This window comes from Lemur catta, chromosome 6, assembly GCF_020740605.2.
Source record: "Lemur catta isolate mLemCat1 chromosome 6, mLemCat1.pri, whole genome shotgun sequence".
NCBI classification, from domain to species: domain Eukaryota; kingdom Metazoa; phylum Chordata; class Mammalia; order Primates; family Lemuridae; genus Lemur; species Lemur catta.
Window position 1 is genome coordinate 18,871,567 of NC_059133.1, and position 144,179 is coordinate 19,015,745.

The window sequence follows — 144,179 nt, forward strand, 5'->3', positions numbered from 1 at the left end:
TGTTTCTTTGCTAAATTTCTAAAGAAGGTTTCCATCAGATTGCACAGATACTATTGGCAAACCCTAGATCTATAATCGCTCTGTGGTCTGCTGCAGCCCTCTGTACCACTCTAACTAGCTGTTTTGGCGGAAGCGCTGGTGGGTTTGGCCGGGATGCCCTGCCAGAACTGACTTCGGTACCGTCCTGGCTCCCAGCCTTTTTTCTTCTGTTCTGTGTCTGAGTACACAACCTCAAACACACAAACACTGTGTCATTTCATCACAAACACTTCAGATTTACTGCACCATTTACTAAATGCATTTTCCCTTCTACTGAGAAAGTTTGTTTGAAAGGTAAACTTTAAGAAATATTTTGCTGAATTCAAATGGCAAAAGGAAGCACAGCTCTTGGTGTTAAGCAGGCCCGCGTGAAATAAACAGCTCTGCTTTGCATAGGAAAATCTGTCAGATCAAGAGAAAGACGGGTTTTTAAGATTCAATCATGGTGTGTTGTACCATGTTTTTTACTAGGGGGGGGGAAAGCATTTACAGCCAACTATTTTCAACTAAAATAACTGCTTTTGCTTATTCTACAGCTTGTTTTTTTTGTAAAGTACAGTGACCAAGCATAGACAATAATGACTAAAGTGCTGACTTCAAATAAGATTGTTTTTGCAATTTTTAATTAAGCAATCTGTGCAAACATTTTTTTTTTCTCTTCAACATTAGGAGGAAAGAAAATGATCACACTTGGGGGCCTGGTGGAAAAACAGAAAATGTTTTCTGATTGCAACCAGATTTCAAAGCAGCGGAGTGCAGAGAGGCAGTGAGTGCCCTCAGTATTCCTCAGGATCGCTTGATTGCAAGTCTCGCAAATAGGAATCAATTATATTTGGAGGCACACCTTGCAAGAGGAGCCTGCAGAAGGAGAGGCCACCTGGAGAGGACAAAAAGGAAAAGGGACAAGTCAAAACCTGTCTAAGTGAAAAATCGCTGAAATAATAACACTTCTTGACTAGCTGCCTAAAAATGTGACTAATTACGTTCCTGTTAGTTACAAAGATTCATTCAGTCCCTACTTGGCAATCTTTTCTGGTTTTAGTACGTTTAGAATTTAAAACACTTGGCCTCTAGAAGGAAAAGCAAGTTCCCAGCAGACCCATGGCAGTTTTTTTTTCCTCTACTATTGTTCAATCTTGGTCGAAATTCCTAAATAGTTAGAACGTATTTATTGCTCCTTGAGAGGTTTTGTGATTCCTTGTGGATGATTTAAATGATCTGACTGAATGGCACAATAAACTCAGACCATGTTATGGATCAGCGGGAAGATCTGTTTCTAGTTTGTTAATGTGCTTTTTAATTAAGCACAAGACATTCTTATTCAAGCACATTGGAAAAGAAAAAAAACTACTCCCTGTAATTTTGGCCATTTATACCTTGTCAAAAGGGCAAAAATTGAAAATATTTTGTTATTTTAAAAAAACTAAGACTGGTCCGGTATCTTCTGAAGGTGAGAGAAACACCTGCTAATGTTCCATACCTACCTTCTGAGTTTCTGAATTATATTTAGAAAATAAAAGTACCCTTCAAGAGAGAATCCATGAAACCACAAAAATTCATGGTCCTTTAGTGAAGTGCTTCACTACTCACTAATAAATTCACGTCCAGACAAAACAGCATGCCATTTGAACATTCTTAAAACTCCTTTAATGCAAATTTGAGAAAGTCATTCTCCTTTTTTTAAAAAAACCAACTCAAGTCACATATTGGTAGAAATGATGCCACTTATGTACATGTCCATTCCTTGATGCAAAGAATGCAGAATGCTTGGGTATCACTCATTTTCATCTACATTAAATGCTTTGGCTCATGCTCTACTGCATTCAAACAACTTGCTTCATGTCAACAGGAGATTGCTGTTGAATAAGTACTAGCTGTTAATGTTAAGATACTGAAATACAAATTAAAACTACAAAGTTAGCGATTTTAAAGAGTCTATTTTCATTGGATTATGTAATGAAAATCATGCCATACTCCACAGGCTTGGTATGGCTTATGAGAGTCATAAGCTTCATATGCCAAAACCATATGAAAGCTTACCTTAGATGACAATATACATTCAAAAATCCTTACTGTGCAACGACTAAGGAAAAGAGAGAAAGAGAGAGAGAGAGAAGTTGTGAGCATTAATAAAGTGCTAACACCAAAGTTGAGTATTTGTTGGATGAAATTATGGTCACGATTATGATGAGGTGATGTCATTAATCCTTAGTCTTGTGAAAGATGTAGGAAAATAAAAGCACATGAAATGAAGGGTGGGGATCCAGTCACTTCAAAAGGATCATTAATATGTAAAACATTTATTAATAGGCACAACTACTTTGCCTGAATTGGTGGCAAAGACAATCTGGTTGAATAGTGAATATTTATGGTAAGAGCTTCCAAACCATTAGCTTAAAACAAAAACAAAAACCCTACAACATATATATATTGTGTTTTTCAACAAAAGAAAAACTTTGACAATAGACAAAGTGTTAGTGTACATATATATATGTTGAAATTCTAAAAGGCGAAATTATCAAGTATAAATATTAGACTAGTGTATTCTACAATATTGTATTACAAACTGAATATATATGACTCATCTAAAAAGCCACAGGCTTAAACTCAGTCTACAAAGCTACTATATATATAATCTACAAAACTTTAAGAAAAGAACCCTAATTTTTTCCTCCTTTGAAAGCTGATATTATCTCTGGAAATTCGGAAAGCAAATATTGTAAACTCAGGCATAGCTCTACATCGTTAGAGTTTACATCGGGTTGCCTCCCCAACCCTAAGGAACTCTTCATTTGCTCCCCAAAATGGGGGTGACTCATACATATATGATAGTATCATTTGATGCTTAATACATTTTTGTAAGGGAGTCTAGAATTTTCTCTCCTTTTAAGTTCATAAATGTATGAAATAATTTTGGTCCCCATAATAATGTCCAAAATGTCCAACAAATAGATGGGTTACAGCTATTCTACTGGTGAATTTGTGATCGGAACATCTTAAATATGAAATTTCCAAATGTTGGATCTAGTTTTGTATCCTCCATCAAAAATGCCCAGAACATCTTTTTCTATAACTGAGCAAGTTTAAAATGTTCAGTTTTCTGAATTTCGTCATGAATCTAAGGAAACTATGCTGTAAACTATCTTAAAGGAAGAACAACATACCTTTCTACATTAAAAAAATGAAAATATTAAAGAAGTATTATTGATTCCCAAGTTGTGATAGTCTTATTATATAAAATAAGATCACCTTCAAAGGTAGCTTTCTGGCTTTAGTTTTGGGGACATATGGTACAGTACTTCGTTTTCTGACAAAACTTAGCTTCTACATTACTTAACATCCTTGAATAATTTGGCCTTCCTTGTTCATGGCATAAACACTGTATGCCATGAGCTGCTAAGAAATACAATTAAAAGCAAATGAGAAAGTCAAGCTTTACATGCAAAGTGCGTTTCCATGTAAGAGGAATGGAACGGAAAATAGAAATATCCAGTGGGATATGAACTTTTAAAACCTGTTGCTGCCCCTCCAGGAAGACTGGTTGTCCAGGGGTATTTAGTCCTTGATATATCACTGCAGAATTAGAATATTTGTACCGGTATTTATTGATTCTTAGTTGACATTCTTACCTTTTTTTTCACAGCTTAACTTGATTCAAGTTACCTATTATCAGATAACAATCTGATGATAAACAATTTCAGCTTTACTTTTAGGACCAAAAGCTTTTGTCAATATATCACAGTTGATACTTTATTTTGAACTTATGTACTCGAATACATTACTCTTAATATTAAATTCAATTACTGTACAATTTACTATACAATGACTATAAAAAATGTATCATGTATATGCATAACATTATTGACTTTTAATGAGGGCCCCAGATATTGAGCAATTTATGAAAGCATCATTTTATAGCATTAACAGCATTCAGTTATTTTCAAAGCATGAATAAGTGGCACTGGTTTTTTGTTGTTTGTTTTTGGGGGGATGTTGAAACAGAAGCATCAAGAATACCTTGGAACTAATAAAGCTAGTAGTTTAGAAACCAGATGATTTGCAACTGTGACCTTATTCACCATTTAAAGCTAAGAAAGTAGCTGAAACATTAATGTTTAAATTTATAAGGACTATCTCAATAATGAGGTCTGAAATTTTCTATGAATACTTTATGCTTTATATTTGTGAGGAAAAATAAATTTTTTCCTTTTAGTTATGAATCATAAGAGAAAAACAGTGCTTTAAAAAGTTATAAAAGGAAGTTATTTTCTTCAAGGAGTTTCTCTACCATATTTACACTAGATTTAGGACTAAAAGACTCTTTCTTAGAAAACATAAATACCCGAAGCATTTACTATGATTTTCTAAAACAGATATCTACAAAATCATCTTTCTGGCTTTTAGACCATAATGTCTTCATTTTAGAGAGGTAGGAAAAATGAAGTCTTTGGTTATCATAGAATGGCAATATACTACAGTTAAAGAATGAAAGAAAACACATTAGGACCGTGTCACCTATTATCTCATAATGCTGACTCTTTGAAGGGGTTTTCATGATGTCCCAAAGCAGGTTCTGCTTGTAAAGAAAACCTTCAGCATAATAATGATAATCAATTAATATGAAAGTTGATTAAGATGGCAGCTCATGCTGAGACACTGCTACCACATAAATCCTTATGTGTTTTCTTGATTTACAGTAGTCGTCACACTTCTGAAAACTAGTATAAATGAAATGTACATCTATAAATAAAAATTCTCTAATTAGAGATTTTTTAAAAGACTAGTTTTAATATATGTATACTATATTCTATATGTGTAGTATCAAACACTTCATTAGCAAACTTACCTATATAAATATTAGAAGTTTCACAAAATACTAAACTAATTAAAAATAGTGTGAATTCCTCAATTGCAGTTTCACTAGATGAGTTTTGGCACTAGGCATGTATTTATAGCTGGACTATGTCACCAAAGTGACAGCCCCTTGACTCTATTCATTCTTACCATCCTGCACACATACTAGCATGCCACTGAAATTAATATTCCTTAACAAAAATCATAAGACATAAAAATAAGTTGATTTAAATAACCAAGTAGCCTTCAACAAACGAGTGAATACAGAATGTAAAAATGTCTTCTCTCCCCGAATTTCCTCCTTGCTTCTCTAGCCCCATCCCAACCCCTGCCCCAGCTGCAGCATTTTCACAAAACAATTTGGATTCTGCATTAAGAACAATACATAAATGATTTTCTTTCACTTTAGTTTATACATGAGATCTTGGATATCATACCTTTCACCTCCAGTTTGCATTCCATCTCCACTTCCCCAAGGTCATTGACTGCTTTGCAGCAGTAAGTGCCTCCATCATAGGGGCTGGGCTTACGAATCTCCAGGGTACAGACCCCCTGGTTGCTGAACATCCTGTATCTTGGGTCGTCTACAATAGCAACTTTGTTTTTCATCCAGGTTATTTTAGGCTGAAGTTAAGATCGAAGGGAGTTAGGTCAAAATATATCTGTACTTAGCATACTAATAGACCATTAAAGCCAGTGACAGAATTTTAAAGCATAGCTTAAAAAGGAAGCACATCTATGAGAACAGACATCTACTTGAGCACTGGTTCTCTCAAATTAAATTCTACTTAGTGCTTGGCAAAAAAGCAAATGGGCAGTTGTGAAGAAGAAAGCCAGATTTGTTCAAAGGACTGTTTGTTCTAGGGCAATCTTCCCAAATGGATTCAGTTGCATTTGAATTTGATCTACATGGCTACAAACGTTAGTCATAAGATGAACAAGTTCTGGGCATCTTAATGTACAGCATGGGTAGGGACAGGCCTTTCTCCTAAGCTCAGGATGAACCTCTCCATCTGCAGGCTCCTCGTTCCCACCTGGATACCAACATCACTTCCAATTAAACATTCATTCATTCAGCATCTTCCTCCCATTCTCAGTCCAGCTTTTTCCTTTGACTTCCCTATTTCTGTTCAAGATATATACAGGAAAAATACCACTGTTTACAATTTTTCCAAATTCTATGGCATTTTTCCTCATTGCTACCAGAGAGATATATCTCCATGGGGAACATTCATTAATTCATTGTTCTTCCAAATGCAAACATGGAAGCTTAAAACCTTTCCAAATCTCTTCAATCAGATGTGATATCTCTCTTCTTAGCACTCTGTGTGCCCTTATCAAAGCTCATTTTATATTCTGTCTTGCATTATAGTATAATTGTTATTTACTTTAACTTACTACAGAACTCTCAATGAATCAACATTACTACCTAATTTCCCAGGTGAAAAAATGTTACTTTCATCTCCTTACCTCTCAGTTCTTTTTAAAATAGGTGGTTTTCTTTTTCTTTAGAAGGTATCCGTTAGTTAGTAAAGACATATGAGCATGTTTTACTACTACATTTGAATAGCATACCTAACTGTCCGCTAACCCCAACATCTTCTACCCACCGCCCCCATCCTGGACAGACACAAATAAGCAGCAGGAAGGTCTATTTGTATTAGTACTTACAATTATAACATGGCAAATATAAAAGAGGGACTTTAAATTCAACTGACTTGGTAGAAAAACATGGTACCTTGGGATTTCCTCTCACACTGCAGTTCAGTGTGGCATTGTAACCAGCTACAGCATAGGTGTTAACCAAAGGCTGAGTAAACATAGGTGCCTCTGTGAAATCAAAGTCGTCATACACTGGATTTTTGTAGATTTTACCTTAAAAAAAAGAATTTAAAATATGTTAAAAATATGAAAATTAGCCTGAGAATATATTATTCTTGGCATGCTTTACTTAAGATTTAAACTTCCCTGAGCTTGGAAAACATGTAAAAAACATGAGTGAATGCCACACGGCCTATATTCTGAGGGGTACACGTGTATAGCCAATCACACGTGGGCCAGAAAGCCGGAGTGGTCATCTGACACTAAAACAGATAGTGAGAAGACTTTTGTGTCTTTCTGAGTATTTTGAACAGAAAAGTGTTCTAATATGAAAATCACAAGGACTGGCTTTAAGAAGGAGAGTGATTTATGATGAAATAAAATGAAAGCATAGAGTTCAGTTTCTCCTTTCATTGCAGAGTGGGTCCTACGCGTAACTACACTAACGATGTCCAAGAATAAAAGTAACACAACTTTACAAGTAAATGTCTATTTTTTTCCTATCACTGTGATTTTAGCCATTTTATAGATCCACTGCCTAGAAGTTGAAACGAATTAAAGCTATATTTGTAAACAATGCAATAGTAATGTAATGTCACTTAAAAACTTTTATCTGTAAAATAATTAAAATTTTACTTGAACATTGTTACCATCATTTTACAATGTGCATTTACCCTTTTCTTATTCCCTTTCACCACACCTCTCCTTCGTTCAGTCTTCTCTGTCTAGTCACTGCCAACCAAGGTTTCTAAATGTCAGTCCACTCCCCACTCACCGTCCTTCGCGATCATGGCGCTCTCTTTAGTCATCGTCGCATCCTCACTGAGGCCGCACATGTTTTCAGAAAAGACCCGGAAATAATATTCATTCCCTATGACCAGTTCAGTAATGGTGGCATTGGTTCGGTGATAATGCTCAATGACAGTGAACCATTCCTAAAAGAAAAAAAATCATAATAACTTGACCTAAAAATAAATACACTTTTCCAGCTGTTGATTGGAATAAATAATGAGGATGCGTCATTCATAAAAAGAAAAAAATAGCACTAATTTTTATATTGAGAGTAATAACAATGTACATTTAATTTAATAGTTTACAATTATTTACATTTGACTATATAATTTAATTCATTTACACATTAGATTCAGATGCCCTAGATGTCATCTACGACCTTTATATTTTCTTCATAACCAGTGTTTGTCATCTATGTATCTACCTGTCTACCTACTTGTCTATGTATCCATCTTTTGTAGAAAATGTATAATTATAAAATTTTAGTGCCAACTTATTATGAGGCAGAGATGAAGATAAGTCACTAGAGAAAAATTAATAGTGTCTAGTAATTTTTCTTAATACCATTAACTCAGGGTCTTTTGGGTCTTTGCTCAGATTCACCTCCTCCCTCCCTGTTTCCCCTGCCACCATCTTGCCTCCACCACTTTGGTCACACTGTATGGCCTTAATCTGCCTAATTTTTGCCCACAGCACTTGCTACCTTGAATTATATTATATATTTACTATTTTACTTGTTTACCGTCTACCTCCCCCAGGGGAATGGACACACCATGATACAAAGTCCAACTTTTCTTCTCACTTCTTGTATTCCTAGTGCCTGTTACAGTACCTGGCACTCAGTAGGTTCTGTGCACAAAACAAATGTTTATCGAATACTTAATGAATGAATGAATGAATGAGCAGTCAAGTCTACATTAAAAGTGTTTTCAATTTTTTCCCTCACCATACTAAGAAATAATAGCAGTTTCCAAGTTTTCTGCTTGCAACCAGAAGAAAATCACACAGCGCCACATATTTTAGTACCATTAATTAAGAAAATAGATATTTTGACAAAAGACACTTTATTAGAAAAAATGTTTTCATTGGAAATTTTAGGGGTCATTGTTATCTATGAAATTGGGGTATTTTAAAGACACCAAAAAAATGTAGTTATGCCTTCTTTTATTCCCAAAGGAATCGATGCCAACTTTTATTCTAACATTTATTGTATTGTGTTATTCGGTTTTATGTCTTTTTTTTTGCCTAGACTGTGAGTGCCCCAAGAGCAGGAGCTTTTTAAAATATTTTGATTTGGCAGCTACAACAGTGCTCAACACACAGTAAGAAAATGAAAACCTGAATGTTTTGGCACATATAATGAAAACAGTGCTTACGGAAGGTATGAATGACCATGAGAATTTAAGTGAGGAACAGGCCCAGAGCCACAAGGAGATGGATGGCAGGCGATCCCCTGGGAGAAGCACCAGCAGGGTGAGCGGCTGCTGGTCCCTGGATCTGCCCCTGCTGAAGTGCAACAGGAACACAGGGTGCTAGGGGTCACATGCAGCAGCAGGAAAGTCCTGGCCCACCTGAACTTGACTGGGTATCTAAGAAGACAAATGTTGAGCAATTCTGATAGGGCTGGGAGATTGAAGGCTGCCTGAAGGGCCCTCTGTAGGATCCATGATACCCTTGGATTCACTGTCAGAACTGGGCCCAAGCTCCAATGAAGAGCCCTCATTCTAAAAGGGAGCCCAAGATATTCAGATCCCTCCCCGCAAGGTCATTCATCAGTCTAGGTCTTAAGCCGTCCAGGTTTGGAGGAAAACATCACTTTACATCAGCAGTCCCCAACCTTTTTGGAACCAGGAACCGGTTTCATGGAAGACTACTTTTCCACGGACTGGGGGATGGGGGATGGTTTCGGGATGATTCAAGTGCATTACATTTATTGTGCACTTTATTTCTATGATTATTACCTTGTAATATATACTGAAATAATTACACAAACCTCTCTGCTAATGATAATCTGTATTCACAGCCACTCCCCAGCACTAGCATCACCGCCTCAGCTCCACCTCAGATCATCAGGCATTAGATTTCCACAAGGAGCACGCAACCTAGATCCCTTGCATACGCAGTTTACAGTCGAGTGCATGCTCCTGTGGGAATCTAATGCCATGCTAATCTGACAGGAGGCGGAGCTCAGGCAGTGATGCGAGTGATGGGGAGCAGCTATAAAGACAGATGAAGCTTCACTTGCTCGCTGGCTGCCCACCCTCCTGCTGTGCGGCTCAGTTCCTAACAGGCCAGTACTGGTCCAAGGCCCAGGAGTTGGGGATGGCAGCTTTAAATGCCAAATCTTATTTTGTCATGTAGCAACCACCCAGGAAAACAAAAAGATGTGCTAGAAATAGTTTATGGGAAAAAGTGGCTTGAAATGCCTTCCTGTTACTTATAGACTGCCCTTCCTAACCCTCTCTCCTTCTTCTATGAATTGAATGTAACTTCATGGGATAAGTTCTTACTGAGATCTACTAGTGTAAATGTCTAAAGGCCTCCTATCATATCATTCAGTATGTTTTACTCTTCCTATGAGGATGAAAAATGGCTTTTCATTTTTCACTGTGTTCATTCATTCATTTATCCACTTACAGGTAGGAGAGCAGTGAATGGGTTCTGTTCAAACTTTGGCATTTAAAGGCTGGTGATCCCCAGCAAGTCATTTATCCTCTCTGAGCCTCAGTTTCCTCATCTATAAAATACAGGCTATAATAATTCATACTCTAACTAGGTTGCTTCTTGAATACATTAAGTTCTTTTCCTCCTCAGGACCTTTGCACATGCTGTAACCCTTTAGAATCTTTCTTTTTTAACTGGTGTCTGTCTTCCTTTTTTTAGACATAAGTCTATCCTATCCAACTTTCATTGCACAAGGAGAAAGAGCGGCATTGGTATAAATCTGAGTCAGAATCTAGAGTGAGTAAATATTTATCGAATGAATGAATTTGTTGAATTCTATTGAGCATTGCACTAGCTGCTTTATGCCATTTTAACTTTATAATAACCAAGTATGGTAGGTGTTTGTGCCCTTATTTTATAGATTAGAAAGATGGAGATCAAAGAAGTCAAGTGGCTGTCCAGGTATATGTGGTCTTAGGTGGCATTGCTGGGATCCAAGTCCAACTCTGTGGCTCCATAGGCCGTGCCCTTTCCACTTTGCCATGTCACTTGTCCACTGCCCTGAGGACTCCTCACCAAGGAGGGCCTCATGCTGCTCCCTTTACCTCTGAAGAAATGTGATTTTGCTGCTGCTGAACCAGGAAAGGCAGACCTTACCATGCTCTTCTTGTCAGCCTTCTGGATGGTGTACCCTGTGATGGTGGCATTTCCATCATCCTTTGGTGGTATCCATGTCAGAGCAACATTCTCTCCCCAGACATCCTCAATCTTCACAAGTTCAGGTGGACCCGGACGGTCTGTCGGATGAATTCATGGCGTCACTATGAGGTCACTTTCCTTCCCAATCTATACCTTGGTACATGAGGATATTTTTAAATGTCCTTCCCTGTGTTACTGGAGGCAACGCTCTTCTAGACTCTCCCATAGGGGCTTCTGAGACCCTGTACCTTCCATTAGAATGGAGCCAGGCCAGATCCAAGGGCACAGAATAGCCTCAGCACTCCCTTCAACTTAACCAAAATCAAAAAGGTTTAGCCAATGGGAGAAGAGTGCTCAGTTTAAAGGGAATGACCTTTCACCCAAGGGGAGGCTTGCCACAGGAAGTTGCCCCTTCGGTTAGAGAACTTCAAGTTTCAGGTTTTACAAATAATAAAGATCATTGGAAACAAGTTTTCTCCTAGCCCTGCTCTTAAGTTTATTTCTTGACATTGCAAATATTATAGAACAATTCAAGCAAGAGGGCTCCACTCATAAAGGATCCTCTCTCTGTCCCCGTAACTCTGGGCAGAAGCAAGAAGTAACCTTTTTTATTCTTTGGGCAGCTAAGTATCTAACTAGCCCTCTAGGAACAACCAATTTAGTGTTTAACTTTGTTTAGGTACCTCTTCCTTACATTTAATAAAAATTCTTCATTCTCTATTCAAACTTTATTATTAGCGAATTTCAGGTGTAGTAAGAAACATGTACCTAGAATCTACAGTGCTTTTTAAATGCAAGAATCTAACATGGGCAATAGTCTTATCATTAGGGAGTTGAGAAACTAAGAATAAAAGAGAGCTGGAATGTAAAGCAATACATATGAATTTCACTAGAAAGTACATGTATTGCTTTTCTTGAACATATATGCCCAAATCTCCCATGATTAGTCCTTTTAGTCAGTGAAAGTTTATTTTGAAATGCTAACAAATCTTACAAATTTATCTATTTTTTAAAAAATGAATCTGAAAAAGAATTTCATGTAGAGCCAGCCTAACAAAAATTCCTACTCTTGGCAGAGCGCAGTGGCTCACACCTGTAATCCTAGCACTCTGGGAGGCTGAGGCAGGAGGATTGCTCGAGGTCAGGAGTTCGAGACCAGCCTGAGCAAGAGCGAGACCCCATCTGTACTAAAAACAGAAAGAAATGATTTGGACAGCTAAAAATATATAGAGAAAAAATTAGCCAGGCATGGTAGCACATGCCTGTAGTCCCAGCTACTTGAGAAGCTGAGGCAGAAGGATTGCTTAAGCCCAGGAGTTTGAGGTTGCTGTGAGGTAGGCTGATGCCATGGCACTCTAGCCCGGGCAAAAGAGCAAGACTCTGTCTCAAAAAAAAAAAAAAAAATACAAAATACAAAATACGAAAAATTCCTACTCTTGCCTTAACAACAAAGGCAATTAGTCCCCATACTGCTTTGACAGAACATTCTGGCTCTTTCCTCCAAAACCTACCAACGATCTGAATGTCAATCGATGCAGTATCCACGAATTTGTCCACTTTGACTTCCAGGTCATATTTCCCAGAGTGGCTCCTCTCTGCTTTTCTGATAAATATGATTGTATCAGTCTCAGAGTTGCGAATGTTTATTTGATTCTTATCAATTTCTGCACCATCCTTCTTCCAAATTAATTCCGGTCTTGGTTTTCCCTAACAAGAAAGACAGAAGAAGTACAGGAGGGAAGTCAGATTGTCTCAAGATGTTTTTTCAACATTACAAGGACAACAATGGCTTACGTCATTCTAGGAAAGGTTGCAAAACACCACCCTGCTAGTCCAGTAGTGAACAATTACAGCAGTAAAGCTACTGCCCGTTGATTGCATTCTGTGTGCAAGGTCTTACCCTATGTACATGACATTCATTTCTTCACATCAAGATAAGTATCAGTATCCTCAGAAGAGTTAAATGATTTGCCTGAGGCCTTGCAGCTAAGTAAGCACTGGAGCCATGTCTCCCAGCCAGGCGTCCTAGGCACCAAAGCCCACACAGCACAGCATAATGGTTAAGAGCATGGACTCTGGGGCCCTGGAATCTATATTTGGTTTCTGACCACTTAATAGCTGTGTGACTTTGGGCAAGTTACCTCAGGTAAGTCACTTAACTTCTCTGACTGTCAGTTTCTTCCTTTCTCAAGTAGGGTGGTAAGGAAATCTGCCCTTCCTGCCTCACAGGGTGTTTCTGAGGCTCAAATGAGAGAATGTTTGAGAACTCCTGAGGTTATGTACATATACAAACATGATATACACATACACACAGAGCTCTGCTCAAACCCAGGCTCCCATGAAAACCAACCTGAAGGGACAGCTAATTCAGGCCATCTTCATTGCACTCAGGCCCAAGCCTATGAAGAGGCACGAGTACTACATATACAGGGCTGTCCCAAAACTATGCAGCCATGTAATATAAAAAGTAGAGACATTTATTATATTAACAATGGCTGGATACTTTCTGGACAGCCTTTGTACAATGCGTGAAATCAGAAAGAAGGCCAAGAGGTATGTGAAGCAGAAGCCACCTTGCAATGGCTTGGCACGGTTCTTCCCACTTCTCTCCTCCCACAGCCTAACCCTGGGTCTGGGAGACAAAAGAGCATGAGAACACGGAACTCATAGGTCTGGCATCTCAGGGACTGCTTAGTCACTAGGAAGAGAGTGGTATGTGTGTGTGTGTGCATATGTGTATGTGTATGAGTATTCAAATGTGTACAGAGACATAAATTCTAATTCTAAGGTCATGCTGTCTGATATGGCAGCCATGAACTGCATGTGGCTATTTAAATTAAAATTAATTTAAATTAAAGAATATTAAAAATTTATTTATCCAGTTTCACTAGTTCCTAGTCACACATTTCAAGTGCTCAATAGCCACATTTGGTCAGTGGTGACCATACTGGACAGACAGCACATATATAGAACACTTGAACACTTCTATCATTGCAGAAAGTTCAGTCGAACAGCTCTGTCTAGATGCATAACAGGAGTCATATGAGTAGGGAGCTGGGGCGAGGGCTTGGGGAGGTACAGGGTGTGTGTGTGTGTGTGTGTGTGTGTGTGTGTGTGTGTGTGAGATCAAAACTGATCTGATTACATTATAAGTGAAGCCTAGTTAATCTTGTGAACAACAGATTCTTTTGCTGGAGCAATGGTTTTAAAATGTTCATTTATTTCAGTTAGTGAAATCATGATTTCAAATTTCAGTTATCCTTCTTATAGGAATTTTTTTGGTTTGGGGTCATCATGGGAACTAAGCATGTATCAGTTTCCTGAATGTTACCCTGAGTGCTTCACTTAAAATCATCAGTTTTACAGATTTATGGGACCAAAAGAACCTTTAAGCATTTCTTCATTTGGTATCTTCTTGATGTTTCTTCCTTGCCCCACTGTGGCTCCTGAGCTTCAGGCAAGACTATATCTCATTTGTCTCATGCAGAAAAAAAATCTACAATAGTTTCTAGATTTCTCTACTTCTATAGCCAGAGATTTTAAAACCATTCCCCCAAATCTCTTCCATTATTTACCTACTCTCCCTTTCAGGAAATCTTGAATCATGATAAACTGAAATGCTAGAGCACCTCCTTCTACTTAAACAGCCTGGCCCTGGAAAGAGAAAATAAGCGACCCCTGAATTATTACCTGGAAGGGTATAACCAGATTGACTGCTTCTCCAACTCTGCGGATATAGGTTTGCTTCAGGTGCCTCGGGATACGAATCTTTGGAGCCTCTGAGTGAGGGTAAAATAGCACAATTTTGCAGTCAGTATAGTAACCTAGAAATGGCTTGACATAAGCATAATGACATCATATCTGTGTGGTCATGTCTCTGCAATAAAATCCTAGCTGTGCCACTAACAGATTATATAGTGTAACTTTGGTTCAAAATGTTTTCTTCAAGCAGAGATGTTTTAACAGTTTGACTTAGCAAAATTTATCCCTGATCTCTTTGATTTTATTGCAACTTTGTATTTTTATTGTCTGTTATAGGCAGAAAGCAACTTTGTAGGAAAACACCAAATTTTCTCAGGGCCTTATGTATATTTTTCATAGTTTCTAACAGCGAGTATATTCACCAGCAAACATTCCACAAAAGATCTACAGGCACCATGTTAGCTAGTAGCACTGTCCATTCTTTCTCACTAGGGAAAAAAAGTTTCAGCACCTAGCACTTGCTATTTAGGTGATTCAGTTGGAGTTTCATAGTCACTTTGTTCCTGTGTGACTATGGTGAAGTACACAAGGGGAAAGCCTGGCCCGTTGTGTATTAATATTCATTGAACACTGTGGAGATACCAGAATATTTTGCTGCAAACCCATCAGGAGCAGGGAGTCAAAGGCTCACAGGCTCACATGGATAAAGCAGGTCTCATTACTCAAGTGCTTTGTATGTGACAGACACTGGGCAAAATGCATTATTTAAATCCATAATTCAAACCTCAGAACCACCTTAGGAGGTGGGTACTGTTTTTACTTTATGATAAGGAAACTGAAGCATAGGATGTTAAGCAACTTGCCAGGATTGGACAAGGTGACACAGCCAGGATTAGAACCTGGAGTCAGACTCAGTGCTCTGGTAACCAAAATGGCTGGCAGAGCCCAAGATCTGGCTTCGAGTCTCAGATCTCAGACACTTAGTAGATCTGGTCTCACTCTCCTCTTGTGTGAAATGGAGCTAATAGAAACATACCTAATTCTAATTCATAGAATTGTTGCGAACATTAAATCAAGTCATCCATGTAAAGCATTTAGAATAATGGCTGATAATAGTAAGTGCCCAGCAAGCTTTAGGGGATGATGATGATGATAACTGAATGCTACGGTTGGAAGGGAATTCTCTAACTTTATACACAAGGACCCCATAAGGTCCCACATCAAATTAAACCATAATAATAATAAAAGCTAGCATATATTGAGGGCTTATTATATGGCAAGAACTTTAAGCAAGTAACATGGATAAATTTATTCAATTTTCACAACTTCTCGATGTGATATTATTATTATCCCTGTTTTGCAGATGAAGAAATTAAGGCTTAAAAAGATCAAGTCTCTTGTCCAAGGTCGCATAGCTAATGAATGATGGAAACAGGATTAAACCTATGCAGGGTGTCTCCAGAATCTAATGAGAAAATGCAAATGCTTCACGCTTTCTTCCATCCATCCTTTATCCATCCATCCATCTATCCATCCACCCACCTGTTCATATCCATTCCCTGATTCACTCGCAAAAGGTTTCCGGAGGTCACACCATAAGTCTGTGGCAAAACACGGTCCACAAGCCAGACATCCACGTCCTCAGTTTAATGTTCTTTCCCTTGGAGTTGTGGTTCTCAAACTTTTTGGTCTCAATATTCTATGACAGTCTTAAAAATTATCATGGACCCACAAAAGCTTTTGTTTACATGGGCTTTTATATATTTATTGCCATATTCAAAATTAAAACAGAAATTTTTGAAACATTCATTTACTTATTCATTTAAAAATAATAAATAACATTTTAATGAAAATAACCATATTTTATATTAACAAAAATTTGGTGAGATGAGTTGCATTATTTTATATTTTGAATCTCTTTAATGTCTGACTTAATAGAGGACAGTGGGATTATCGTATTTGTTTCTGTCTTCAATCTGTTGGAATATGTCATACTGGTTGAAGTACATGAGGAACACCTGGCTTCACACAGGTGGAGGTATATAAACTTTTCAGACAATTACAGATATTTCTCATTCATTCTATACTTAAAATGATGAATTGTAGTTTCCTAAGGATTAACTGCAATGTGGAATCTGAAACCAATTCAATGACCTTTTCCATACTCTGTTACATTAAAATCTATCGCTCTATCCTGAATTTTGAATGTATCTTCTATCCATGCATGATTTTTTATAACATGTATTTGTCATTTGCAGAAAAACTTTTAAGTATTGGAAAGCTGTCAAGTCCATGGTGGTGAATACAAGTTTTCCAAAATTCTAATTTTTGCTTGAAAGCTCAAACTTTCTCATTGACAAGTTGACAACAAATACTGTGGATTGTTTTTCTTGAAGTAACTGGCTTACTCCGTGCATTTTCTAGAAAATGTCTGTCAAAAGTCTCACTTCACAGCTTGTCACTCAGTCATCCTTTCAAGTCAAAATGGAACTTCTCGTGAACAAAGTCACCAGTTCAACCTGCAGCTCAGTTACATAGTGCTTTCCTGGGGATCACCCTCATACTGTGGTGTGTAGGATAAGTGCTTCGTACGTACTTTGCATTTCATGGTCACATAAGTCGAGAAAAAAATGGACTCAAGGACCAAGATTTAATAAAATTAATATTTTTCATGTTTCATCAAGAACACTCTAAGGCAAAACTGGTCCTTTAATTTTGACCGTGAGTGCGTGGTGGCGAGGGAGACGGGGACGGCTAACACAGTTTGGTGGCACCGACCTGGTTCATCCTAAGGCACCAGCAGTTTTACTCACTTTCACTTTTATACCATCAGTGCAGATATCAAAACATTGAAAGGGGCAAATAATATATCCCTCTTATTAGGAAGATGGCTTTGACCTTGCAGATGCATTGGAGGCACATTGCTGCGGCAGGGATCCTATGCACCGCTGTGTTAACGCACACACTGCAGTGTGAACAGGCAGCCCTGCCAGAGCCGGCTCCTGCAACCTGGTGAAGTTAACTAACTGGTCCTCAGAGTACCAAGTTATAAACACCAGGGGAGGGTGACCTCCCACTCTGCCTGAAGAGAGCTGTTTTGTTAATTTCTAACTCCTAGAAAGCATTGATAAAATATCAAAGGAGTTACAACAAAATAAGGGATTTTGAGAAAGAAAGGGGTTAAAAAAAAAAAGCCAACAGTGTAAAATAGAACTTAAATCTTGAAAGCCTCGCCACCTACCAATGACTTCCCTCACGACAATGGGCTGGGAGTAGTACTTGGGCTCGCTGGCGCCCGCCGCGTTAATAGCCTTCACGCGCACGAAGATCTTGGCATCCGTGGGCAGGCCCGTGATGGTGAACTTCGTCTTGTCGATCAGGTCTGTGTTTGCAACTATCCAGTCCTCAGCTAAAGTCCATAAAAGAGAAAGAAAGGTAGGAGGAACAGTCTTTAGTGACAGAAATCATGCTAAGTATTATAGTCAACTCCAAATTAGTATTTTACTCATAACTAAATTTGGAGAGATTATGACTTTGGTCTGCACTCAACGCGACCCGGGTGAGCATTTTTCATATATTTCAATGAAAAATGGCCTCAAACGGCTAACATAAACAATAGGAAGAATAAACTGTCAGATTATACCAATTCTGAAAAACCTCTTATTCAGTATTAAAGTATCCTGAATAATAGTTAACAGTCCCCAAGAATTTTGCAGCAGTTTTATTCCAATTTGGTTTTATAATGATTGGTGTAATCATGATATCTAGCCATCTATCTACATTAAAGTTCAGAAACACAGGAAAGTTCTGTTTTTGTGAATGAGAAACATTGACCTGTATAGTCTATATAATCTCTCTATTTTATCTCGGCTGGTTCGTTATTGTGAGACACTAATCTGCATAATCAGCATAATCTGATCATATACATTCACATTCATGAAGAACAGAAACTTACATCCATAAAAAGGAAACACAGCTCACAAGCTGATACCTCATAAGAAGTTGGTAAAATTCTATCCCCTCAAAGATCTAGTTGTTTTTTTTTTTAATTTAATTTTTTAGTTTTTGGTAGCTTTTTCTACAACATCAAGAGAACTTAAACTCAGCATCCAGGGCTTACAAATATTTCAGCTTCTAAAAGTTAGGAACGTTATGCCCACAGGACAAAAGAAGGCTTGGATTCCACATTATTAAGTCACTGTCCACCCCCACCCTACCCCGTGCCAACTCTCAGTGTGTGTGTGTGTGTGTGTGTGTGTGTGTTGGACATACTTCATGCTTGGTCATGGAACATTCCCAGAAACGTTATCCTATAGTAAGAAAGTTTGAGAGCGTCACGGAATACTTTACCTGGTAGGTCATACGCAGCCTCCCCATTTTCATCAGACTGTTTTGCTGATGTACCTTTGAGAATCCGTCATTAAAATTAATTAAAGACACCCACTTTCACACCAGAAGAATATCGTATCAGCAGTCAGCATTCTCTGTTAGTAAAGTATGCAAAGTGTGCAAGGAAACTTGTCTTCAGAGCAGTGAGAGAAGAGACCAAATGTGTTAGAGGGGTTCCTCAGGAGAGGCACGGCGCAGACCGTGGTTCTGGTCCTGAGGCACCCGCCACAGAGAAGAGGAGGGAAGAGAAAAGAGAAGAGAAGAGGAGGAGAAGGGAGGCTGGGACACCTCCAGCTGGGAGAAGAAGAGACAGAGAAGAACAAGCAAGATCCTGAAGAAAACGGAGGTGTGGAGGTCCTGGAATCTGCAGGGGAGCAGCGCACAGTGGAATAGTCTATCCTTGTTCCTGTCCCTGCCACCGCAGTCTGGGAGGATCCTCTCAGGTCCCCAGGGGACACGGTGCTTCCACAGTGGGACTCCCTCATCGGAGTTTGGGAGTGTGGGCACTGGTGGTAAGGCCAGCCCTTTCTTCCCAGGGCTCAAGTTCTTGTTCTTTTATTTATTATTATTATTATTTTTTTTAAGATACAGGTCCCATAAAAGGGCTCAAGTTCTGAGTGGAAATGGAGGCTGCTCCAGCAGCTCAAGAGGCAGCCCTGGTTGCCATGACAATGAACTCTGTGACAGGAAAACAAATTGAGCCTTCCCGGGTCCCTACATTTCACATGGGTGGCTCACAGGGTGGTCTTGGGCACGCACCACTGGTTTGGGATGATGACTGTCTTGGTGTCAGGAGAGGAGCAGGGGAGTGGGGACAGGACTGCTGGTCCCTTGGAAGCTTTGCCTCTCTCTCGTTCCAACCCTACAGGGAGTATCAAGAGAAGTGGCAGGAAGCCAGAATATCCTGGCAGCCGGGAGGGTACGCGAATGATAAAAATTACTAGTGACTTTGAAAGAGAGATATATCTTTAAGCGAATGGTCTGTTTGGGAGCTATAATGTTGGTGTTTGCATAGTTGAGAGACAATTGATGAGAACGTGAAAATAGGAGACGGAGAAAACATGTACAAAAGAGTGAAGAACTAGTAAAAGAGAAAGTTTCAAGAGAAAACAGGACGAAACAAGATCAGAGGGGAACAAAAACGGCCCATCTCTTCACATTTCAACCACTTTAACGGAGGAAAACAAAGAGAAAGAAAACGGTGTCCCTGGGGATGGGGAAGCAATATGTGAGTTATTTAACAACGCGAGGAGGATTTTTAAGAAAGGAAAGAAAGAACTAGAGTGGAGGAAGAAAACAAAGAAGAGTAAAATGTTGCAGGCATTACAAAAAACCCAAAAAACCAAAACCAAAACAAGAGAAAGGCAGAGTCCAAAACAACACACGATCTCATAAAGGAAAGAAGTCTCTTACAGAATAAAACCTGACATGTCTCAAAGCATTAAACACTACAGAAAATTAGTCTGGAGGACAACAGCCATTAAAAGAGAATGAAGAATAGGCAGCCACATAAAGAACATAAGAAAAGACTGCAAGAAGAAAGATATACACGTTATGAGAGAACTTCCATAGAAAGCTAATTCCAAAACGTTATGTGACAAAATATACATAAGAAATGACTGTGTACATATACATATGTATACACAGATATACATATGTATCTACACAGACCACACGCAAAATTATGTAAAATACACTCCATTGTATTTTATCTAAGGTGGGTAACATCAAAATGACAGCCATCTATCATTTTGCTGTATCTTCTTACTTTTTAAACCTATCAGAAAGAAAAGAGTAAAGAATTTGCTCTGTTTCATACATACACAAAAGGTTTGTGTTCAGCAGCCACATCACATACAAGATTCGGAAATTCTGCTGGCTGGGCAATATCAAAAACAGAGGAGTGCTCATGATTTTTTTTTAAATCGGGGGGAAAAACAGAATAGGAATAACGTATATTCTGAAGTGCTCAAGAACTTACTTTTTGCATTAGTGACACCACCCCGCCTCCCTTGCTGGGTTACCCTTGGAACTTTCTTATAATGTTTCCACTGGTGGCTTATTAAACCCCGGAAGAATCAAACACAGTCTTCGGTGAATGGAGTGTGGGTCAAAGGAATTGAGTGATACCAGGATGCCCCCTCGCCTCTTCTTCCCTCCAGACCAGCGATGATCATTTCCATGGCTGCTCCACTCCAAGGGTCTGGGATTTCATTTTTAATAGTTTTCTCTTCATTAGAAGTTTCTTCTCCATGGTGGTTTTTCTCTAGGGCAGACACATTTGTGTTCCTGATTTCTCAAATGTGCTCTGTCACCTCCTTCCTTCCTTCACTTGGAGGATCCATGCTAAAGTTTGGGGTCCAAAGAGTTTTCTTGGAGGTTATGTCTTGGGCTACTGTTTGTGGAATACGAACAAACTTCCCTTGTGGATTGTTTACCTACCGTCCTCCAGAACGGAGCCTGGGTCCAGAGCAGGGGCAATTTTATTCAGCCATTTTCAAATGTCATTCCCTTCTAGTCATGGCAAATAGGAAACTAAAAAACACAACTGGCTCTTGGTGGATTTCACATTTTTTTTTTGTTTGTTTTTAGGTACACTCCGACCCATATTTTCTCATGCCATTTTTTCTTTTATTATTTCTATCAGTGATTTTTTTGTTTTTTGGGCCTTGCTCGTCTTCCCCTCCTAAATTTAAGTGATTAAATTTTTATATATCCAAACCCTGAGATAAGTGACTGCTACATGTTGAATCTATTTCTTATACCCTCTGGGATTTAATGCTGTTTCCTTTAAAACTAAGAGCTGTTTTTAATTCTTCTTCATTTTTCTTTTCCTTTAAGAAGGCAGGAGATGATCACCAGATAGCCAAATATGTAATCTCTCATTATACCCATAACAGGCAGTTCTTTTGATAGCTAAGTTCTGCTCAGTATAGGTTTTAGAATTTCCAATTGGCTTCATCCTGTCTAGACTTTTATTTTACAGCGGTACGATTCAATCCCCCCAGTTCAAGAAGTGGTAGTCCCTGAAGTTTTTTCAGAGCCCCTTCTTCCTATGTATTAGTTCCATCGTGTTGCACAATCTGGCAGCTTAGCCAGGATATTTTTGAGATGTCAATTTATTAGCATCAAGTACTAAAGAAGGGCTACATTTTTACACATCTCAGAAGGATGATATTTGGCTTGATCTTGTTTCCAGTAGGAAGGAGATGAGTTCCCAAGAAAGAGAGAAAAAAAGAAAGGGGGCATATCTCACCTATTGATGACAGTATTCATTTTATCTACTAGTTGTACTTACTTCCTTCAAAGCAATACTCTAGCACATAGCCATCTAAACCTGCTGCACCAATCTGGTCTGGGGGCCGCCACTTCATGGTGACAGTTGTGTCAGTGACAGAGTCAACAGTCAGAAGAGTAGGAGGGCTGGTTACAGCTTAAAGATAAAAAAGACAGAAGAAGAAGAAACTATTAACTACAGAGTTATGGCACAGGAACTGTGACAAAATGAACTGGGATACAAATAAAAATAGACACAGAAGCCCTACATCTTAATAAAATTCAGTTGAGACTCATAAGCATGGTTGTGTGCAAGGCAAAGATCTGATAAACATGAGAATTTTGGAAATGCTACCAGGCATTTCCTCCAATTTGGGAGGTTAGTGTGGGAGGCTGGGAGACCCAAGGAAGTTGAAGAAGTCAAAGTTCAGAATATAATGATCTAGAGTAAATTTCCTATAACTCTCTAACTTTCAAATGCAAACTCTTGCCCTAAATCTTCCCTACCATAAAATAGTGGAGACATCTCATCTTCTGTTTCTTTGCCTTCACTGAACTGACTTTTTTTGGTTCAATAGATAACATTTAAGATGTGATTATAAAGCTAAGAGACTGGTTTCCAAGTGTGGTTTATTGAACTGATCTCAAATTTCTTTTTCAATGCTATCCTTCAGAAATGAAGAACTGATCTCAATTTGTTTTAGTTATAATGTTTACACCAAGAGGCTGGGTTATACCTTGAGAAAGACAAATTGAGAGCAGTCGTGTGTTAATGTACTCAGCTACATGTTTTCAGTGGGGAGTGGCAACTGGAGCCACCCACAGCTGTCACTGGAATTCTGGTAATGAATTCAAGGTCCTATATTTTAAAGATATTCAACTTGACCAAAGTCGCTTTTTAATTTCTTAGACAAAAAATTGCCCCAACTACTTCCAACCTCCTGCTCATCCACCACTCTAAGAAGCCTCCAGGCCTGTTCCAGTTAGAGGTCAGAAGGAAAGCAGTCATAATCTGGGGCAATGACAAAGAACATCTCTCTTGACTCACCCAAAGGAACAAAAGGCTTGGAGGGCATACTGGGCTTGGAGACGCCGACGGCATTGACCGCAAAGATGCGGACCTCGTAGGCCACACCTTCAATCATCTTCTTGGGCTCAAAAGTTGTTTCTTTGCAGAGTTCAAAATTCAGCCTCATCCACCTGGAGCTTTGTTTCTTTTTCCTTTCAATAAAGTAACCTGCAAGTACACAAAATAAAAACTGAGGGTTTTCTTTGGTCTCTAAAATTAAACTTTGTCAGATATTAGAAATCCTTAAAACCTGGTATTTCCTCAGTACTCTGACTGAAATGGTCATACATTTATATATTTTTAATCCGCCTTATTCCACCAGTTTGAGAAAGATTATAGAGAATAAGGGAATACAGGTACTAACATCATAAAATATAGACAAAAACAAAATAACAGGACTAAAAAAAAGTTAAAATTGTGCTATCACAGAAGCAAATTCTTCTAAGTGTTTAAAAGAAATTTCTTCGTAGACTTAACCCTATGGAACTAGACATTCACTGACTAGAGCAGTGGAAGTTAGGCTTATAAGTATTTTAAAATTAGATATTAAGTGTAAATGTCAAGCAGAAAGAGAGAACAGGTAATCGGGTGATATTCATAAGAGCTATTCATATCTCAATTAAGCACAGAGCATACCAAAATATACATATTTCAGGTTGAATGGATATTTAAAGTCACAGTATAGGTTTTCTCCTAAACGCAGTATTTTTTTTTAAGTGTACTCTATACTAATATGCATAAAGACTGGCAGGTACACAGGCGGACTAACATGTAGTTACCTAAGATTGGAGACCCTCCATCGTAGACAGGAGGCTCCCAGTTCATGATGCACCAGTCATCTCCCACCTCTGTCACTTTTGGTGCCACTGGAGGATCTGGGATGTCTGTAGCAGACAAAAAAACAATAGGATGAAATAAAATAAAATAAGAAAGAGAGAGTGCAAAGAAAAGTATTAACAAAAATATGGTTTTTGGTGATAAACAACATAGAAACTGTGATTTCTAAGTACTTTTCCCTGTTCACTGGAATGCACTTAGCAACTAATTTGGGCAAAAAGTCATGCTCAATACGGGATAAAGGAAGGTGAGCCCAATAAAAATAAAAATAATGACAGCTCCAAATCCCTTAAACTTGTGTCACAACGTTACAGAATAAACTCTCCATTGAACCTAAGACTCTTGTTCTTTACCTGGAAAATGATAACTAAGAAATTATTGCCTAAATGCCAGATATGGTGGTGGTGGTGGTGGTGGTTGTTAACTACAAAGTGAACTCCTAGCAGAACTGGATCAGGACTAATTATTGTAAATTTCACATCAGTTGGAAGATTCAAGATGTGGACTGGTAGAAATCCAATTCAGAAATGGCAAGTCACTATGTCTTGTAAATATATGGTTCAATGCCTGATAAAGTGACCTTAGTTTTTGGTCAACTTGAAATATGTCATTTAAGGGAAAACTAAAGTGAAAAGAGGAGATCATGAGACCTTGGAACACTAATAATCTGATACACTCATTTCTATTTGGTTTCAGGCTTTGGAAAAATGTGCTTAGAAAATTGTCTAAGGATCAAGGCAGATCTTACTCCTCTATAAAGATTATAATGTGGGAAATTAGTTAGCAATTGCCTTTCAGTGATGTTTTACAGGGCACCAAAAGGGAATATGACTTTGGAGTCCAAATGGCTGATCTTAGCTATTCATTCCTCCAATGAGAAGTCCTCTAGACAAGAAAAAAGAAGAAAAGGAAAGAGAAAGAAGGAAAGGAAAGGGGAAAAAAGAGAAGGAAAGAAAAGAAAAGAAATGGCATAGGTAGAAAAAGAGAGAAGGTGATTTATAAAACATAGCTGTACTGTGTGTTTCTTTTGTTGGTAGCACAGAGAAGCTGAGACAACCAAGAGCTGGCAAAGTCTGCTCTGAGTCTAGACATGTCGGCTTGATTCCAGAAGTGTATTTACCTAGAGGACTTACCCACCACTTTAATCTTGATGCTTGCATGTGCTTCTCCAGCTTCATTTTTCAGATTTATGTGGTAAACACCAGAGTCATCTCTTTCAGCTACATCAATGACCAGAGTGCTGCTATCAGGGTAAGATTCTGCTCTTATCCGGCCACTGCCCTCCGCAATAGCCTAAGAAGGCGAAAAACAAAATGTGGCATGACCTACACAGCAACAAGGGCTTCTTTAGAGTGCCTTGTAACTTGAGATAGATGTGGTGTTAATGCCTAACACACATTGTCTCAGTTTAATCCTCCCCCATCTCTAATGGCAAAGGTATTATCACACCACTTTACACACGAGGAAACTGAGACTTAACTTGTTCAAGACCACACAGCTAAGAAATAGCAAAACTAGGATTTGACCCCAAAGCCCTAATCACCAACTCTTCCAAGGGAAAGTTGTAGGACTAAAAATACAAGTGCAGAAGTGCCATTCTGGGAGAGGAGTCTCCTTGTATATGAAATTAGAAACACTCAAATTCATCAGGAACCAAACAGTGATTTGTCCATTTCCTTAGAAGTCTTGAAAATTTGAAAATACTGAAAAGGGTTGAAAAGGCTGCAAGACTAATCTTCCACTCAAGTTATTGAATATTGATTTTTCCCTTCCAGCAAAAACATGGAAGAATAAACATCTAATCCCCAAAGTAAAGACAGAGTGAGGTTGAGCCCCCTATTGTATTTTCTTTATTTTACTTTCTTCTTCTTCTTCTTCTATTTTTTACTTCTTTCTTAAACCTGAAATTTAAAGCAGTATTACATTTTTCTGATTCCCAGTTCATATCTTCTATAAGACAATGAGCAGCCAACATAGAAAGAAGAAAAACAGAGAAGGTCAAGGTAATTTAGAAACTAGGTTATTTGCCACTAGCTACTAAGTTAACTGTACTCTTTTGTGTCTGTATTAGACTCATAAGTCTTCAATAACGTAAGATTGTGACAACAGTAAGAATACCTGAAATAATTTTCTTAATTCTTCTACTTTATAATAGAACAAAATTTCTTCATATTAGCCAAATTCTGATGTAAGATTATAAAAGATGTTCTGCTTTGTTTTTACTGTGAAAAGAAAAATACTTGTTTAGGGTAGTGTTATACTATCCACTTCAGTTTCTTATATTTTTTGTTGGTTTGCTTGTTGTGCTATAATTTACGTGGAGTAAAATATATACATTTTAGCTATACAGTTATATGAATTTTGACAAATTTATTCAATTGTGTAATTACCACCTCAATCAAGATGTAGACCATTTCTATCACCTTCAACAGTGTCCCCAAGCTCTTTGGCAATTAACCCACACCCCAAATCCTGGTCTCTGGCAACCATTGGTCTAATATTCATCCCTAGTTTTCCTTTTTTTGAAAATGCCACATAACTGGAATCAAATAGTATGTGGTCTTTTGAATCTGGCATTTTTTCCTTAGCATGATGTTTTTTGGAGTCATCCATGTTGCTGTATGTATTACTAGTACATTCTTTTTTATTGCTGAGTAGTATTCCATTGTATATTTCATGTGCAGTTGGTTCATGTATGTACCAACCATATGTTTGCACAATTGGACTTTTGGGTTGTTTCCAGGTTTTGACAATTATGAACAGAACATCCATAAATGTTCATGTACAGGCTTTTATGTAGACATATGTCTTCATTTCTCTTGGGTGGATAACTAGAAATGACATCATAGAGTTGTATAGAAAGAGTATGTTTAACATTATGAAAAACTACCAAACTATTTTCCAAAGTGGTTGTACCATTTTACATTCCCACAAGTGATATACAAGAACTTAGCTGTTCCATCCTTGTCAGAATTTGGTATTGTCAATTTTTACAGTGTTTTTTAAAAAATGACTTTTAAAAAATACTTTTTTAGGCTATGTGTGGTGGCTCACACCTGTAATCCCAGCACTTGGGGAGGCCAAGGCTAAGGATCACTTGAGGCCAGGAGTTTGAGACTAGCCTGGGCAACATAGTGAGACCCCATCTCTAAAAAAATAAAATAAAATAAAAAATTAGCCAGGCATGGTTGCACACATCTGTAGTCCCAGTTCCTTGGGAGGCTGGAGCAGGAGGGTTGCCTGAGCTCAGGAGCTCGAGGTTACAGTGAGCTATGATTGGGCCACTGCACTCCAGCCTGGGTGACCAGAGTGAGACCCTGTCTCAAAAAAAAACAAAAAACAAAAAACAAAAAACTTTTTTAGTCTACATTCTTTCACTTAGCATAATTATTTTGAGCTTCACCCATGTTCTTGCATATGTCAGTAATTCATTTCTTTTTATTGCTGAGTAGTCATCCATTGTATGAATACACTCCAATTTGTTATTCATTCACCTGTTGATGAACATTTGGGTTGTTTTCAGCTTTTGGATATTATAAATAAAGCTACTATGAATGTTCGTTCTAGTGGATTTTTCCTTTGTCAATTGCACTGGATTTTCTATGTTAATAATCATGTCATCTGCAAATAAGACAGTTTTACTTCTTCCTTTCTAATATGGATGTATTTTATTCTTTTTCTTCCCAGGCTGTCAAGTACAATGTTGAATACAAATGGTGAGAGTGGACATCTTCTTTCTCTTCTTCTTGATCTTAGAGGGAAAGCATTTATTCTTTCACTATTAAGTATGATGACAGCAGTAAGATTTTCATGGATGTCTTTTATCATGTTGAGGAGGTTTCTTTTACTTCCTAGTTTGCTAAGAGAATTGCATTAGGAATGAAAGTTGGATTTTGTCAAAGTTTTTGCTGTGTCTATTGAGAGGGCTGTATTTTTCTACTTGTTAATATCATGAGTTATATTAATTGACTTCTAAATTTTGAAGTAACTTTGCGGTTCCTGGGATAAACCCCTCTTTGTCACAATATATTATTCTTTTTATACATTGTTGGATTTGATTTGCTAAATTTTGTTTAGATTTTTTCATCTATGTTCATGAGTGATACTGGTTTATAGTTTTCTCTTCGTGTAATGTCTTTCTCTGGTTTTACTATAAGGGTAATACTGACCTTAAAGAATGAGTTGGGAAATATTCCTTGTTGCCTCTTTTTCAATTTTCTAAAAGAGTTTATGAAGAATTGGTATTATTTCTTCTTAAATGTTTCTTATAACTCTCTAGTAAAGCCATCTAGACCTGGAGTTTTCTTTGTGAAATATTTTTAACTACAAATTCCATTTCTTTAATACATACAGGGCAATTCAGTACTGATTTAGCAGCATTCCATGCATCTGATATGTTGTGTGTTCATAAATATTTTCTAATTTACCTTGTGATGTCTTCTTTGATCCATGAGTTACTTAGAAATGTGTTATTTAGGTTCCAAATACTTGGAAATTTTTTTTTTTTTTTTTTTTTTAGATAGAGTCTTGCTCTGTTGCCTGGGCTACAGTGCCGTGGCATCAGCCTAGCTCACAGCAACCTCAAACTCCTGGGCTCAAGCAATCCTTCTGCTTCAGCCTCCCGAGTAGCTGGGACTACAGGCATGCGCCTCCATGCTCAGCTAACTTTATATATATCTTTAGTTGTCCAGCTAATTTCTTTCTATTTTTAGTAGAGATGGGGTCTCACTCTTGCTCAGGCTGGTCTCAAACTCCTGACCTTGAGCGATCCTCCCACCTCGGCCTCCCAGAGTACTAGGATTACAGACGTGAGCCACAAATCTGATTCCTTTTACTCAATTCTGGTCAAAAGGAAGAGTCTCACATCTGATTTTTAAATGTAAAACTTTTTTTATAGGAAGCCACAGGGTCACTCTTGAGCTGGCACTACTCTTAATTTATTTTTTTCCTCCTCACTCACTCAGCCCCAGCCACGCTGGCTTTCCTTCTGTTCCTCCAACAGGCCAGGCTCATTTTCTCCCCTTGGCCTTTGCACTTGTATTGCCTCCACCTGGAAATCTCTTCTTTTTGATCTTCGCATAATGGGTTCCTCATTGTCCTTCACAGAGGCTGCCATGGACAGTGCAGCCACTTGCTATCATATCATTCTCTTTTATGATCTTCATAGCACTTCTTACAATCCACAGTGATTCTGTTCATTTATTTATTTAATAATCCATTGGCTACTTCTCTTCCATCCCACCCCTGGCACCCATTGAATAAAAGATGAGACCTTGTTCACTGTACATAAAAATATGTTTGGCCACATAACTGGTAGTCAGAAATATTAATATAAAAAGTAAACAAATGATTATCAGATTTGCCTGAAAATCAGTTATCTTTTCTTTCTCAAAGAATTACATTTGTGTTGCACTCCTGTATGTTTATTTGCCTTCTGCCTTCATCTGAATAGGGAGGGCAGTGTGTGTGTGTGTGTGTGCGCGCGCGCGCGTGTGTGTAGAACAAACCTTATCTGCTCGGCTCCATATGGCTTTAGGAGGTGGTTCTCCAGAGATCGGGATCTCAAGCCGAAGCTTGTTTCCTGCAATCACTGTCACTGTATTGTCAGCATCAAGACCATCCAGGATGATCTTAGGAGGATCTGGAATATTAAGCGTGGCCTTCGTTATTTATTAGACAGTCATTTCTATGTGAATACTGGGGCTAGTGCTTAGCTAGTATGTTGGTAGCAACCAATATTTTATCTAGTCAAAAAGAATAGAAGAGGGGTTGAGGCAGTTGGTGTGTGGCACCTTACAAAAACCATTTTATTGTAAGACTTAAGAGTAAACTATTTATAATTAGAAATTAATACCAATTGAGGTAATTTTTCTTTAAATATCATAGTTTTGAATACATTATAATTCCATGGTAAGCAAAAACAAATAAGAACACAACTATGCAATGACTTATTTTATCTACTCACCAACAACATGAACTTTGGCAGGCAAAGTAATAGAGTAGGCATCTGGTGCAAATACATAATCACCTTCATCTTCAGTGAGAGCATTGGCTATCACTAACTTGTGGATTCTAAGGAAACAAGAAAAATATATCTCTAAGACTCTGCAAAGATTTAGATTACATATGACCCAAACTGAAGAGACACCTGGATTTTATCTGACTATCTTGTGTAGTGCAGGAGGGACAGGGAAAGGAAAGATATGAAGCCTTAATGATCTTATTTATTGATCCAAATTAAATCTCAATTTTGGACTATATGAAATTATCTCTACAAATATAATCTGCTTATTATGTATGCAAGAGTCTGTTATTCCTTTTTTTATGTTATAACTTTAAAAAGGCTAAAATAGCATATATCAATAATACAATACTTTAAGATTCAAGAGATTACCAAGAATAACCTTGATTTTGGCTTTATATGCCAAACTGTAAGAGCAACAGTCCTTAACTTTATAGGGGTTATGAACCAGCGAATATCTGGCAGACACTATGGATCCTCTCTTTGTAGAAAGTATGTACACATGAAATTTTCTCACAATTTCAGAGGATTTATGGGGCTCCCTGAAGTCTATTCCTGATATCCTAAGAGTCCACAGATCCAAGGATAAACCCTTGCCTTAGATCTTTTGTCTAGGATATTATGAACCCTACCCAAAAAAAGATTCGTCACGTGACACTTCTTGGTTAGAGACAATTAATCCATTTGACCAGGTCCTCAACTAGAATTTAGTATCATTCCTCTAATTTCATGTTTAGGAGGAAAAAAACCATCAATGGGTTTTGAGCAGACAGAGCACCATGGTGTGGTGTGCAGATACAGGATCTCGAGTAGGACATGCTGGACAACAGAAATCCTACATTCTTGCTGGTTAGAAACAAAGACCCAAAAATAGATCGTCTCCCTATGGCTACTCTCTAAATATCCTCACCAAATATACAATTAAGACAGTGGAGAGAGTGGAGAGGGAGGCCAACCCTCACTTGTGAGTCACCGGGATTGCTTACCTTCCCTTGTGAACAATCTTTAGACGGTCACTCTCCTGAACAGGCAGACCATTTTTAGTCCATTTTCCTGGTATATGTTCAGAGATTTCACACTTCAAGCAGATTTCTTTTCCAATATTTACAGTCTGATCAGTCAGAGGGGTCAAAATCTTCAGAGGTTTCACTATGAAAATGATAGACCGTCACAAGTGCCAAACCCAAACTCTAGACTGGCCAACATGGTGGCATTTCACAATGGTACACTCAGTTCTACTATAATGCTGGTTTTGAAAATAAGAATTTGTACCAATGCAATTGATTTATTAGAGGACAATTTCACATTTGATTATGCATGATTTCATTCCTTAGAAAAACTAAGTGAATGCAGAAAACTGCACCCCATGTTACTGAGCCAGCTAGGAACACACAAAATACACAGATGGATCCCTTGAACATCCATCAGCTACCTCAGTTCACTAGTGGGATGTGAGCCACACCCATTCACATCTGTGGTTACAACTAGCCGTTTGATTTCAAATAATCCTTCTACTATTTCACAGTAGCTCACAAGCTACAACACTCCCAGAAGCACCACTTCCACAAGCAAATTTCAGGTCTTTTTGAAGGTAAGTGCCATATTGATAGTAGTATTATTAACCATTAACTGTGCTATTGTTTTTTATTAGGTTCTTTTTTTTTTTTTTTTTTTTGAGACAGAGTCTCACTCTGTTGCCCGGGCTAGAGTGAGTGCTGTGGCATCAGCCTAGCTCACAGCAACCTCAAACTCCTGGGCTTAAGCGATCCTACTGCCTCAGCCTCCCAAGTAGCTGGGACTACAGGCATGCGCCACCATGCCGAGCTAATTTTTTCTATATATTTTTAGTTGGCCAGATAATTTCTTTCTATTTTTAGTAGAGACAGGGTCTTGCTCTTGCTCAGGTTGGTCTCGAACTCCTGACCTTGAGCGATCCACCTGCCTCGGCCTCCCAGAGTGCTAGGATTACAGGCGTGAGCCACCGTGCCCAGCCTTTATTAGGTTCTTATCTTACTTTTTTAATGTGTTGCTGACAAAGTTCTTGAGTGTTGTGCCAATGACCCCATTTCCTCTATAAACCATGGGTTTTTATTGCATAACTTTGCATAATATAATAATTTTTAGAAAGTCATATGTGGCATTATAGCAGAACTGACTGTAATTGCCTTGAATGGGTACAAATATCAGATAAGGATTTGCCTATGGTTGAAAAACTTTCTGATGTTAAACTAAAATGGCCACAGTTGTAACATAAGGAGTGCACTGAGATTGCTTCCGAATAATGCAATGATTATATTATACGAACAGCAACGGGACTAAGAAAGATAGAAACAAGATTTCTGCTGTTTGTATTACCAATCATCCTGAGATATTTGCTATTTTAATTTTCATAGCCAACTGGGAGAAATTCTGCTATTGATAACTGACTACTACTTGAGGGCATTTGGGGAAGTACATTGATTCTCTGATGCCTTGGAAGCCTATTAACAAATTAGCTCTTAAACAATCTTCTCAATTGAGCTCCTTTGGTTTGAATAATTTCTTTACACCAAATGTAATTGCAGATTATTGGGTGTTTCTTTAATGAATAGATAGCAAATACTATCAGGATTTGATACCATTACTGAAGTATTTACCACCTATTTATATGGTTTTGAGATTATAACCATTTGGGTAATTTTTCTAGTGGGTGATTTTTATACTTTCTCCCAAGTATGGATGCTCTACTATTAAACAGAGTAGTTGATTCCTTTCTCAGAGACTCAGGCTGATCTGACATAGACACTCAGCTAGAAAGAAATCTATTTTACGTACTTAAAACTACTACAAGTAGAAATCAAATAGATTGTAACTTTCCTAGAACTGGATTAACAAACACAACCTCATTAGTAAGCCAACTCAGAAGACGTCTGAAGAAGTCTTACTTACAGTCAACACTAAGCTTAGCAGAAGACTGTCCTCCTGTTGTCATCACTGAATATTCTGCTGTGTCAGCTTTTGTTGCTCCTTCTATGATCAAAATGTGTTTTTTGCCCTCACGTTTAATTCGGTATCTTGATTTTGGACCAGGGATGATCTCTTCACCATTCTTAAACCTGAGTTAAAATGAATTACGAAAAAGTTTTATGAAACATCTTTCAGGAAACAGACATTGTTGATCTTGTTTATTGCTATATTGCAGTGTTCTGCAGAGTTTCTGGAAGATACCAGAGACAAAAGAACTATTTGTTGAATTAAAGAATGCATGAGTCAATCAATCTATCTATCAATAGATTCATAACATAACAAGTATTGTCTATGAAATTATGTTAAAAGAACATGATCCACTTCCTACTCAAAACCAGTCAGATGCAGCTCCTAAGAGTGGCTATTATCCACATTTGGGCTCTCGAAGCACACTAGTGAGAATAGTCTCATTTAATGCATTTTAAAGATAACTATCGTTGTGGATTAGAATGAACAATCTACTCTGTACCTGTAGTAGAGATAATCTGTAATCCTGCTACAAATCCTGCTATGCAATTTACTATACTTTTCAACATAACAATTCATCTTAAGATTTTAAGTCTTCTAGTTTTAATTTTGAGGTTACTCACAAGAAACCTATGAAAACAGTCCCCACTTGACCAAAAAAAGAAAAAAGCTTTTATTTTTAAAAGCAATTGGTGATTCTTAATCTAAAATATTTTTTTCTGAGATACCGTAACAACAAAGTCACTAGGGATTAAATGAAAAATATATAAATATGTTTTCCCATGTAAGTTGCCAGTATGGCATAATGAGAAGGAGCCTGGTAGATGCTCTGGAGTCAAACAGACCTGGGGAAACCTGAGTCATCCATTTATCAGTGAGTGCCTACTTCCCTGCATGCTTACCCATATGGATTTCTGGATCTCTTTTTTTAGTCTCATAAATGGAAAACACCTAGTATCTTAGTATACTTTTTGTTATCACCTCTACTAACACAAATGAGGTTGAGCTTCTTTTCATATGCTTAAAAGTCATTTATATTTCCTGTTCTATCAACTATAAAGGTACATTTTTTGTCTACTAAAAAATGAACAGACCTCAGGAAGGCTATTTACCATTTTACATTGGCATCATCTTCAGACACCTCACATTCTAATTCCACTCTCTCCCCACAGTAAGCAGTTGTATCTTCCAGCTGTTTGGTCACCATAATTGGAGGTTCTAATATGAAAAAAGAAGAAATAAGAGTCATTAACTATCCAAAGCGTACCCCATGAGCCCTGATTTATTCACAGATGAAAAACCACATTAAAAAAGTATCATCTATGGTTCACAAGGTAGTAGGCAGTAGGTGAGTGTGTGTGTTTTTTTTTTTTTTTAAATGTCTGTTCTTGGCAAAGTAAATAGCTGACAACCCTGGCTAAATTCTCCCAATTTTCTCAGAACTCCCCAAATCATATAAATTACTGTTCTGGAGAGTAGACAAAATACGTATCAAATATCTTTCTTTTAGTAAATAAGATACCAGGTGGTAGACATTTCTGATGAGGGAGAATGTATAACACTCAAATTCTTTAATTCTGGTTCTAGATGGATGATAGAGATTTCAGAGTTCAGATTTCTCATAAATAAGTGAGATGTGGCTTCATTCACAGCCTCCAGCTCTCTTTGTAATGGCTTAGTAAATGATGGTCTTTAATGTGCTTGGTGCCAACCACTTACTAATGAAGCTCGTTTCAATAGAAATCCATTTGTGATCAGTGAGTGCGCGAAACGAGTATTATCCAGTGAAGTCTGTTGGGTTTCAGAAGCTATAACTAGAATAAGTGTTTTGCAGAATAGTACTTGGCTTGAGTCAAAACCATGAAACCTTTTTATTCAGCAGTTTTTTCTCCCCTTGGCTTTTCTAGTCTTCAACAAACCTGAAAACCGGACAGGACACATGATACCTGCCAGTGTAGAGGACCCTGAATGCTAAGCCCACCTAACACCCAAGCCAGACCGTTGCTGGAGGTACTATTACCTCTGCTCTGGAGCTGAAGAGCTCACCTAGGTACTTTCATTGTGATCATTACCCCTGGGAGAAGGAGCCGAGGGCTCCTGGTGACTGCAGTAAGGGACTTCATTTTACCTCTGACAAAGAGCTCAGTGGAACATTTCTCATCTCCAGCTGTCACGTAATACTCCGAATCATCTGTCAGCGCACAGTTATTGATAAACATGATTCTTTCACAACCTTTGTGTTCAAAAATATATCTGTTTTAAATAGGAGGAAGATAAACAGTCTGTGAACTTGATTTTATTCTTTTCTTTATTGCCAGCAAATTTAGCTTATAATTTGGTAATGTTTGAAAGTCAAGGACATAATTTTGATCTGCCATTTAGGTAGCATATCTTATATAGTTTAACATCAAACAATAACCAATTTTAATCTTTATAATACATAGTCCATATGCATATTTATATATAATATTTAATTTCTGCTATAATTTTCTTTTATATAAGGTTTTTATTTCAAATATAAATCAGTACTCACATACTTATTGTTTAAACTTTTTAACCCACTGCCGAAAAGTAGAGTTGGCTGAAGATGTCAGAGAGATTTTTAACTCTGTACATTCTTTAAACAACCAATTCATGTACTTTATAGATGAGCAGAGACTTGATCTTATTCATTGACATATATTTCATTCATTGCCTAGCCCAGTGATACAGTAGATTTTTGGAGGTGAATACATGATTATATAATTTAAGCAATGATATGACCTCAATTACTAATACATGCACTAATTCTATAGAATGTGATGTTTTCTTAAATGAGCTTAAAAACTGGTGCTATCAATCACAGTCACATCTACTAAGAAAGAATTGAATATTTGCAAACAGAAAACTAGAAGCCGAGATCATGAAATTTCATTATCGGTGACCTAGATTATGGAGGAACACACTAGGGGATTATAATAGACTAGTTTTCTAGTTTGGTTTGAGAATCTGGTTTGAGAATTTTCAAATTGAAGACTTCAAGGACAAAATATTAAACAACATTTTCTAAGTAAAGATAACCAATTAAAATTATGCTTTTGGTAAATTCAGGCCATCTTCAAGGAGTTTTTATAACAGGTATAAACATCATCCCGAAGTCACTCTTTTGGCATGACCACATTAAGAAACTGGAAACCACCTAATTGTACTCCAGAAGTGACGGCTTTCCAGGATTAAAGTCTTTTATAAATGTTTACGTGGCTCCTGTTAACTTAAAAAAAATATATTGGAGTTGAAAATCTCTCAGGCTGAGGGGGATCTCTGTAAAGTAGTTTCATAATAGACTAGAGATACTATCAGACATCAGGGATTAGTCTGTCTTTAGCCTGTCTCCTTTATTTGGGAGAGGGCCAAGATATAATAAAACACAGGCTTAGATCTGTATTTCATCAGATCTCAACATTAAATAGTTCTATTCAGATGCAATATTATGAGTAAGTGCTCAAAACACTACCTGAATTGAATATAGAAGATATTCAACCATTATGGAATATAGATGCTATTTTGGGAAAACAAAAGTCATCTAAGTATAAAGTGTGATTCCCAGTTGGCATATCAAATATGTATTTCGAATTATTTTAAAATTTTATTTTAAAAAATTAGAAGTTTGGCAAAGCTCTGAAATAATTACATATAACCTGTAGCTACACAAAACCATAACTGGGAATCACTTGAAATAGTTTGTATATAAATATAAAACAAGGTTTAGTTTATATAGCACTATAATTTTAATGATTCCAAAATACATAAAAAGTGATTTAAATTTTTACTCTCCCTCCATATGATTTTGTATTATAAAGATTATTTACTGTATAGTTATTACTGATTATTTGCAAAGCCCACTTACTTTGTACTGGGTCGAATTTCTTGCCCATTTTTATACCATTTCACCTCCAGCTTTGGATCTGCCAGTTCCACAACAAACCTTACTCTGCCACCTTTATCAACCTGATATGCAGGATCAAGAATTTTTGCAAAAGCTGGTAGAATAAAAGAAGCAAAATACGTTAATATGTGCATACGTACACTATGATTTTAAATAGTCAATAAATGTATGATAACCTAAAAACAAATGAAAATATGACTCCCAGAGAAGAAAAACCTTCCAAATTATCCTTTTTATTTAGAATTCTGTGTTAATTTATATACAATAAAATGGTTTTAAAATTGAAAGAAAAATTTAAAAATTGAAATGTTTTTGGAATAAACATAAGAAAAGAATAACTGAAGGAGCTTTAAAAATGACCTGATTCTTCAGGGAATGTACAAATATAAAGCGTCCAAATTAAATTGAACTTTAAGAACAAGTTTATTCTCCTAGCACGATTACTACGGGGTTCATTGATATTATTTCTGTACTTCTATGTCACAGTTTTTTTAAATCATAGAATTTATAAGCTTAGTAGATTCATAAGATCAAATTAAATGCCTTTGAATAATTGAAATAGTAGACTTATCAAAATTTCTGTACTGTGGAAACTTGACCAAATAGTGGCATTTTTAGAACACCCCTGCATATATGGTTAGGAACTCAGGATTGCCAAACATTTTAAATAACATAAAACATATATATATATATTGTCATTGAAAGGTCCTAAACAGAGGTAGTTAACTTCTTTTTTTCATTTAATATTTTTTTTTCTGATTTTAAAGATAATAATTCCCATTTAGACAGCTTGGAAAATACATGTAAGTGTGAAATGCTTGTGAAATGTTGTCATGCTTGTATTTCCATCATCCCAACCTGATTATACTATTGCTTAAACAAGCTAATTTTCTCATATTTTAACAAGATAAAATAAGAACTAACTTAAAAAAAAAGTTATCTATCACATACCTTAAAACACGAATTCAGAACTAAGTGATAAGAATAAGAAAGGCCGGCCTGGGGAAAAGAGATGTCACCTGGCACCCTGGCATTCCCATGTTTGTGACTATACAGTTCCTGATACCTCCTGAAATACAACTTCAGGAATTCCGGGATAATGGAAATGGCTGAGTTATGTAAACAAAACAATAAAACCCTTCCGTCTTTGTCTGAGGCCATTTCTCAATCAATTTACAGGGAAGTTTAGAAATAAAGGGCATATTTTTAAAAGAGGTTGTGAGAGTCTTTAAATTCTATTTGAACATTAACAAAACAAGAAGGGGATAGATATATTACCCCAATGTGTCATAAACCGATAACTGACAATGACCCAGCACAGGAAACTTTGAGGAGCTAATGATCAATTAAAAATATATTTCTTTCTCTTTTTTCTTTCCACTTTTAAAAAGGAATTTAAAACCACAATAAACTGGATCCACTTCAGATATCCAGGGAGCAGCGCAGCTGTTGTACAAAACAGTTTGATAACTGTACTGGGCGTGGGGACTTCACTTCCTCCCTCTGAACTTCCCACGCCCCATCAAATGGGTGGAAGAGTATGATGTTAAGAGACGGAAAATGTACTCTACCTAAGTTAAAAATCAAGAATTTGAGAGCGAGGGAGATCTGCTACCTTAAACCTTCAGAAGCTGTCCGCTACCAGCATAGCCAAAGGTAGCCAACAGGAGCACAAGCCCTGCACTCCCATCCAGCCCCACCCCAAACCCGGTGGGAGACGGAAGGAGCAGGGAATGGGGTTCAGGGTCAAGGCTTTCCAGCGTACAGGACACTCCCCCGCGGCCACGCCCCCCCTTTAATTCCCCAGGGGCGCGCTCACCTGCGCTCTTCTTCTCCACTCTGCGCATGCGCTTGAGCCGCTTGAGCATCCCTCGCAAGTCGGTGATGCCATACTGGAAGGCGATCTTCTCGTACTCGCTGGGGTTGGCGTTCTTCAGCAGCTCCCACACGTCTATCTCGGGTTCTTCCTCCTGCTGCTTCACCTCCCTAAGCGGGGAGAACCATTGCCTAGTTTAGTGGCTGTACTGGCCCTTTAAAGACAAGGATGGTCAGGGTATGACTCTGATTTTTCATTTCAGGGTGAAAAGCTCTGTTTCAAGTCTGAGTACTTAAAAGCCCAGAAGTGAGTCTGCTTGCCTTGCTTAAAGTCTTAGAGAAACTTCCAGATAGTAAAAGATCAACTATGTGCACTTAGAATAACAGTTTCATATTCTTAGTTAAAAATGCAATTTTAGGGAAGGCAAAGGATATCAGGAAATATACTGAAAATATTTTTACTTATTTTCAATTTTAAAATTTAATTACAAGATGAGATTTTGAGACACTTAAGAATGGTTTTCACCTAGGATATGGATACTGAATTCATTTTGAAAAGTGGATTAAGAACTAAAAGATTTAAATACTGGCTTATGAAAGAAAAATGATCTCTTTCTACCTTCATTAATGTACAAACCCCAGCTAAATATGGAGACTGTACAAATACATTTATTTCAAATGTCTCGATTTTGCAAAAGCAGTTTTCCTACCATATTAGTAAATATATGCATTAACCATTTCTGCAGTGTTTTAAATACAAAAAACATTTAAAACTGCCATGAACGTTTTTTTGTTTGTTTTTCATATGCTTTTTGTGGATATTGAAGCTTTTTAAAATAAATTTTTCTTTCCAAATTGACAGGGGAAAAAGAGAATTCTCTCATATTTCATCTTAAAGTACTCTTGAATGTTTTCTAGAAGCAAGTTGGGTGTGAATTATAAAACATAAATGTTGGTCGGGTGCGGGTGGCTCACACCTGCAATCCCATCACTCTGGGAGGCCAAGGTGGATCACTTGAGCTCAGGAGTTTCAGACCAGCCTGAGCAAGAGCAAGACCCTGTCTCTGTAAAAAACAGAAAAATTAGCCAGGTGTGGTGGCTAGTGACATGTGCCTATAGTCCTGGCTATGGGGGAGGCTGAGGCAGGAGGATCACTTGAGCCCAGGAGTTGGAGGTTACAGTGAGCTAGGATGAGGCTACTGTGCTCTAGCCAGGGTGACAGAGTGACACCCTGTCTCAGAAAAACAAAAAACAACCCATGAATGTTAAACTGTAAAGCAAGCAGTTTAGGATTCCATAAACTAGGGGAAAGTAACTTCTTAGGGTGATTATCAAAATTATGACTCCAAATTTTGATCATTGACCAAGGAATGTATAGAATATATAGAGAACATGTACAACTAAAAAAATATAACATTTAAAGTACGCTTGTCTTCTCTTGTTTTAAAACCACAAAATGAAACCAAAACTCAGGAATAAATACTCTAGGAAAAAAGGCTTAGTCAGAATGAATTGATTTACTTCACTGGCTAAATAGTCCTGACTTTAAGGTGTTTTTTTTTTTTTTTTACTATTTTTATCAGGTTAATTTGGAAATGCTACAGTGACTACTTATTATGAGTAATGCTGTTTTGGATATTATTTCCTGGAAAATGGGTCAATATATCTTATACATCAATGTGAAGATGGATTCATGCTATCATATTAGGGAATGATGGGTTACATATGTTTGCATTGTCACATTAATGACACCTGTTTCAGAGTTGCTTCTTTATATCCATATATACTTTGAGAGGGAAATACTGGGTTGTAATCATGGGTAAAGTATATGGGGAGGGGAGGAGAATATAAATATTAACATAGAGTTTAGGGTGGCATTAGGTGAGGGTGACTTCTAAATATCTAATTTCCATTTTACATTGTCATGTAGATCTTTTTGCCCAATGGGATAGGGGGACACTGAAGCAAACCTAGAAAACAGAAGGAAGTGAGAGGTCATTGGTTCACCAGTATTCCTGATGGGAAGGACTGGACAACACCATTAGGAAAATGTGCCTCTAAAAACTCAAGACACAAGTGTTATCTTCACCTTGCTGAAATGATAACTATACCCTTTATTAACATGGGGAAGTTGAAAAATTTAAGAAACTTGTCCTGAGAATTGGAGTATTGGTAATAATTTGTTTGCTACATCCACCAAATCTACTGCCTGAAAACATTCTATGCTTCCAATGCATCCTTTGAATATTTTAGTAGTAAATCTAAGAGAAGGGCAGTTAAGATGAATATGTATATACATATGTATATATTCTCTGTGCAATGTTTTCTCAATCTACTTAATAATGCTCTATTTTTGTTATATTCCAGCTTAAATATAGTCCCCAAACTGGAAATTATGCCATACTTGATTATGTTAAATTTGTATTTTAACCAAGAAGAATTACAGATACACACATTTCAAGTATCCTCTTGACACTGGTGGAAGGATTTAAAGCTATCAAGCTACATATAATTAAAGTAGCTAACAAGAGGCACAAGTCAACACCGAGTCATACTTCGATCTATGGAGGTGAATATTTATATGAAGGAAGCCAGTAATAAAGATCATCATTTTTAGTGTGATTTCTTGAGCCAGTTTTCTTGGTAGATTCATAAAACTGATCATCCTCACTATTTTTTCATTAAAACACCAAGTTATATTGTACTCTACCACATTCCTATCTTACAAAATTTCATAGAAGAACACCAATGACCTCTTCCCTAGTCCTTCCTTTTCTCTCCACCACTTAATTATATCCCAAATTGCAAAAAGCAGCATTTATCTTGTACTGGAATGTGAGGTCAGGCTCTCACCTGTATCGTATTTCTTTAAATCACCTGGAACATAGCTTTACTTACCATGGTGGCTGCACATAACCCTGTCTGCACAGTTAAGTTACAGTGAGGAGAAAAACCCAAATTTCTAAAGGCATCGCTGATTCCTTTCCAAGCCGGGGGAATAGACCTGTATAATGTCCACAGTACTTCCATCTACATCAAAATTTCTATAACTTGATGGTCCTAGTGAATATAGCAGTTATAGAAATTTTATGTGGAATAAAACCTTCAAGTATTTATACAGATCAAATCCCGTAATAGGATGCTGCCCATAAGATTTACTCTGATTTAGCTAATGTCTATTTGACATCAGCTGGCTTTGTTCAGGGCAGGGAGATCTTTTGTTGTACAGAGATGTTGGTCGTAATGATATTTACTCTGACAGGGATTGCCACACACTCTCAGAGGAGTAGAAATGGTAACTGTGTGTCATTACCACAATAAAAACACGTGCAATTCACAAATTAGTAGGAAAACACAACGATTTTTAAAGTTATACTAGTGGATTAGTACAAATGAACACAGTCATAACGTTAACAACAATCTAATTCTGAATCAAAATCATAATTAGGGGATATAAAGAAAATGAGAACTGGAGACATAGTGGCTGCCCATTTTTTAAATGATTTTTTCTTTCGATCATATATTAGATTTCTTTTATTGTAGAACTATTGGTAGAACCAGTCTGTTCTTTTTTCTTTCCTTTTCCTTTTTAATCGGAGTGTAGTACTTAATCTACTGTATCACATTTTTATTGATTGTGTATGCGTATTTTATCTCTTTATGAATATAAGCTCTGAGGCAAAAATGTCCCCTTTCCTTAGTGGAAGTGAATAGTTATACACCAGCCACTGTGAGCCAGGCCTTTTACACTTTTTATTCTCACAATAAGTCTATTAAGTAATTTTTATTCTTCACATTTACAGATGTGGAAACCAAGTCCCAGAGAGGTCATATATGTTGACCAAAGTCACATATTATTAAATGGTACAGTTGAGACTCAAATCTATGTTTTTCTCATTCCCTTTTCCCTCCCACAAATATCCAGTCATCCCTTTTTATGTGCCAGGCACTGAATTTCTTTTCCTCATATCACCTAGCATTATATTTTGCATAAAGAAAGCATTTGGTATTTTCCTGGTTGAGTAAATAATTGCAGGGAGAATAAAAAGCCCTCTTGTCTTCCTAAAATGTCAATTTGTGTTATAAACACAAATTCAGATTTCAAAGTCAGATTCAGGCTGGTACTTGTTACAGGAAATGAGCTGATTCAGAAAAAGGAAACTTGTATTTGAGTCTCTGCCCTGCCTCTAACTCCTGTGTGACATGCGGTAAATCCCTTGACATCTCTGGACCTTGGTTTCTTACCTGTAAAATGAGGAAGAGTAAAGCTCACTTAAGGGCACTTCATATACTATTGCTTTGAATGCATTTGGGGAATTAATATTATTGATACTAAAGATTATTTGAAGTACCCAAAGGAAAAAAGATGTATTTGATACTGCCACAGTCTGTTGAGTGACTAATACCCATCAGTAATTAATAAATCACAGTTGTTAATATTTCTGTTCTCAACCTAAATGTTGAGGGCTGGGGTGAATTTTTCATTCACAGGGTTTTGAATAAAGCCATCCAACTAAACTGAGAATATACACAAGTCTAGTTTATTGTACTTATAACTTGTCGTGAAGCATATTTGTACTTGAGTTCCTTTAATAACCATAGGAAGCACTAAACGTAATTTAAAAATCTGAAAATCTAACTATAAACTGATATTATATGCTGCTAATTTAGAATTGTAATTTTACTTTTTATTCACAAATTTGCTAGATAAAACACAATCCCAGCAAAAATCATTTTTGTTGCTTCTGCACTACAGTAAATATCTAGATATGTATAAAATACATAAAATATTATCTGATTATATAATGTGCATATATATGGACAGAAATCCTATAAAATTATTATGTGCTAAATATCCGTAATGAAATTTTATACATTTTATTGCAAGAGAGAACAATGTCAAGGGAGTGTGATTGAGTGATAATACTAAACATTTATTTCCATTTTATCACTTCTAAAATGCACATTTTTGGGGCATTTTAAACATCTCTGAAATAAGAGTGCATCTTATAATCAATAGTGTATCATAAACCACTTACAATTTTACATAAATGGTTTTTCCATTGCTTAGTGTTTTATAAAATACTGGTGTATCTTAAAAATCAATGGTGTCTTAGACTTGAAGAAATATAGCAAATCATAAATAGTATATTAAAGTAGGTCTGCCTCTTAAAAAAAAATATATATATATATATCTGCAGATTTCTACCAAAATTGTGAAATTGGTTTTTTGGTCAAATAGCAAATAAGGCAGGAGAATGGAGACTTTATTTATCTAATCATGAGAAGGAATCGTGTGTACTGTCTTAGAAGTTTCTCAGTATTTAAGTTTTATGTCTCAGTTTTCAAATCTTCCCATCCCCAACTAAGAAAATATGTGAAGAGTCATGAAACATTAAAAAGAAAGTTTAAAAGCATCAGCTAAAGTCACTGACAGATTAGTATGCAGTTTCTCCTCTTTAGTTGATTCTGTTATATTCCATAAGCAAAACACATTATAAGAAATGAAAAATGCTTTGAAAAGCATCCACTTTAAACTTGACTTCTCTGAGTGGGTGTCTAAAAGATTTCCAGGCCACAGTGCCTCAGTCCATCGCTTGGTTCTCACCTACGTTTCAGGAGACCACTAAAGTCAAGTTCCCCTGCATCCTCTTGACCTTCTCCACTGTCATTAACAAAAGAAAAGCAAATCTGCGTTTAATGCCAAGACATACCCAACAGCTTCCCCCAGACACTCTACATATAACGTATATGCAATTTTGTACCAGCACACCGGGACTAAATCAACACAAACTATTTATTTTCACACAAGTGACATTTTAAGTTTTTGGAGTATGTACTTGTGGAAAAGTAAACATGAGGAGCTTGTGTTACTCTATGATTTCAAGAAGACACATTTTTGAAGATTGCATATATAAAACTGCTTGGATTTGTGTTAAAACTGGATAACACAAATGCACTTAAGCCAAACAACACAAAGTACTTTGTTTTTGCAAGTTGGGGGCTCTAGAAACATACCTGTGTAAAAAGCAAAGGACTTTTGCTGATCTCTGTTATTCATGTAAGACAGAGATTGGCTTGCAGGACGAAGTGTACCAATGTCAGGTATATAAGTACAAAGCCTTATATTCAAAGGTAACCTCTTTGTGTCCATGGATAGATAAATCAGATAATGTAATACCAACATAGCATAAAAATGGAGCTAACATAGAGCTTTTTAAAAGATGCATTCCTTTCTGTTTTAAAGGGACATAATTATCTTAATTTTCTTTTTAATATTTACACCTTTTAAAACATGTTTTTCAAAACTTGTCTTTGAATAGTTAATGAACCCTTTACTAGTAGTTTTTAAAAGTGCTTTTCTGTGGAGAAATGCATCTTAATTTAGGCATGCAGCCACCATTGTGATTGTATATAAACTCTAAATAGAAGCTATAGAGCTGACATTTAAATGGCACTACATATTTACTTACATGTTTAATTTTTTAATGAAGATTTTGTTTCCTGCTCTTTACAAATGTTAGTTATGGTGTCTAAGAAAAGAGTCTGCGGGTTGAAAAACAGTGTGCATAACATGTAAGTCATAAGAATTAAACTCAAATAATGTGTTTTCAAAATGTCTTTAATAGCAGGTGTTTGGAGACCTTTTGAAGTAAATACATTTCTATTCTTTTAAAGCACAAAACTTAGTAGATTTTGTCTTCCTCTCCTAAAATATACTTGTACCATAGTACAAGAGTAGTTTTAGACCTGTGCATTTGTTGAAAAGTGATAGGACTTGAAAGTTATGGATTTTTTAAAAGTAAAAAATACCAAAAAATACAAGAATACCAGTAATATTAAACATCTTTTCAAAGTAATTAAAATTTTATTTATTTGTAATTTAAGAGGGAAATATGCTCTTTATTAGCAGACTAAATCATTGTTTTCTAATAGTTTGGGATGACTTTCCTTATTCAACAAAACTGTATGTGGATTCAGACTTAGGAAGAACAAAACTTTTACTGTCATTAAGAATTTATATTATGGAATAATTAAGCACAGAAAGTAACATAATGGCAGGAAGGGTTAGTTATGTTTCTCAGAAACAAAAAAATTTTATTTTTCTTCTTTGAACCCTTGATTTTTCAGCCTTGGCAGTTTCGAAAATAAATAGGTATCTAAATTTTGCCTTTCTATGGTATTCTTAATGCCAGCAGACTCAGTAGGCTTTCATTTAGGATAATTCAATATTATATGGTATTAACTTCAGTAAGTAGCTACTTAATTGTGGTTTTCTTGGACACATGGTGTAGTAGCTCCGTAAGTGATTTCTAGATGAAAAGCAATAGAAATAAAAGTTTTCTGACATTGCTCAACTGATGCTATGTGAAATGTATCTGTTTGTATATCTCTTCTGGCCATTTGGTGGAAAATAATGCAATTAAGGAAGAAGCCACATATGTATAGTGTGTCTTTCTAAGGCAACTGTAAAATCTGTAAAAATGGGAGCTTCACTATAACAAGAATATTCTAGAAAATGACCAATATATACTTGATTGGGCATTGAATCCATGGCTTTTCCAGAACACTGACTTTTAAATATATGGTTTGTTTGACTACAGTGAAAAAGGTTATTCTCATTTTGAATATGGGATGTGGAGAAAGGGAAGTATATTTTGAAAAATCCTCTGCTTCCATGTTATATAAAAGCTGTCTATAATAGATTTTCTTTTTGAAGTTACCTTCTCTTGAAAGCAGATCTGATGTCAATGTTTGGAGTAGTCCCAGTAGATTCTTTGAAAGGAAAGAAAACAGTAAAATAAATAACCACGAAGAAGGCAGTTTGTGTTCAGTTCCCTTATAGGTGATGGGGATTCTTCAGGTGGAAAGAACGTCAGGTAAAGGGGGCCTGGCTCTCTTGGAAGGCTGAGCTGCCAAGCATCATCCTCCCTCATGAAGAACCAGTGAGGGGACCTTAGGGTTTATCTTGTCCAGTTGTCATTCGACCTGCCTGTGCAATAGAATCATCTGAGGAACTTTAAAAAATACCAGCTTCTTGATCCTCCCTGCTGTAGATTTTGAACCACCAGATCAGGGACACCCGGAAGTCAATATTCTTAAAAAGCCCCCCAGGTGATTCTCAGAGATGCCTGGCCAAGGAGTGCTTGCTCAGAGCCAGAGTCCTGCTTAATCCAGAAATCTCAGCGGCACCCCACCCATCGTCCAGCCTCTGCCTGACATCTCTCCGAATGGGAATCGCACAGCCTTCCTGGACTGTCTGCATAGCTTTAACGAAACAGCTCATCCTAATGTTAAGACAAAAGTCACCTCCTCTTAATTTCCACCTTTTGATTCTAACCTGCCTAGGTGCTTCTCGGGCTCATGGAAAAGGAGCTTCTTGTTCTGTGTGACAGCCCTTCCTTCCCCTCTTTGCAACGAGCCACCTATGCCTAACTTCCTTCTCCCACACACTCAAGCTGGATAGGGTGTGGTTTCTGGATTCTTTGTCCTTCTGGTTGCTCTGCTCCTGAAGGGATCCAGGTTGAAGTGTGGTGCCCGTGGCCAAAGATACCATTCCACATGTGGAACAAGTAGTGTTGCACAGAGAAGTATCATTTCCTAAATTTGGATCCTATACCATTTGGAATGGATCAATTTAAAATTACACTAGCTTTGTCTGTCTTTTGCAGCAATATCACAATTTTGGATTCATCTTAAGTTTATGATCTCTGCTGCCAAGTCAACTTTCCTTTTGTATACTTATAAAAGGGGTTTTTCCCCAAGTTAAATATACACCTTTACATTTATCCTTGTTAAGTTCTTTCTGGGCAGTATATAGAACATACGGATAGAGAACTTCCATATCTGACATTAGTCCTTATAAGAGAAATTCTTCCACCTGGGTATCATGACATCCTCATACCTTATGCCTAAACCTAAGTGGGAGTGTGGACCAATGAAATAGATACATTCTGTAGCAGCAAAAAGTGACAGCATGTCTTATCTGGGAGATTGAAGAAATATAGTTAAGATGGATAGAGATACTTAGTCATAAAATTCCCCCAACTCCAATTCTCCCATAACAACTTAATTCCGCAGACTTGCCTAGACTACCACAATCAGAAACACACAGTTTTAAAGGAATTGCCCCCTCCCATCTCATACTATTAAATGGCCACCTTCTCTGTCCCTTCACACCCATAAAAACAAAATCACATTTATCCAGGCAAGACGGCACTCTTACCACGCACTTCAAGATCAAATGAAGAGCTGTCAAACTTATCCTTGTAGGTGACCTCACATCTGTAGTTGCCTGCAAAGTTCTCTTTGGCCTTGATAATCTGCATCTCAAATGTGTACACCTGCAATGAAACGCATCCAGACACACTGCAGTCCTATGTCGCTGACAGCAAGGGGCCATCCCATTTTACTGCTTTGCCAAATTCCTCAGCATTCGCTTAAAGATGTTTCTGTCTCTAGGAATTCCAGCACAACGTACTCAATATAGGAGGGTAAATGGATCCTGCAGCCCCTGGGCACGGCAGGCAATCACAGTAGAGTGTAGACACTAGGAATGGTAACTCCAGAGAATTTTCTGGCACTGAAATCTGTCAAAGCTGAACCTGAAAATGACCAATTACCCACACAGATGGAACCAGCTATGTGAGCCCCTGTGCCAGGAGTTCAGGGCCGTACCCGAGAATGCCTTTCGAAGCTTTCCTTCAGCTGCAAGTGCTTCCCCGCTTTGCTGGCCAGATCCATCCATTTCCCTTTGAACCATTTGATAGTGGGTTTTCTCAGAAGATCTTCAGCCTTGACTTTGGCTATAAAGGTGATATTTTCACCTAGAAAAAGCATAAGTGATTCAGCCTGTGTTTTAAAAATCGTCATTTATTTTGCTTTCAACTAATAGGAGTTGACACAGGACTGCACTACATAGACTATGATGTGATTGACACCCCCAGAATTGTGCAATGAGTTGGTCCTGATTTCTTATGAGTGCCCTAGAGGTTTTTAGGACATTTCAACTTCTTTTGCTTTTCAAATTTACAGAGTAGAAAAAGCAAGAGGGGAAATCAGTGGAAATAATTTATATATGTATGAAATTAAAATGGGAAGAAAAGAAATATATATGTTTTTTTCATTTTTTTATTAGTCACAGTGATGAGAAGCCTGGAATTCTAGGAATATGACTAAATGAAACTAACTGGTTTTAGTAAGTCTGCCTGTGTGTATTGACTCTGAGGACATCAAACTCTAACCCAGCTGTCAGCCCAGCATTTCAGTGTCTTACAGGAACATAAGGGGAGCCAACATTTCTTTCTTTTCTTTTCTTTCTTTCTTTTTTTTTTTTTTTTTTGAGACAGGGTCTAGCCAGGTCTCACCCTGGCTAGAATGCAGTGGCATCATCATACCTCACTGCAACCTCAGACTCCTAGGCTCAAGTGTCAGCCTCCCAAGTAGCTGGGACTACAGGTGCTTGCCACAACACCCAGCTAAATTTTTTATTTTTAGTAGAGATGGGGTCTTGCTCTTGCTCAGGCTGGTCTTGAACTCCTGAGCTCAAGCATTCCTCCTGCTTCGGCCTCCCAGAATGCTAGGATTACAGGTGTGAGCCCTGCCGGAAGCCAACATTTCTGTTCATATGAAGTGTGTTTCTACATTTTAGACTGGAAAAAAGTAATTCTGGAATATGGTTAGCTATGTGCTCATTTGCATAATATTGGCAAGTGTCAAAGACTAGTTCTGCTCATAATACATTCCTTATAAATATTTATTTAGTGAAAATCATCGAACTCCCAGGTCCTTCTGCAGCTCACTGCACTATTTACTTCCGTCATGGCACTTGGCTTTTGTGACTGTTCGTTTGTCTAATTTCTTGTTGTCTGCTCCTCTGAGACTATAAATTCTGAGTGCTCACATGTTATATTCAGTGTTCAGCACAGTGCCTAAGACAGGAGGTGTACAGTCAATATTTTTTGAATGACCGTTTCAAGACTTGAACCATCTGTCTGCCTAGCTGCCTTTCGCACATGTGCAGATTTGGGATCATTTTATGGAATGAGTTGTATCATAATGACGGCAGATACTGGCTCAGAGCTTTAGGATATGTCAGGCACTGTTCAATGTACTTTGCAGGTAGGTTCTAGTATTATCCCCATTTTACAGATGGGGAAACTGAGGCATGAAGAGGTAAAACTGCCTGCCCAAGGACAATAGCAAGAAGCAGAACCGAGTCTGAACCCATACTATGTGGCTCCGGGTTACTGAAATAATAGCTGTCACTCACCTTTTCGGGTTATAAAAAGCAGGAGTTAGTATATACACAGAATGGAATATTATGCAGCCATAAAAAGGAATAGAGTAGTGATACAGTGTGAGGGACCAATGTGCTAAGTAAAAGAAGCCAAACACAAAAGGTCCTGTATTGTCTGATTCCATTTATATGAAATATCCAGAATAGGTAAATCCACAGAGACAAAGCAGATTAGTGGTTGTCAGAGCCTGGGAGGAGAGAGCAACAGGGAGTAACTTCTTAGTGGGGTACAAGGTCTTTTGGAACCAAATAGAAGTGGTGGTTGCACAATATTTTGAATGCATTAATAGCCACTGAATTGTCCACTTTAAAATGGTTAATTTGGGGGGGGGGCAAAAAAATAAAAATAAATAAAATAAATAAAATGGTTAATTTTCTGCTATGTGAGTTTTACCTCAACAATAAAAAAAAAAAAAAAGGCAGGATTGAATGCTAGGTACTCACCAACTTTCACCGTTCCTGACTGAGGTTTTTCAATTAGTAGGGTGGACAGCTGAGAATTGGCATTCTGCTTATCTTGTTCCTCCCCACCAGGTGATTCGCCAAGAGACCATTCTGATGAGCAGAAAGAAGGAACAGGATCATTCCAGGGCCAGGTTCTTCTTAGGCAGACTTACCTGGGTTTGTCACTCTCATCAACGCGGAAGCTTTTCTTTGTCTAATAAACCTAGATAGATATAGCATCATTCTTTCCACCCCCAGCAGCCATCAGTAGAGCGGGACAGATTCCCACTTTTACAGGGGTGTTTCTTCCATGACGAGGCAAAGGAACATTTGCTAATTCCTAGAAATAGTGGATCTTTTCAGGTAAGTTGTTACTCTCTCTTTGTTGGCATCCATGGTTCCTTTGTTTCCCCATCCTGCCTAACAGATAAACAATGGTAGTAAGTATGTTAAAGCAGTACTCTCCGTGTTTTTCCAGGTGACTGACTATAAGGTCACATCTATACAACACAATTGGGAAAGTCTAAAGGAATGAGTCAGTGTGAGGGTAAACTATCTGACAAGGGTCCAATAGCCAAGCCTGGCCTGGTATTTCTAGATTCCTTACTGTTGTATGATTACACAGTTCTATCAGAGTTGTATAGATGTGGCCATAGTTTGACAAGAAAGTAACAGATCAAGACTTGTAGGTACAAATTTCAAGAATTCTAGGAGTGTTCTGCAAGGGGAAGAAAAAAAAAGAAAAAACGGAAAAATGGAAAGAACAAGAAACTGTTTGAGGCTTTCCCATGAAGAGAGACAAGCTAGAAATGAAGTTTGTTTTGCATTTTGTAGTTTGCACACGGATGCTTGGTTAGTGTTAATCTGCAGTCAATTCCAATGAGGAAAATAGGGGAGAGAACTGTAGGTACTCCCTCTGTCTCTGAGTTGAATGCAGAGAAGTTCAGTTTCAATCACTTAATAACTGGGGAAAAAAAAGTGCATGGGTTGCCAAATCTCTACTTGTTAATGTTTCTTGAAAAGAGGGAAAATGCACATTTAATTATTTTAGTTTTCATATATCAATCATGCTAGGTATTTCCATCCATAAGAGATTATCATTTTCACAATGAAGTTAAGCAACATAGTCACATGATTATACATTTAATACCCAAGTTATTGTTAAAATTTCATGTTGTGTATGTCTATTACAGTAATAGTGGATAGTGACCATTCACATTTAGAACACAAGGACAAGTATTTTTATTGCTCTCTCTACTTCTGTACCTGCAGTGCTTACAGGAGTGGCTAGCCCACAATAGGATCAAATTAGGCCCTCAATACAAATTTGTTGCATGAGTGACTGAATGAATGAATAACCTCGAAGAATAGTAGCTACAGCTGACAGAATGCATTTGAAAGTGTTTTATCGACTGAATGTAAAGTTCCATGAAAACGTGAATTATTATCTAACTTCAGCACATCACAGGAATGGAGACTGATCTCTGTGTATTTGCTACGTGTTAGAAATGACAGTTATGATAAAACAAACCAACCTGTAGTATATGTGGCTAGATTCTTGAATGTGTGTGTATCATGCAAAATTAATTGTTTCTCAATACATTAGTTTTCTTGTAAGAGGAAACGTAATGAAAGATTGCTAGAAAAGCTACAAACTGAATAAAACAAGGATTAGCATCAATACAGCTTCGAGAAATGAGGTCATTAGAGATTGTATTAGGATGGGGTCAGGATGCCTTGCCTGGGCATGTGCTCACCTGAATCTTTTCTTTCCAAGGCCCGACTACCCAAACCTGAAAGGAAAGCGTGATTTGGATGATGCAGGGGGGTGGGGGGGATAATGAAAATGGAGTGCTGACTTCAATCTTCTTGAATTTTGCCAAACCCTGTCTCTTCTGGTGACGGGGAGAAAAAAAACTGCAAGTTGGCTTGGGTGCAAAATCAGCAGAGCTCCAGCTATGGAAGTACTTATAAAAGTATGTCTTATTTAAAAACAGTAATAAAGTTTAAAAATTCAAATATCTAAATTTAGATATTTGAAAACAGGGGAAAAGGGCATATAGCTGGAGATAGAAGACAGACATTTTTGCCCCTAAAATTTATACCTAAGATTTACTAATCTTATTTATTTCACAAAGAAAGGCTCCTTTTTAAGAGTTTCTCATGTAAAACAAAAAAATGTCATTAAAGCCAACGTTTTCCCTCTTGGTGCTGGCACAGTCAAAACCTAGGGCATCAGCTTTGCGCACTGAATCAGCAAGGGCCGACCCTGCCTTTTCTTTTCCTCTACTGTCAATGAAAATTAATTAAACAATGGGGGTAGGGGTAGAAATCATCCTAACCTGGAGGCAGGGCGCTAGGCGGAGACACTTCCTCTTCATCTGAAACAAGACATAGGAGTTAAAAGTCAAGGAGAAAAGGACTTCATCCCAAGTAGCCTGAGAAAAGAGAAATCTGAAAAAGAAGAGGAGAAACTACACAAAACATTTTCGACTGCCGAGTAAGCCTTAGAAGACTTGGTACCTGAAAGGTTAAACTTGAGTATTTCAGGCAAAAAAAGAAAAAAATAATAAATAAAGGGGCGAGAAAGCAGGGTAATCCAAATACAAGTGTAGATTAAACAGTGGAACTCTATGCAAGTCTTTTATGTGACTGTGGGTTAGGGGAAAGGAATGAATACTAAAAAAAAAAATCAAACCTTGATGAAATCAACAACAGAGGTGATTTTCAAGTTCTTATTTTGTAATTAAAGTCAATGACATTCATATATCACATTGTTTGGACACAGACATAAAAACATATATGTACTGTTTAAGAACTCATTTCTACCCAGAAAACCTCATGATTAATTCTCTTCTATATTCAAGAAACAAAAGTCAAGATTAATTAATATCATCAATTTGTCTTATCAAGTTTACCAATAATTATTTTAGGAACGTTAAGAACATTTTTCCCAAGATTATATTGGTGTTGGCTAATGCTGTATCATTGCTTACTATTTATGTATGCATATTTGTGAAGTTCAAAATATGTCTTTCAGTGGTTATGTGCAGAATATTCCCCCTTTTAAAAAATATTTGTACTGCAAAGTTCACATTTTAGATGCTTAAAGAGGCATTTGGTGTTATCTAAACTTCTGCCCCTTCCTTCCCAAAGCCTAAAGACCAGTAGTGTTTGTATAAATAATAATAATCTTTGTACTTAAAATACTAGAATTGTGGATTTCAAAATATAAACATATTTGTGCAAAATAGGAAACAAAAACTACATGTAAATGAATGTTAATTAAATGTGCTTTAAAAAAATCCTGACAAAAAGGTAAAATAATACATTTTGTATCATCTATTAATATCAGAATATTTACTACAAATGTTATCTACTAGTCTGAAATTTCTTTCCTCAATCTGTCAACCTGGAGTATATTTTATTGCTTTTTAATAAAATAACTAATGTTATATCGAGAGACCTTTAATATCATTGCTTTACAACCCAAGAGGTGATTCACTGGGTACTGTGGGATCTGAGATTCTCCAGAGGAAGCTTTCTGTGGTCAAACAAGCTTGGAAAATGCTAGGCTAAAGCTCAATGTTTGTATTTTATTGTGTTATGTGTGTGTGTTTACTGAAGGACATCTCAAAGCCCTCAGTGTGCTGATTTGCATTGGGAATGGGGGTGGAGACCAGAAATGATCCAGTACTTAGCACTTTCCAAACTTAGCTCAGTTTGAATTCTTTTCTCCTGGAATATCCATTACCATTTCACAAAATTGTGTATTTTTGGAAGTATAGATATTTCTGAGTTTTCAGGAGAATTCTATATTTCAGAAGACTTTTAGGTAATTAAAATTTTACATAATCAAAAATAAAGTACTTTGAAGTTTTTCTATAATATTATTTGCCATAAATTTAATTCAGCATTTGGTAATTTATTCAAAAGCTTTTATTTACCGAAATACGTAAAGAATCTTGATTTAAAGTCCTATAACAATGAATGAAAATGAAATTTTAAAATTTAACCAAATCTTAGAAAAGAACTTCCTTTATTATATGTAAACTAGAAACTAGAACCGTTTTGAGTCAAATGAACACTTTGTACCGGTTTTGTGGTTTTTGTTTGTACATACTGTATAATGAAACCTTAATTGTTTAGAATGCAATGTGATTGAGAAGAGTATTCACATACTTTTTTAAAACTAAAGTGAAGGAAGATAATCTGTTTTTTAATTGATACGTAATATTTATATATATTTATGGGGTATATGTGCTATTTTGTTACATGCATAGAATGTATAATGGTGATAATCTGGTTTTTAAGCAGAAATTTGATTGGTGAGTAGTTTCAAAGTCCAGGAAATGTTAAGACTATTTGGAGGACATGTACAATTATTTTAGACTATTAAGGAACACATATTAAAGCAGTTCTTCAGAGAATCATGAAATATTCTTCCTCCAGTGGCCCAATATTACTTCCAAACAGCAATTACTTCTCAACTGGAAATATTTGATTCATTGAACATAGATTTTCAAATTTACAAAAGTGCTAGAAAATGTAATCAGCTGGAGCAAAGTTTACTGTTTCTCTTCTTTTAAAAGCAGCTTAAAAAAATAAAATAATAAATAAAAGTAGCTTTAGTCCTGGCATTCTTTTAGACTGGGAAATGTAGTTAAGATGTTCAGTTTCTGACCTTAAGTTCTTGAAAAGTTGTCTGGTTAAATTTGGTTGAATTGGATGAGACTGAAAAGTTTAATTGTTCTTATTTAGCATGGAAACCAGGTTCTATTGCTAGGAGGAAATCGAATATCCAGATCTTTCCAGTTGTGTCCAGTTCAACAACACATATATGAAAGACATAGCATCTTACAGAAAACATTTTCAAACAAAACAGAACAAAATACTTAAGTTATTTATATATTTTTCTATTTAAAAGTGTCTATGATGAGGATGAAAACATAAATATCTCATTTTGGGTCATTAATATACGACTGACATATGTGAGGACCACAGAATCAGAGCAGCAGAGTTATCCTGCTTAGCTACGTAGAAGGACAATTTACCAAAGCAGAATTTTATTCAACTTTAAGTCATGGGAAAATAGCATTTATAAAACCGTAAAAATGATTTCTTAAACAACTGAAGTTCCCAGAGACAAACTCCTGGAAAGTAGAGAAAGAACTCAGTCTCACATTACAAGCCTGAGATTTTAGCGGGGTACACATAAGTACTCTGGAATGCAAGCGAGAGCTTTGCTGCCAAAGGGAAAGAACTCCAGAGATAGGAGAATGTGTACATTCTTACAATTCTCCGAACTCCCTTGGTTGTAAAATAACTTCCACCTATGGTTGATTTTAGATTGCCTTTCTAAATTTAATTTTTTAAGTAATATAAATGTGAGGCAATTGTTGAGATTTTACGATAAAGACCAAAAGCATATAAAATTAAAATATATGTGGCTCATAAACAAACATCAGTTAAATACTGGTACAATACTTATTTGATTTAGACAAATTCATGAGCTCCTCAAGCAGAGTAATCAGTTGTAGTAAATATTTTGGTGTATGTGACCAAAATAACCACAACAAAATATGGAAGACAACAACATTAGTTAACATTAATTCATTGTGTTTTGAGGCATTTGATTACCACATTTTCATGATGAGAAGATACATGACTTTACACTTTTTTTTTTGAGACAGAGTCTCACTCTGTTGCCTTAGCTAGAGTGCAGTGGCGTCACTGTAGCTCACTGCGACCTCCAACTCCTGGGCTCAAGTGATACTCCTGCCTCAGCCTCCTGATTAGCTGGGACTACAGGCATGCGCCACTACACTGGGCTATTTTTTTCTATATTTAGTAGAGACTGGGTCTCTCTCTTGCTCAGGCTGGTCTTGAACTCCGGAGCTCAAGCGATCCTCCTGCCTCCGCCTCCCAGAGTGCTAGGATTACAGGCATGAGCCACCGCACCCAGCTGCCTTCACACTTTGAGGGTTATGAAATCAGGCTTCATCTTACAATAGATATATTTAATCAGTATATTTAATGAGTTTTTTCTTCCCAAAATCTATTAAATCAGTATTGCATCTTATAATGGCTGTATCTTAGAATTGAAAAATACAATGACATTAATTTTTAACATAGTTTGTTACACAGAAGCAATGTAATTAGAATACATAGATAAAGCATGAAGACATTTTAGTAGATGGTTGATTGTCTGCCACCTAAAGGTAAATTGCACAAAAATATTTTAGCTTGCTAGTAAAAAGCACCAGGAAAATGTTATTGCAGATATAAAGGAACCTAAATGAAAAAAGAATTTTAAATCGTACTTTTAATTTTAAAAACAATCACATCATTTAGGAGAAAATAGGTTGGAACTTCTGCTGGTCCACTTCCTCATCTGCCAACCACATTCATTTCAAAAAAGAGACTTCATCTCGGGTTATGTGAGGTATTTAATACACACAGGGTTCATTCATGATAGTTTATGTGGTAATGTTAAGGCCTGGGAAAAGAAAATAAGTTTTTATTTCCCTTACAGTGATCAACCAAAAGCAGTTATTTTTCTGGAAGAAAAATAAAAAGAGGTAGTAACTGTCCTAAATGAGCTTACCAAGAAATATACAGACTCTAAGCTAATAAGATATGAAAATAAAATATCAGAACTTAGGTGTTGAAATAAGTACTGATGTTCAAAGTGATCTCTGATTCTAATGCTGCTGCCACATTTGGGACCAGCCACAGGCCCAGTTTTGGAACTTCCCGAGGGAAGTTGTTAAGGCACAGGAGAAACCTGCTCTCGTTACCCTATGTTCACACATAGGATGCTGGACGTTAGCTGACAGAAATAAAGATATGATCCCACTTGATCACGTTATTCTCTACACTTGGCCCTCCGTGACTCTTGTCTGCTTCCAAATCTGAAATCCATCTTCCTTTGTTGATGGTTATTCTTCCTCCTAAAGTTGGCTCCAGGAGAGCAGGACCCAGTGCCCAGACGTGTGCCTGGCACATAGCCGGCACGCAGTAAGTACTTACTGAATCAATGAATGCTACAATAAAAGCCAGGTCTTTGGCTCCACTGAGGATATAGAAAAGACTCCATGCTTAGCATCCCATTGATGTGCCACCTGTAATTATTCTGGAAGAATTCTAAGTCATAGCAGCATTATTTTTCTAAGGGCATTGCCTCCCAGTATAATCACTATGAAAGGGATTTGCATGTCTAATTTCTGGTATTGCTGTTTGGTTAAACACATTTTTTTATTGTTATCTCTATTGTTTCAACTCCAGGAGACTTTGCTCAGGTGCCAGGACAAAGTGGTCAGTATTAGGGAACAGAATAACTGGATGGAAAACACATCCAGAAGTAACCAAGCAATCATGAAACCCCTTCCTGGGAAATCAGCTGTTTCCCAGACAGAGACTCTTAGTAATCTGAAAAAGTTGGCAAATCTAACCACAAACACTACTTCTGAGATTGACACTGGAACCAAACAACTCTCTGCGGCTACAAAAAAAATTTTTTTCCGAATGTTTCTGAGCTGTCGCAGAACAATTTAGTCAATCTGGGAAAGATTTTAAGGCTGCATTGCTATGAATAATAGCATACATAATGACAGCCTTGGCCTTATTAACTGAATTTTTGTCAACTAATTAGATAGAGGACTAGTTAAAGTGCTGAAAATGTACCAATATTTTCAATGGCTTGAGGGGAGTTGGTCTTAGGGTGGAAATCATCCATCTGTCCTGCACCAGGGCCTCATCCTCAACCCTCATTGACCAAGAATGTGCATAGGATGTTCATCCTCCTACCCAGCAAACGTGGTGAGTGGAAATAACAATCTATCCAGATTACCATTGTATTGTCAGCAGCTAAGCCAGCACGGAAGTTCAACTGTTCATTCATTCTACGAGTATTTATTAGACAATTGCCATGTGCAGCTCTGCCAGACACTGGAGGGAATGAGATGGGGAGACCAAAGAGGTGTTAAGACATGGTGCCTGACAGTGAAAAAGCTCACAACCTGTTAGGGAAAGGAGTCAACCATTAATAGGTGATTAAGTGGAGACAGAGGCAATAGGTCCAAGGAAAATCAGGAGGAAGAAGTGGGGGGCAGGTAAAAGTGAGCCAGATGGCCAGGGGAAAGTTGTACGAAGGAGTAAAACCAAGTTTGATGGTTAAAAAAAAACATACGGACTGAGAGTCTGAGGAGGGAGGGAGAGCAGGGAATGACATTCTAGTTAATGCTGGAGGAAAGTAGAAGTGAATCCTGTTTATGCCCATGCAAGGCTTCTTTCTCAACCAGGGATATATTAATACATGCAGCAATAATTATTGAATCTACTGCTCAAGTATTTTCTTTGAAATGTCTCTGTCCTAGAAGAAAGTGGGTAATAGTTGAAGAGAATTGTATATTTTGAAAAAATTTCCATCCACTTACCTTCTTTATTTAGGGATGTCACTTTCTATCCTAAATTGATTTGCTTCCTAGGCATGTAGGGCATATATATATATATATGTATATATATTTACTATATACGGCAGTTTATAAACCTGGGTGTGTAACTGAATGAGGCCATGGTCTTGCAAATGTCAGAAAAATGCTACCAATTTCAGGATGCCTTAGTCATCTGGCCTTGCTCTTTCATCACACTGTGCTCTCCATAAAGAAAGAGTTTTTGTTGGTTGGTTGACTTTAACTTATGGAGAGGCATTTTCTCATTTAAACGTACAAATATAATATGGTGACTTTTCAGATTAAAGGTCAGGCACAGGCTTTGTTTAAACTTTGACAGCTTGCCCTCTAGGATTACATCATTTGCTGTCTTGGTCCAAGCACCTTTCCAAATTTGGAAACAGAGGTGTATGCCATCAGCCTTGTAGAGAATAATGTTACAATAACTTTAGCCAGGATGTCCAAACCTCCTTGAACCCATCTCATGGAAGGAGTTCTAGGAGTTTGCACTGTCTGCATTCCATAAGCAAATAACCTTCAAACTGTGGCCTATGTGGCCAGGATTAGTATTCATGTTACTATCCACGGGAGCCACTGAAGGTCAAGGGCAAAGTCAGTGCTTTAACATTATGTGTTCATTCATGAGAGCACAAGTTCAAGTTAGCTGAAGAAAAGTAATCCAGTGTACTGAAAGAAAGAAAAAAAGTATTTTACTAATGTATAGGAAACAAGAATTCATGGAGTTTAGGTAATGAAATATGACATACTAAGAACAAAGAGATACTTAACATGCTTGTGAGCAGTGTCCAGGAAAAAGAGAAACTTCTGGTTATAGTCAGGAAATAATTAACTATTCCAAAATTTAAACTATGTTATTCATTACACTAATAAAAGGTTAATTTATAAAAATGATGATATAAACATATAAAGCAAAATTGTTAGATCCAACTTCATAAAAACTTTCATCAATGGAAGACTAATGCTCCTTGGTTTAAGACAGATGGTCAGTAATGAAAATGATTTCCTTCATGGTAAGACAAAGGAATTAGTATTTCATGGAGTAACAGAAGTGCATGATAAAGATTATTCATTTTCTAAAATTGGACAATCTCCATATAAAATAAAAACAGAATAATACTATGGGAATAAATGAGTTTCCAAATTAAGAAGCAGCAACATGATGTTTGCTTAAGGTTTATTGTCAGGCTACATAAATCAAAATATAAATCTATGTGAATACATAGTGTCACAAAGTGAGATGCTAGCCTTCAAAATTACTAGTGAAACCTGGATACATGTTCATATAATAACATGAAAACATTCATTAAAACCTGGGTAATTTGGATAATTTTCCCAATTGGTGTAATCCCACGAAGATCAAACACCTCTTTTCCTTAGCATGTACCTGGAAACTACCAATTAATTTGCTGGCATCTCAGCAAGTGCTTGTGATTATTTTTATCGTTGTGGTTTTTGTTTTAGAAATGTATGTAATGGAAACTTAGCAAAGCACCACTTGTCATTATGCTGCTTGGGTCTTGCAGATAAGATGCAAAGAACCACAAACCACACTGATGATAAATAATGCAGAGAAATTCTGTGGGGCCACCATGGCAATCATTACTGACCTCTTCCTGCTTCTGATTTTGTTGAATTCAGACTCACTCTCCCTTCCTCCAACTCACCTTTTGCTGGTGTAGTTCCGGCCTGCTTCTCTTTATTTGGTTCTGTGTGGAAAGTATAAGCACATTTTTTAAAGTGTCTTAAAGCATTTTATTGTGTGATGAGCAATGGGGTGGAGGGGGGAGGGAGGAAATAAATGACAACAGAACGGATCATAAATGATACCACATACTCATTATGCTGCACATGAGTTATGAACTTGGGAATTATAATTTAGAGTCACATTAAACTTTTAATAAAAGCAATAAATAAATATGATCATTTTGGGGGAAAGTATGCATAAAAACACTCAATACAGATTTTGTTAAGATACACTCAGCTGTGCTGGGATCATGCTAGATAACATGCTGGCATAGAATTGAGAATAAAATGTGGGTCACTTTATTTTAGACCCTAACAAGAGACTTTTTAAAGAAGTTTGACCCGTGTAGTGGTCTCAACAGTTTGGACTTCTAGATATTTTAGTAAGGTGTAAAATATGTAATTGTGTGTGTGTAGTTTCAAAGACAATGTTTTGGTGTACTTGTGAATCTTCTGAATTGGGTTCAGTGGCAACAAACGCAAAATGAACAGTAACATCAGATGCTATCAGTCAAGGCCATCTAGTTTGCATTTCTGTGTTCAGAATCCTACTAGTTTAGATACCTGCAAATAGTGTCTGACTGTGGTATATGTAAGAAAAGAGTTGTTTCAAGCAAGAATTTGTTTTGACCAATGAACAGAGATTCAAATCTTAGTTAACTAAGAAGGACAATTTTAGCAGAGTTTAGGAGTAGACATTTTAGCAATAGGAGGTCAATATTGTACAATGAATATAAAATATGACCTAACAAGGGAAACTTGATAGTGGCTCAGTGACAGTAACTGATCTGAAGAACAGAAGGGAAAGGTTTGTCTGTAACGGCTGGTAGGTTCTCAGTGTACCCAATGCTGGTCAAAATAAATCTGTAGGTGAAAGAGGAAACATACTAAGGAAGAAGAAGATCCTAAGAAGAATGTCACACATCTACACTGGTTTCAAGATCAAGAGCTAAAGAAAACTAAATCTGAGTGTGCCCCTGTTTGAACTCATATGGCACTGAGCCCATTTTTCTCATTTTTTTTTCTTCCAGAGACGGGGTCTTGCTCTGTTGCCCAGACTGGAGTGCAGTGGTGTGATCATGGCTCACTGCAGCCTCAAACTCCTGGGTTCAAGCGATCTTAACACCTCAGGCTCCCAAAGCAGTGGGATTACAAGCGTAAGCCACTGCACCCCACCCAATTTTTTCATTTTGACACATAGCAATACTCTTCTGTACTATTAAGTGGGTTGAGTGTGTGAATCTAGTATTCTTGGCTAGACAAAGTGGCTCCTGAGTGCAGTTAGGTTTCTTAAAATTCCCTCCTGAAAAATGATTTGCAGGGTGGAAGAGCTTTATAATTTCCTTATAAATTTCCATGCAAAAAGATGATCAGAAACTAAGGCCTTATTTAGCTCCTGCTTTCACCTGGGCTGGCCCAGTCTGCAGTGACCTCCTACTCCTGGTTTCATACCACATTGTCAATTCAAGTAACCCGCATTTAATCACATACTACTACACTGGGAGGTTTCTTATATATTGCCTAATGTTTTCGTGTAGTGGTTGGATTTGATTTAATTGAATTGCTCTCCAGGCTATATTTTATTTTCTACTTGGCTGCAGACAAACTGAATATACGGAAATGTTTTCTGTTTAGAGTTCGCCACTACATCTGGTACCATATGTTTACACCTTGCTAGCCGTAAGTATGTGGTAGCTACCTCTGTGCCTTCTGAAGGGTTAGAGCAGAGTTGTACATGTGATAAATACCCAGGGAATAATTCTAGAATGGATACCGGTTTTTCATCACTCTTCAAGGAGGAAGAGTGATGAGAAACGTCATTTTGGGGTCTTCATGAAAAAATGCACATGATTTTCGTTGCTTCCACCTTGGGGGCTACATGGCGGGGCGGACAAATGTTTGTGGAGGGCCATGCTGGGAGTTCAACAGTCCACTTGGGCTTGTTACTCTCCCAATCCTGTCCTCTTCCTTAGGTCTACAGGCTTCACGTATCACGTGTCGCTGGGGACTGTGTCTATCTGCTGAGGATTTCACTGGGTCTCTTTACTCATTTGTGTGTTGCCAGTTGGTGGACAATATGGTACTAAGAACCCAAGAAGCTGGTCCTGATGTTAGCCTCAGAGGCCACCAAAGCTTTCTGGAAACTCCCTGGGCAGTTTCTGGAGGTGCTCAAGAGTGACATAGTTCAAGGTGGGAAGGGGCGGCTGATCTTCCAGGGTGGAGGTGGGATCCACTCCCCACTCTCACAAGGGCCTTCCCTACAAATCCTCGAGGCCCCTGGAGGCTCAGACTCCACACTGTAAAAAACATGGGCATAGCAACACTGTTGCACAACTTGCAAGGTTTTGTAAGAATCCTTTCCCATAATGTATATGAAGTGCCATCAAAATTAAATTAACATGAGAGGATTATATAAACACAATATATTATTTTTATTATCAACTTATCACAACTGTCACCATCCAACTTCTCAGCAGTAGGAGTTAGGTTACAGCTCACGGCATCAGTGGAGGCCAAGTCATGCTGGGATGGTGGTTCTGTATTTGCAGCCCAAACACGTGAGGCAGTGTTTCTACTCACCTTCCGGGGCTGGGGCTGGGGCTGGGGCTGGGGCTGGGGCTGGGGCTGGGACTGGGACTTCATTTTCTAGAAATGGAAAGAGCAATGGAAGCATTAGGGTCACTTGTTGCGGAGAAGAGCTGCTTTACACAGCACCAGGCCGCTCTCCACTCCAGGCAGCCATCTTACCTGTGCATGCTCACAAGGGACACTGGGGCAGGAAAAGGATTGTCCCCTGGCATTAAGAGACCCAAGACACACTGCTGTTTGTACACGATACCATACACAAGGGAGACACTGCGTGGCAAGCACACCCTGAAGAGACTAAGGTGGGCGAAGTTGGTGCAGAAATGAGACCCCCTTTCCCCAGAGAACAGGGACACCTCAGCGTCTCCGACATTGTCTCGCCCTCATGAGAGACACTTCTGAGTGACGATAACCTCAAAATCCTCGGGCTCTGGAACATTTCACTGGATTACAAGCCAAGCTGCTGTTCACTGCAAAACAGAATTAACCCCTCGCACAGTTCTTTCTGGAAGTGCATATGCCTGGAGTAGATCTCCACCTGACTTATCCAAAATTTTTAAAGCTCTGGTTCTGAGGTTTTATACCAAGCTTTGGATAGCCAGTTATTATAGAGCAGTCTGGCTATGAAGTCTGTTTTTTTTAAAAAAAAAAAAAACTTTTGTTAAAGAATATACGATTTCCAAGTAGCCAAAAGCCTACCTATGACCAAAGAGCATATAGAATTTCCCCTGCTGAATCCTTGTGAATGCCCAGAACTGGGAATTAGTGACATGTGAGTGAACTAGCTATATCTCCAAGGCAGGAAGAGACAATTAATGAAGGTAATCTCTTTTAAAATTATTTTCCCCTTGATTATTAAATAAAATATAAAGACAGAAAAGTTTTTGTATGATAGACACATTGTGGGATCCAAGGACTCTCATCTTTGTCAGTGTCTGGGATTTTCCACATTTTTTCCACAAGTGACTCTTTCTGAGCAGGGAGAACAAGGCCTCACAGCAAGCAGTGTGGCAGAACAGTCACTCTATGTGCAGGCTCAGTGCCCTAGTTCACTCCAGGTAGGCCGGAATGAGCACAGGAAAATGAATGGATTGCACCCTAACAGAAACCAAGAAAAGCGTGATGCAGGCCTGCCAGGATGCAACAATGTCTTTTTCCATCACTAATTTTTTTGTGTGTGTGTTGGTATAAATTCCGATTTATTTACTTTTTAAAATTATTTTCATTCACATGACCATAAATAAATATATTACTATTTACTAATGAGGGAGAAAAAATATATAATCAAAGGAGAGAAAACATATAACCTCACAGGCTAGCAGAAGGTAACACGGCAGGATGTGATGTAATTTGCAGACAAGGTGAAAACACGAGTGTCCCTTAGACGGCATCGTCAGAAAGGCTTTCGTTTCTTCCTCACATCACGGAAAAAATCATTAGCACTGTTGTCAATCAGAAGACAAAGTCCTCAGCCAAAGCATTTTATTTTCAGAGATCTGAGTGCAGAAATGAAAATCTAACACTGACCTCTTGGCTTTGAACGAGTTATTGCAGCACTTCAGGTATCAGAATACTGGAGTGAGAAGCCAATGTCTTTGACACACTATCTTTTGGACTGAGCCATTGTCGTGCAAGACCTGAGGACATCTCCCTGGCTCTCTGTACAGACGAGTTTCTCTGCCCTCCAGTCTCTTTTCCCCACAGCTGCAGAAGTTATTTATCCTGCAACTGTGTTTCATCCTGTCATTCTACCTGAGCGGGTCTCTGGTACCTATTTGGTTAGGTCTACGCTCCCCAGGTTAGTTCAAAGCCATTGTCGGTGGGCACGTCCTTTCTCTCCTTTCTCTTATGACACTCCCGTGGCTCCTCTGTCCTAGAGATGGTTTCTCTGTTCACCTCTGACCTTCCTGCCACTGAGAAGAGTGGTGTCCTACTCCCCGGCAGACCTCATGCTTTTTCTCTACACGTGGAGTCACACAGACTTAGCTCTAAATCCTGACTCTATGCCTTATCGTTTGTATAGTCTTAGGCAATTCCTTAATCTCTAACAGCCTCGATTTCCTCATCTGTGAAATAAGAATAATAAAATAAATGATCTCTCAGGGCGCTAATCCTTTGTAAAATACACAGCACACACAGTTCCTGGCATGTGGAAAGAGCTCCATAATTAACAGCAGTAACAGCATTGTTATCCTGTGTCAATCTTTGTCCTTCTTTTGGACATTTTTCTCAAGGTGCTCAGAGCTAATTATTTCATTCTGTTCTTTCTTATTCTCCTGGCGTTCTGGATGTTATAATAATACATTCTTAATTTGCTGCAATTTAATTATTTTCTAGTAGTCTTAGTATATTTAGGTTTCTTTTTCTCCCCAACTAAAGAAAGACAAGGATCTTTCATTCCTTTCCTATGTACCTGATATTGTATTGCTAAAAACACATTAAATGCACAGTGAATTGATACAAAAGAATTAAGAAGACTGTGATGAAGATTTGGTGATTGTGTATGAACTATCAAATTGACCATACTTTGTCAGCATCTGTGTAACCAAGGCCCATTTTGTAAGGGAAGCCATGGTGGCTTAAAATCCAAATAAGGCCAAGGGTGAATTCTAATCAAATAAGTAAAAGAGAATCATCTTGGACCCTGAAACTATAAATATGCCCTGAATATAAATTCTCCATTTCTGCTGTGTCTGTAGCCCCCACGGTCTGTGTAACAGGTCCATAATCAAACCAAAGTGAGAATTGAAAGGGCTTGATTCAACTTCCACCAAATCCACAGAACATTGGTCGTTAATAGCCAACTGTCTCAGATAGTCGAAACTACACAAACGTTATAGGTTATTCATGCTAAGACCTTTGTAGGATGGTTGCAGGAAGTGGAAAGAGGAAAATGTATGCCTGCTCAGTAAGTAGGCAGAACCAGAACTTTTCCTTCTTAAAATCACAGAAACCCCATTACATTATAGCCAGTGAAGGAATAAATAAATAGCAACCACTTATTGGCACCCACTGTATGCAGGACCTAGTATACATTCATTCTTATAATTCTTAGAACTATATAGACTCAGTGCTGCAGTTATTTCCCTTTTGCAGATATGAACTGAGGCCCTTGTGAGGTTTCACAGCTCATGAAGGGTGGAGCCAAGCTCTGCCGGACTCAGCTGGGGCCCTGCAGCATGGCCTGCACTGCCCTTCTTGGAGGCTCACAGTCACTGACTGTGGCTGACGAACCTCTCAGAGTGATTGTTCATTTTCCCTGCTGAATGGATTGGTCTTATTGTCAAGACTACATAGCCTCAGATGGATGCTGCCCCATCTGTAGGAGTGGGATGTACCTCAATTCCCTCATCTATGAAGTGGAAATAACAGCAGAGCCTATCTCAAGGGTCATTGGCAGGAATGAATGAGTTAACAGGGGTGGGGAACATGCTTTATCTCTTCATGGTTATTATCATCAGTATCCTATTTTTATTCTGATGTCTGTGAAAAAGACACTCATGTCTTTCTGCACATGCCACCTGCTAAGGATTTGTCCTGTTTCCAGGTGTGTGGGCTGCACTCTGATAGAACACGTTTGGAATTGGGGTAGGGGCTGAGGGATTGGACCCCAGAGGAGGTGGGCCCCTCCCACCTCTACTGTAAAGTGGGAACAGTCATTGAGTTTGATGAAATTTATATACATTAATTTGTACAAGGGAGATAGGTAGATTGGGCAATCAGTTGTGGTGGGACAGAAAGCATAAGAGAAAATGAACCCTCGGTCGTTTTCAGAGCATTTGAAACAAAGAATTCCAGCTGTCCTAAAACTGGAGAGATGGGAAACCGGGAGCAGTGAAGACCAAGCTGCACATGACCTAGATGGAAAACGAACCATTGCAGGTAAGTCTCAGGGCCCCAAGGAATCTCTTATCACCTCGAAGGGACAGCGGAGGCATCGCTCTCACTCTGACTCGTACCTTTGACTGACAGTTTCTGTCATGCCCAGCTTTGCCCACTCTTCTAAAAATCATTTGCATGTTCCCCAAATTCATTGGCTGCCTTGATGAGAATCATTCATTACCAGCAATTTGCACGACACCTCACTGCACAGGGGCCATATTCGGAAGCATTCATGTAACTGGAGTTCATGGAGCTCCCATTATGAGCTTAACAGGGCAAGGGCGTTACAAACGTGGCTGAGATGTGATAAGATCCCTGTGCTTAAGAAACCTACAGGTAGATGAACTGCCCTTTAGTATCAATTTAGCCACTGAGCCAGGTCACTCTGCTCTCTTAAAACATTCAAGACTCACTGTATGCATATGAGTCACTTAGGGATCTGAGGAAACTGCAAATGCTGACTATGGGGGCTGCAGCAGCAGGGTTCAAGATTCTGCGTTTCTAAAAGGCTCCCAGGTGTTGCTGACGCTGTTGGTCTGCACCCCACACTTTGAGTAACAAGGCTTGGCCCACTGCCCGAATATCACCAGTTCCCCCACCCCGCTTTCCAATGTGGATGGGAAGCTACAGGGTTTACAGTAGATGGGCACTTTCCTTCTCCCTTTAATCACAAGCTTCTTGAGGACAAGGCCCTTCTCCTCCTCCTTTTCAAATTCCACGCAGCAGGTGCTCCGTAAATATAGTTGATTGGCAGGCTGTTCCTACCACACAAAAGCCCCTTCTCCTTGCTGCCAAGGAATCCAGAACTGTCCCCTGGCACTCCACGGGCAGCTTTCTCATCTGCGTTACCACAGGGAACACTATGTCTTGCACTGGTTTCCCTCCCGCTGGCCGAAGGCTCCGGAGGCATTCGCCCAAACCCCATCATTTAGATTTCTTCTTACTGTCAACACACGTCTTGCATTTCTTAACAAGGGCAGGAGAGCAATTAGGGCTAGCGTTTTGGCTCTCAGGAATATTACACCCCTCACCTTTCTAAGGAATGCCCTCCTTTTAAACTCTGGGCTAGAAAAGCAGCAAAGCAACTTGAGTCAAGGAATCTGTCCCACCAGTTTCTTAGCAAGTAACGCTCTGTCAAGGTGCCAACTATTGTCAACTAGCTTAGCTGTGTCTTAATGGTCAGGAGGCACCTGTCTTCCGGTAAACTCTCTAATTCTTAAACAAGCAAATGGTTGTTTATTGAGGTGAGATCCTGCTATACTTCTGCCTATTTAAAAGCCAAAGGGCAAATTCTGCAGTACTTTCCTGCCAGGTGAATGGTTGGTTTTTTTGTCCTTCTCTCTTCATTTTCCCTCCCCTGCCCCACAACGTCTCTCTTAGAAAACATGCCAACAGGATGGACTAAGGAAACATCTGTTTTAATACTTTTTGAATAAAAAGAAGAAACCAGAATACTCTCTGAAAAAAAAAATAAGCCCAAGGAAGTATTTTCATGGACAACCCAATGGACTAGATTGCAAACCAACAACTAAAGCTAGCCCCTTCCTTCTTAGGCGAGGGCGGCTGTTCTTTGATCCTTTCTAATTCACAGATACAGACTTTCTCGCCCTCTGCAGCACTGAAATGCTTTCAAAGGGCTTGATCTATTTATGGTGGATTTTTCCTATGATCACCTACTGTAAAAAGCACAGGTATGCCACCAATGGCATGCCTGCACAGCCTGTGCCAGGGCATTCTAATTGACGGGCACTGGTGGCAGCTATTAAATACATAGTGCCATATGTGGCCCTTGTGCTGCTGCCGAAAGACTAGGAACCCAGTAACTCCATAAATGGTCTGGCTCTCTCTGGCACAGTCTGTTTCTATTTGCAATGACAAGAGTTCTATGGTCAGTAACTAATAGGGGAAAAAAAAATCTATGTCTTAAAATGCATTAAAATCTTATCTCTCCTTATATGTCTGTGTCTGTATACTAAAAGGACATAAACAACTCGGTTCTCTCCTTCCCAAGGGCTCACTGTCTCAAATATTGCATTATTTGACCTACTTAAAACATTTGATGGGCCCTCATGTGCAATTTAATTTAGCTTTTTGGTAGCACGGAGATCATAATTATATCACATGAATACATTATATAAGCATAGAAAAGACAGGAAGAACACAAAATAAGTTTTTATTGAGTGTTATGATTATTGGGAATTTTTGTGGCTTTCTGTCACTTTTTGGGGGAAAAATGAAATATTCTAAAACTATCCTTTGGTAATGTGAGGTGTAGGAGAAAATTGTATGCTATTCCTAATGATAATTTCTTATTCTCAAAGTAAAAGTCTAGGTTTGAAATAAAATGTGAATGCTTTATGTATTGTAAACATCATGACAAAAAAGGCTCTGCTTGGCCAATTCCTGTATTGTCACTTGCAGTAGTCTAGCAAATTATCTTTATTTTCAGATTAAATAGGAAATAAACACTGTCAGGCATTTCCCCTGTTGATGGTGGGGTCTGGCACTCTGTTCATATTCTAGCCTGGACCTTATATGTCAATAGCACAATGCAAACTGCCTTAACATAAAATAGTGTTTGCATGGGTGCATTCATAACGTGTAGAAAATTTTTGATTATATTAATCATAAAGGTACCCCACAAAATCAACAAATACAAATAACAGTGCATTTTTATTGGCCATATTGCTTATGTACCAGTGATACAGAATTTGGACACAAATCAATGTTTAATTTAACGTTTTCACATTAATTTGCTTATTTTATCCCCCACTCTATTCATTATAGGCTATAGGGATGGATATTTTATACCTTGGGATTTAAGGGTATTGCAGATTTTTTAGAGACAATTCTAAATAGATTTATAATAGTGCTTCTCAAACTATGGTCTGGGACCCCCAAGAGCCCCCAAGACCATTTTAGGGAGTCCAAGAGGTCAAAATGATTTCCATACTAGTAATGCTAAGACATTATTTGCCTTTTTCATTCACATTTACTCACAAATATACGGTGGAGTTTTCCAGACGATATATAACATGTGATAATATCAGTGTTCTGACAGCTAATAGAATGTGTGCTTGTATATTCGTGTGTTTTAAACATTTATCAATTTTAATTTCTGCTACAGTAAATAGTATATGATGGTACACAATTTTAATTTTTAATATAGTAAATATTACATTATAATACAATATGTATTGTATTAGAAATTAAAATTAGTGTATATAATATTTACTCACATAAACAAACTGCTCTTTAGTTTCTTCAATAATTATTGAGTGCAAATGGATCTGAGTCCAAAAAGTTTGAGAACCACTGGTTTAGAATTTATTGCAAATCTTTAGAAAAAGATTTTGTGTGTGCTTTTTTTAAAAAAAAATAAATAAATAAACTTGGCAGGGCATGGTGGCTCACGCCTGTAATCCTAGCAATCTGGGAGGCTGAGGTGGCAGATCGCCTGAGGTCAGGAGTTCGAGACCAGCCTGAGCAAGAGTGAGACCCTGTCTCAAATAAAAATAGAAAGAAATTAGCTGGACAACTAAAAATACATATAGAAAAAATTAGCCGGGCATGGTGGCGCATGCCTATAGTCGCAGCTACTCGGGAGGCTGAGGCAGAAGGATTGCTTAAGCCCAGGAGTTTGAGGTTGCTGTGAGTTAGGCTGATGCCACGGCACTCTAGCCTGGGCAACAGAGCGAGACTCTGTCTCCAAAAAATAAAAATAAAAATAAAAAATAAAAATAAATTCATCATATACATCATTGGGGAAATATTTGTAGACTTGATGGATAAAATGAATGAATCATCAAAATAAAAACCAAAAATTGATTTTGAGGACAATGACTTATTTTCCTAAGCACGTCATAATAGAGACGGGAGGACATTACTGTCTAGTAACACCTCCCCATGCAGAGTTCTGCTCCCTCGCAAGCTCACTTATCCAGATGATGGCTTCTGACCAGCAAATTAAAAGGGCCTCTGAAGACCAAAATGGATTTGGTTCAAGGTCCTCAAGCTCCATGCATTAAGAGTTCCTATGCTTTATCCACGGGAGACCCCTCTAGGTCCTCAGTAAAGCCAGGGTCTGGGGCTGGGGCAGGCTAGCTTGGTGCCTAAGGACCAAGATTTAAGGAGGGGCTCCCTGTCAGGTGCTCACCCTGTATTTGCATGGCCCAGGAAGTGACCACCTTCTTAAATGTTGTGCCTTAGGCACCCAGCTCCTCCTACACTAGTGCCTGCTCAACCCTACCTAGCCAAATTAATTACCTGGAGTGGAGTCAACAAACAACAAAGGGGATTGAGGGGAGCAGCTTCACAAACTGACTGACAAGAGTGCTAAAGAAGACAGCAACCTTCTAGCAAGGAATGAAGCAGGAAAGCTACAAAAATCTGCACACAAATTCAAAATACAAATCAGTATGAGTCCACATAACACCAAAACAAATAATTCCTGGGCTCTCAGGACATCATGTGCTACAAATAACCGATATCTATAATTTAAGACAAAGTTAAATTATATCCACAGTATTTTTAAAAGCAAGGAGTAATATATTACATTTTAGGAATGTTTCTGTCCAAATTGGTTGAAATAACAAGGTTGCGAGGTTACATAACAAAATTAACCCTTAGCTCTGCGGAGAATCCAGCTATTTAGAATGATTCAATCAATTTAATCCATATTTATTTACTGTGGCTGAATGTTTCCAGACTCTAAGGATCTTAATAGATGAAATCTAATTGTACATGGATTATTTAAATGATCAATGACTCATTATTCAGCTTGATGGAATTTCCCCTAATCCACAGGGTTTTTTTCCTCTACTAGTCAACTTGTTCTTTTACCCTTCTAATTATGCATGTTTCGACTCAGCATGTCATTCCCCACAGGAAGAGGATTAAAATATGGTCATTATTACATGGCAACAAATGGCTTCTCACTGTTAACATGGGGCTAGAGGAAAACAAGATATTTTGCTAAGATCTTACCACTTATCTTTCTCATTATTCTTACCATGTTTCAAAGAATCAAATGGGGGTTTGGGTGGCATAGATGAGGTCACTGGGAGTAGTTTTACTCAAATTGAAGGAGTTTAACATTTTAGCACAGGTCAAAAGGAAATTATTACAAAAGTGATTTGAATTGTTAATAATTTTCCCCTTTAGTCCTTCACTCTGCCTTTGCTAAGGGTATCACCTATTTATATATGGTTATTTATTTATGGTTATAGGGTTATAGGATAAATCCCTTAAAGGCCTTGCCCCAAGCCATTGCTGGGCCTCACACTGGGTGACTTTTTAAAAATAGAGGAAGGAGAGGCCAGATGCCAGGTGGGGTCATAAAAATAAAATTCCACTGCAGTAAACACAGCAGCACTCAATCAATCACCCACCATATCCATATGTGGTCATGGAGAGTTCTCTATGAGGATATCTCAGAAAAATCCAGACCAAAGAAGACCCTACCTGCCAGAAAGCACCCCTGGTAGGGAGAGAAATCTCAATGTCCCACAAACTCAAGCCATGTAACCCTTGGTGGCAGATATAGTTACTTCTGCAGGGTGACTCTTTCATCTGAGTGGGAAAGGCCCTGCCCCCATAATGGAACAGTGAAGAAATAACCCAACCAGTTATCACCTTATGTCTGACAACTGGAGACTCCCCAGCTGGGTATGGTGCATTTCAGTGGGAACACAACAGAGGCCCTGGAGTATAGACCTTTTATTCCATCTGAGCTTCTATAGGTGAAAGCTAAGATGTTTCACTATAAGTAAGGAAAAAAAGGAAAAATATGGTGGTGGCAATGATAGTTATTATAATAGTAGAAACCTTTTGGGAATGTATTTTAAATATTACCATAAGTCAAGGAGGTAAGTGATAGTTATTATGTACCTTACATTGGTGGAAATGTCCTCAAAGTTTATATTAAATAAAGCATTTTATTTATATTAAATAAAGCATATTAAATGAAGCATTTTATACCTTATGCCAAGTAAGATTTCTGAGTTTACTGCTCTAGAAGGAAAACACTTGAGATCTTACCATAAGTTAGGCCCTGTTGTGAGGATTTTACCTGACTTATTTCAGTTAATTATTACTAAGACCCAATGAATTAGATACTGTTTTAACACATTTTACAGATGAGGAAACTGAGGCATACAAAGTGTAAGTAACTTAGTACATGGTGCAGCTGGAGTGGAACTGTCTGGAATGTTCTATGAATAATATACTTTGTTTATGTCACTATGTTTAATAATGAATATTAATATGCATAAAGAAAAAGCCAAAATACATACTATATGTGGAACAATCCTAAAAACAAATGTAGAATTATTCATATATATGAATTTTTAGTTATAAGCAGAACATTCTGTTCCAAGATATATGAAATTTTTTAGGAGGTGAAGGCCCTTACCTGATGCAAGCAAAGAACTCCTGTGGAATTTTAAAAGAATCTGATGGAATTTAGAGAAAGATTTGCACAATTTTGGAGAAGAAAACTGTTTAGCCTAAATAGCTAAATATAAGTCAAAAAGTGAATAAAACAAAATGATAAGACCTAACACCTGACATGTTATTAAACACAATTTTAGATATTGCATTGATGTGCCAAATTGGCCTAAAAAGGATTCCTAAGGGAGTATAAAAGGGCAAAAGTCTTAACAAAGTGGATTTAGACTTGAAAGGCAGAATGAAAGTCAGATTACAGTTAGCTTTTTGTGAACTCATCTTAGAGAAAGAAAGAAGCATGAGCGAATGGTCCTGGTCTTTCTCTCTGCCAAATCAACTAATTCATACCCCAATCTGATGGGATCTAAAAGTTTACTCTGGAAATACGTAAAAGCCCATAAATACTCTGCCCCATGAATGGGAACATCCTGAAGTTTGGTTTTTGTCCAAAACAAATGTACTCTCTGTAAATTAGAACTGGTGCTACACACAGTGCAAACTTGAGTGCGATGAGATAACATAATTACTTTGATTTTGGGGGGCTGTCTTTGTAAAAAGCTGCAAGGACAGAGCCCTGTTCTCTCCGGTTATGAGATAATTTATATACATGCAGGAAATTAAGTGAAAAAGTGTTTTCTTCGTTTTCAGTTTCATCTTCCTTAATCACCATGCTGTCAAATTTTAGGAAAGTGCTCTTGAATAAACAGTAGCTCCTTTATGATTAACTCAGAACACTAATTCAGTAGCTACTTTTCTGTGTATTTATTGAGTTTCCTAAGGCTGCAGTGCTCTGAACCAACCAATGATTCCAGAAAAGACATCTGTTTCCATCAAGAACTGACATGGAATAAAAACAAAGAGGACATGGCCACATCCCCTCAGGTACATACATGAAATTAAAATTTTTCTACTTAAAATTGCTAGAACTTTAATCCTGTTCTTTATTATCTAACACACTCAAGTATGTCTAGAGATGAAGTTTAGAATTACCACCAAAGTCACTGGCTGCCAGGAGTATTTTGTGTCTCTTAATATAGTTTTCACAGACTAATTAAGAAGGACAGCAGATAAAAATAGTGATTATTAATAAAATAAAAATTCTTCGGTGCATCCATGAAGAGCCTAAAAATAAATTTTAAATAAAACAGGCATAAGAATGTTAAGCAAAAATGCTTCCTAGGGCTGTAAAACGCAATAGCAATAATTTCATAGCGACCTTCTCCTACGATCCTCTAAAATTGAAAAGGAGAATGTATTTGTTTACAAAAATATTATGAAAACATCACTTTCTATTTATTCAAGCTTTTAAAGAGACCATTTATTTATTTGTTTTGGGGCCCAAGCATTTTTTAAAAGTGACTTCAGCCTGTATAGCTTATTCTAACATTCATGGATACTTTGAAATTGCTATAAATAAGGAAACTCTATGAATTGTGTGAGCATAAGAAGCCTAAAATAAAATGTTTCAAGGCTGTGTCTCATGGCCTAAATAAAGTGAGCCATTGACAGAATAAAGGATCGTACATGCTTCATTTTTCCCTTTCTCCTGGGTCCCTCAGACAGCTAATGAGCCTAACCTCCACCTTTGATCATTTCACCAACTTCCTTACCCTTGACTTCACTGCTGTTTGAAAGGCCTGGGAACAAGAGGGAAACTGCTTTACACGAACTGGGTGAGAAGCAAGGATACAGCTTGTTTTTCCAAAGTTTTTTTGAAGCGATATATTTAGGGTGCTTGAGAGGAAAGAATTGGCCAGTCCTTTATTTATCTTCCTAACAGGTGCAGTACGAACAGTCATAAAAGCAGGCTACTGAAAAAGAATGATTCTGCCAAGTATTAAGCTCCTCTGGCATGCATTTACCCTAAGAGTATTCCTTCTTGCAACAGATAGCTCAAATCTATGCCATGGATCTCCAGTACGGCATGGCCATTTTTTTCAGGGGGAAAAGAATATTGTGGCATTTGTTCATATAACTTCTTTATTCCTCATCCAAATCTTCAACTTGTCCTAAAGAACCATTCAAAGTCAGGAGGGGAAATCATCATCCTTGATAAAATGCCTCCTTCTTCCTCTCCCTTCTTTTCTCTTATTTTCTGCATAAATTATTAACTTTTCCCCAATTTGAGGTAAAGGCAGTATTCTGTATATAAGATGACTTTCGAAAGACAAATTTATTTTGGTGTTTGAAATAGGCCATCCAGTCTCATGCAGGTAGAAACTGAAGGTCAAAGAATAAATATGAGAGGGAGATTTCCCTTTATAGGAGCTCCTTTTCTGAAGATGACTAAGCCCTGAGAAATGCTCAGACACAAGCAAGAGGGAATGAATGCTGCTCTACATTTAGGCAGGTTTTGGGCCCAACATAACTTGAAAATATGATGAAATCTTTAGGGACCAAGAAAGAAAGATATAGAACAGGGAAAACCCCTATAGACTGAAAGAGTTGCTCTCTGTTACCACGTTCCCAGCTATTCCTACTGTAAAAGACCAATATGGATATGACAGATATTGTATATGTTGACACAGCAAGAGAATCTATCACAACAACTCTGTGCTTTTGATTCCCAAAGTTATCAGAATGGCTCCTTAAAATTATGGTCACAAGAGGACCTCTGTTTGGCCACATGTTTGAGTTTTCAAGAAAGGATCTTACATGGAAGATGAGAAAACTACCATGACTCTCCTCAGGTTTGTTGAATGACACACAAGCGTCAAGGAGGAGGAACCTTTGCCTTTTTCTGACAAGTTAAATACATAAAATATGATAGGGCCTGGTATATCACATAACAAAAGTTGAAATTCATGTTAAGGTCCCAACTCAGTATTTTAGAAGAGAATTTTGCTAGATTTCATAGAATCTGACAGGTAACAATTGTCTCAAGATGTTAAAGAACTAGGGTTTATGGTTTTAAATCGTTACATACTACAGAGATAAAATTCTGAGAAAATCATTTTTGTGGGTTTAATAGCTATTCGTAGTATTTTAAAACTATTACTAGAGATTCTACCACAGAAGACAGTCTATTGCAATTTTCTAATTTTATACTGATAAAGTTTCTTTTTGACTGGAAAAGAGAAATTTCCAGTGGACAGTGATTTCTTTACACAGTAGGACCCAGGGGCAATTAACTGTAGGGCACTTCCTAGTGTTCAGTTAATAGTCGATACATAAAGCAGCAAGACATTTTGGGAGATCCCACAAATCTGAAGCTTCCTTCCACACCTCACCATTTGATTAGAATAACTTCATTTTACTAGGCCTCAGGTTCTACATGAATCCAAAGTGTAAGATAAGCCTTTTATCTGGAACTGACAGTACAAATAATATAGTTCTCAAAGAACACATACATAACTGATGAAGGTAGAAAGTAGAACAATGGGAAGTGGTTACTCCTTAAAAAATAATGCTTTCATTCTCCAAAAGGAGTCACTGAGCCACCCAAAATATTTTCTAGGGTTTAAATAAGAACTGTTGATCAATTACTTCCACTGGATTTCCTCCTTGAGGTACAAAGTTACACCTGTCCTTCCTCCTCCCTCCTTACAAGAACCAGCTCTCCCAAGACCCAAGATGAAAACTCCCAGAATTAAGCCACTGTAGGTTGGGAGGCAGTTGGGTGAGACATTCTTCTCACCTTTAGGTGCTGAAAACTCAGTCTCTTTTGAAGAGTTGCCAGATCCTCCTGGATCCTAGGAGGGTCAAACTGGCCCGTGTATGCTATCAAGATTCATAGCAAGGGGTCATGTTCTTTCTGGGCAAAGTTTTCTCAGCTGGGGAAGAGAGATCAGAAAACCCATAGAGGCTGGAGGAACCTGTTGTTTGAGAGGGTTTCTGCAGATAGTTTGAAATGACACTGAAGATTGTTTTATTCTTGGGGATGTCTTACAGATGGATGCTTACGTGGAACAAAACCAGCCCCAGTGAAAATGAAATTACAGGAGAAGGTGAAAGGACCAGAATAATTCATGAATTGCCATACTCTTTACAGTTCTGATGTAAACAATGTTGAAATGAAATGATTTCACTAAGGAAAACTCTTCAAGGTGCAGCTCCTTTAAGAATCAGTTCTGCTGGTAAAGGAACAAAAATCTCTGTACTTCCTCAGTGGATTTTAAATATATCAGTAACTCTCTTTTTGCCCCCACTCCCTACCATCCAAATTTAAACTAACCAAAGAATCTATGGGTATAAAATTACTGCAGGGGGAGGGGGGGAGGGAGACTCCTATGTAAATCAACAGTGCTTTTACTTCAAAAGAGGACAATGGAGACCTTAGTATCCATGCAGATCTCTTTAAAAAGTAAAAATATATATATTTGGAGGGGAGGTGGCTGAAGTTAAAGATCTATTTTCCACTTTGTAGCTCGAAAATTTCATTCTCCCTACAAGTAGAATGAATCAGACCGAGTTGTCAAACAAAAAGTAAAACTTCATCCCATCTAGCAATCAGAATAATTTAATTAGCTTTATAGGCTCTACAATCTGTCACCTTATTTATTAGTTTTTCAGCTTTCCTGTCATTTCCAATTGTGCTGCAAAACAACAAATGCAAATCTGTCCGCTTAAATTCAGGATAATTAAAACAATATTCTGCCCTCAGGAAATATAGAATGCATTTCATCCAAGTGAGCCTTGAAGAGGTTAGTCAAGTGACAGATCAGACAAAAAGGACACTTAATACAATGTAAATCATTTGCATTACAAATAAGACACTTTAGCAGGGGTTGGACTCCCTGCCTGACAGTCAGGATTAAGTTCCCATATTAATGCATGCATTTGGTGTGGTTATTTCGGGTGGAAGACTTCATCCATCAATGCCCTCTGCCACTAAGTAAGGCCAACCTGTAAACTGATCACCACAGCCTGTCAACACTGGTTACTTAATTACATAAAGAAAATATATTTAAAAGACTTTTGATAATTTGGTTAGTATTTCAACTTTGGGTTCAATGTGTAGCACCTTTTTCAAGGTTCTTCAAAATAATGGTTAAAAACATTTTTAAGAATTAAAAATGGAAAATTTATTATGTTCCTTGCAAATCTTTTTCTTTTATTTGCAGAAGTGAAAAACAAAGATTTGGTAAGCACTAATGAAGACAAATATGAACGAAGTAATATTTTTTTAAAGACATTTGCATTAAAAATTAAACTCAATGTACTTGTGCTATTAGTTTATGATTTTTATTATTTTTGTAATTAGCAATCTCAGTTTACTTATATTATTAATCAGTAGCTTTAAAATATTGATTGTATCTTTTTTATAGAAAGGAGAAACTTTATTAGAGAAAACATTTCTTCTAATGGAGAATATTTTCAAATTTTCAGTTTAATTATTTTTAAAAAGCTACATATTATGAAATTATCTACAAAAAAACTCATGAAATCAGTGATATTCAGAGATATTCTCTTTTATCTAGGTGTTTGATTTTCTTTCCATGTAAGAATTTAATAGTGACGTTCCAAAAACACTCATAAAAGGAAAGAATGCCTTCATCTACATATTTTAAATGTATTTTAATGAAAAAATACAGCAAATTTGGAAATAGCGTCACAAGTTCTTTTTTGAAACCTTGATCAAATCTATTAACCATTTAAGAAAGCATTCCAAGCTCCCACTCCCTGCAAATTGCAAATACCTGGTGAAAAATCTGTGATCAAACCTAAGAAAATATACTTGAAAATGCAATCTGTTCTCTATGAGCCATTAACATCCTAAAATTACAGTTTAAGGATTCTTGCAATTGAATGCTAAAATTATCATTTGGTAATTTTAGTCAATATTCCTTTATAAACCACCAGAAATTTTTGATTTATTATACTCTTGCTGTATTTATCCTCTGAGGTTTTTACTCTAAAGGATCTTTTCCTTAAATCACAATGATTCTATTATTTTATAGTCTGTTTAAGAAATTGGATATTTGCAAATAAAAACCAACATAAACACAGTTTATGAAAAAGTACAACAGAAAGATTTTGGGGTGAGTCTTACCCTCTTTCTTAGTGGGTTCTGGCATGGCCACAGTCAGATGTTATTCTCCAAAGAGTTTTCTTCCCTCCAGAACTAGTTGACAGAAACCCCACAAGTGGTCGAGAGATGGTGCAGGTCAGTGTGACAAGCAGTTGGGGAGAAACCCGGTGCTTTTATACCGGCCCTGAACATCAATCATGTTGGCACCTCCCTTCCTTCACCACAAGGATGCAGGAACTTGACAGCTACAGGGACCTTTCTCACATCTGTTGTCTGCACTCTGCTCTCTCGCCTACTGGAAGGAATCTCCTGCCCATCTCATGTGGCTGATGAGAACACCTCTAACTTTCTAAATTCAGCGCAGCCTCGTGCTCCTTGCTCCTCTCTCTCTGTCTGACAGATGCTTGTGCTGACTCAGGCACGCAAAAAGTTTGCTGGATGATAAAAAATTAAATTAAAAGTCATAATATGCCAGTCCAAACTATGCTTTCATTTTCACTAAGATTAGAAAGAAAAATCTCTGTATTCAGATGATAATTTTAATGCTCCAACTAGCTTTTCATTTTCATTAGTTTTTAATTATTGGGCTTCAAACTTTTTCTTATTTTTTATTGATATGTCAATGTTAATTTGTCAAGCCAAATTTCTAAGTTAAATATCTTATCTCATTTTCTCCTCCCCCTGGAGGATCCCTTTCTATTAAGGGATACTTAGCATTTGCCTTTTTTCAAGAAAAATCCTTTTAAAAAATTACAGGGCAGCTGGGCACAGTGGCTCATGTGTGTAAATTTAGCACTCTGGGAGGCCAAGGCGGGAGGATCTCTTGAGATCAGGAGTTCGAGACCAGCCTGAGCAAGAGTGAGATCCCATCTCTACTAAAAATAAATAAATAAATAAGTTAATTAATTAATTAAAAAATAGAAAATTACAAGGCATATAAAAGAATGAGGTAATGATACATGCAATACATGAATGAAGCTTGAGAACATTATGATAAGTGAAAGAAGACAGGCACAAAAAAATAAACTATAAAACAATAGACCACACGATGTATGATTCCATGCCTATGAAATGTCCAGGATAGGCAAATCCACAGAGTCAGAAAGTAGACAGTGGTTGACAGGGGCCAAAGGAGGTGGAATCAGAAGTGACTGTTAATGGATATGGAATTTTTTTGGTCATGATGAAAATGTTCTAGAATTAGATAGTGGTGATGGTTGTACAACTTTATAATTATATTAAAAACCACTGGATTGTATGCTTAAAAATATATGGGGCCGGAGCAAAGAAAGTCAGATAGACCAGTAGCCATTGTTTTGATTCAAGATGGCAAATGGACACACAAATCTACCTGAAGATATTGGTAGAATGTATTGGATTTGGTCACTGTCTCCCCAAAACTCTCCTGGAACTGATGGAGAAATATGAACTACTAAGTAGTCAAACTAAAAAAGACTCCTTACTTTCTTCATTTGCATTCATTAGGACTAAAATTCTTTTTTATGAAAACACAACTACACACATGCCTTCATTGGTGTGTGTTTTCAAGATAATTTTGAAGAGACTTTGATTGATTTGTACTGAACCAGCCACACTGTCTCATTTAATTTCCCTTGTGGCCGAGGGCGCAGCTGGGCAGACTTAGCTCTACCAAACTCTGTGCCAAGCTAGCTTTTCATATAAGGGTGGAAACTCGACTTAGAACTCAATAGCATCATGCTTTAGCTATGTGGCAGGGAGGAGGAGCAAGGCCAGTCAAGACGGTCAATGAATGTCTTCCATAAAGAAAGCCTCTTCTCAACCACTTAATACTACTGAGGACATTGTTTTACTTTAAAAAATATTCCGTGCTCTTATATGCTAAGCAGGTAATTAATGTCAGCCAGAAAACAGCACATTCTGTCATACAAAGTTAGGAGCAGCTTGAAAGAAAGAAAAGTAGCTTTCCTGAGTCCAGTATGGGAATGTCAATTAATAGAAACAAATTAAAGAACCTAGAATCTGAAGTCAGTCCCTTGGGTTCTATTTCTGGACCTATCATTAACCAGCTGAGTTACTCTAAGAGATTCAGGAGGCCTTTCTGAGCCTCAGTTTCCTCTTGTATAAAATGAAGAGTTAAATGACCTCTAAGGCTCCTTCCAGGTTTAACATTGTGATTCTATTCAGGAAGTTCCTAAAAAAGAATCATTTTTTTTTTCAGCATTCCCAGCACACAAAACACCACATATGAAATGGACATAGGGCAGAGTGTCATGTTGCAAAAGAATGTTTATAGTGAAGGGCAGATTTCACACATGCCACAAAAGAGGTGCCATGCCATCGTTGGCTTCTGCAGAAACCCCACTGGGTTTTTGATACACTGATCATTTTACTGAAGTGAACATGTGCCAGGAAATATTGCAATCCATGGAGAAAGTATTTTATGACCTGGAGAGCTTTTTGGTAATAAAGGGTTTGATTATAAAAAGACAAAACATTATTGGAGAAATCGGAAGTAGGACAAATTCTAGGATAAATAGCTGTACAGTGTGTCAGATGGTTAAGGTAGAATTTTAAATTAAGATTATAAGTAGGTCTGTGTGATTTTCCTAGGAATGCATCATTTTAGGAACACATAATTCCTATTTCAGATTTTATACATTCGTCTAGAAGGTTCCAGACTCCTTCGCTGTGTTCTCAGGAAAGGGTCGGGGGAATGGTCAACAGGGCTCTTTTTTTTTTTTCTTTTATTAAATACTTGATTGGATTTTTCCTTTTTGTATTATTGAAAATGAGGTTTGGCCAAATATAACACAAAACCACAGAATAACAACAGTTGAATCAAGATAGAAGTTATTTCCCCCCTCCCATAAAGCAAGTCTGAAAGCAAATGGTTTAGAGTGGTTATAGTGGCCTCACGTGGTCACCAGGAATCCAGACTCCTTCTTCCTGCTCTACCATCCTCCAGGTAACCTCATGGTCTCATATGGGTGCTAATATTCTAGCCATTATGTCCATATTCCGGGCAGCAGGAAAGAAGAAAAAAGAACTTACTTTCTCCATTTCAAGGGGCCTTATTTGAAGTCCCAGCCAATACATCGACAACATCCAATGGGCCAGAACTTGATTACATGGCTATATCTGGCCACAAGAGAAGCTAGGAAGTGCAGTCTTTCATTCTCAGTGGCAATGGGCTCAGCTAAAAATTGGGGTTCCAAGGCTGGGCATAGTAGCTCATGCCTGTAATCCCAGTACTTTGGGAGATTGAGGCAGGAGGATGGCTTGAAGCCAGGAATTCAAGACCAGCCTGGGCAACATAGTGAGATCCCTGTCTCTATGTTAGCCCAGCTTGGTGGCACACGCTTATAGTCCCAGCTACCCAGGAGGTTGAGGCAGGAGGATCACCTGAGCCCATGAGTTTGAGGTTACAGTGAGCTATCAATGATCATGCCACTCTGGCCCTAAAAAAAGAAAATAGTTTAAAATAAATTTTATAATAAAAATGGTTAATAAAAATAAAAACTGTGGTTGTGTTACTGAGGACAATGGATGTAGAGAAGGGTGGAGAATGGATGTTGGATAGGCAAGTGTCAACTTGGTCACACCTTTCAAAATAAAAGCAATAATGTTCCCTGCATCAACCAAGAGTATGGAGAAGTATAAGTAACAAACCAACAGTCTCACCCTCTCTCATAGTTCTCACTCCAAGGTGTGAGTTAGGGTTTAACTTTCCTCTGTGCTCATATAAGCACACACAAATTTATACGTTCAATAGTTCTCCATCTATTTTTTACAAATGTGATAATACTAGTTACATTATTCTTAAATTTGCTTTTTCCATTTAACCTGTCATAGACAACCCTCCACGTTAATATATGTAGAGCTAACTCAAATGTTTTAAGAGCTAAATAATTGTTTGAGATATGACTGTGTTATAGTGTGCTGTATTTTCTCAGCTATGTCTCTTTTGATGGGCAGTCAGGTTGTTTTCAGTGTTTGACCACCACAATTAATACTGCAATCAACATCATGGTAAAATAACAGGGAACGGTGTTGGTATGACTCCCTGTTAAGCTGAGGGTAGGGGTGGAAATGAACAACTTTAGACCACTAATTCACACAATTTAGAAGAAGAAATTCTAGAAAAAATAAAGTTTTAAGTTTAAAAAATAAAACAATAAAAATATTTGAAGAAAATTGAGAGTATTTGAATAAGCCTAAGTGGAGAGACCTATTTTTTTTATAATTTCTTTTTCTTTCTTTTAAATTTTTTAAATTTTTTTATAGAGACAGGGTCTTGCTCTTGCTCAGGCTGGTCTCGAACTCCTGAGCTCAAACGATCTGCCCTCCTCGGCCTCCCAGAGTGCTAGGATTACAGGCGTGAGCCACCGCGCCCGGCCAAGAGAGCTTTTTAAAAGTAAGATGGAAAATCCAGAAGCCATAGAGGAAAGGATGACATATTTGAATAAATAACACTTTAAAAATTCTTTTAGAGCATGAGAGATCATAAAATCAAAAAGTAAAAAAAGAAAGGAGAAAAGGTTATTTGAAACACATGTTATAGACAGACTTCATACCATGTATACAAAATAGAGCTAAAGGCCGGGCGCGGTGGCTCACGCCTGTAATCCTAGCTCTGGGAGGCCGAGGCGGGTGGATCGCTCGAGGTCAGGAGTTCGAGACCAGCCTGAGCAAGAGTGAGACCCCATCTCTACTAAAAATAGAAAGAAATTATCTGGCCAACTAAAAATATATATACAAAAAAATTAGCCGGGCATGGTGGCTCATGCCTGTAGTCCCAGCTACTCGGGAGGCTGAAGCAGTAGGATCGCTTAAGCCCAGGAGTCTGAGGTTGCTGTGAGCTAGGCTGATGCCATGGCACTCACTCTAGCCCGGGCAACAAAGTGAGACTCTGTCTCAAAAAAAAAAAAAAAAACAAAACAAAACAAAATAGAGCTAAGGATTTGAAAAAAGCAATTCACAGAAGGAATAGAAACCACCAATAAACATGAAATATTGCTTAACCATTTGAGAAAATGGACACAAATAATGAGTAACCATTTCTCATCCTTTAAATTGACAACTTTTTGTTTTTTTAATGATAACATTCAGGATATGAGAAAATAGGCAGTCTCATACATTGCTGATCAAAGCTTAGGTAACCTCAGAAAATAATCTAACACAAATCTCATAAGATTTAAACTATGCATATACACCAGCAAGCTCACTTTTAAGAATCTAGTCTACTAACTTAAAAATATCCATATATAAGGTTATAGTCCTTTTTCATTCCTAATAAATATTTTTATTTTCCCTCTTTCCATTAATAAGTTTTTCCAGGGTATAACTATTTTTACTGGTGCTTTGAAAAAACTAGTTTATGGTTTTATGATGTTTTCTCTTCCTAATTTCTTTTGATCAAGTTTGTTGTTGTTGTTTGTTTTTCTATATTGAGAATTTATAATAGCTTAGACTTTATTTTCAGCCTACAGCTTTAGCTATATTACATAGATTTTTATTTAATTTACTCATATTTTATTAATTTCTGAACAATCTGCAATTTGGTTTTAGTTTTCTTATTGATCCAGGAATTATTTAAAAGGGCACTTCTTAATTTCTAAGGAATTAAGATTTTCTTGTCATTGTTTTCTTTTTTAATTTCATTTTTTACTGAAGTGAAATTCATATAACAAGAAATTAACCATTTTAAAGTGAACAATTCAGTGGCATTTAGTATATGCAGAATATTGTATAATTACCACCTCTATCTAGTTTCAAAACATATTCATTGTCCCAAAAAGAAACCCAGTACTCATTAAGCAGTTATTCCCCATTCACCCCTCTGCATAGCCCCTGAAAGATACCAATATGTTTTCTGTCTCTGTGGATTTACCTATTCTGGATATTTCCTATAAATGGAATCACACAATATGTGACCTTTTGTGTCTGGCTTTTTTCACTTAACGTAATGTTTTTGAGGTTCACTCACAATGCGGTATGTATCCATATGTTACTCCTTTCAATGGCTGTATAATAGTGTATTATATGGATATACCACAACTTATTTATCCATTCACCATTGATGAACATTTGGGTTGTTTCCACTTTTTGTGAATAGTGCTGCTATAAACGTGGGTGCACATATATTTTTTTGAGTACCTGATTTCAATCCTTCTGGATGTGTACATAGGAGTGGAATTTCTGGGTCATACGGCAATTCTATATTTAACTTTTTGATGAACTGCCAAACTGTTTTTCATAGCAGCTGCACCGTTTACATTCCCACCAGCAATGGATGAAGATTCTAATTTCTCCACATCCTCACCAACACTTATTTTTCTTTTTTTATTCTTTATTATAATCATTCTAGAGGGGATTGGATCTCATCATTGTTTTGCATTTCTCTAATGACTAATGCTGTTGAACATCTTTTCATGTGCTTATTGGCCATTTGCATATTTTCTTAGGAATATATATAATGTGTGTGTATATATATATGTAAATATGTAATGTTGAATAGCAGTTTGTAAAAATGGGCATCTTCTCATTCCCTTGATTTTAAGGGAAAAATTTTTTGTCTTTCATCATTGAGTACGATGTTTTGCCAGGAGTTTTTTTTTTTTTTCCCTAATCATGAAGGGTGTTGGATTTTGTCAGATGCATTTTCTGCAATGATTGAGATGATCGTGTGGGTTTTTTCCCTTCATTATATTAATGTAGTGTAACATTGCTTGATTTTCTTATGTTGAGCCAGCCACCTTTATGTTCCTGGGATAAATCTCACTTTGTCATGGGATATAATCCTTTTAACATGCTGTTGGATTCAGTTTGCTAGCATTTTGTTTAGGTGTTTTCATCTATATTCACAAGGCATATTGATCTATAGTTTTCTTGTAGTGTTGTTATTTAGCTTTAGTATCAGAATGATACTGACCTCATAAAACTAGTTAGGAAGTGTTCCCTCCTCTACTATTTTTTTCTTTTGAAAAAATTTGAGGAGGATTGGTGTTAATTTTTTTTCAGATGTTTGGTAGAATTCACCAGTGAAGCCATCTGGTTCTTTCTTTTTTGGGAAATTTTTGATTATTGATTCAGTGTCTTTATTTGTTGTAGGTCTGTTCAGATTTTATACCTCTTTGTGAGTCTGTTTGGTAATTTGAATATTTCTAGGAATTTGTGCATTTCATCTAGGGTATCCTATTTTTTATACAGCTGTTCATAGTATTCTCTTATAATCCTTTTTTTGTGTGTAAGGTTGGTAATATTCCCACTTTCATTTCTGATTTTAGTTATTTGCATTTTCTTTCTTTTATTGTTTGTCAGTCTAGTTAAAGGTTTGTCAATTTTGTTGATCTTTTCAAAGAACAAACTTTTGGCTTTATTAACTCTTTCTATTTTTTTTTCTATTCTCTATTTTATTTATCTCTCCCCTAATCTTTATTACTTACTTCTTTCTACTAGCTTTAGAATCTATTTTGCTATTCTTCTTCTAGTTCCATAATGTATAAACTTAGGTTATTAGTTTGAAATCTTCTTTTTTAATGTAGATGTTTATTACTATACATTTCTCCTCAGCACTCCTTTCACCACATCTCATGAGTTTTGGTATTTGTGTCTTTGCTTTCATTCATTTCGTAAGATTTTCTGATTTCCCTTGTGATTTCTTCCTTGACCACTGGTTGTTTAACAGTGTGTTGTTTTATTTCCACATATTTGTGAATTTTCTGGTTTTCCTTCTGTTACTGATTTCTAGCTTCATTTCATTATGGTTAGAGAAAATATGTGTGATTTAAATTTTTGAAACTTTATTGAGACTTATTTTCTGACCTAACATATAGTCTACCCTGAAGAGTGTTCAATGTGTTCATGAGAAGAATGTATATTCTGCTATTGTTGAGTAGAATGTTCTATATATGTCTGTTAGGTCTAGTGGGTTTATAATGGTGTTCAAGTTCTCTATTTCCTAACTGATCTTCTGTCTAGATGTTTTATACATTACTGAACATGCAGTGTGGAAGTCCCCAACTATTATGTAGAACTGTCTATTTCTCTCATCAATTCTGTCAATGTTTGCTTCTATATTTTTGGGCTCTGCTGTTTGGTAAGTACATGTTTGTAATTATTACATCTTTTTGATGAATTAACCCTTTTACTAATAGATAATGCCCTTTTTTGTCAATCAAAACAACTTTTAAATTAAAATCTATTTTGTCTGATATTGATGCTGAACTCTGTCCCCTCTGACAGTAAAGAATATTCAACCATCAGGCTAGGAGGGGTGGCTCACACCTGTAATCCTAGCACTTTGGGAGGTCAAGGTGGGAGGATTGCTGGAGGTCAGCAGGGAATTTGAGGTTGCAGTGAGTTATGATGATGCCACTGCACTCTAGTAGCCTGGCAACAGAGAGAGACCCTGTCTTAAAAAATAAATAAACAAACAAATAAATAAATAAACTGGGAAAAATCATTTTCCACTAAATAGATGCATTTCCAATAAAATATTATTTTGTGCTTAATAATTATTTATCAGTATTATCTTTTCTGTTGCTTTAATCAATTGTATACAAATAATATTCATAGCAATAACTTAATTCCACATACATTTTTTAAAAACTTTAAAGCTTCACAGTCAGAGAAAAAGTTTTTTAAAATTTGAACTTGTACATCTTCTGAGAGAAAAATATAAGGTGGAAATTTTAAAAAATTTTAAGGCAAAACTTTATATCAAATGGAAATGGAATCCAGTGAGGTAAGTAGAATGAAAATATTTATTCAAGGGAATAATGTTAAATTTCCAGGGGTTAAAGAGCTTATTTATATATCTTTAATATACTATGGTGGGTATCATATCACTATGACATTTTTATTCCATAGGAGACATTTAAAATAAATATAGTTTTACTTTTAATGTCAACTTTTACAGAATGCTGGAAATTACAGTCTTTGCAACCATTTAAACTTATAATAGAAAATTTTGAATATCAATTTGGAAATGTGTAAAAATTTATCTAAAAAAATTTTTAGAAGATGTTATTAGTCAGCTGGGGATGCCAGAACAAAATGCCATAGACTGGATGTCTTAAACAACAGAAATTTATTTCTCACAGTTCTGGAGTCTGGAAGTCTGAGATCAAGATGCCAGCATGGTCAGGTTCTGGTGAGGACCCTCTTCCTGGCTTGTAGACCACCACCTTCTCTTTGTGTCCTCTCATGGAAGAGAGAGATGGAGAGCAAGCTCTCTGGTAGCTTTTTGGAGACAGGGTCTTGCTCTGTCACCTGGCTAGAGTGTAGTGGCATCGTCATAGCTCACTGCCTCAGCCTCTCGAGTAGCTGGGACTACAGGCATGATCCACCACCACCATGCCCGGATAATTTTTTCTATTTTTAGTAGAGAGGGGGTCTTGCTCTTGCTCAGGCTGGTCTGAAACTGCTGAGATCAAGCCCCGGCCTCCCAGAGTGCTAGGATTACAGGCATGAGCCACTGCACCCGGCCTGGTATATCATCTTAATAGGGCATTAATCCCATAACGAGAGCCCCACCTTCGTGACTTCTTTTAAACCTAATCACCTCCCAAAGGCCTCATCTCCAAATATCATCACATTGGGGGTTAGGGCTTCAACATATTAATTATGGGGGGGGGACCCAATTCAGTCCATAACAAAAGGTACATGAGCAAACTTAAGACTTCTGTTTAGATGACCATTTTGGAAGACAGTGACAGGGGAAGAGGCTCCTGAATCTAAGTGGCAGTAGCCAGACTCTGCCTTTTCTCCTGTTTCCCTCCCTTCCATTGCCTGGGCCCTTGCGGGAGAATTTCCCCAAGATTCAGCTCCTGGCTTTCTGCTCTCTGTGTACATTCTCTCCCTTGGTGAGCTAATCCCCTCTCACATTTTCAGCTATTACTGTGTGAATGACTTCCAGGCCCCACCTCTGACCTTGATCCCAAACCTCCACTTCTGAACCTGAATATTCTATATATTGAATATTAAAATTTTAATCAGTTAGAGATAATAACAATTGCTAAAATTGTTATATTTCCTTCCAGTTTTTTTTTCCCATGCATATTTTGTGGAGATTTTTGAGTTTTAACTAAGTCATGAAAAGCAGAGGTCTAGGATCCAAACTGAAATAAGTAAAAAAAAAAAAAAAAAAAAAAGCAGGTTGTCAAGTAATTTAAGATTTGAAGGATGACACCACAGAATTATTACTAACATCCTTAGGTCTACCATTTCTCCCTGCCAGGAATTGCCTTGTTATGTGTGAAACAAGAAAGAACAAGAGGTCCACATGGTGAAAGTTTCATGAATTTGCAAAACTTTAGCAAGGTTGTGTTAAGTAATGACTAAGTAAAGTCCTTCTCTCTTTCTTTGTGCTCCAGTGTGTATGTGTGTATGTGTGTGTGTGTGTGTGTGTGTGTGTGTGTGTGTATAAAATTTGTGCTACATGCACTCGTTGCCACCGGGACAGTGGTGTTTCTATCTCCTACGTTATAAACTGATATTATGAATAGTTGATCTTTAAATTCAGCACTTCAGTGAATGTGTGTGGGTAAAATTGCAGATGTCCCCCCAAATTCCTTATGAAAATCCATTCCATTTTTTAAAAATGTCTTGCACAAAATGTTTCTGGGCTCATCATTCTTGAAATGAAAAAGAAAAAAACTGCCTTCTTGAAATTCCTTAGAGTGACTTTGAGTTTTATCTCAACCAAGTACAAGTTCATACTGGAAGTCTTGCAGGCTATCAATAGAACTCTGCTCACCCGCCTTATTTTAAAGCTAAAGCATGTTAAGCCCTCTAAGCCTCTCCTCATAAGACATACCCTTCATCTCCCAAATTAGTCCTGGTGCCTTTGCTGGATCCATTCCAAGACTCAGATGTTCTTTTAAGCTTCGTGTCCTACCACACACCATGCAGTAGGCTACAAGTAGCGACAGTTTCTTTGCTTTAAAATCTCCCTTAATTTATGGACTCTAGATTAAGTTTTAATCTAGCTTATAGTGCTTATCAGAAAAACACAAAAATTTTCCTAAGTCTGGTGAATATAGATCACATTACGATAGATTTACTTTCAGTAAGAAACAGAAAAACAAAACAAAATAAAACACAAAAGTCAAAGTACAGTGTAATTCAGAGGTCCCTAACCTTGACCCATGATCACAGTGGTTCCAAAATTGATCCCTTTTAGAAGAATAAACTCAAAGATGACTTCCCTCACAAAACCTTCTCTGAAGCTCCAGCTGGAAATAACCTCTGACCTCTCTGAACACTTTATGTTTCCTCCTTGGGTAGTAATTACAGTCTTGTCTACCTCTTATTGTTCCTATTTATGTGTATGTCTTATTGTTTAAAATGAAGATCTCAACTTGGCAGCCTATGAGCTAAATCCATCTTGCAAATAAGTATTGTTTGGCTCACAAACTTGTTTCATGTAAAAAATATAAAAATTATATAAAATGCGAATTTCTAACTTCTCTTGGCAATGACGAGTTCAGGTAGAAACAATAAGCTGGACCTCAACAGAGACCACACCAGTTTGCTTCTCAGGCCGCTTCACTCATTTTTGTTACCCGCCTAGCCCAGGCGGGCATTTGAATTTGCAATACCTAGTCTAAACTATAGTATTCTTGAGGCAGGATTTTGTCCTAATCACGTTGATGGTTCATAGCTTATAGTAAATGGTTATTTGTAGTCGAAAAAAATGTAAACAGGTTGAGAGGCAAGACTTTTTTTTTTTTTAGAAGACTTTGAAGTTATGTCATTGGGACCTGATCAATTTCTCCCTCTCTCCTATTTCATCATAACATTGGTCAGAATCTCTCTGTGAGTCTCTACCCACCTTCTGCTATGTGTTGAAAGCTTAGAGATAGCAAAACAAGCAAGTGCCGCACCCCGCCCCTCCCCAAGGGAACTATTTGAGGTAACGAGAAATAAACACATGAAATGATTTGTGAGCAAGACGTCAATGTAATTTCAAGGCAACACAGCAAAGTGTTTAAGAGATGAGATGCTGGAGTCAGACAGGCCTGGATTTATGCTGTGGCTTTACACTTAGAATCTTGGAATGTTAGATAAATTATTTAACTTCTCTGAGCCTTATTTCCCCATCTTTTGCTGGTCCTCTTCTAAAGATTGGGACAATAATCATACCTGCCCCATGGAGACATGAGAGGATTAAATGAGCTAACACATGTGGAGTCCTTGGCACAGTGTCTGAACATGGGAAGTGTTCACCAGATGGCAGTGGATGTTACTGGCAGCTTAATGATACAGAATCATCTATGGCAGAGGTCCCCAACCTTTCTGTTACTAGGGACCGGTTTCATGGAAGGTAATTTTTCCATGGTCGGGGGATGGGCCTTGTGAGGCGCAGCTCAGGGAATGATGCCGCCATGGGGAGCGGCTGTAAATACAGACGAAGCTTCCATCGCTCACTGGCCGCTCACCTCCTGCTGTGCAGCCCTGTTCCTAAGTTCCATGGCAGATAATTTTTCCACAAACAGATGCGGGGCCGGGAAGAGGCGGAACTCAAGTGGTGATGCGCAGCCCACAGCTAACAAGCTATGGCCTGGTACCCAGCTGCGACCCAGGATTGGGGACCTCAGATCCATGGCACATACAGGAACATCTAATCAGTATACAAAATTCACCACGCTCTGGTTCCCAGCCAGTGTGCATGATCAAGCTATAGTCTACTAAAAATGGCTCCTTAATATTCAGAGTTTATTCTATGTGTGATCGCTGACTCTGTGTGGGTGTGACGGAAAAGATCAGTTTGCCACCAGGAGTCCTTTTGCACGGTGGACATGTAAAGGCCAGCCCTCGGTCTGCAGCTGTAGCTGCTATTTGTAGCCTGTGTGATGAGATTCTGGGGCTCTGATTTATTTTCTGCCTGTGCCTTTGTCTGAAAAGACTCTAGGACTGCTCAGCTGCCCTGACGGCTGCTAACGACCCCCAGTGCCCTTATTTTGCCTAATAGTTGGAGATGTGCTTCCTCCCTCAGCTCTCTCCCAGAAAGTTCAGGAAAATCATCATCGTCATTTAGAAAATATTTACAGTGTCCAGAGTATCCTGCTACGCATTTTTAATGTATTGTCTCATTTAATACTCATAAAACACTATGAGATGGGTACTATTGTTATCTTCATTTTAAGATGAGGACATTGAGGTGCAAGGAGGTTAAATAATTTTCCAAAGCTCACGGTTAGAAAGAGGTAGAGCCAGTTTAAAAACAGGTTATTTCTTCCAGAATCCGTGGTCATAACCATTAAACTATTCTTCCGCAAATACATTTAGGTGAACATCTTTCCTTTGAAAACATATTTCTTCTGGCCTGAGTTGTTAATTTCTCCCTTAGCATGACAAAGAAGGTGACAGAGGTTTTCTACCTAGGTCTCTGTAGTGGCCACCTGCAACAATATTTGACTCTGAATCATTTTTGGGTTAAGTGAGGAAAATGTAGTGATCAATTAGCAAAGTCTGCAATGGACTTTCGGAGTGTCTATCTATCGATTACGAAGGGGAAGGGTCCACAAATAAGAGTCTTAGCGTATTAGCTTTCAAAGATGTATCAATAGAATGATTTCATGGGTTAGGATCACAAGTAAGAAAAAGTCATAGGTATTATTTTAAATATTCTTGAAAGTTATATCAACCTTAGTGTTCATCAAGGAAAATAGAAAGCATTGTCATATCTTAGGACCCCATCAAGTTCAAGGTATTTCAAGTTAAATGGAAAAACATTTACGTATATTCACATCTTAAAGTCTTTGATATAAATGAGAAACCTATGCACATTGGTTAAGAGCTGAAGAAACACAAAATGCAGGCAAGTGATCAGCCTAGTTTGGAGTTGGTCTGGAGTTGCAGACATGTGAAAATAGAGAATTATGTAATGCAAGTTAGAGGACAAACTCCTTTCAAGTTTCAAAGCCCAAAACACAGTGGCTAGAAAGAGAAGCTCAAGGTGACTGTGGAGTACAATGGCAATTGGCCGGGCATGATGGCTCATACCTGTAATCCCAGCAATTTGGGAGGCTGAGGTGGAAGAATCTTTTGAGGCCAGGAGTTTGAGACCAGCCTGGGCAACATAGTGAGACCCCATCTCTACAAAAAAAAATTTTTTTTTTAATTAGCCAGATGTGGCGGTGCACATCTGTAGTACCAGCTACTTGGGAGGCTGAGGCAGGAGGATTGCTCAAGCCCAGGAGTTTGAGGCTACAGTGAATTCTGATGGCAACATTGCACTCCATCCTGAGCAACAGAGTGAGACCCTGACTCAATAAATAAATAAATAAATAAATAAATAAATAAATAAAAATAAAAGGTGTTATTGAGTAATTAATTTAAACTTGCATTTTAATTTGAAATCTTACTGAGTTTATGGGCAGCATTAGCACTTCTCAGAGAATTTTATTTTACATACTTGCACACACACATGAGAGTTAAGTATTTAAGGATTCATTTAACTCACAAAAGTAAGATATATATATATATATATATATATATATTGTTTTGAGACAGAGTCTTGCTTTGTTGCCCAGGCTAGAGTGAGTGCCGTGGCGTCAGCCTAGCTCACAGCAACCTCAAACTCCTGGGCTCAAGCAATCCTTCTGCCTCAGCCTCCCGAGTAGCTGGGACTACAGGCATGCACCACCATGCCCCGCTAATTTTTTCTATATGTATTTTTAGTTGGCCAGATAATTTCTTTCTATTTTTAGTAGAGACGAGGTCTCGCTCTTGCTCAGGCTGGTCTCAAACTCCTGACCTCGAGCAATCCACCTGCCTCGGCCTCCCAGAGTGCTTCAAAAGTAAGATTTTTAAAAGAAAACAAGCATAGTAAATTTATAAAGTTTAGCCTATTGGAGTATTGGACTATTTTAGCAAGATAATTTAGCTTTAGCTAACTAGGTTTGTCAATGGAACAGTATTATTATATCTCCTTAAAAGTGATGGCTAAATTTTGCCAGAGGTAAAAATATAATAATTAGATTTGTGAACTGAATTTAAAAGTTTTAAAAAGCTAGGTTTATGAATACAGTAGTTATAATAAATTTAATACCTATTGTGTATTCCAAAGTAGCCTTTGGAATAATCTTTTTGGCATACGAAAGCCTACATAGCACCCTAATCTTTCCATGCATAGGAAGTGTCTCTTACTTGTCATTTGACAAGTTACAGTCTTCCGAGATAACCGAGACTCTATGACAAATCCTTAGGGGACTTGAAGTCAGCTCAACACCCATTCATTGAGCACGTCCTCTGGGCCTAGCACAGTGTTACCACTGTATATTCAACAGTGAGGAAGACCTAGTGTTACCTTCAAAGAACTTATAGTTTTCTAGAGAGACACACAAGTAAACAGTTCAGCTCATGGCAGTTCACCACAGTATTACCCTCATGGTGGTGGGATGGGTTGAGCACCTTTTCAATACTAGCTCATTGTTGCTGATGCCATCTTGTCATTGTTGGTCTATGATGGTTTGTTGGTGACACCATGAGACTATTCAAGAAGCCAGATATGATTTCTTTTGTAGGTTGAAGCAGAGTATGTTTCCACCTGCATAAAGGATCTCTTAGAGTCAAAGTTGCATTAACCACATAGCATGGCTGTCATTTCTTCCATCTTCCTTATCAGCATGAATAGTCCACCTTCAACCCAATCATCCAAGCTGGAAAATTGGATTCCTCATTGACTCCATCATCCTCCAAGCTCTACTAAGTCTGTTTCCTCAATAACACCATGGTCATTTCCATTCTCAGGGACAAAGGGAGATTATCATAAATTACATGCATATATTTTTGCTTGTATATGACTTGTCTCCTGGGGCATATTCCGAAGTACAAGATTGACAGATTCATATTCTCAATGTATCTTACATAAATAACCTAAATCTCCAACAGCATTTTTACTTTTTACTTTTTAAATTTTATTTATTTTGTATTTGTTTGTTTTTTATTTTATTTTTATTTTATTTTAATTTAGAGACAGGGTCTCGCTCTGCTACCCGGACTGGAGTGCAGTGGTGCAATCATAGCTCACCATAGCCACAAACTCCGGGCTCAAGAGCTCCTCCTGCCTCAGTCTCTCAAATGGCTAGGACTACAGGCACACACCACCCCATTGACTATTTTTTTTTTTTTATTTTTTGTAGAGACAGGGTTTGGCTATGTTGACCAAGCTAAATGAATAGCATTTTTAAAATCCTACAGTTTCCACGTCATCTTGAGCCCTCCACACAGGACCTTGGCCAACTCCCATGCAGTTTGGGTCTGTTCTATAATTCCAATTAGGGAATTCTAAATTTTTTCTATAAAGGTCCTAAAGAGGGAGGAGGTTAATTAATAAAAGCCCTTTTATTCAATATGATAAGATGGTGTGTTAATCAAAAATATCTGATAATCAAAAACATGATATGTACCATTTTTAATGTTAACTCTGTAAATGTCCATGCAGTCATAAATCTTTTGATGTAAGACCCAGTCCTTTTCTTTGTTAGACATGCTGATTAGAGATCCTTGTTATCTGTATTACATAAATGACATCCAATATTTGTTTCTCAAAAGTAGAGCCAAAAAAGAATAAAAGTAGAGCCAAAATTTAAAGGCATAATTAAATTAATCTGTGCCCAGAATTCTTCTAGACTTTTACAGTTCCCTAAGTCTGTTACTGTTAGTTGCTTTTTTTTTTTTTTTTTGAGACAGAGTCTCACTCTGTTGTCCAGGCTAGAGTGCTGTGGCGTCAGCCTAGCTCACAGCAACCTAAAACTTCTGGGCTTAAGCAATCCTACTGCCTCAGCCTCCCTGAGTAGCTGGGACTACAGGCATGCGCCACAATGCCCGGCTAATTTTTTTTCTATATATATAGTTTTAGCTGTCCAGATCATTTCTTTCTATTTTTAGTAGAGACGAGGTCTTGCTCTTGCTCAGGCTGGCTATTAATTGCTTTAACACACATACTCTGACTTTTTTTTTTTGCAATTTGAGTTTATTCATGCATTCAACCTAGTTTTCATAGAAACAACTCTCTACATTCATATTTCATCTCTTTACTTAATATTTAATTAAATTCCAGTAAGAAGAATAACCAGCATAAACAGATTTGGGAACAAACAATATTCCTGATAAGCCTATAACTTAACTGGTACGAGAAGAAGGCCAGTGTACTTAAGAGTGGTCCAGGGTGCTAGGGGCATCAGTAAGTATGGTTTTTTTGAGGGATAAAAGGAGGATGTTCATTTTGCCAGTCAGTTAAGTGGAGGTAAAGATCATTGAAATAGTAATATCTACTATTTCTTGACCACTTACTGTGAGTTAAATGTTGTACTAAGCATTTTACATACATTATTTTATTTGATGCTTACATTCTACATACGTAATTCCATTTAATTCTTATAATATCCTTGAAAAATTACCATCACCATTTCACAGAAGGCAAAAACAAATTTCATTTGTATGTATTCTTTGGAGAAATGTCTATTCAAGTCATTTACCCATTTTAGGCTTTGAAGGACTGAGTAGCTGTAGTTGGTTGATCCAGAGAAATTATTTCTATAGGTATAGCTTACTTTATAGAATGGAGGTAGGTCTGAAAGGCCACTGTAAATATAATACCATTTCACTAACTTGATAATTTCAAAAGGCCTATTCTTCATTTGTACCTGTTCATTGACACATCAGCTTCTTTGTCAAGTAGCTAATGATCTAATAACCACCACTAAATATACCAAGAAAGTTGATGTAAAATGAATCTTGTAGGGAACAGTTTTGTGATTATTTTTAAAAAGCTTAATACAAACCCAAGTATTGAATGTCATATTCAGTTCATAAGTCATACAAAAATCAATTTCTTCCCCATTTCCTACCAAAGTTATCATATTAACTTCCTTTAAAATCTCAAGTTAAACTAAGATGGAATTTGGTGCTGTATCAAACTTATACTGAACAAGGAGATTTTTTAAAAAAAACACAATATTTAAAAAAGAAGAAAATGTTATTGTGTAAATAAGGGAGGAAATAATTCTACATTATATAACTTTTAAAATTAAGAAATTTACTATTTATTTCCCCCCCCAATATCAATGTCATGATATTCTAGGGGAAAAGGGTCAGCCTAATAATGTATTCAGCTAACTTAGAACAAAAGAGAGATTTTTGTAGTTATTGGTTCCTACCACCTAATTGTTTATGAAATATTCTGTTACAATAGACTCTAACATTAAATCCTCTATTTGGGTTTGAAAGGGAAAGAAGAAGAAGGGAAGAATGTCTAGATATTTTTTAAGGACTATACATTTGCAGGTTATGGTGATGGTAAGAAACCTTATATGTCATAGCCTCAAATCTCTCCCAGAAGCCCCAAAGAAGAATTTTCACAGTGCTACATGGCACAGTTGGCCAAATTTATCATCAATTGTTATTTTTCCTTTCCTGCCAAACCCAAAAGCTTATTTTTATCTAATCTGAGAGAATCTAATGTGTTTGAATTGTTCTTTGAGACAAGAGCTCTGTGGAGACATTGCCATATTTACAGAAAGGGCAAATCACAAATGACCAGTTCTTTCCCATATTTCTCTTGAAGGTTTTATTCAAGGTCATACTAATGTTTTTGTAGGAAAAATTTATATTCACTTTGATCAAATTTTTTTTTTTAAAGACAGAATAGTAAACTCTTACACTGACCTTTTCTGATTATTTTTTAAAGAAAACTGACACCTGCGCATGGAGTGTTGTTTCAACCCAAAACAAAATGATGTGTCATCACATTTTTTAAAATCATAGATTGTGGTTTCTTCCTTCCTCTTTGGCCATTTTAAACATGCATATTTATAGTTCTGATGAAATGGATACTATGTATATATTTATCCCATCAACTCTACATACTTAAGGAGATTTATAGGGTCATTTTCCTAAGCATAATTGACTAAAACCACTCTCAACATGACCCCTTAACATCCTGGCAACTCTGTGTTCCCCTCTATAAATCGAGCAAATGTGACCAACGCAAAAGTGTGATATTTTCTGAAAGAAAGAAGCAATTGTGCAGATTCAGAAAACCAGTTTTCTCCTCCAGAATTTCCTAGTTTCTAAAGACAGAGAAAGAGAGACACTGGTTGAGAGGCCTTCCTATGGGGGAAGATTCTTCATCCCAAAATAAACTCTTCCTGCTCAAGTTAGAGCCTTGGGCTTAAAGTATCAGCGCCCTGGAACCAGAACAATACAAACATGGGATAAGAGGAATGAGACAGGAGCATTTGTATGTGATGTAGTCATTGCTGTGTTAGTGCAGGCTCAGTGACATGCTGGGAATGCGTTGAAGTTAGGGGGGATTTTAGTCAAACGGAAAGGAAGGCTAGGTGCCATCTACTGGTGAAGAAACTGAAAAGAAGTCACACTTTGCATCTTTGCAACAAAATGTAGTGTCAACATAGTCTGCAGGATATACAGGCATTTACAGGATCTACAAATCATTATCCTGTGGTTGTGATAAGTTGGAAAAGCTATCTAACCTATGCCCCAGTCTGATTTGGAAACTTACATCCCGATTTCTAAAAGTTTACTCTACAAAAGTCTGTGTACAAGATGATAAAGTTTACGTACAAGGATGTTCACTGTGGTACTGTTTGAAATTACTAAGGAAATGAGGCTGGGCACAGTGCCTCACGCCTGTAATCCCAGCTACTCAGGTGGCTGAGGTGGGAGGATCCCTTGAGGCCAGGAGTTCAAGGCTAGCCTGGGCTACATAGCAAGACCCTGTCTCTACAAAAAATAAAAAAATTAGGCAGGCGTGGTAGCATGTTCTGCAGTTTTAGCGATTTGGGAGGCAGGAGGGTTGCCTGAGCCCAGGAGTTAGAGGCTGCAGTGAGCTATGATGACGTCACTGCACTCCAGCCTGGGTGACAGAGTGAGACTCTAAGAAAGAAAGAAAAGAACAAGGAAGAAAATGAGCCCAGCATTCAATAATGAGGAGTTTGAATAAATATATTATATATCTATTTGCTACACAATGAAATGACACATACAAAAGCACTTATAGCCATCAAAATGAATAGAGTTACACATATTGACATGAACTAATATGTTAGAGATATATCAAGGGAAATAAGCAAGTTGCAGAACAGTATTATAATATAACCCTGTTTTATTACTTATTAATAATATAGAGGATTGTTCATTAAAGAATTAACAGTTTTCATTTTTTATACCATGCACCATTTGTAACCAAGATAAAAGAAAACCAACAAAAATAATTTTCAAAGGAAAATAAAAAAATTGTAAAGTATTATCTATGTAATATTTATTATTTAAATTTTATACATTTCTAAAATAAAAACAGTTTATACTTTTTTAAGAAAAAAACTTGGTTTATATAGACACTTCCTCATCTAGTAATTTATTCCACAAAAAGCACTTGCATAAGATGGCAAAGATTATGTAAAGTCATGTAGATATGCATAAGATATAGAAAAACTACAGAAATTTAATTCCATGCAATATAGAAAAGAAAAAGTAAATCATCTGAAATTCCATTACTCAAGCCCTCAATATTCTTGGTGTATTTCCTTCCTTTCTGTGTCAATTCCATATTTGTTCTATATGCTTGTATTTTATGTGCTGCTTTTCTGTGTTGTTACAATAACTCTAAGAACTGCCCAGTTTTAAAGTAATGTCCTATTTTTCATCTCTTTTGCATCTTGATGTAATTTAAAACAAAATGTTTGCAGTTTTACCTTCCTATCTCAACCCTTTCTCTTTGTTACCCTTGTTTAAATATTGTTTACATGCTGTCACCAAGGATAAAGCTCCAGCATCTTCCAAAATAGAGACCAAGGAAACGATCAGATTTCTTTAATGCTCAACTCAGCACAATAACTTGGCTAATGGAACTAATACACGCTGAATGGTGGCACACATGCCTCATGAATAAAAGGCTGCTTGAAAATATCATAATTCTTGCAAAATCTGGCAAATTACAAAAACAAGATTTTTTGATGAAAAGAAACCAACTGTGAAGATTGGTTTGATCTGATTGGAATCTGAGTCGAGAACAGTTTTCCACTAGGAAAACTTATTTGGAAGAGAAATGCTTGATGAGTCCAGCTTATATACTTTTGTCTGTAACTGACAGGGAGACTCCTAGTGGATTTAGAAAGGCAAAAATAGGGAGTTTATGCAACTCTGAGTATCGACAGAAAATTTTATTCAACTGCCCGGCTTGCCTAAGAGGGGAGGAGAGAATGATTTGGGGTAACAGTGATGACAGGTCCAAGGCTTGTGGGTGTAGCTACGTGAGGCCCTACTATATTACACTCAGAGTTATTTTGGGATGGTCACGAGAGCACTTGAACCCTGAACAAAGAACCTCTCCTTGCCTTATCCTATTGCAGATGAGAGTAAAGTGTTTCAAGTGCCCAGAATCTGATGCAACTGTGAAACCCCAATCGACAGGCAAGTGAAGGGGGGCTCTGTCCATTATTTTGCTTTACCTGTCTCCAAAAACGCCACAGTGTTCCAAAATTCATCTGGCCCTGTTTGCCTGTGGCATATACAGTGGTCTGCCTAGGGAAACATCAGGCAGGACCGACGCCATACACCAGTTGGTCCGAGTTAGCTGGTGACAGGTACAGTAAGAAAATCTTAATAACTCTAGTTATACTTAGTTTTAGCCAATTTTGTCATCATAGCACTGCTCTGGGTACTGGTGGGAGTTTAATTTAGAAAAGGAAAACTAGCATTACCAAGAACACATGCCCAAAGCCCGTTTTCCTTGCAGGTAAGCAATTCAAGAACATTCAAGCCTTCAAGCCTTTCCCATAACAGAAACAGGAGAATAACTTTAAAAATAGAGGCAAACACTTAAAAAAGAATAAACAAACAATATAATAGTTGGACAATATTTACATCCCTCCAAGTTCGACATTACTTGGTAGCCGCTCCGGAAAACATCTCTGCGACAAGTTAAGACATCGATCTCAAGCCCTGTCTTAGATTAGCACTAGTTAACTAGAGTCTTTCACCCTTTCCTTCCATTGCCTGAACTTGACTAAGATCCCAGTGAACACGGATCTTTCATCTCAGCAGCAGACTTCCAGAGCAGTTATAAATATAGGCTCAAACTGCCTCACTCACAGGGTTAGCCTCTGATATACGAAGTGCTAATGGTTTCAGTGAATACCTAGCCAAAAATCTGTAGTGCTCCTTTTGCTTGTAACATATTATGATTCTATTATTCCACCTAATGCCAACTCAGTCAAATGAAAATTTCTTCCAGCAACCCCTTTGCTTTTTTTCCTCATCTGATTCAGATTTAATTATAATGTTCAAATTCTATATAATCAAAATGTTTAATATAAGAAGAAAACTGGCTGGGCATGGTGGCTCACTCCTGTAATCCTAGAACTCTGGGAGGCTAAGGAGGGAGGATCACTTAAGGTCAGGAGTTCAAGATCAGCCTGAGCAAGAGCGAGACCCTGTCTCTACTAAAAATGGAGCAATTAGCTGGGCGTGGTGGCTCCTGCCTGTAGTCCCAGCTACTCGGGAGACAGAGGCAGGAGGATCTCTTGAGCCCAGGAGTTGGAGGTTGCAGTCAGCTAGGCTGAGGCCACTGCACTCTCTAGCCTAGGTGACAGAGTGAGACTGTCTCAAAAAAAAAAAAAGAAAAGAAAAAAGAAGAAGAAAACCATTGTCAACTCTCCATCTCAGGAATAATGTAATAATATTACTGGTACAACAATTTATTGAGTACAACAATCCTATGTTATTATCCTCATTTTACAGATGAAGAAACTCGGGAATAAAAGTTTAAATATTTTTCCCAAGGTCACACAGCTGGTAAGTGGTGGAGATGAGTTCTGACTCCAGATTGTCAGGCTCCACGCCTGTATTCTGAACCTCAGAGAAAACATGAGCCAGCTAACACCCTGGGTCTCTCATCTTATCTCCTCCTCCCAACAAGGAGCTTGTTCATACGTTTTGAGCAAAAGCCAGTGAAATGTCTGTTCTTGATTTGATTCTTCAATAATTTGCTTTTGTGTGCGGCACTTTAACATTTAAGCAATGACATCTTCTCCAAAGATATCAAATCACCTCATATTTGTGGATAGAATTCATTTAGCAGCTGTGCAAATTCTACTGCATGAGTAACATCCAAAAAACATATCAATACAGTAGAGAAGGTATTTTAAGTTACAATCAGGTTGTTGGGTCACCCCTTCCTCCCTTCTACCCTGGCAAACCCACCTGCCATGTGCCTTTCTATTCCTAACTTGGTGTCTCCTCCTACATTTGACTCTGACACATTCTTTCCTACAGGTTGCCAAACAGCCTTGTGATGGAACCAGATAGAAAGTCATGTGAGAGTATCCACAGCTTTCCTTTCCTCCCTGGCCTGCCAAAGGGAATTCTCCCTCTTCCCAAAGCCCTAAAGAGGAAAGATTCTTGCTTATGGAATCCAAAGAAGAAAGGGTGAATCCCAAGGAGAAATAAATGGAGGATGGAGGAAGCAGGAACTAGAGTGAGGAAAAAACATTCTGGGAATGGATGTTAGAGAAAGATCTGGAGATGGTGGAAAAAGTTTGCAACAGCAGAGTACAAAGGAGATGGATTAGAGAGGAAAGAGGATTTTAATAAGTGCTGCTGTGAAATATACATTTAGATTCTTTTGAATGTTGAGAGATGCAAGCAAAAAGTGGAAGACTTTTAGAATTTTGGGGGAGGGCTGTTGAGTTTTGCTTCTTCCAATGCAACCCTATGCAGAGATGGGTATGTATGGAACCTCCCCTTTCTGTATGTATTAGTGTTACAACCTCATCCACACTCCCCACCCCTAGAAGATGCCCATTTCTGGCAGAAGAAACAGAAAATGCAAAGTCCCTAAATGGGGGCAATGTTAGGGCACTGCAGGAAGTCCGTGTGACTGGAGTTTGGTGGGAGACAAGGGGCAGTTACAAAATGAGGTGGGCGTGATGTTTAGGGGCCAGATCCTGCAGCACTTTGTAGGTCGGGAAGCACTTGGAGTCTATTCTAAGTATAAAGGAAAGTTGTTGGAACGTTCTGAGCAGAGGAGTAGTGTTATTAACTAAATGTGTATGCCCCTCCCCAATTCATATGTTGAAATCCCAGCCCCCAATGTGATGATATCAGGAGGAGGGGCCTTTGGGAGGTGATTAGGTCATGAGAGTGGAGCCTTCCTGAATGGAATTAGGGCCCTTATGAGAAGAGACACAAGAGCTTGCTCCCTCTCTCCTATTTCTGCCATGTGAGGGTACAAGAAGATGGCCATCTGTGAACCAGAAAATGTGAGTCTAGAATTCATTCAGGGAAGAATTCAATGCTGGAGATACTAATTTGGAAGTCATTGGCATGTTGATTGAAACATGGGTCCGGATGAGACGTCCTAAGGAAATTATGCTGTTACACAAGAAAGTGGGCCCAGGAACAAACTCTGAGACTCTCCAAATTTAGAGACAGACCAGAGGTCATAAGAGGAGATTGAGGAGTAGAGACTTGTGAATGAAAAAGAAAGCAAGTAGAGAATGATGTAGAAGCTGAAGACTTTAAAGGAAGGAAGGTCAAGGATACCACATACTGCTGAGAGATGATGATAACCCTAGAGAAATGACTCATTTTACAGATTAGAAAACTGTGGGTCAGAGAGATTAACTGTTTCCCCCAAAGTTTATTCTGCTGGTAAGTGCTGGAGCCAAGATTCTAAACCTGAATGCTGAAGAAGTTACATCATATGAACGCTTGTATTCTCATAGCACGGGGCTAAGAAAATACTTAGGTGCTTAATCAAAATGTATTTGACCAAATCTATGGTCAAACATGTGGTCAATTCATTTATGAATAAAATGGATGGGAAAAAAAAAGAAGAGTAAAATAGGGAAGAAAAGAAAAAAATTGACATCAAAGAAGTGTATATTACTACGTTTGAGCTTGTGGAAAGCAGAGATAAAATTAGGTGAAATTATTATCATAGTTCTTTTTGTGTTTTTTTGTGTTTCTCTGGGTGACATCTGAACATGACCTAGGTTTATACTTAATTGTGTGTTACAGTTGGTTGTATACTAATGAGATGCTGGATTCAATTGTCCTTGGATGTCACTGAGTAAGTGATTATTTTTTCTGTTTTCACTCTCCATGTATTTTGCAGTTCTTGCCAACCAACAGATCAGGTTTTAGATGCCTGCTATTTACTGTGCTGTGTGAAGGAGAACAAAAAATGAGTAGCGATGATATTCTAGTTAGGAGCACCACATTATAAGACCCAACAGTTCCCGCCCAGGGTGGCAGGTGCTCTGGAGGAGAAACGCACGCAGTGCTGTGCACAGCAGACAGTGATTCCACCTTCCGTGGAAAGGAGAGAAGAGAATGATCAGGGAAAGTTTTCCAGAGAAGCCTGAAGGGTGTGGAGGACATTCCCGACAGAGGAAGCAGCCCGGGCATGGGCATGGAGGAATGTGCACCAGGCCATTAGAGCAGGGACTGGCCAGAGGGCTGGTTTGGCCGCAGCAAGGGGTGCGTGGTCGGGCCTTGGGCCGTGCCTGGCTTGGAGACTGCAAGGCAGCTGGGCCAGGTTCTGAGGGGCCTCATCTGCTCCGCTAAGGAACTGGGGCTTTTTTGTTTGTTTGTTTGTTTTGCCAGGCTTGTATAGTTTTCCTGCATAAGTGCCCAGTATCTGTGTGCTCCTTGCCTTTCAATCTCCATCTTGAGTGAACCTACTCCAAATGCCTCAGCCAGCCTGGGCCTTGGTCCTTCTGGCAAGACATCCTAGACGACTCTATATTTTGGTAAGACTGCAAGTGCCAGCCACAAGCTTGATGAGCAGCCTGAGGACTGTGGGGCTATTCTGGTAGGTGAGTGTGCGTGTGTGTGTGTGTGTGTGTGTATGTGTGTGTGTGTCTGTAGAGAGCATGCGTGAGATAGAATACTTGTCCTAAGCATACTGCAAAACATTATTTTTTATTGTCAAAGACTCTAACTTTAGCTGTTACATAATTAGATAATTAACCACCTTTTAAGTTGCAATAAAATTAAAGAGATAAATAACTCAATGTTAAAATACTGACTACTGGCATTTACAAAATTTTATGATCTTTTTATTTTAATCATTGCGTGAGTACTTTTTACATAGTTAAGATCAAGGACACATGTCCTATTCTGCCCTTTCACTTAACAGTATCTTGTAGAGTCCTCCATTCATGTATTCATTCACTCATTCATTTTATAAGTTGTAAAGAGGTAGTAGTCATCTTAATGATATGCATATCTCATTTGATCCTCAGAGCAAATCTATGAGCTAGACACTATTGCTATTGCCATTTCTAGATGAAGACACTAAAAGCAATGTGCTTGCAGCCGCACAGCCAGCAGCCAGCAGAGCCAGAACTCAAACACACACCCAGCAGGTACCAGTGGTCCTGGCCTTTTCTATTCCATTGCACTGTTAACTTAGTACTTTATGGTTTTCTTAACAACTCACTCATTTTTAGCCACCCAGGTTTTTGGGAAACATTTGTGTTTTTTTTTTTTTTAAAAGAAGGGAGTCATGGAGAGGAGAGAGGTAGCTATTCCCAAAGTGAGTATAATCCATTCCCTTCTCTCCACAGCTATTCTGCTGATTCTCAAGGCCCCAATTATCTGTCAACATATCAGTTTCTCTACAGCCACCAACACCGAGGGGTCTTCTTCTTAACACTTTGATTTTCTTTGCAAACCTCAAAAGAAATACCTGTTTTTTTGCCACAAGCCAAACAATGCAATAAAAAAAATTCTCACCTTCCATGCCCCCACCCACTGCAAATCTCACCAGGCTCCCTCCTTCAACCTCAAGGTAACTAACAGTGTGAGTTGAAGCATATACTTCCACACCTTTCTCTGTTTCTTACAAATGTATTTGCACATATGTAAGCCTTGTACTTTTTCCTTTTTAAAAATTCGAATGAATTGAACTATATACATTACAGTGCAAGATGTTTATTTCCCTCACTATATCATGACTATTACTCAAAGTCAATACATACAGCACTAATTCATTATTTTTAATAGTGCAGGTATACCACAAATTTTCCATTTTTTCTGTATCATTGGACATTCAGATTGCTTCCAATATTTTGCCTAAATAATGCTACAATAAGCATTGTTGTATAAATATTCTTATATTCTAGTGCTTTCATTTATTTAGGAGAGACTCCAGAAAGAACAATTCCTAGATAAAAGAGTATGTGTATTTTTAATTTTAATACATATGGATACATTTCTTTTCTCAAACTTATAGTAACTCAAATTCCTAACCACAATATATGGCAATGTCCATTGCCCCATATCCTTGTTAGCACTGGGTATTATCAATCTTTTAAATATTTCCCTAAATATTTTCCCCCAAATGGTATCTCATTATTTTAATATGAGTTTCTCTGATACCTAATGAGATTCAATATGTTTATTAGCCCTTAGGGAATTTTCTCTCCTATGAGTCCATTCATTTTTCTTTTCTGTTTTTTCCTTCAATGCAGCAGCAAATGAATCCATTTTTATTTACAAATACTTTATAATGTGTTGCTCTATTTGGACGTGCATGCAAGAGAAACAATGATCTTTAAAAATTCATAAATCTAAAAGTGCTATTTCAGATAGAAAGAAGGGATGTATAGAGTTGATTGTGAGGCCTTTCTATTCATTATTTAAAGATGTTTGTTGGCCAGGCATGGTAGCTCACGCCTGTAATCCTAGCTCTCTGGGAGGCTGAGGCGGGAGGATCGTTTGAGCTCAGGAGTTCGAGACCAGCCTGAGCAAGAGCAAGACCCCGTCTCTACTAAAAAAAAAAAATAAATTAGCTGGGCAACTAAAAAAATATATATATAATTAGCCGGGCATGGTGGCGCATGCCTATAGTCCCAGCTACTTGGGAGGCTGAGGCAGGAGGATTGCTTGAGCCCAGGAGTTTGAGATTGCTGTGAGCTAGGCTGATGCCACGGCACTCTAGCCCGGGCAACAGAGTAAGACTCTGCCTCAAAATAAATAAATAAATAAATAAAGATGTTTGTTAATAGATCTCATTACTCTACACACATGAACACACTCTGAGTTCGTCCTTATCTTCTCTTCGTTCTGACCCTTCTTTCTTTTCCTGGCAGCAGACCCTGCTGGTGTCCCACCCATGTCTGCTGGGCACCAGCCATTCCAGAACATGCCTCCAGGGTCTTACTGACTCCACTTAGAGGCCTTTGTTTGGCCTTGGTGGGGCAGGTGGATGAGAGCTGAAGTACCGATGTCCCAGCTTCCTCCCTTCGGGGGAGGAAGATAAGTGTGCATGTGTTTGACATGCTCTGCCAGAGCTCCCCGGACGGATTGTCTCAGTCGCTCAGTAACACGCTTGATCCGCTTCCTTCCCTTCCCTGTCTCGCTTCCCAGCTCCTTATCAGCACTTCCTGATCTCTACTGATATCTACTGCATATCTGCTCTCCGCCAGGCACTTTGTGAACCGCTAGATACCGCTGGTGAATAAAATGTCCAACATCCTTACCCTTGTGAACTTAGTCATAGGATTTCCAATTCCTCTACTTCTAAATTTGTTGAAGAGCATCAACAAGTGCAGGTTGCAGAAAAGAGATGCCGCAGAAGCCGGATACTATTCATAAAGAGGCCTAATATTCTAACAGTATTGGCATCGCCTCTTGGCCTTTGGGCTAAGATCAAGTGAGCATGAACTCAAAGGGGGAGAACATTTGGAATCTGCTCTTTTTCCTTTTTTTTAGGAATCTGATGTGAACTTCTCTAAGGTGACTGCTCTTGAGTGGCCACATGTTTCCCTAATCCATCCCAGGTGTTCACATTCCCTACACCAGCCCTACGGCACCCGGCACCCGTCTCTCCTTAGGATTCCAGCCTGACTGGTATGTAAATTGTAAGTCACAGGAGATTTCAGAGCACAATGTTGATCTTGATGTCATGTCCTGTTTGATGGATTGTAGGCACTTTCCCTACGTGCATGCACATACACACACACACGTACCATTACCGCAATGAGGAGACTGCATTCAAGCTTCAGAAAACTCCCCTTTGATATGCGGGTTGCTGTGATGATGAGAGATCTATGGAATTGAGAGGCACCTACAGAAGTTATTATAAATGGAGGCTTAAATAATCTTCACAAACATTTTCCTCTCCGAGTCAAGCTTGGACTGGAACATTCTTGGGACTCCCATGACTTTTTAGTGAATATGTCTCTATGTTTAATAACTTTACTGTACCGGGTGACTGGTATGCAGTGGGAGCACAGACAGACACAGGGCCTGCCTGCTGGGAGTCTGCAGTGAAGGGAGGCACCTTCATTAGCAAGTAGACACATAGAGTGGGATAAATGGCATCAAGAAAAGATCAGGGGCTATGAGAATAATGACATTTTGTAGTTGTTATTTATTTACATATTATATTTGTGATAACATAAAAGAGAAACACTTTGGTTGGGAGGGAGCACATTCTTTAAGGACATATTAGTTGAAGTGAGATCAGAAGAACAAGTAAGAATCAAAAAAGGCCAAGCCCGTGGGTAAGCAGGGAGAAGAATGATCCAGGCAAAGGGATCAGCATTACAAAGGCTGTGGGGTAGGAAAGACTGTGCTACATCCGGGGACTGAAAGAACAGAGAGGGTGGGTATGTAGTGAATGACAGTGAGAAGACGGGGTAGGGGCTGGAGGTGAGGCCTGGGTGGCCTCACACCTTGTGTGTTCATACATCTTTCCCTTGAAGATCATCATCTCACTCCTAGAAGAGTCCTTTTGACTTGGCTTTTCTGTGTCTCAACTTCCCTCTCTGAAATATGCACCAAGATTGAGAATTGGATCATCCGTTTGGGAAAAGATGAGCCTGCCTTCAAACAGAGACAATTACTAGAAAGGAATCAAAATGACCTGTGTGCCGGGAATCCCACTAAAGCTTTGGGAGTGTAACTGTGTTGACACATGAGACCACTTGCCAGGGCCAACTGAGTGGATCTTCTGTGCTTCCCAAAACAGTCCCCTGCCTTGGCTCCCAAGAGCCAACCCTTTCCTGGCTTTCTTCCTCCACAAACATTTTCTCCTCTTTCTTCTTTGCAGGCTCATCCCTGTCCATGGGTTTTGGAATGAGGGAATCCCTCACAGATCAGCTCTGACCCTAAGTATCTCATCCTAGGTATCACTCTCTCGGGGATGTCTTTCCTGGTCTCCTCGGCTAATTAAATCCTCCTCTTATGGATATTTGTAGACCATGCTCCTTTCTCTCATGGCCCTTGACATAGACATAATTTTAGATTAATTAGTGTGAGTAATGAATTTCTCCACAGAAATCAGCTCCATGAGGACAAGGTCTCTTCTCTCTGAGTCTTCTCGTAAAGACTGGCTTCCTGGGCACACAGGGCAGTCACAGAGGCTCTGTGCTCAGAAGGGCCACGTGCTTGGTTTAACACTCTGCTGTTGCCATCTTGAAATTCTTAATAATTTTTGAACAGAGGGCTCTGCTTTTCTGCTTTGCACCAGTCCTGCAAATTGTGTAGCCAGTCCTGCTTATCATTATATCCCAAGCACCTAGTGCAGTGTCTAGCACATAGTAGGTCCTCAATAAATATTAGCTGAATGAGTGAATGAATGGAAAAGTGGCTGACTGAATGAATATAAAGTGCCCAGAGCTAAGAATTATGGCTGAGTCTGACTGACTCCAAAGCCCATGCATTGTCCATTTCTCCATATTATGCTAATTACACTCAGATATGGGTCTAGGTTTGACTAAATCGGCCCAGGGACCTTCCTTTCCCACTCATTGCTCCAAATTATTTTCTCCTGGGGCATCTCTGGGGTAGTGTTGCAGTGGCAGCATTCTCTGGCATAAACATCCCTCTGAGTCATAGAGTAATGCCATCGCGAGGGGCCCGAGCAGCTGCAGCTGTCAGGCATCTGTGAGTTACTTTGAGATGGCATGAAAAATATCTCCCAATTGGTTCAATCTACCTTATGTCCTGCCCCCAGATTTGTAGGATTGACATTTCTACACAATACTTTTATATATATGTGAAAATACGGCACCAGCTGCTGAAAGGAATGGCCCTCCTCAAATTCAGTTGATATAATCCCTTACTTGAAAATTAATTTCAATTTTATCTGAAGCTCTTTGAGCCTTCTTTAGTCATAGTTAACTTAGAGGAGTAACATGAAAGGATTAGGCTTGGGAATCAGGAATGGAGAATTGATTCGGATTAGGGAAGGGGCATTTGTGCATTGGCTTACCCTTCTGAAGTCGAGGAGTTTGTTTCCATGGGTAAGCATACAGCAGACAGATTTGTAAAATCCTACCTTGAAGCAGCCATCAAAGTGAAAAAGCTGAGGCCGCCTTTGGTGCAGCGCCCACTGGGCAAATACTGAGCTCTTTCAGCATTCCAGAGATGAGCTCTGTGCCCATAAGCCATCTCCAAATGACACGCTGGGACAAGACTTAGGCTCAAAGAGAATTAGCTGGCATGCTTTCAGCCACGCATAAATCACACCCAGGGCGAGGGGCACCGGGCAGGGGTTGCCACGCAAAAGGATCAGCCCTAGGAACTGCATGGCCTAAACTTCTTTAAATAAGAAGCTGAGCAGGGCCTGCTTCGTGAGATTTTTCTGTGCCACATCAACTATATCACTTATGGGATCACAACCACACCACCCTTGCTTTAGCTTAGGCTCTTAGTATTAGGATTCAGGGTGGATAGCAAGTCCTGTCTACTTTGGGTTCCTTATAAGGGTGAAGGGTATTATCTTTTGCATCTATGGGTTTAAATGGCAAGTGGTTAGAATATCAAGGAATCTCTGCTTGGTGACTCTGTGTACCCTAGAACAGTCTCGAGGGCAGAGTCCGAGGTCTCCATGAGTCTCTGGTGGGTACAGAAAGGACACTGTAACACATTCACTCATCCTGGAAGAAACAGAACTCTCAAATATCAATTCATTCTCTCTCATATCATCCCAAGAGAACACTGGGCCAGGAATATCTCCTTCTAACCACTTCAGCTCTCACCTAATAATAACTGTATTGATATTAACAATAAAGTAATCACTAATAACTTTTTGAATGATTACTATATACAGAAACTATTCTGAACACCTTATATGCGCTGATTTACTTCCTACAGCAACCCTCTGAGCTAGGTACTTTATTCTTCTTTGACAGATGAGGAAACTGAGGCATAGAGAGTTGTTTATATAGGGTCACTCTTTCTTTAGAAGGGACCACGGTAGTTATCCTAGGGACATTTTCAGAACTTCGTGTTGGAGAATTTGCAAAGGTGACTTGAAAAATATTTTGAAATGAACTAAAAATGCTGTGAGCTTAAAGGATGTGAGTTAAATATAATAAAAGGAGACAATCAATATGATGTTTTTAAAAAAAGATGTGTACAATGTGAAAAGAGTCAATTCCATGCATAGGGCCAGCTTTGGGAAATCATACTTAGGTAAGTTAGTAAGACTTTTCAGCTGGCATTATTGAATCTCTTGATAGGGATTCTTCTTCACGTTAGAGTGCAGGTCAACCTAATCACGTGTTAAATGTCAACTCAAGCCTCTCCTTCAAAAAACATGAACTAGGCACAATTTAACATTGTCCTTTTTGAAGTCTCACATTGAAGCAATAGTTGTACCTTTTAAGCCATGAAATCACTTTCTTTAAACTCATTTTCTGAATTTGGTTGGCGTGGGCTGCTTTGAAATCATAAACTTTTAGATGGAACTAATCTCTCTTTTCTCCTTCCAATTAGATACAAATCAAGCTGCCAGAAAAATTAAGGGAAAAATTAATCAAAGGTATGCAGAGGGTAATTAGTAGACCTCCAAATTCCCATTTCAAAACATAAATGAAGACGGGAGAGTGGACATTAGAGAGGCATCTACAGCCAATGTAGAGTCAGGAAATACAGAAGCCAAAAATAAAATAAAAGCATCTATTTCTAATATCAGCTCCAACAAAGGCAGGAATCTTAGTCTGTTTTCTCACTAATGTATCTCAAAGGCCTAAAACAGGACCTGGAAAATAGTGGGTATTTGATAAATATTGTTAAAAAATAAATAAATGAATAGATGAATTCTTCAATGACATGAGCGAAAAAGATTTGTTTTGCTCAAGTCAATTTGAGCAGAATTTGTCATTATTGGCTCAAAGTGTTTGGCTCATGAACGCATCTCTTCTTTTTTTATCTACTTTCCCTTGTACCCCTTCCTCACAGTTTCTGAGTTTATGTTATATTCTTTCATTCTTAAGTGTTATATTCTTTTTTTTTTGAGACAGAGTCTCGCTGTGTTGCCCGAGCTAGAGTGAGTGCCGTGGTGTCAGCCTAGCTCACAGCAACCTCAAACTCCTGGGCTTAAGTGATCCTACTGCCTCAGCCTCCCCAGTAGCTGGGACTACAGGCATGCGCCACCATGCCCGGCTAATTTTTTATATATATATATTTTAGTTGGCCAGATAATTTCTTTCTATTTTTTAGTAGAGAGGGGGTCTCACTCTTGCTGAGGCTGGTCTCGAACTTCTGACCTCGAGTGATCCACCCGCCTCGGCCTCCCAGAGTGCTGGGATTACAGGCGTGAGCCACCGCGCCCGGCCTATATTCTTATGTTATATTCTTTCATTCTCCAGTGGCACCATGGGCGCTTCTGAGACCCATGGCGAAACTCAACCTTCAGAATGAGTTTGCAGGAGTAGAGAAAGGCGGAGGTCTTCATCACAGCCGGAGAGGCGACAATTGACGGACTTTAAAGAGCATCAGTCCCCAGGCAGGTGTGGGATAATTTTCAGATACTTCCCTGTGAGGCCAGGCCTACACTTATTTATTTCTTTCTCTGATATTCAATATAAGTGTTGGATGACAAATTTGAGGAAATCTTCCAGAAAATATGGCAAAAAGAAAGAGATAAAAAATAGGAGAGAAAAGATAAGAAAATTAGAGGCCAATATAGGAGCTGCATGCAATACCTGGATAACAAGAGTTCAGAAATAACACAGAAAATGAAAGGAACAAAAGCATCAGGTAAATATTTCAAGAACATTTTCCAGCTTGAAGCCCTTGAGTTTCCAGGTTGGAAGCATCCATCAAGCACTGTGCTCCATGGACACGAATGGGCCCATTCCAAATCACATTACTGTAAAATGTTAGTACTCTTTTGATAAAGAGACAATCCCCAAAGCTTCCAGAAGTGGTAAAAACAAAACGAAAAATAGATTACATATAAACAGCCCCAAATCAGAATGGTATCAGAGTTTGCAATAGCAATACTAGAAACTAGGAAACAAAACAAGGCAAAAAGGAAGCAATGTCTTTCAAAATTCTGAAAGAAAATTAATTCCACCCAAGAATTCTATGTCCAGCTATGTTGAAAATATAACCACAATGCTTTGCAGCTCCTCCCATAAAAAGATGGAATCTCTCCCCTCCCTACCCCTCTGCTCTGCTCCTTGAATCTGGGCTTGGTTTTGTGACTTGCTTTGATCAGTAGCATGTGACAGATGTGATATTGTGCAAGTTCCAAGCCTAGGCCTCAAGAGGCCTTGATGTTGCTCTTGCTGCTCTTGGAAGCCATCACCACTAAGTGAACTAGCCTGGGCCAGTGTGGTGGATGATGAGAGATGTATGGCCTAGTTATCCTTGTCCCCCCAGCTGACAACCAGCTAACCACAAAAAGCAAAGCCACCTAGCTGACTAGCAGTTGATCTCAGACACACTAATGAACCCAGCTGAGAACAGCCCAAATGGGCTGTAGAACCAGATAAATAGTTGTTGTTTTAAGTTACCAAGTTTGGGGGTATTTTGTTATGCAGCAACAGATAACTGACACACCAGCCAAATTATCCATTTAGTGCACGGGCAGAATAAATGTTTTTAGTTATGCAAGATTTTTAAATAGCTGCATTTATCCCTGCATCTACTTAACAAGTATTTATTGAGTGTCTATTATGAGTCAAGCACCGTTCTAGGCACTAAGAATCAAAATATTTCTTAAAAACAGTCTTTTAAATGATCTACCAATTTTCAGCCTAATCTTCTCCTCACATAACTGACACTGCTGTGCAGTTCTTAGATTTCTCCACTTCTAGCACGAGTTTCTGTTTTCTTAGATCTGCTGAAGTCAGTAATTACCAATGGACATTCAAACTTCCAAAGTGCTATTGCTAAGTCTTATCATTCATTGTCTTTGTCCTTGTTGGTTTGCACCTGTTCTTTAACACTTTACTGTCTTTTTAGTGGGGCTTTCAGAAGAGAGCAGAGATTATTGTGTATGTTTCATCTTCCATCTTTACCTAGAGCTAACAGACAAATATTTATAAGAAAAGACTCTCTTCCAAGAGAAAAATGGAAGCATGCCCTTCATTCATTCAAATATTTATTACAGAAATACTGTGTGCCAGGCACTGTGCTGGGTCCAAGGGGCATAAAATGGAAAAATAGCATAGTCTATGCTCTCAAATTGTTTATGATCTCTTCCCCTGAAAGGAAAGAGGTAATTTTTCGGCAAGAATTACAACAGAGGAGATAAGATATAGACAAAATCGAGCTTCCTATAATTTAAGGCTGAACATTCTGCCTCTCAGCTGTGATCTCCTCAAGGACAAAGTCTCTGGGTAACTCATACTTGTAACTCGCATGTCTGACACATGGCAGAATCTTGACCTGGACTGGATTTGAGTGTCTGGTATCACCTTCATCTTACTTAGAACAAGCACTGAACCAACGAGATTTCACCCGTTACCATTTTAAGCAAAACACTCGAGGGTTAGGACTCGATATCATATGTGTTCCAGAAGCTAAAGGGAAATTGTTAATGTCACACTGTACATTTATTAGTGGAGAATATATGTCTCTAGTCTAGACCCTAACATCTGCTGCTCATGCCACATCTTCTCTTAGGTAGCTTTAAGACATCTCAAATTCCACAAGTTGGCAATTGAACAGTCTTTTCCCTCAAATTTTGTTCTCTTGGTGCTCTGTATCTTGAAGAAGGGTATAGCTACCCATCCAGGTATACAGCTTAAAATTCTAGGAGTTATTACTGACATCTGCCTGTCCCTGACCTTCCACATCCAATCCATTACCAAGTCCAGTGGTTTATGCCTTCTGTCTGTCAAATCTGTCTACGTGACTTCATATTTAGTATCACTTCTTGCCTGGACTATAGCAAATAGTATTCTTGTCTCCCTGTATCTTCTCTTAATCCCTTCTAACCCTTTTCTCCCCATTATATTTAGTTGTCTTTTCAAGAGGCAAATCTGATCATTTCTTTCCTCTTTGTCTCCTACCTGTGAGTGAGACTCATTGGTCTGACTTAAAACATGTAAGAGCTTTGCTTCCTTTTCTGGAACAGTTGGTCCCTTCAGGGGGTTCGCCTCTAAGCTATGGTCCAACTCCTCTGTTGTCTGCTCTCCCAAACACCAAGAGAGAAACACCAAGATAGAGACTTAGAATTGCCTGGATAACTGGAGAAGAGTTAATAGGAGGACCAGAGGCAGAGTTAATGGGGCTTTTGTGTTGGGTCGCACTTGATAAGGAATAAAGGGAATGTGACATTCTATGCCTGGTCTCTATCTCTTGGTGCACTGACATTTTTATTTCATCACCATTATGAAGAATCTAAGTGAGGTTTGACCCAGCAAAGAAAAGCATCTCAGAGTTTTTGGAGACCCAGTGACAGGGTCCCAGTACTCTTCATATAAATATAAATTCCTTAACAGCCATCAAGAACCTGCCATTTCTGGTCCTACCTACTTCTCCAGCCACACCTCAGACCCCGTCCACATTCTCTGTTTGAAGTTTGCTGTGCTTTTTCTAGCTCTTCCCCTTGCCAAAGTCCTGCCACCCCAGCACTTCTGTTCCTGCTCCTCCTTTGCCTGGAATGCCGTTCCTTCCTCTCTCCACTTGGTCAACTTCTCCTGTCCTCCAGTTCTCAGCTTCATCAGCACTTCCTTGGGGAAAATGTCCCTGACCAAATCAAATCCCTTCCTCATAGGTTCTCTGAGCAACTTTTCCTCTTCGTAACTGCAATTATGCCAGCTGCCAAGACTATATGTGTGCTTATTTGATGAACATCTTTCTCCCCAACTGGATAGTAAGCTCACAATTTATTTATCATGATGCTTAGGCCCACAAATATATCCTGTGATATTAATATGGATTTGTGGCTGTAAGCCATAGTTTCGAGAAGACAAGTGCTGTCTTCTTACCCTAGTGAAGTATGGTTTTAATCTCTTAAGAGATCACCAAAAAGCAAGTGTAGGAAAATCTTATAGCTGTGAACCTAATTTTACATCCTAATAAAAATATGATACTGCTTATTTTGAAAATTCAATAAGACTCTATTTGCAGACTTAATGGTGTAGAGAAGTTTGTCAAGTTACAGGCTCCCCAGCTGTGAAACCACAGCTCAAGACCAAACCTCCCCTGCTAAGCTTTGAAGTGAGGTAGGAATTCTGAAGTTGCATATGATTTTCATCATCTCAAGATATTGGATATGGTTCTTATTTAGAAATCCCAGAGTAGGATCTTACTGAAAGATTGTTTTGAGCATTATAAGCATGAAGTTAAACTCATATCCAATGATAATAAGAGGTCAACATTTACTGGGCACCAACTCTGTGCCAGGCAATGTTTTAAGGGCTCATTTAATCCCCGTAATGATTCTAAACAAGGTTGATACTATAATTTCCCCCAGTTTATAGACGAGGAAACTGAAGCACAGAGAGATTATGTAATTTTCCCAAGATTATCACTTAGTTCTGCTGGCTGCAGAGCCCACGCCTGCCCTGTCCAATACGGTGCTCACTAGCCCATGTGTCTGCTGAGCATGTGAAATGTGGCCACTCAGAATTGAGATGTGCTCTGAGTATAAAATGCACACTAGATTTGGAAGACTTAGTCTGAAATACTACATAAAATATCTCAATAATTTTCTATTGATTACATGTTGAAATGACAATATTTTGGATGCACAGGGTTAAATAAGATATTGTTAAAATGAATTTCATCTCTTCCTTTTCTTTCTTAATGTGGCTACTAGAAAATTTGCAATTATATTCATGGCTCTCCTCCTATTTCTATTGGACAGTGTGGATCCACAGTCTTAAACTCCATTATATGATCTCTTCGTCTAGCAGCAAAGCCCTTCATTGCAAATGGCTGCATTTTGCATAGAGCTATTAGCAAAGTGAATGAACTGCCAGCATGGAGGGTGCATTGAAGAATGTGAAAAGAAAAAAAGAAGAGAAACAGAGATGTCACCCAAAATTATCAGCACTAAAATCCTCAGGCAAGGAGACAAGTTAGCTATTGTCTTTAGCACACATAGCTCCATGGTGCTATTATTGTGTAGAATACCTCCTCATTTCTAGACTCTGTCCTATCCCTTCTACCAGCCCATGGGGCCAAAGCAGTATCCTTATAACAATTTGTACATGGAACGAGGCCATGATCCTATCAAAGAACCTGAGGTCTGAGGAGGCTTCGTGAGATTTTGTGCCCTCTCACTAGGACTCCCTCATTCCTAGAAATTTAACCTTAATAAAATCCCTAATAAAACTTAGTGCTGTGGTAAACAAACAAACAAAAACAAAACATAACACTTCTTTATACCCAGTAATTATATTTATTCATAGATTTGTTTTCTCCACTCTCCAGCTTTATTGAGGTATAGTTGACAAATAAAAACTGTATATGTCTAAGGTGTATAAGGTGATACTTTGATCTACATATACATTGTGAAGTGATGACCACAACCAAGCTAATTAACATAGCCATCACCTCATATAGTTACCTTTTTTGTGTGTAGTAATAACACTTAAGATCTACTCTGTTAGAAAATTTCAAGTATACAATGTATTATTATTAACTATAGTTACCACACTATACATTAGATCCCCGGAACTTACTCATACGATAACTGAAAGTTGGTATCCTTTGACAAAAATCTCATTTCTCCCACACCCCAGCCCTGGCAACCACCTTTCCACTCTCTGTTTTTATGAATTCAACCTCTTTAGATCCCACATGTAGGTGAGATCACACACAGTATTTGTCTTTCTGTGCCTGGATTATTTCACTTAGCATAATACCCTCCAGTTTCATCCATATTGTCTCAAATGGCAGGATTTCTCTCATTTTTAAGGCTAAGTAATATTCCATTATGTGTATATATATATATATATATATATATATACACACACACATATATATATACACACACAATATTTTCTTTATTCATCTATCAATGGACACTTAGGTTGTTTCCATATCTTAATGAATAACACTGCAATGAACGTGGGAGTATAGATATCAATTTGAAATACTGATTTCAACTCATTTGGATATATACCCAGAAGTAGGATTACTGAATCCTATGGTAGTCCTATTTTTAGTTTCTTGAGGAACTTCCACACTGTTTTCCTTAATGGCTGCACCAAATTACAATCCACCAAGAGTGTACAAGAGTTCCCTTTTCCCCACACCCTGGTTAGCACTTATCATTTGACTTTTTGGTCGTAGTCATCTAAACAGGTGTGATATCTCATTGTGGTTTTGCCTTGCATTCCCCTGAAGATTAGTGATGTTGACACTTTTTCATATACATGTTGCTTTATTCCCAAGTCAGACGAGATCCTTGCCCTTGATATTTTGAGGAATACAGTCTTTTCCTCTTTTTGCAGACCTAAGGGACAAAGGGTGTGGGACCGTGGGAGAAAGGAGGAACAGGAGGAAACGAGACGGGAGGGACCTAGTGTGAAAAGGAGGGCCACGATGGTCATGGTGCATGGCATGGAAGAGGACCGCCTGTCACTGCTCCACCAGCAGCGACACCACCCGTCACAGCATGAGCCTTGCTCCACCCCCACTCCCCCATGCTTCTCACTGCTCTGACTTAGAAGCCTCTTTCAGGATTTAAGCTTTAGTTACTTTCATCAGAACCTCCAAAGGGGCAGGGTAATTATCCAGGTGAGTCTCGCAGGAACAGAAGAGGATTAATTACAAACAGTGTGGGTCCCGATAATTCCAGAAAACTTCCTAAGACTGAAAGAAATGTTTCAGAGTCACAAGATGAAATGGTGATGCCTGACTCAGTAAAATCTGAGATGTGGACATTGAGTCCTGCACTGGGATCGTCTGGGCCTCTGGACAGGATGCTCCGGGGTGTGTAGTGTGGGGCCTCCACCGGGCCGTCACTGATTCCGTCAGAACATCACACCCTGGGCTAAGGTTCCTGAGGGCGTAACTTAAACATTTAGTTTTCCTTTCACCCCAGCAAAGCCTGTGTGTTGGTTCAGTCAGCAACAGATGTAAGGATAGACCTACTTTAAAAAAGAAAATTAGAAAATGCTCCCAATATATAGAAAAGGGAAAAAAGAACAAATGGCATAATAAAGAGAATAACATCATTAGCCTGATATAGTTTTAAAACTTGCACATATATTTTATGGAGTCTTTAAATATCATCCACGAGAATGTAAACACCATATAGGCAAAGTTTTTGTCTGTTTTGTTCACTACAGTACTACCATCACCTAGAAAAGTGCCTGGCCCCTAGCATGTACTCAAAACATGTTTGTTGAATGAATGAATGAAGGCCCAACCACACTCATGCAATGAGAAAGAAATGTCTCAAAATGTAATGAGGGTTATCTCAAGGTGAAGTGATTGTGAGTGAATTGTATTTTTTCTTTATGATATTCTGCATTTCTCGGTTTTTAGAATAACTATGAATTATTTATAACTGGGACAAAATAAATATTACTTTATTTTATTTTTTTTAGAGATGGGGTCTCACTATATTGCCCAGGCTGGATTCAAACTCCTGGGCTCAGGTGATTCTCCTGTCTCAACCTCCAGAGTAGCTGGGAGTACAGGCATGTGCTACCCAGCTAAATATTATTTTATTTTATTTTTTCGAGACAGGGTCTCACTCTGTTGCCGAGGCTAGAGCATAGTGGCATCATCATAGCTCACTGCAAACCTCAAACTCCTGAGTTCAAGTGATCCTCCTTCCTTAGCCTCCCAAGGAGCTGGTACTACAGGCATGTGCTACCATATCCGGCTACTTTTTCTATTTTTTGTAGAGACGGGGTCTCACTATGCTGCTCAAGCTTATCTTGAACTTCTGGCCTCAAGCAATCCTTCCTCCTTGGCCTCCCAAAGTGCTGGGATTACAGGTGTGAGCTACTGCACCTGGCCTAAATATTACTTTTAAAAGACATTTGGATAATAATTTCTTAAAGCATATTGAGTGTTTAATTAGAATAATATGGAGATTTCCTCCTTTTTACTATATGTCCTAGAGTCCCTATATATTATAGGCCAAATCAGAAGACATTAAGTACAGAGGCTGCATTTTTTTTCTTTTTCTTTTTTTTAATACTCTGTAGAGATGAGGTCTCACTATGTTGCCCAGGCTGGTCTCAAACTCCTGGTTTCAAGTTATCCTCCTACCTTGACCTCCCAAAGTGCTGGGATCACAGTCGTGCATTTAACTGAGCAAACATTTATGAGGACCTACTATGTATTGAGCACCGTGGACATAAAAGGCTGAAGATGATAAAGCCCTTGTCCTTAAAGCAGATCATAGGAAAGAAAATCTGAAGATGTGAAATGAGGCTTTAAAGAAATGCTTGCAAGTGTTTTGGGCTTATTACAGTACCTTAATCAGCACATCCAAATACTCAGAGCATTTCTGAGAAAGTCAGGGCAGTGCTATTATTCCCATTTTACAGATGAGGCTGTGTTGCTGAGAAATTGAGCTACTTGCTCAAAGTCACGCTGTTAGAAAGTGTGAGATCCACACACTCCCAGGTCTTTAGTAACCCTGCGTTATTAGCTCTCCAAAGGGCTGCCACAAAACAGCTCTGTGCACGTGTTGGGGAGAGCTCTAAGTAGACATCTGTGCTCCCCAATATGGTAGCCACTAGCCACATGTGGCTATTTAAATTTAAATGAACTGAAATTAATTAACAGGAAATATTCAGACTTTCAATGACGCCAGCCCCACTTCAAATGCTCAATGGCCATTGTAGCTAGTGGCAGCCGAATTAAACAGCACAAATAGAACATTTCCATAATTCCATAAAGTTCTATCAGATAGCGCTACTATGAATTCATTTTAATTGGTATGTATTAACAAATAACAATCAATGCTTATTACTGTGAGACCTCATTTAAACCTCATACAACCTCTGTGAGGAAGGTTCTATTATTATCTCTGTTTTCAAATGAGGGAACTGAGGCCAAAGGGATTAAGTAACTTGCTCGAGATCGTATGTCCAGCGAGGAGGTGTGGTGAGGATTTGGATTCAGGCAGGCATCAGAGCAAGTGTACCTAACCTGTATGTCAGTTGTTCTCAAAGTGTTGGACCACCAACGGCAGCATGATCAGAAAACTGTTAGAAAGGCAAATTCTCAAGCCCCACCAGACCTACTGCATCAGCCACCTGTGGCGGGGTGCAGCCCTCTGTTTTAGCCAGCCCTGCACTGACTCTGATGAAGCCTCAGGTCTGAGAACCACTATACTCCTCCACGCTGCATCTCTCATGCACCAACCACAGTGTCCGGCCTTGGCTATTGGTGTCTTTTGAACGTCAATTTTTGGTGCCCCCAAAAATCTTTTTAGTGGAATAAAAAGAATAATTGGCCAGCTGTTGTGGCTCATGCCTGTATTCTCAGCCTTTTGGGAGGCTGAGGAGGGAGGATGGCTTGAGGGCAGGAGTTGGAGTCTAGCCTGGGAAACACAAGTAAGAGCCCCGTTTCTACAAAAAAAAATTTAAAAATTAAAAAAAAATTATCCAGGCATGGTAGAACATGCCTGTAGTCCCAGCTACTTGAGAGGCTGAGGCAGGAGGATTGCTTGAGCCCAAGAGTTCAAGGTTACAGTGAGCTACGACTGTGCTACTGCACTCCAGCCTGGGTGACAGAGTGAGAGCCTGTCTCTAAAATATTAATTAATTTTAATTTTTTTTTTAAATTTAAAAGAATAATTATTAATTTGACATGTCCTGAGCACTTACTCTGTGGCAGACTCAGGGGTCTTTTTTTCCCTCAAGGGGACTTGGAGACGTTATCTCTCTTGCCCGCATCACGCAGTTCACGGTGGTGGCAGAGGGATGTGACTCCAGGCACCTGACTCGGATGGCCGTCCTCCTCACCACCAGGTCTCAGTGGACAGTGGAGAGGCAACTCTTCCTAAATACAGCTGAGTTCGTACATTCTCTGTAGCTTGGAGTGGCCTCACTTCTCTTCTAGAGGAAACTGACTCTCCCTTCTTCTGTCCAGGCTGTATTCTATCAATTTTTTAAACAATTTAGCCCAACATAAAAATAACTTTCACATCAAAAGATTATCTGTCCTAGAGCTAGCCAACCTGAGATTCAGAATTTCTACCCCTGAAGGTTTTCAGACGAGGTTGGGCGTGTTCAGGGTGGTATGACCGTATACTCCTTGAAGTTTTTAAACAGCAGAAATCCATTCATTCATCCCTCCACGTAACAGGTCTTTATTGCACACCTACTATGTGGCAGGCATAGTCCTGGGAAACGAAGAAGCAGCAATGAATAAGAGATGAGCCTCCTTCCCTCGTTGGGTCTATATTCCTAGCTTCTTATAAGAACCTATATTCTTATGTTGTTTATAGGAGAGACCAACAATAAATACGGAAGCAAACGAATAAAAACAATAAACGCAAGCTGTAAAAAGCAGTAGGAAGGAAGCTGTGTTAGGGAATAAATGATGGTCGTTAGGGATGGCCTCTCTGAGGACGCGACCTTCAGGCTGATACACGAAGGATAAGAAGATGCCCGTCATGCAAAGCGCCTAGAAGATGGCATTTTAGACAGAGGCGACAGCATATGCAAAGGCCCTGAGGAGGGAAAGAGCTTGACTGGTTCTAGGAACCGACAGGCTGTGGGACGCAGGTGCAGAGTGATAGGGGTGGGCTGAGCTGGTGTTGGAGATGCAGGAAGAAGGCAGGTCACGTGGGGCCTCGTGGCCAAGGTAAGAAGTTTGCATTTTATTCTAAACGAAATGTGATGTTTTAACAAAGGAACGGCATGACCTGATCACAATCTTTTACAGTTTTGAAAGCCCACTCTGGCTGTGAAGTGGTTTAAGAGTTCAGCATGGAAGCAAGGAGCGCAGGTAGGAGGCTGCAGCTGTGGTCCGCATGGACGATGGCGATGAAGATGGAGGTGAGTCGGTAGATGCAAGAGAGATTTTGGAGGTAGATGACTGTGTGCTCAGTACCTGATTAATAGGCACTGAACAGATACGTATTCAATGAGTGAGAGAATGAATGGATATTGCTAGATCAAAGCCCTGGACAGTATCTTATGCAACATATCTGCCCAGTACTTAACACAGTGCCTATTTAATAACTATTTATTTGTTGAACAAATAAATCTGGCAATGGGACTATAAAATGAATTCTGGTAAGAACAACTCTAAATTTTCTTTTGAGATAAAAAAGTGGCAGCTCTAATTTATGGAGTACCTTTTATATGCCAGTTATGCGTTCATCACTTAGTCCACACAACAACATTTTATTGCTGGGGACACAAATTCACAGACATATAACAACGCATTTATTTCATATATGTTCGTTGAGTGCCTTATGACCTTATATGCATAGTCCCCTAGAGAATAAGTGACAGAGCTAGTTTCTTTCTTTCTTTTTTTTTTTTTGGAGACACAGTCTCGCTCTTTTGCCGTGGCTAGAGTGCCGTGGCGTCAACCTAGCTCACAGCAACCTCAAACTCCTGGGCTCAAGCAATCCTTCTGCCTCAGCCTCCCGAGTAGCTGGGACTACAAGCATGTGCCACCATGCCCGGCTAATTTTTTTTTCTATGTATTTTTAGTTGTCCTGATAATTTCGTTGTATTTTTTAGTAGAGACAGAGTCTCACTCTTGCTCAGGCTGGTCTCGAACTCCTGATCTCGAGTGATCCCCCCACCTCAGCCTCCCAGAGTGCTAGGATTACAGGCATGAGCCACCATGCCCAGCAGCAGAGCTAGTTTTGATTCCAGAACTGATTTTGAAGCTCATGCACTTTTACTAGGTTATACTACCTCTAGTAAAAATTAGAGAATTGAAAAATCCACAACCTCCCTAAATCTGCTCTGTAATTTATAGGTGACAGTAAGTACAACAGGGAGCTGGTTAGTCTGGGTTTAGAGCACACCATAAGCCCTGACCCCTGACCTTCTAGCCCCAACTCAGAACACTGCCGTGCCTGACACCAGGATCTCTTGCCACAGGTGGAGACAGGCAGTTGGCTGGCTCCGGGCGTCTGCATTCCCATTTGCTGTCCCAAAGGTCCAATTGCTTGCAGGTCCCCGACGTTGTGCCTTGATTGCTAAGTCTGGTCTGGCACAGAGGCAGAGTCCACAGTCTGGACTTCAAGGCCTAGGGGCTGAGAATTCTTGCTGGCCGCTGGGGGGGCCAGATAACACAAGTGAGATGCTGGCATGCTAAAAAGAGGCAGTGCTATTTTGAGAATCTGGTCAAGTAGTGTTTCACAGTGGAAAAACAGTGGCACTGTGCAGCAGGATGTGACCTGACATGAGTTATGGCTCAGGTGTCAGCGCCCTGGGTTTCTATTTTTATTGCTAAACTTGCAGTTTGAACTCTAAAGGGGCCGGTCCCTAAACAAGAGGTAAGAGGTGGTGTGAAATCTGTAAAATTTACTGGTAAATGTCACAGGTCAGGATTGGAGGATCCATCTGTGAAATCCATCATGATCCATCTACATAGAGGAACACCATGCAGCTATAGGTCATTAAATATTAAATGTCTGATTTTGAATCAAAAGTGTAGTTTATTGTATTTCAAACAAGAAGCAGTACAATTAATCAAAGTATGCGCCTAAACTATTGACACAGTGTTTCCATCTTAATGGTAGCTTGTTTATGCCAGCAGTGAAGAAGCCTGGAGAGCAAGTGGTGATGAAATCGCAAAAGGTATTTTCCACAGCTTGTTGAGAATTGAATTATTTTTCCTTGCAAGAAGTGATCCAAAGCCTGGAAGAAGTGGTAGTCAGTTGGTGCAAAGTCTGGTGAATATGGTGGATGACAGAGAGTTTCCAAGTCCAGCTTCTGTAGTTTGAGCAGGGTTGGTTTTTTGCAACATGTGGTCTTATAAGAGGATTAGCCTGTCTCTGTTGACCAATCTCAACTGCTTAATCACAAGCATCCTCATCATTTCATCCAGTTGGTTGCCATAGACATCCACTGTAATCGACTGACCAGGTTTCATGAAGCTGTAGTGGATGATACCAGCACTGGATCACCAAATAGACACCATTAGCTTTTTTTGATGAATATTTGGTTTTGGATTGCGTTTTGGCACTTCATCTTTATCCAACCATTGTGCTGAATGCTTGCAACTGTCAAAAATAATCTGTTTTTCATCACACATAACAATATAGTATAGAAATGGTTTACCTTTATGCTGTGACAGCAAAGAAAGGCAAGCTTCGAGACAATTTCTCTTCTGATGCTCATTTATTAAGAATTTACGCGGTACCCATCTGTCCAGCTTCTTTACCTTGCCAATTTGTTTCAAATGGTCCAATATTGTTGGAATAGTAACATCAACCCTTGCTGCTGAGTCATGTATAGGTTAAGATGGATTCACTTCCACTACAGCTTTCAGCTCTTCATTATCCACCTTGTTCTTAGGTCACCCACATGGCTCATTTTCAAAATTAAAATCACCAGAATGGAACTTTTCAAACCATCAGTGTACTGTGCATTCATTAGCCACATCTTTCCCAAACACTTCAATGATATTTCAAGCTGTCTGAACTGCATTGATTGCATGATGGAACTCATATTCAAAAATAACACAAATTTTTGATTTATCCATGGTTTCATAAAAATTGCTCTTAAAAAAAACTTGAAAGATAATCACAAGCCAAAACATGTGTTTGAAAGACTGAGGATGTACCTTCGCAATAGGGGAAAAACCCAAGAAGTGTTCAAAGTGAAATGTCAAAGACATCAACTGTCAAACTTAGTACTGAAGGAAATCAAACATTTCATACTCAATGATGATGTGAAGTTTTATTTGTCAGCAAAGAAATATATTCATATGACATTTTTCTCTGCAAAAAGAGATGGTTACAAAACAGAGTGTGCACTATGGCATCATTTTGTAAAATATTGTTATTAATATATTAATATGTTTGTATGTGTATAGAAAAAGTTTGGAAGGAAATTTAAAATACATAAATGGTGGTTATTGTGCCTTTATATTTATATTTTATGTGCTTTTGCAAGAAGTACAGATTATATATACATAACCAGGGAAAATTTGAAACAATTTCCATTTTGAAGGAAAAAGATCATGATCAAAGGATTCCTGACCAAGTAATTAAGGGAAATCCTCTAGGGTGAGGTTTGAATAACAAAGTGCCCAAATCCTTAGCTCAAGCTTTGTTTCTGCTATTCTCATAAACCAAAGTGTTCTGTTTCTAAAATTGTCCCTAAATTGTTTATATTATGTCGATTAGATGTGAGCTGTGGCTTAGATGTGTAGATTTGTATTCAAAGAACATCTAAAAAGTCAATGAAGGAAAAAAGAAGAAATAATTAATCAGTCGTCATGTCCAACAGTTTATAGTCAGTGCATAGGAACTAATTAACATTGAAAGCCAAGACCAGTGCAATTATTTATGCAGGGTTCACAGACATCTACTAAAGGCAGGTGCCCTGGGAGAGGAGAAATGAAGTCTGCAAAGCACGAGGTCAAAGATCTTCTAGCACCTTGATTATGAGAGTTAAGGGAGAACACACCGAAGTGGAAAAAACAGAAATCTCACCTCACCACGTGCCAGTGTGAAACTTTTCTGTTGCATTCGGTTTTCCTAGCTGTTCAATTTAGGGAGAGGGTTCCCCCACCTCAATTTTCTTCCTGACCAGATATTCTGCCTAAACCTTGACTCATTTAACTGGCATAACATTTGGAATAAATATTTAACCTAAAAGAGATTGTCTTTTTTGTTAATAGCTTGGAAGATATAAGAATCTATTAAATATAATGCAATTATGACATGTAGAACAAAGTTCTAGGTGGGTGTGTTATGAATTGATTTGTGTCCCTGCAAAATTCATATGTTGAAATCTTAACCCTCAGTACCTCAGAATGTGACCTATTTGGAAATAGAGTCGATACAGATGTAATTAGTTAAGAAGGGGTCATCCTGGGACAGAGTGAGCCCTAATCCAAATATGACTCGTGTCCTTAGGAAAAGGGGAAGTTTGGACACAGGGACAGACACACATAGAGAGAAAACAATGTGAAGAGACACAGGGAAAAGATGATTATCCACCAGCCCAGGGGACAGGCCTGGACCAGATCTGTCCCTCTCAGCCCTCGGGAGGAACCAACCGTGTTGACACCTTGATTTCGGATTTCTAGTCTCCAGAATTATGAGGCAAAAAATTTCTGTTGCTTGCAATACCTAGTTTGTGGTACTTTATTACAGCTGCGTCAGCAAACTAATATAGGATTCAACATATCCTAACGGTATCTGTGTGTTCAGTTCTCCCAACAGGCATTTAAGGCAGATCATTGTGTTTTCCTCATTTATGGGAGATGTCACCAAAGATCTTTTTTTATTTTTAATTTTAATTTTTTTTTTTTTTTTTGAGACAGAGTCTCACTCTATTGCCTGGGCTAGAGTGAGTGCCGTGGCGTCAGCCTTGCTCACAGCAACCTCAAACTCCTGGGCTCAAGCGATCCTCCTGCCTCAGCCTCCTGGGTAGCTGGGACTACAGGCATGAGTCACCATGCCCGGCTAATTTTTTCTATATATATTTTTAGTTGTCCAGATAATTTCTTTCTATTTTTAGTAGAGACGAGGTCTCGCTCTTGCTCAGGCTGGTCTCGAACTCCTGAACTTAAACGATCCGCCCGCCTCGGCCTCCCATATTGCTGGGATTACAGGCGTGAACCACCGTGCCCGGCCACCAAAGATCTTAAGTAAAGGGTTTGGCCAAGGTCAAGCAGAGCCAGAAGTTGTCCCCATGTTCTCTTTCTGGATCTGGGTTCCCCAGAAACCATTCCCCACTAAAATCCTTAGAAGGGTATCACAAATGGTAAAACCATTTATCCCAATCAAATCAACCTTTTGCTTAGGATGCACACGTTGCTACTCATTCACAGCAGAAAGGATGCTGGGTCAATTATTTAAATCACCATGAAAAATTTAAGGAAGACTTTGTGCTTGCTGAGTTTTCTCCAAGGGAAGACAATCATACTATAAAACGAAAAGTCATAAGCATTCATGAGCAGTGACAGCTATCAGTGAATCAATACCTGGGGTGGCAGGAGGGGAGAAGAGAGAATAGCAAAAGTGACAAAATAAGCAGGCAGGGGATGTAACTGACTTCAGTATTGAGATCATGTCATTCCCTTTTGTAAGATCCTTCAAACCCTTGTCATTGCCCTTGGGATCAAGTCACACTCCAGCCCTGACCTCCCGGCCTTTCCTGCAGCCTGTCTCAGCTCGTTCTTTCTCTCACCACATCACCCCCCTCCTTTTCTGTTCCAAACTCTTCTCACCTGCACACTGTCTCAGCTTCTCACAAGACAGGTTCATTCTGCAGGTCTCAACACAGAGGTCATCTCTTCAGAGGCCTTCCCTGCCCACCAGTTATAAAACAGACCCCCTCCACCACCTTGATTTCATGGCCCCCAGTTTTAATTTTCTGCAGAGGACTTAGGACTTTTTTGTTCATTTATTTTGTTATGATCTGTCTCTCCCTTCTAGAAAATGAGAGCTAGGACCTTATCTGTCCTGTGCCTGTTGAATGCTCAGTGCCTGAAGCTCAGCAAGCCCAGTAAGTGTTTGCTCAAAAAACAATGGACTTTTTTTTTTTTTTTAGACAGAGTCTTGCTCTGTCACCCAGGCTAGAGTTCAGTGGTGCAATCATAGCTCACTGCAGCCTCCAACTCCTAAGCTCAAGCAATCCTCCTGTCTCAGCCTCTCAAGTAGCTGGTACTACAGATGTGTGCCACTGTGCCCAGCTAATTTTTTAAAAAATATTTTGTAGAGATGGGGTCTAGCTATGTTGCTCAGGCTGGTGTCGAACTCCTGGGCTCAAGTGATCCTCCCACCTTGGCCTCCCAAAGTGCTGGGATTACAGGCGTAAGCCCAACTGGACAAATTTTATGTAATAAAGAAATCTGGCTTATAGAATATTTCATTCAAATTCTGTTGGTGCCAATTATTAATACTACTATAGGGATGTATTGAGAGGTCTTTAACAAATCCGGGCACACCACACACCCTATGAGAGGCTGAATGTTTTCTGTCTCAGCCCCAGTGTGGGAGAGTAGAATTGTATGATTGCTTTCTGTAGAAGAAGAATCCCAATATCCAGCTGCTCAAATAGCATCTTTTCATTCATTGTTGCTCCTTATTACATTGATGAGGAAAAACAAATCACTTCCGGGCCTGTGGCCACTGTCCATGTACAGTTCTCGTGTTCTCTCCATGTCTGCGTGGGTTTTCTCCGGGTGCTCCAGTTTCTTCCCACATCCCAAAGATGTGCCCGTTAGGTTAAATGGCGTCTCTGCATGGTCCCGGTCTGAGTGCGAGTGTAAGTGTGAGTGTGGGTGTGAGCGTGCCCTGCAATGGGACGGTGTCCTGTCCAGGACGGGTTCCTGCCTTGTACCCTGAGCTGCTAGAACAGGCTCCAGCCACCCAAGATCCTGAACTGGAATAACTGGGGACATAATTATCTTACTTGTTTTTATTACTTTCTCTTAAACATATATATAGCTCACATTTACTTCGATGTTTAACATGAGAAGTGTTTTGGTGTTTATTCAGAAGTTTGGTGATGTTTTGTGATCAGAAATACACTGTAGGAACTTGACTCTTGTTTATGACTATGAGCCTTTTGTCTAATTGGTTTTGTTATATGTCATTTCGCTTAAAGTCGAAGTTTCCAAGAACCTATCAGCGATGGTACATGAGAACTTATGGTACACGATGATGCATTTTGATCCTGGAAACATGGCACAGTCAATAGAAAAGAAATGCTTCTACATATGATTATTATAGTAAATGAAATTTCCACTTTTTTTTCTGGGCCGACTGACTTCACCAGCTTTCCTCAGTACAGCATGGTAATTAAGAACAGGGTTTCTCTCACCACAAAGCCCAGGTTTGAATCCCAGCTCTGCCCTTCCTTAGTTGTGTGACCCCCTTGGGCAAATTATGCAGCCTTGCAGGGCCTCACTTTCTTCATCTGTGTGCAACTTGTTCCAGAATTTCTATATAGCAAGGGCTTAGGCACAGCAGTGTGGTTGGAAAGAGATGTGAGGAGATTTGTTTAGAGCTGGTTCTGTTCTTTACTTAGATTGTTTATTTTGAGGTCCTGGTGGAGATTTGGTGGACACAAAAGACCTCCCAAAATACCCGTTGGTACCATCAATGGGTTGTTGTGTGGATTTAGTAAGATAAGATGTAAGAGCCGTTAGCAGAGTGCCTGGCACATGGTGAGGGCTCAACAAATGTTCCCTGCTGCATCAGTGCCCTGCAGATGCTCCTACGAGTAACACAAGCCCCCTCTAAACAAACAATCAAGCTGGGTTTCCCAAGGTGGGCACAGGGTGGGTGAGTGGGTGTCTCAACAAGTCCATCGGGACTGCTAGTGTCCCCAAGAGACAAGATCCAACTAATAGATACTTAAAGACTGCAAATGTGGTTTTTCCCCAAAAATACTATCTCTCAGAAAAAGAGTCTCTTTATTTTCAAATCCTTACAAAGATATATTATGGCATAATCTTGCAGTTACTTTATTTTGTACAACAAAGTTCTGTTCGGGGAAGAGGTATTTGCCTGAAATCACCTCAGTCAATGTTAGTCTGAAAGGCTTACAAAATCGATAAAAAAGGAGGCAAAGAAACCTAAGACTTAGTTATTATTTCTGAGGACGTGCCTTGACAATTGTGAATTGATGTCTGTGGGTGTCAACAAGATTTTTAAAGTTCACTTTAAAAAGCAGTATAAGTGGCTACTAGAGATTAGAAATATATATCTCCAGGACTGAATTTTTTTATTTATTTGATAAGAAAAGTAATTTATTTCTTACAGATATAGAGGCTGAGAAGTCCAAGTTTGAGAAGCCTCATCTGGTGAGAGCCTTATCGCTGCTGAGGACTCTCTGAAGGGTCCCCAGGCCGCACGGGACATCACCTGGCAAGGGGACTGTGTGTGCTAACAAGCTGGCTCAGGTCACTCCCGTGAGAAGGACAGAAGTTTTGCGGGGAGGGGCAGGGACAGAATGTTATGGCTTGAATATTTATTTCCTCCAAAACTCATGTTGCAATTTAATCCCCAATGTTGCAATATTGATATATAGGATCAGAGGTGACTCTGTCTCAAAATAAAAAAAAAAAAAAAAGCAGCTTTTCTAAGTTAACGTTTGTTATGGGCTGAATGTATGTGTCCGTCCAAAATTCATCCATGGCCTAAGCCCCAATGTGAGTATATTTGGAGTAATGACATAATTAAGGTCAAATGAAGTCATAAGGGTAGGGTCCTGATCCCATAGGATTAGTGTCTTTATAAGAAGAGACACAAAAGAGTCCTCTCTCCCTCCCAGTCCCTCTCTCCCCGCCCCTACCTTTCCCATCAAACCTCAAGGACAGAGTGAGAGGGCAGCCATCAGCATGCCAGGAAGAGAGCCCTCACCAGGAACTAAGTTGCCTGGCACCTTGATCTTGGACTTCCTAGCTTCTAGAACTGTGAGAAATAAATTTCTGTTGTTTAAGCCACCCAATCTGTTGTATTTTGTTATAGCAGCCTGTATTAGGTTCTCCAGAAAATATACTCTGTGTGTATGTGTGTGTGTGTGTGTGTGTGTGTGTGTGTGTGTGTGTGTGTAAAGAGATCTATTATAAGGAATGGGCTTATGTGATTATGAAAGCTGAGATCTGCAGTCAATGAGCTGGAGACCCAGGAGAGTTGATGGTGTGCTTCCAGTCCAAGTTCAAAGGCCTGAGAACAAGGAGATCCTGTGGTGTAAGTTCCAGTCTGAAAACCAGCAGGCTTAAGACCCAAGAAGAGCCAATATTTCAGTCTGAGCCCAAAGGCAAGCAAAGACCAATATCCCAGCTCAAGCAGTCAGGCAGGAGGAGTTTCTTCTTATTTAGCTTTTTTGTTATATTCAGGCTTTTGACTGATTAAATGAGGCCCACCCACATTAGGGAAGGGTGTGATAACACTCAGTGTGTGTGTGTGTGTGTGTGTGTGTGTGTGTGTGTGTGTGTGTGTGTGTGTGTGTGTGTGTGTGTGTGTGTGTGTGTGTGTGTGTGTGTGTGTATGTGTATTTTCGTCCATGGTTCCTGGCTCACAATTCCCATATCCCTTGTTACAGTCTTGTGTTACAATGTTGGGGTAATTTAGGCCTCAGAAACATGCCTCAGAAAACAGAATCTCTCTCTCTCTCTCTGAGCTCTTCTTGACCTTTCACCTGCTCCTTTCTACCTCCAAGACAGGACTCTTCCCCCACCTTTCTGTCTTGGAGCTAGGCATAAAGAAATCTCTGACCTAACCTGATTATAGGTCATAAGATCCCATTCCAGAAGGTGTCCTGTCCCGTATCCTGCCCCATGCCCTGGAGGAAGGAATGCTGCACAGAGAGGCCAAGAAGAATCTGAACAGACAGGCCTTGCTGGGTTTCCCCACTCAGTCTATTAGTATCAGATCATACCTTTTTTGTGCAATCATATTTCTACATGGTAGTCAATCATCCTTATCCAATGAAGACTCCACAAAAGGCCCAAGAGGACTGGGTTCAGGGAGCTTCTAGCCAGCTGAACACATGGAGTTACCTGGAGGGTGCTGCACCCAGGGAGGGCATGGAAGCTCCACGTCTTTCCCCATACCTTGTCCTATGCATCTTTTCATCTGAATCCTTTGTAATAAATAAGCAAACATAAGTTTTCTCTGAGTTCTGTGAGCCACTCTAACAAATTAATTGAACCCAAAAAGGGGTCATGGGAACCCCAACTTGAAGCTACTCGATCAGAAGTTCCAAAGGCCTGGACTTGCGGCTGGTGTCGGGGAGGGAGAGGAGGTAGTCTTGTAGCATCTGATACCACTGAGGCCTGTGGTAACTGACGCTATCTCCAGGTAGTGTCAGAACTGAATTGGAGGATACCCAGCTGGTGTCTGGTGCAGCATTGATTGCTTGCTTGCTGGTGAGGAAGTCCCTCCCCTACATTTGGTCACAAAAGGCTTCTGAGTTGATTGTTATTGTGGTGTGAGAGCAAAGGAAAAACACAGTTTGGATTTTTCCACTATAACAGAGGGCAATTTGCTGTACTCAGTCTCCCAATTCAAATGTTAATCTCATCCAGAAACACCTGGATAACATACACCCACCAGGAATAATATTTGTCCAAATGTCTGGGCACCCTGTGGCCCAGTCATGTTGACACATAAAAATCAACCATCACAAGTCCACCCCTTGTCAACTTGACAGCCATACATGTCTCCTTAAACCAATACCATATTTATATTACTGATATAATTATACATTATCATTTATTTTATATGTAGTTTTAAATAGGTATAAGTAATAAAATTATGATACTAAATATAATCATTTGACTAATCTACACCCTAGAAGTTTACATTTCCAAGTGAATGACAACTTTTTTTGGGGGGGGGTGCTTCTCATTGAGAAAACAAGGGATTGAGCTGTATTTGGAAAGTCATTTTTAACTGGGGGAAACGCGGTTTTTCTATGTGGAAAATGTGCCATTTAGCCCTCAGGATAGCCTTGAGAGAGAGAGAGAATTATCTATAACAATGAAGAAATTGTGTCTCAAAGAATTTAAGTCACTTGTCTAAGACTGAAGATTCAAACTCAGATTTTTCTACTCTAAATCTGGTGTACTTTCACAGAGGAAACGTAATGCTCTTCAACCACACATATTTTTAAAAAGCACAACACCATATTTTGTTATGTCAGTAACATTTTCTATGCCTTAAGCCTCATTATAATGTTCTTTCATCTATTTAATTCAGCTTTGATTTCCTTTCTCCTACAAATTACTCCCCAGGTAGTCCCAGTCTCCTCATCAAAAGTCATATGCCAATCTAAGAAATAAGTTTAAAAATCCTCTTTTATTTCAAGCAAAGTAAGTCTCTTTATATTCCAAAGTCAAATGAGTTAAATAAGTTATTCAGTATGGAGGTAATAAGATAGCAAAATATTTTTATGAGTTGGAATAACATCTTCCTTCTGCCACTCAGAGGACATGATAGGACATTCTTGCTCTACAAAAATGTTTTTACATCATCCCGCTATCATGTAGTCCCTACATATAAATGTTTCTAAAAATATCCATAATAAATGTTGGGTTGTTTTTGCCTCCAAAAATAATTTGCATAGGAAAACCTAGGAGAAATATTAATTTCCTGTGGCCAAATGCATAGAACTTGTGGTTTTCCTTGTATTTTAAAGTGTCTTACATATTATTTTAAGTATAGCAAAATAATAATTCCTTTTAAATAGCCTAAGAAACACCCATGTCTCTTACATTGATTATCTAACCTCCTTGCATTAGATTAGGTTGATTTCCCAGTGATATAATAAAAATGTTACACAAAATTAGTGATATCAGTGTCTTTGAAAGAAACTCAGCTTACAAAAAAGGCAATGAATAAAATAATCAAAGTGGTAGATGACAGAGGTATATAGATATATAGTTTATGTCCCCAACTACTTCCCAAGATGACTATAAAGCAACAGACAATACACAAAAAGCAGATTTGATAAATGAAGATAAGAAAAAACTCCAAAGCCAAATATAGAAAAGAGTGAATATTAAGTCAGAAAACATAAATTAGAGTGTTTAAATAAATGAATAAATAAATTCATGGGATTGATTATTACTGAATTTCTATTAGGTGATGTTTTGAACTTCCTGGCTACCAAAGCAATGAGGAGAAGGAAGTAGAATTAGATACAATCAGTACTTCTCAAACTTTCACCCTAAAGTACAAAAAGAATGACTTCTGGGGTGCATAGATGGAAAAAATCTATCAGAAGTGAGAAACCATTTTGTGATTTAACAGAAGAATTCATTAAAATACTGCATTCTATCATTGATACATTGGAATTAGTTTTAATTTAAAAATAATGATTTTTATTATTCCTAATATGGAATAATATTTGTTCTCCAGAATAAAGTCCCCTGTTAATTCTATAGCTTAAGACCATGTTCCTACAACATGGTACATTTCCTCTTACCCTTGGGAAGTAAATACAGTTTGAGAAATCTAAGTTTACAAAGTTCTTATCTTATGAATTTTTAAAAATCATATGATAGACTTTTTAAAATAAAATCTTTAAATTTAAATATAACATATATGTAGGACTATACCCTGGGAGATAGTGTAAAAAAGGAAATAGTCATACCTCATAAAGACTGAAACAAAGTATTTATATATATATATATACACACACACACATACAGACACACACACACATATATATGACTTTATAGTATATACATATATATTTTTTTTCTGTAGCAATGGGGTCTCACTATGTTGCCAAAGGTAGTCTCAAACTCCTGGCCTCAAGTGATCCCCCTGCCTCAGCCTCCCAAAGTGCTAGGATTATAGGCATGGGCCACCATACCCCACCTGAAACCCAGTCTTGGATTAGCTCAGTCCCTGACTGGATCACAATGATCTGATACTACTCTATCTTCTAGCTGAAGTGAAGATAAATCCTTTTTGGAGGAAATACTATCACCCAGAGAGTGCCTATAATTTTTCATCTGCAATGTCTAGCATTGATTAAAATTACCACCAAGAAAGAGACCAAGAGGAGAAATAGACAATAGAAACTGACTCACAAATGATCCAATGGAAGGATAACAACTGCGTTGGCCAAGAAAATGTAACAGAAGAAATGGCTTGAAAAAACAGCAAAAATATTTTATGTCTCTTTGAAACATCCCCCACTCCTTTTGGAGAGGTAGGACTTGCATCCCTGCCTCGGGTCAGTGGTCAGGAAGGACAGGGGAGTGTCCTTTGCTCTTTGTGACACAGGAGATGGGGTTAATCTGGGTGGAGACTAGGAGATTGTTTTAAACAAAGATGGGATTGATCAGAACCTTTAAAATCTCTGTACTTTTGCTCAGAAGCAAGATGTTGGTACTTTGAGACAGGAGTCTGCCAACTTCCTCATTTGCAAGTTAATTAATAAACTCTTCTTTCCTTCTCCTCGAACCACTTGTCCTCGTTCTTCTGATGCTGCCTCAGGGACAAGTGACGAACATTTGGTAACAAAGAGAAAACTTCAATGTACGTGTTCACAGAAGGGGAAACTTAAGAACCAAGCTGATTTGCCTCTGCCTGAGAAGTTCAGAATTTGGAGGCACCAGGTATTGAGGTCAACATAGGATTGGAAACAGGGAAATGAGTTGAAAATCTTTAAGTGGAGCAGGTGTATTCCTAGGCTCACTATCCAGAAAGGTAACTATTTCATCTGAAAGGTGATCAGTTTTAGTATCTATATAAATTGGAACAGAATGACTCTAACTTAGGCTGGAGGGCAGGGTGAAGTATGAAGCTGAAAGCATGAAAATTAGTGAACATCTGGTTATTGAATGGTGGGATCACCATATCCTTAGGCAACCTGATCTGAGAACCCCGGGTACAAAATATATGCTCCTAGAAGACTGGAGTATTCTTTTTTTTTATAATTCATTAAAACATTTTTATATTTCTTCCTTACACATTTCCCAGAAGGAGTATTCTTCTAAGGAAGATTTTTCTCCATGTGATAATATTTGGATTCCCCACCAAAAATAGCCAGCTCCCAACCATATCATCTTAAAATGAAGCCTAGAGTCAGTAAGTTCTATCCATAAATGCTTTTTAGTGCTCCATACTTACACATTAGTTGAGAGACAAGAATTACCAGACATTTGAAGAAAGTCACAAACATAAAAGAGAAGGAAAAGCAAACAGGGAAAAAATAGAGGAGGGGCTTGGAAAGAAAGGAGATTATACTGGAAATGGAAGAAAACTTAAAACTACATGCATGAGTCATTCTGCTTGTTGTCTATAAATAACCACCTCTATTTTCTGTATTTAGAATTGAACTCTCTTCTGTACTGAGGTCTCTTTTCTTATATAATTAATATCCTTAGAGAGATAATAGAGGTTAATGCACCCATAAAATAAAAACAAGATACAATGAAAATGAAACAGTCAGAAAACAATATAAAACACTTGGAAATTTAAAATATACTAGATAAAAGAAAATTTAAATGAGGAGTTGGAAGAGGAAGTTGAGAAAATCTTACAGAAAATGGAACAAAAAAAGAAGAAAAATGATAAGACTTCCAGGATCAATTCATGAAGTCTAACAATTAGAAGTTTCAAAATGAGAGAACAGAGAACACAGCGGGGAAGAAATGATCAAAGAAATAACAAGAAAAATGTCTTACAACTAAAGAGCATGAATCTCCAGGTTTAAAAGGTCCAATAAATACCCAGCACAATATATTTAAAAATACCCACACTGGGGCACAAATCAAGAAATTTTACCATCTTATCCCAATTAGGATGGCCATTATTAAAAAATCAAAAAACAATCGATGTTAGCAGGAAGGTGGTGAAAAAGGAACACTTATACACTGTTGGTGGGAATGTAAATTAGTAAAATCTCTACGGAGATCTGTATGGAGATTTCTTAAAGAACTAAAAGTAGATATACCATTTGATACTGCAATCCCACTGCTGGGTATCTACCCAGAGGAAAAGAAATCATTGTTACCAGAAATATACCTGCACCTGTATGTTTATCACAGCACCATTCACAATTGCAAAGATATGGAATCAACCTGAAGTGCCCAGCAATTGATGAGTGGATAAAGAAAATGTGGTGTATATATACCATAGAGTGTACTCAGCAATAAGAAAGAATGAAATAATGTCTTTTGCAGAAACCTAGATGAAACTGGAGGCCATTACCCTAAGTGAAGTAAGTAAGAAACAGAAAAATACATGTCACATGTTCTCACTTATAAGTGGGAGCTAAACTATGGCTGCACAAGGGCACGCAGAGTAGTATAATGGACATTGGAGGCTCACAATGGGGCAGGGTGGTGAGGGGAGGGATGAAAAATTACCTGCCAGGTACAATGGGCACTACTTGGGTGATGGGTACACCAAAAGCCCAGACTCCGCCACTATACAATATATACATGCAACAGAATTCAACTTGTACCTCTAAATCTATTAAATTTTTTTTTAAAGGACAGAAAGAAAAAAATTTTAGAACACTCAGGATAAAAAGAAGATGAGAAGTTTTCAGAAAAGAAAAGGAGTCACTATCTGAAGAGCATCTGATTTCTACGAATAAAGTAGTCTGAGTGTGGGGGCTCATGCCTGTAATCCCAGCACTTTGGGAGGCCAAGGCAGAGGATCACTTGAGCCCAGGAACTTGAGGTTGCAGTGAGCTATGATCAAGCTGGTGCACTCTAGCCTAAATCACAGAGCAAGACCCTGTCTCTAAAATAAATAAATAAGAAAAAAATAAAAATATCAAAAAATGTGAATTGGGCTAGGTTCAGTGGCTCACACCTAGCTACCTACCACTTTGGGAGGCTGAGGCAGGAGGATTGCTTGAGGGAAGGAGTTGGAGACCAGGTTGAGCAATAGCAAGAGACCCCATCTCCACAAAAAATACAAAAATTAGGCAGGCATGGTGACATGTGCCTGTAGTCCCAGCTACTCGGGAGGCTGAGGCAGGATGATCACTTCAGCCCAGGAGTTGGAGGTTGCAGTGGGCTATGATGATGCCACTGCACTCTAGCCCAGGTGACAGAGCAAGACCCTGCCTTAAAAATAAATAAATAAATAACTAAAGGTGAATGTTAGAAAGCAGTGGAAAAATGCCGTCAAAATTCAGAAGGAAACTGGTTTTCACCCTTGAATTCTCTACCCAAACTAAAGATATTTTTAGACACACATGGATTAAAAACATTTACCTGCAATGAAGTTATATTAAGAAGCTCTTTGAAGATATGTTTTAGCAAAATGAGAGGAAGCTTGATACCCTTTAAATGGGGGCCTAGCACAGGAGAGTGGTAAGTTGATAATGTTAATTGATAATATCTAAAGTTGCAAAATGAAGAAATGGCAGCATTAGAATGTATTTAGACATACATCATAAACACAGAAAAAATAGCTAAAAGAATTTGGAGAATAAGACTAGAAGAGGGGAAGTTTGGAGTAGGCTACTGTTGTAGCCTTTTTTCATTATAAGCTATTATAATCTATAAATTGTTAGAACAATTTAAAGTTTAAATTCTGTACATGAGTACCTTGATAAAAATAAAAGATATACTAATTTTAACTATATGGATATAAAACTTCAAATAACACTGCCATGTTGTCCTCCAAAGGTCGCACTAATGCAACAGTCCCCAACTTTTTTGGCACCAGGGACTAGTTTCACCGAAGACAATTTTTCCATGGACCGGGGGGGGGGGGGGGGGGGGGGGGGGGATGGATTCAGGATGATTCAAGCACATCACATTTATTGTGCCCTTTATTTCTATTTTTATTACATTGTAATAAATAATGAAAGAATTATACAACTCACCATAATGCAGAATCTAATGCCGCTGCTGATCGACAGGAGGTGGACCTCAGGTGGCGATGCAAGTGATGGGGAACAACTGTAAATACAGATGAAGTTTTGCTTGATCACCCACCACTCACCTCCTCCTGTGCAGCTTGGTTCCTAATAGGCCATAGACCAGTACCCGTCTGCAGCCCGGGGGTTGGCGGCTACAGTACCAATGTACACTCCCACCAACAGTGGTGGAGAATAGGTGATTCTTTTGTATCTCACTTTTGTTAATAGCATTGCATAAACTTAGCAAAGGCTTTCTGGCAAAATGATAATGTTCTGAAGGTCTAGCGTTGGCACATATGGAGAACCTATAGGAAAGTATTCCTGAGATAGTCCTTACATCAGTGAGCAGGGTGGCATAGCAGGAAGAATTAGATGGACCTGGGTTCAAATTGACAATGGATCACTCACTAACTGGTTGAATTTAGAAAAGATACTAAAATTCAGCATCAGTTTTGCCATTTATAAAATGGAGTTAACATCCACTCTAATTCGTGGTTTAGCCTGCCTGAGAGAGACAGTCAGTAAGCAAACATACTGGTATTTCAGCAAGCTCTGACTGCCTGACCATTGCTCTCATTTATAATTGATCAGCTGAGTGCCATAAGTAACCTGATTCACTAATGGCTTGTGTTGGTTGGGTCCTCCCTCTTTCCCAGAAGCAGACACTGAGACAAGAATGTGAATGTTGGTAGTTTGAGAGGTGGTCCAGGAAGCACCAGTATGGAAGTGAGGAAGTAAGACAAAAAAGAGAAGAAAGCCAACTGAAGGCGAGTCATCTAGCAGGTACCTAGGACTCAATCCTACCGGGATATTCTGGGAGACAGTGGAGAACATGTCTCAGAATTATCCCAACTAGAGGTGAAGAAGCAGAGGTATGCATCTACCACTCCTAGCTGTCATTGATTGAGAGCTACTCCTAAGGGAAGGTTACAAGCTGAGCACATCCAAGGTACCCCTCATGTCCTCAAAATGAGCTCTGGCAACCAGAAAATGCTCTTGGGCAAAAAGGCAGCATCAGCTATCTTTTAGAATTGTGGCTGGTGGGTTGATTACATTATTTTCAGCTCTTCAAACTTAATTTCAGTGAAATTAAATCATAAAACTGGAACATTATAAGGACTTCTTGAAAAAAGGGAGACAGATAGGCAAAGCCTCCACATTGTGAAAGTTAGAAATCATGGACTTTAATTTCTTGGATTAGCTTCAGTTAGAGAAATGCAAGTTACAATTTTACTTGCTATTAATATTTAGAGAATTTAAATACTGTGCTGAAATTGCCTTCTCAGAAAGATAAGGAAAAGTTGTTTGGGAACTAGTATTTAAATTCCTGTGACCACAGAAGTACTAAGAACAAAGAGCACTTGGAGAGCAGCCAGGTAGAGCAAAGGTCTTTAAAATTAAACCATACATGTTCTGATCCTTGTTATCGTGGTTAAAAATGCTAATGAAATTTTGTCATTTTTTTGGCTGCCCAGCATCTGAACCCCTTCTTATGTGTGGGGAATTCTTGACCTTCCGAGTCTTGGTAGGAAGAAGAAATAGTCTCCAGTAATAAGAGTTGAAAGTTTTGGGTTAAAGCAGCAGAAAATAAATAAAAAAAAAGAAAAAAGAAAGAGTTGAAAGTTCCAGATAATCCATTTTCTAATTTTCTTTGAAACCAAACATGGGCACATAACTTAGTCTCAGCCAATCAGAAGCCCCCTTCCCAGAATCCGAATGGGGAGCTAGGGATGTCGAGAAGCAGGACCGTGAAAACCCATCTCTGAATGCAATGACAGCTGCAGCAAGACAGTTTCTGGGGGCAGCAGAGATGACTTGCTGGCTCTATTCAGTGACACACGAGATGACATAAAGGGAGGCCTCTAGGGATTAGTAATCGCAACAGTGATGTCTTCACTTGGACAGTTCTTTGGTGTGGTTTGGGGCTTTGTCTGGCTGGCTGCATGTTCTCCAGCCTTCCCAGAAATTCTGTAAGCAATCTAATACCTTTCAATAAGTTCCTTTTGTACCTAAATGAGCCCAAAGCTGATTCCAGTTCGTTAAAACCAAGAAAGTTTACTGTTGCAAAATTCAGTGCCAGAAAGTAGGGTATTGTCAGTAGCAAATGCTAAAAATGTAGACTTGGCAATCCCATACCTCCGAACTCCTATTCACATATTGCTGTACAGTACTAAGAAAAAAAAAAAAAAAAAAACCACCTTTCTAATGCCCTTTACATATAGTACCACAGAAAAAAGTAAACAGGAAAATTATCCCAAAAAGTCAGACCCAGAGCCCGTGGAGAACACGATAAAGGGTATTCCATGATGGGCTGGCCAAGGAACTTACCCCTCTCCAAGGCAGGAATCTCGTCGTTCCTATGCAGCTGGATGAAACGTGTGTTACAGCAAGTGACTAGGATTTGTTTTCTGCTCTTGCCATTCCCAGATCAGACTTTATTAACATACCGAAGTCTGTTGCTAGACGGCTGCATTGTTAGAAGAGCAAATATAATCACGGATCATAGGAGACAACTGAGCATTACTCCAGCAATCCACGGCTTGGATGTGGTGACTTGATTAGACTTAGGGTTGCTACTCCATAGGGAGTATATGAAGAATTTCCACAAGGGCATGAGCGTTTTTTAAAGTGTATGTAGAGATATTGGGTAGTCAAAGGGGTAAACTACAGCAAAAATCACTGGTTTCCTACCCAACATCCATTACTCTCTCCTTTCATGCAAAACCCACTAGTATTCAGGTGTTTGTCCTTCTTCCCTAGAGTGACTCTTTCCCTCTGGCAAAAAGAAATTCTATTTGGTCTGAACCAGTCACAGCTGTCCCTTCTGCTTGCCAGTGATTGATTTAGAGCCAAGCACGAGACCCAGCTCTGGTCACTAAGACGTAAGGAGAGGTGTTCTGGGGGGCTCGGGAAGTTTCCTCATGGCTACGAAGGAGACATTGGAGGAAATGGCCCTTTCTGCCTCTGGACACTTCTGTGTCAAGATATAGCCTGGAGCTGTAGCAGTCATCTCACTCCTAGCCTGAGGATAAGGGCTATAGCAAGAAGAGACCAAAAACTCAACCAAAAATGAAGCCAGAACAAGAATGTACCATGGTCATAGCCCCTTCTTCTTTTGGAATTCTTGAGCTGTGAGATAATAAATTTTCTATCATTTCAACAAGTTTGAGTCAGAATTATTTTGTTACATGAAGCCCAGAGCATACCAAATGATCTCTTTGCTTTTACAAAATGTTAATGGGAAGAAACAAAGTGTTCCAAGAGATAGCAGTCTGACCCCAAAACTCGTAAATGTGATCTTTCACTGCATGACTGTACTGGTTCACCTACATCATAAAATGTTTATTACAGGAAATTCAGTTTGTTCAACTATATATAAACTCATCAGCCTTTTGTGGATTAATCCACCCCTACAAATCCCAGGTGGGTTTGCTTGTCAAAGAGAATCTTTAGTAGGTCCTACAGCTGTAGAGAATAAAGCTACTTGTGACAGCTGATCCAAATATTCCATGAAGCTTTGTTCTTGCACAATTTGCAAATATCTCATATTTGAACCACATCTACTTCTCTGGCACCAATTATTGACTCAAGCTCACCATTACTGTTCATATGGCCCTCCATGTTTGGGTTTTGACCACGTGGCCCATGACTGAAAAAATCTGGGTGCTGCAGATTCATCTTCCACTTTCAGCTCTTCACTAATATAGTTCATGACAGGGGTAAGTCAGGGCTGCTCCTAATAGACAACTCTTGAGGTTTGC

At 38.5% G+C, this 144,179-nt stretch overlaps 1 protein-coding gene across 2 annotated transcripts; it reads right to left on the reverse strand.

The window, feature by feature from the left end:
* Positions 1 to 642: 642 nt before the first annotated feature.
* MYBPC1 (myosin binding protein C1) lies at positions 643 to 79,869 on the reverse strand. 2 transcript variants are annotated; one of them, XM_045553126.1, is made up of 28 exons: positions 79,745 to 79,869; positions 50,621 to 50,731; positions 48,556 to 48,704; positions 48,104 to 48,221; positions 46,602 to 46,653; positions 44,486 to 44,542; positions 38,882 to 39,048; positions 37,024 to 37,156; positions 35,266 to 35,390; positions 34,250 to 34,355; positions 33,093 to 33,259; positions 31,151 to 31,313; positions 30,108 to 30,214; positions 29,650 to 29,783; positions 25,276 to 25,435; positions 24,085 to 24,189; positions 23,285 to 23,473; positions 22,259 to 22,393; positions 18,922 to 18,975; positions 17,813 to 17,980; positions 14,560 to 14,648; positions 12,381 to 12,576; positions 10,828 to 10,967; positions 7,490 to 7,649; positions 6,632 to 6,768; positions 5,331 to 5,517; positions 3,554 to 3,612; positions 643 to 916 (listed from the first exon to the last, which is right to left on the reverse strand). In XM_045553126.1, exons 1-28 carry the CDS (start codon positions 79,767 to 79,769, stop codon positions 866 to 868), a joined length of 3,444 nt encoding a protein of 1,147 aa, XP_045409082.1. In that variant the 5' UTR covers positions 79,770 to 79,869; the 3' UTR covers positions 643 to 865. The 2 variants fall into 2 exon arrangements, with proteins under 2 accessions (XP_045409082.1, XP_045409081.1); XM_045553125.1 differs by lacking the exons at positions 3,554 to 3,612; positions 18,922 to 18,975 and adding an exon at positions 52,963 to 53,001.
* Between the last annotated feature and the right edge of the window lie 64,310 nt (positions 79,870 to 144,179).

Bases quoted from the DNA above. Each gene is read 5' to 3' on its own strand.
- MYBPC1 (XM_045553126.1), bottom strand. From the start codon at position 79,769: ATGCCAGAACCCACTAAGAAAGAGG. The intron at 12,577-14,559 runs GTAATAATTCAG...CTTTCTTGTTAG, and splicing joins ATCTGGTTATACCCTTCCAG to GGAAAACCAAGACCGGAATT. The intron at 7,650-10,827 runs GTAAGGTCTGCC...TTTTTCTTTTAG, and splicing joins AGGCTGACAAGAAGAGCATG to GAATGGTTCACTGTCATTGA.